At 39.9% G+C, this 144,179-nt stretch overlaps 1 protein-coding gene across 3 annotated transcripts; it reads right to left on the bottom strand.

Moving 5' to 3' along the window:
- Positions 1-76,030: 76,030 nt before the first annotated feature.
- On the bottom strand, positions 76,031-135,889 carry MDFIC (MyoD family inhibitor domain containing). 3 transcript variants are annotated; one of them, XR_006413983.1, is made up of 6 exons: positions 135,676-135,889; positions 135,177-135,339; positions 124,675-124,806; positions 92,855-93,121; positions 78,997-80,829; positions 76,031-77,644 (listed from the first exon to the last, which is right to left on the bottom strand). XR_006413983.1 is itself a non-coding variant. In XM_044423085.1 (5 exons), exons 2-5 carry the CDS (start codon positions 135,268-135,270, stop codon positions 80,582-80,584), a joined length of 741 nt encoding a protein of 246 aa, XP_044279020.1. In that variant the 5' UTR covers positions 135,271-135,339; positions 135,676-135,889; the 3' UTR covers positions 77,691-80,581. The 3 variants fall into 3 exon arrangements, 2 of the variants coding, with proteins under 2 accessions (XP_044279020.1, XP_044279021.1); XM_044423085.1 differs by lacking the exon at positions 76,031-77,644 and having other exon boundaries at positions 77,691-80,829; XM_044423086.1 differs by lacking the exons at positions 76,031-77,644; positions 135,676-135,889 and adding an exon at positions 105,738-105,801 and having other exon boundaries at positions 77,691-80,829; positions 135,177-135,305.
- Between the last annotated feature and the right edge of the window lie 8,290 nt (positions 135,890-144,179).

The raw sequence follows: 144,179 nt of genomic DNA, 5'->3' as shown, positions 1-144,179 counted from the left end.
ATATCCACTGAGAGCAATTAGATTTCTCTGTACGTGTTTTAAATAACCTTAAGAAGAGCATTTTACACATCTGTCATAATTTTTATAGATACCATTCTGAAGTGTTTGAACTTGTCATTTTTAATACTAGATTCTTTTCATGAAATGCTCCAGGAAATAATTGCTCATATCTATTAAATGTGAAACTAAGAGATAGCCCACCCTTTATAAACCAGTATTTGCTTAGTGCATTTCTGTAAAAATGTATTCTTTGACACTCCAGATAAATATCTGTCAGACAACTAGCTCCTAATGCTCGTTTTGTTGATAGATTCTGGTGTTCTGTGCTCATGGGTGACTTACTTCATTAATATAAAATTCTTTAAAAGCCTTATAGTTCTTAACTGTATCAAACTATTTCTGCATTTTTCTAACATCTGTACACATTTTCTGTTGCAGCTTTAAAAGAGATCTGTAAGAGCCAGGCAGTTTCACTGCTCTGAGGCACAAATTTGGCACAATTTGGTACAGTACATGCAACTCTTTAAATAATACTTGCAACTTTTGAGAGCCCTTTGTTTTAACCAGTCTCCTGTGTTGCTTCCCTCTGCAATTTACTGAAGGTTAGTAATTATTAGGACATGTGGTAGGCGGTTATCACAAGTAGCATTGCGCTTCCTGCTCTATGATCAAGATACAATAGGGCAAATGGTACAATTAAAGGCACATTCTTTGGTGCATAACAATAGAAGCCTTGTGACATGGCAGGATTAAGAAAAGGCTCAAACATATTTAAAACTACTCATTACCACCGGTTAAAATGTGCATGCCTGACCTTTATGATAATCAGGAGTATTCTACTTGTGCAGCTATCTAGCTAAATAAGCTTTCTTTTAGACACACAGATGTTTTGAAAGATGACCTGCAGTTAACTTGGCTGATCTCGGAGCTGATGCAGCCAATGAATCAACCCATCAGTAGTCATAATGATAGGCCATCATCTTTATCATCCAGTTTATGGTGGCAGCCTAGGAACAGTACCATGAATTTTCCCGCAGTGGAGTAGTATTTAAATGTTGACTGCTGCATAGATCAGATTAACAAGGTTACAAACTTAGCGGAGAACTCTATTTCCTGTGGTGCAGATTCACCCTGTGGTGCAATTGTATCATAAGGTATATCAAAGATAATTGCTTACTTTATTATCCTGTTGTCTTTAATACCAGTCCCTAATTGCAAATTCAGAACTCCATTGATCTCCATCTCCCTGTTTCCTTATGGACCTGCCATTAACCCCATTCGTTTTAATTAGAATGCATTACTATTTTTATTATTAAAGTGCAGGATTTTAAAGCTAAATAGATGTCTCCAAATAACCAACGGCTCATTGTCATGAGACTACTAAAAGGAAGGGGGATGGGAAGCACTGAACATTCAGCCAACACTGTAAAAGATCTGGCTGTTTCAGAAAGCTGTCAAAGGGATGTTTGTCTTTTTCTTTCCTCCATACAAAGCTACATCAGCATGTCGCCTTTAATTAATAACAGTTTATTAGTTGTATTTTTTTAAAAAATGTTGCACGCTCTGCAAATCAACATGCAAAACATAAAAGTTGCCTTGGCATGTTGGCAGTGGTAGACCTTTTCTCTGTCTAAACTTGCATGGGTTTGCACCCTTAAGCTGTCAAATGCAATAGGGTAAATTATGCTTATACACAAAGACATTCCAAGCTAGAAGTACAGGTTGCTCATCACTTCTCTAAGATCAAGAAACGTGGAACAATTTTTCAGTATGATTCATGCTACTTACCATAACCTTTAACTTGTTCAAAATATCTTATATACAATTAGAGAATAATTAGACACTTTTCAAACGATGTTAGTTTTGCATTCAAAAGATTGTTCTGCATTTATCTCTGGTGTGCCATTTTTTGATCTGCATAAAAATTTGTACACATTTTATGCACCCTTTAGCCATAAAATCTTTTTATATAGTTAGTAATAAAATATACAGTATATATACTTTTTGTCATTAAAACACATTTTAGAAACATTTTGATATATTTAAATCCAGATTATTTGTCTTAAATTTTTCACAAAATTTGAAACAAGGTGGAATTCAGAAGGATATCTCTGCAATTAGTTCAGAGGTGCAAAGCAGGTCAGATCACTTCCAAATACAGAACTAGCAAAATACTCAAGCATCTCTGTATGGATTTTCAGTTATGAATCATTATGATCCTTTATTGTTTTGGAGCTTTGCTCTGCATTCTACTATTCCTGAGTTGTAGTTCAATTGTTCTGAAAGCCCAAAAAATCAGTGGTGCCACTTTCAATCCTTTCATTTGCTTCGTATCTCTTCCTCACTCCCTCCACCCCCAGAATTATTGCTGTGTGTGCCCCTTCATAAGGCATTGTAAAAAGGCAGATGGACTGGATGACTGTTAAACATCAAGCCTTAATCTTGACACAGCTATATACACAATCTTATAAAGACTGCATGTCATCATTTTTGTAAAATTTCCCACAAATAGAGATTTGATACAACTATACATGCAGTGGTATTGATACCCTTTTTGCCATTTTGTAGTATCAGTAGACACATTTGCATCAGTAATGAAGAGGAGTAGAAAGACTAAGTAGAAATGAATAACTGAAGGAGTGTCTCCTTCCCTATATGCCTGCCCACCCCTTAACATCTGGGTCAGAGGTCTTTCTTCAGGAGCCCTCTTTGAAGGAGATTAGGAGAGTGGCTACCCAGAGAAGGGCCTTCACTGCAGTGGTGCCTGGATTATATGCTCCCCAAAGATGTTCACCTGGTGCCGACACTTCATTCTTTTTGGCGCCAGACCAAAATCTTTTTATTTCCCCAACGTTTTATGGTTTGTTATTTTAATTGGAGTTTTATAGAAAATGTGATGCTGTGTTTTACTTTATTTTATTGTAAGACCATCCTGAGACTATTTGTAATAGGACTGGATAGAAAAGCTTTAAATAAATCAATAAATAAACTGAAAGCTCTAGCAAACTGGGAATGTACACAACATTTGGGAATGAAAAAGAACAATGGTTCCAGACAGTAGGAGCAGGCCTTGTACAACATATTCTTACCAATCCTCCTGGAGTTGCCCCACTTCCTCTTTATCACTATCCTTGTTTTCCTTTCAGCTATGCTGGGCCCAGTCCTCACCTCTGCTCAGTGGAAGAAGGTAAGTTTACCAGTGACTGCTGTTCCTGGCCCATTCTTCTGACCCTGCTGCTCAATGTTTTGGAGAGGGCTGGTGAACACAGCAATTGCAAAGAAGAAGAATAAGCAGTCTAGGGCCATGGCCTTCAAATTGTGTTCCCTGGGTTCCATGGGAATTATCCAGTAGTTTACTTCTGTGATTACACTTTAATTGTAAGATCTTCATTTCTTTGTTTCATTTAAGAAAGAAGTCTGTGACAAGCTAAGGATTTCATTTTAATTCAGATTCTTTACACACATACCTTTAAAAGCAAATTAATCTGTTTTAAAGTCAAAGTGATTCCATTCAAGTAGATTCAGATGGCAAGGAATAACAATCACACAGGTTTAGTACAGGAATAAAATGGATGCAGAACCAGAAATGCACTTGTGATTGTCAGAAATAATATCAAATTTTGATTTTCTTTGCGGCAAAAAGCAAACACATCCAAGTCATTAAAATGAACTATAATTTTTCATATTATTTGTTAGTGGTGTTATTTTAAAATTTAGTATGTATTCAGTAAATTTAGCATTATTTAATTACTAAGTAATAAATGGGTTCTTTAATGCATTTATAAATAGTTTCTGTTTACATTACATGGAATGTATTATTGCAACATTAATTATAACTTTTTGTTCAAATAAAATGTATTACATGAAACATATTTATTAATGGATTCAGCACTCATTTTTTTCATACTGAGAAGGGTTCCTCACATATTTCAAGACTGAAGACCACTGGTCTAGGGGATTCTGGGGGCTGACCACTATGTTCCCTATTGGGACATGGATACTTCTCAGGAATTGCTCCTTAAAAAGAAACAGGCAGGATATACATATAATAAATAAATCAGACTGAGTAGCAAAGGAAAGTTGGTCCTTTCTATAGGGTGAAACTTAAAGTTACAAGAAACAGGGATTGCCAAGAAAAACTAAAGTTCTGTATAGAATGACACCTTCTATCTCAAAATGCCTGTCTTGTAAAACTTACCTTCCAGCATGACAACCTTACACTGCACATCACTGCATTTCCATACACATCATGGGCTACTACTGGCAGTATGCAGGAAATGATTATTAGTAGTTTCTCTAACCCTAACCCTTACCCCATTAGAAATTCCCAAAGATACCTGCATCCAAAATTTTAAAACAAGCAAACTAAACATACACACAAACATAAAACAGAAAGAGTGGATAGAGTCAACCAGAAATCCAGAAGAGTTAGTGAAAATAAAATCAGGACAACTAGCACTTTGTATTGAGCCCAGGAAGAAATGCAAAGCTTGTGAGAAGAGCCTAAAAGAGGGGTCAGATGCTCTAAAAATGCTAGTTCCAATCAGAACTAAGTGCAGAATTTTGAACCACCTGAATATTCTTTAACTATAACACAGAGTGGGTTGTTCTAAATGAGGGTGGCTCTGGTATCTTCAGATATTGCCAGAATGCAACCCCCATCATTCCAGACCATTTCCCATGCTGATTGACCTCAATTGGACAAGGAGTCCGAGAAATTTTGGAAGGCTATAAGTTTTTTCACTGCTGCACTAGATGTTATAGAGGGAGGCAAGAAGCAACAGCTCTGTAGCACGAAATGATCCAGATTCCAAGGAAGGCATATCCACTTAGGATCAGTCGGAAGATGATATGAAAAGCTTCTGCATGAAGAGTAGCCAATACCAGGCTAGATGGAGGAATACTCAGACATGGTCTGAAACAGATTCATGTGCAGAAAGGTAAGCTTCCTGAGAAAGATGTCCACCTTGGCCTACGACTGTACAAGATCAGCAATACCTGGAACTGCTGTAGTCTTTAGCCTGATTCAGAAGAAACACTCACATTGATTCAATGCATGAATGGAGAATACGATGGTGTCAAACAACCCTGTCCCTGATGCAACCTGCTCTACACCCTGACATCTGCAGGTACAATGCAAACATCTGCAAGGAATAAGCCTTTGTGTGTTCAGCTTTGAGTGTGCAATCTAGAAGCCTGATCCTGCAAGTTCCCAGTTCATAGTGGGCGCCTTGGTGCCTACAGCTACCTATAGGAAAGGTTTCCTCCCTGCAAACATTTGCACTGCATGCATAGGCATCAGGCAGGACAACGTAGCCTACACAACATTGAAGGTAAGGCTCAATAACATGGCCCTGCTTCTCACTCACATATTATTTCAGCACATGGACTTTCCTCTGAATAGGACTTTTGTTCCAGACCATACAGTTCTAGATTACATTTGACTAAATATACTGGTAAACTGTAGCATAGCCTTATGAGCCACAGCAAGCCTTGGTTTTGTGTGCGCATGCACAAGCACAAGCACAAATCATCCTCTGGCACAGCCACACTGAGTTCAGAAGCTTTCACTTCCAGATTAACTGCAGCTTGCCATGTTCAACAAAGTTACATTAGTTTTAGCTATAGTTAGTTGAAATAAGACAACTGCAAGATAGTTTTCATAACCATAACTAACATGAACTAACTGTAATTAATACTGATGACAGTGTAGAGTTTGGATGCTATGCTAGATGCAGTTAATCTAAAATGGAGGTATCAAATTTTAGAGGGGAGAGCAAAGCCAACATAGGTGTGTTATCTTAACACTAAGCCATGATTTCCTATTTGTCTAATGCAGCCTGTCTTTATCTTGCACTAATCCCAATGCAGTGTCCAAGTGCAACAAATGTTCTGCATTGCCTAACTTTTTAGCCTACAGAAAGAACACAAGAACTTGCAACTCTAAAGTTCACAGAGCCAGAAGTTCACAACTTTGTCCTGGCAACCATGAATATGCAATCATTCATAATTCTTTCCCCTGTATACAATATTAATCTATATGTACCTAGAAAATCTGGCTCCCTCCTAGACTTCAAAGTCACTTGCGTTTGCTACGAGCCCTAGAAAGTGCTTCAGGATTCATTATGACATGTGGAATATATAAGCAATAAGGCATGACAGGGAGTGTGGTTATCATAAGATAATCACACCCCAGGGTCATTACAAAGCAAGAGGTGCAGTCGAGTACCTCTTATTCCCCCTGGGGGGTGATTATATCATGATAGGCACACTTCGCACAGTTACCTTATTGCTTTTATAAAAGTCTTTGTTGAGAAGAAAAACTGTATTTTTTTCCCTTAAAGATGATAAAGTTGGCAGTTTACAATGTTGAACAGGAGTTTCAGCTAAGCTTGGTGGTTTATATGTATTAATCTACTTCATTCAAATGTACATCTGCCAACGCCAATCAGAATTCATCAATCCAAGAAGGTTTCCATTATTCAGCATGTCTTCAGATGATATATCCTTGAAAAATGTGTAGATATCCTAGAGATCCCACTATCCAATACATACAGTGAAATCAGTATATCTAGGAAAAGAGAATAAAGAAAACAGTGTCTTAAATTCAGTCTTAATTCAGTGAAACGAGTATATCTAAGGAAAATAAAATCAGAAGGTCTACATTTTGAGCACAATACATTTCTTTGAAAGACTTGTGTGCCAAGAAGGATATGTATTAAATTACTTTGAAGAAAATATATTTTAAATTAGTTTTAAAAAAAACAACACCCTTAAATCTTAAAAAAAAAGAATTTGGTTCTGAATGAGTGCAACACATAGTGAAGCCAGCTCTCTGAGGACCAAAACAGACAATACTTTCAATGTTTGTCCCACACTTGCATCCTTTATTTATATGTTACTCTAGAGAAGGTTTAACATACCAGTCTGAATCAGGACCTAGAGCAGAGGGTAGAGGAGCTTTTATGATAGCCACTGGGAACCTTGCACCTACTCTGTTGACTCACTGGCTTAGACACAATTCTCTGTGTGGTTACTCAGAAGCAAGTACCTAGTGAGTTCAGTAGGTCTTACTCCTAGGTCAGTATGTCCTGCAGTCCTAATGACATGACCAACATTCGTCTTGGTTCATGCCACATGCTTTTTGTAAGGGTTGACAGAATTAGGGCCTGCCCAGTATTTAGCAATGATTGTCGAGCACATTGTCCTGATTATATTTTCTATAGCTTTGGTTTATGTTGCTTACAATAAATTGACCAGTCAAGCTAAGAACAGCTTCACCTGTAATGGGTTATAACATTTTGATCCTTTAAAAGGACTCTAACCCTTATTGTATTCATACAGAGATGCTAACATAGCTGTGCATTAGCAGGTAGGTAATTATAAAACATTAATAATGGCTTCATTAACAAATCTGTAATAGCTGACTATTTTAAATGGGGGGAAACCCCATCAAAATAAGGAGAGCTTTCACTTCTCTTTTTACAGGGATTTACAGTAGTCATCAACTTGTATAGTTCACATTAGCATCCAGTGACATTGCTTTGTCTGTATATATTTCTAGCTGTCAACAGAATATCCTGAGGCAATCGCATCCTGATTCTATAGCTATCTTCCATTCTTTTATAATACACAAGGGTCTAATTTTCCATCAGCAAAGCATGAAATCATGTAAGAATGCCACATAACCAGCATGTGCAAACAAGTAGCACTTTTCTCCACACATAAAAATGCTTCATAAAATAACAAATAAATTAAATCTTCTTGGCCAAATCAAACACAAAGAAATCAAGGGCCTTTGCAGAAATTGAGGTCCTTCTAGACTGGTAACATGACAACATTCTGGCCAGAGTTTTATTTATTGTAATTATGAAGTGCGACAACAAGTTTTCTTCTGGGTTTATAGAGAAGATTCCCCCTACCTCCAAAAAGCAATATGTTTACAAAACTATGGGATCTCTCCAAGGGGAATGTCCTTTAGAAGTCCATTGAAATAAACAGATGTGGCCAAGCAGCAAGGATATGTTCTCCCAGCTTTCATAAGATAATCACACCCCAGGGTGTTCCTTTGAGAGATAATCCCAGTGAAAAACAGCCTGTTTACCTAAATGTACCAGCCAAGTTTTCTCGACCCCAGCTTACAAAAGAACTTAGGTGTCTCATCAAAGCCCAGGTCAAATAAGATGCAAACATCTTTGGAGCAGCTTAAAATCTAAACTAGAGAGGAACTGTCAACTCCCTGGCCCCTTGGTAATCCCCTATCAGATGTTACAAAACAACATAGCTCAATTACATTTAGCAGGAGAAAATTAAGAAGCTATAGAGGCAAAGAAGTATAGGGATGAGAAGCTGCTCCTCAGGGATCCTTAAAAAGGAATGGGATCTCCCTGTAAGTTTTGTCCCTGCAGCATTTTAATTCTCCCCACATTGAAAGTTACTTTGTCACGTTGTTCCTAACCCAGTCAGACAAGAGCAGGTAAAAAAGCAGAAGTCTCCTACCTTCTAGTACTCAAGCAGCAAGAGCCACCCTGAGGGTGGAGACAGAACATTTACTGAAAGAGAGGGAAAGAAGGGAAAATCGCAGTTTGGATTCAGCTCTTTACATGGGCAGATGCTTCTCTGCAACTCTGATTTCTACTGTGCTGTAACCAGTTAATTTTCAGTAAAAGGAACTGCACTTCAAAGGTTGCAAGTTTAATAAAGAGAAGGAGAGAGGCAAGGGACTCATTCAGAACAGTTCCATTACATTTAATAGAGGAAAAATTAAGATGATAGGACATGGATAATATATAGGGGAACAACTCAGGAAAATAACCCAATCTTCATAATTTGGGGGGAAATCCCAGATACTTTTCATGGTGAGGCTGGAGGAGCTCATCCATGTCTACTAAAATATCAACCATTATCTGCTAGAATGCTGATGCTGTCAGTGGGTGGGTCCTCTGATCAGATGGAGGGTGCTCAGTCTTCTCTAGATGGGGTTGCACTCTCTTTGAACGAGCAGGTTTGTAGTGTTTGGGATGTTCCTTGATCCATTGGAGGCCCAGGTAGAGTGTCTTCTGCTAGCTTCAGCTGGTGGCCTAGCTATGTCCACATCTGGAGAGGGATATCATGGCTTCAGTAACCTATACTCTGATTATCTCAGAGCTAGATTACTGCAGTGAGCTCTGCATGGGGCTCATCTTGAAGACAGTTTGGAAGCTGCAGCCTGTGAAAAATGTGGCAGCCAGATTAATAACTGGGACCAGACTGTGAACATATAACTACCATTCTGGCCCACTTGCATTGGTTTCCAAAAGCCCAATCCAGGGTATTGGCTTTAAAACTTTGCTTAGCTAGGACCCACAATATCTGATGGACCGCCTCTTCCAACCATAGTGTACGTAAACACTACACTCAACATCTGAGGAATTCTTCTGAATGCCACCTCCAAGGGAGACTTGGCTGGTGGCAACAAGAAATGATGTCACCCCACCAGTATGGATTGGATTTCAGCTGTTTGGCTGTAAAAATGTGGTTTTAATTTTGTTAATGTAATTTAAGATGCTCTTATTTTGTGTTATTACCTTTTGTATTTTATTGTATTTAATAGTGTTCTTCACTACCCAGAAAGTTTTGGATCAGTAGAAACACATACCAGATGCTGACATTTGTCTTCACTTGTGAGGACAACAATACTAGCCTGTGTGGCCAGGTGTGCATTCACTTAAAAAAAAAGATTTATGAAAAATATTACATCAGTGTTCATTATCCATTCAACAAATGATATGCATGAAAATGATTGAGATCATCTCCATGTATGCAAAGTAATCATCTTATATGACAGGGATAAATCATGCATGCAAATATGGCATCAAAGTCATGAAATGAGTGAGGCTGCTATGAAGCAAAATAGACTCCTGGCCCACTGCCTGGAGCAGTGAGTGGCCCTGAGAATACAGAAATCCTTAGAGCTATCCTCAGGGTGTATATTCACATAATGTAAAATAAGTTATAATGCCCCTAGCCTTTGGTTTGGATGAGGAATACATCCAAGTAAGTAAATACATTTATATAAACATTGTCTCATACAAATTGTTATTCAATATTGCTGTTTCATATTTTATATTTTTATTATTTCATATTTTCTATCTTCATGTTCCTGTATATGCATATTGTATATTTTTGTTATTTTCTCTTTTCATTATTATTAAGGAAACAAGAGGGCATTTACAAAGAAGCAAAGAAAAGCAGGACAGCAGCCTATAGATATACTTAATATTTGATAAGTCATAAGACATTAATAAACTATTTGAATTTGCTAGGCTGAATTTCTCTGCAATGCATGTTTCTTCCCACCCCATAGGAATGGGTTTTAGCTGGCAGAGCATAGAACTATATAACCTTTAATAAACTTGATGACTTCTCTTCTTGATTGTATTATTTCATAGCATTTTTTATCATTTCAACTTATAGTCACAGAACTACAATATGAGAACGAATATTAAATGTTATATTTGTCCATGCAATCCTGCCACTTTCCTTTCAGCAGATTAGAGTATCCATCACACTCTAATCCTTACAAATATGGGATGTTTCTTATGATCAAAACCAATTACAATGCGGCAAAAGGAAAATGAGGGAGGAATGGGGAGGATCACTCAAGAGTGGAGTAAGCAGCCTAGAGCTACAAGCCGTTCCTAACTTGGAAACAATTCTCACCAAAATCACCCAGTCAATCACAAGAAAGCTTTTCCTTCTATAGAAGTGCGTGTGAAAATGAATGACTTTAGATGGAGCACAAAGCATGAGGCATCATTGCTTTCTCTCATCGCAGTTCCTGGTCTTGTGTAGGAAGGAGGAGACACATACCTCTTCTGACAAGAATGATGTAAGCTGCCTTGAGCCCTTTGTAGGAAAAAGGCAGGATATAAATCACAATATAAATATAAATAAATAAATATTTGGCCCATGCTGAGAAGAGATGCAAATGTGTTACCATTCTGTGCCATCAAGTAGTCTCTGTTGCCAAACTGTCAAGTTGTTTCTTGACCCTGTGAATGACTGTCCTTGACAGTCCTGTTCAGCTCTGGAAAACTCAAGTCCGTGGCTTCCTTTAGGGGAAGTAGCCCTGGTTTTCCTCTTCTTCTGCTGTTTTCAGCTTTCCCAAGCATGATTGTCTTTTCCATGAGTCTTGCCTTCTTATGATGTGTCTCAAGTATAGCAGCCTCAGTTTGCTACTCGTGCATCCAGGGAAAGTTCATTGTCATTGCAATCTGTACTGGATTATAAATCCTGATTATTATTTTATTTTTTTTCCACAAAAGTGAATTTTTCCTCATGAATGCATCAGTTGTGCATGTTTTTCCAATATATGCATTTTTCTCACGTTAATGGAAGCATTGTATGAACATACAACCTTACATGCTGTTTCATGAACATTTTTCAAATGTATGCAGTTTTGAACTTTTTTTCCCCCTTCTGTTCTGAAAATTGCACTGCAGGCTCAGAAATCTATAGAATTCGACTGCAGATTGGATTTGGGTCTGCATTTAGTCCCACAAGGTGCACATTTTGTATGTTTTGCTCATTTCACATATCCCTAAAATGTTGTCTTCCAGAAAACTTGTCAGCAACATGTTACCATACTGATAACATAGTCAACTATTTCCATGTGCTGCTTTTGATTTATATATCTTGAACAGCTTTCTCTCCATTCCCCCACTCAGACTGGGAAAATACTTTTCAAAATGAGAGAGTTGCAAATTCAGTTGTGACCTGCCATGGAATTTTGTTGTTGAAAGAAAAAAATGTCAAAACTTCCATTGTATGAGTGCAAGCATTTGAGCTAGCTCAAAGTAGCTCTTTGAATGCCAGCCTCAAGTTCTGAAAATCCCATTAGATGAATGCAGGCCCTTCCCTGAACCATTTACAGATCAAGCAGCAGCCAAAATGTTGATAAAAGTCCCTCAGCAGATTGCCTTGATAAAGCTTTTTTGTAAAACAATGTGGAAGTGGAAATAAGATTACATTGAATAGAACAATGATTATCCATGGGTCTCAAAAAAAAACAAAACAAAACAAAACAAACCAAACCAAAACAAAACAAAACAAAACAAAAAAACCCCCTCTAGAGTAGGACAAAAAGAAAGAATGAGAAAAGAGACAGTTTGAATGAGCCCAGTAAAACAAGAAGAGGTAATAAGAGCTGTTGTCTGTGTAGGAAACAATCCCTGATTTAGAGATGAGAAAATGAAACAATGTGGTCAAGAAGATGCAATCAAGAGGAAAGAGATGATGTCTTAGAATATATAACTGGATCACTTTTAAAAAAACTGTTGTCAGCACATGCATAATCAGAAAATACATTATTTTGAAAGAATTGCTTTGCAATTTATCAAGGTAGTCAAATAAGAATCACTGGGCCTATGGACAAAGTACCTGCAGAATTTCAATATGGTTTCAACCAATTCCAAGAATTATCATGGAATCATCACTTAAGCAATTCCTATAAAATTATACAGGCCTCATGATCAGACCAAAGTTCGGGCATTTTTCATTAGATGAAAAGTGTTCAAATATAAAGTTGACTCATTGTGGCTGGAAACAGATCTGGGGTTATTTATTGTTATATTTTGGCTGCAGTCCCCAGTCTGCACACAGAGCCAACTATAGCAGATGGAGCGGAGCACAAAGGATGCACTTGACTAATGCAGTCAACAGCAGAGGGAAACCCTGCGTGCATTTGTCACTGTCTTCAGATGCTATTAGAATGTTTGTGTGTGCCTGCAGATTCTTCCAGTCTATAAAATGAAGAAGGCTTGCATTCAGTTTGTAAGTTCTCACTATCACATGAAGGAATTGTATTCCAACACATTTGGAGGGCACTGTGTTGAAGAAAACTGCTCTGAAGAATGAACTTGTTTTGTCCATTTATGTTTCTTGATTTCAGTTTTCTACTGACTCATACCATGTGCACAGAATTCTAGTTTAACATATAATTAGTTTCAAGATGTTATTCCATTCAGCATACTGAAGTCCTTTCAATTTCAGTTGACCCCCCAAATGTTATCTCTATGTGCTCAGCTTTCCAGTCAATGAAACAACTTTGATGAGATCACTATGGAAGTGCTATTCATCTTTCCTGCCCATGTGACAATCCCTGGGTGGATTTACCTATTTTTTAAATGTGAAGCTGCCACCCTGAATGTGCATAACACATTTTACCAATTGAAAGAACATAAGAAATATCTAAGGCACACTGGCTCAGCCTGAGTATCACTTTGCACATCCTATCATCAACCCTTAGGAAGACAGTTGTGTTGCATTGCACTGTTTTAACTTTGAATCCTGTGTGAGATTTTCTGTAAAGTAGGAGAGAGATATCAACCCTGGAAGTTCCTGAAGGCACCATTCATAACTAAACAAACCCATTTTCCATGGGAACATTAAGTAGTGAATCAAATATGTGTTTACTGAGTGCAGAAGGAAATAATCTGAGGAGCAGCAATCAACAGAACTTCTAGTAAGGTTTTACAAAAAGGACTGCACTTCTGAGTACTGTACAAAGGAAGGGGAAGACGTAGACAGAAATCAAGCATGTGCTGGAAAGCCAAAATTTACTATAGGTAAGATACATGGGAAACTCCTTAATTTGATTCTGAGTGACTGATGATTGGGCAAAGCCAGCCTGTGGGCTTCTGTGAGGTAGATGCCATGGCATAGAAATCACCACATCCAAAGATGGTAGGAGTGGTAGATTCCCTCTTTCTCTTTTAGCCACCCTTTTCCTTCCTTAGCATTTTCCCATCCCATTTGTTCTAATGGAATGGTGGGAATATGCCAGTTCCCATTCCACTGGTATGCCAGGGAAGCATAAGACTTTGGATTGAGTGGATTCTAAACCTCTCCTTATCCATGCAAACATATAACGGGAGTGCCATTATAGCACTGAGAGCAAAAAAGCAAGGGCAGCAGAAGTTTTCACAACTCAACAAGGACGCTTCTATGCATGCAGTTCCTCCATCCAAGAACCTCCTTCTTGATGGGCAAACAGGTAGATCTACTAGATCTTGTGGTCCCCAGAACACCATTCTAGAGTCCATAGAATTGCAATCTTTAAGACCAACTTTTCCTTTCATTTCATTATCAATTTAAATATTTGTACAGATTCGAACCAGCGACCTTTCGATCAACCAGCCCAGCAGCACCACGGTTTAAACCACTGCACCACCTGCAGTCACTTAAATATTTTAAAAGAACCCAAATACTAATCCCAGCTCTTCTGTACAGTTCAACCGCATAATAATATTATAATAAATTGAACTGTTCTCAATTGCTTTTTAAAGATGAACTTGAAATGTATTCTTTGATGTGGTGCAATAGAAAGCCTATTGATAGAGAAACAACAATAGCTTAATATCCACTTGCTTTGTGGAGGAATGGAATGGAAGGGGCTCAGAATGCCTGGGGAGGATACCCTTTTCATTGCATCCTCCTGCTCTCAACAGCTTGCTTAATGATTCCTGTAAACTTGATTGCTATCGTCATTCCCAAGCAGGAAGCTTGACACTTTATCAATACTGCAGCATTTTCGAGAAACATAACAGGGACTAGTACAGTGCCACCTTCAAGCATGTTTATTAAACACAAAATTAAACTGACAATTAAAAGACCAGCAAACTAAGCAGATGTTCATTTCAGAGAGAGTCTTGTCAAACTATTCTGCTCGAGTGCCAGCAACCAGTCTTCCAGAGTGATAGCAGAACAAGTATTATGCCAAATGACTTTAAAGTGACATTACACATTCTTAACGTGCTGAAACCTCACTGCACAATTTTTAGCATATGCAAATGAACAGGAACTGATTAGGTCCTGAGGCTGCTTCACCTATGTGCTTGTAGGAAAGTGATGGAAACTGTGTAACCATATTTCATAACTGAAGGATCTATTCCCTTGGGGGACACCTCCATTTGATTTTGGCATTTATTTGTCCTGTGTTGTAAAGGACAAAACTACAATTACACTTTCCCTCAACCTCTTGCTGCGCAGTGAGAATAGTGGCAGAAAAAATTAAATCAAAAGATAGCATGTTCCTAGAAAAGAAGTAGTAGTAAAGACGACAACGACAATGAAACAGGCAGCAGAACAAAACTTATAGTCTATACTCACAGTTAAAAGTCATATTGTGTTATAACAGTCTATTTGATGGGAAGGAACATATCATGAATATACTTTACAAAAGAGGAGCAAATCACTAACCCCATTATTTCTTGTTTCCATTCTTCAAGTTCTTTAAGAAATATATTCTTTATTTTGGATTTTTTTATTAGACTTTTATATAAATCATGCATTTCCTCATATCTTTGGAAGAATACAGAAAGTGTAAGGAAGCACATACAAGCACCACTACAAGCTAAATGCAGCAAAGATCACATTGATTAAACACAAACCTGGCCAAGATTTAGGAGGGGACTTATTTAGGAACTAAATTGGGCTAGCACATCAATGTTCTGCTATGCATTCCAATCAGATTATCATTTATTTTTAAGATACATGCTAATCTACAATATATAGTCCCTTAATGGTGTTCCCATGAAACAATTTGCTGATCATGTAAATGAACTGATTCACCTTTTAGACAGAGAATGTCCTCAAATTAGTAAGACAGAACACAATTTATGAGCCAGAGTCCGATTTTTCCAGTTCATGACTTCTCAACCTCACTGCAAGCAATTTCTTTAACCTTGCCTTATGTTTCTGCAAAGAGTAGAGATGAAATTTTGTGGATAATCAACCCATAAAATAGGCATAAAATTCATTTTCAGGAAGCAGTATGGAAGCTTCCACAAAAAGAAAAGCAATAGTGTTATATTTATACACATGCAAGGAAATTCATGATTTTGGAAGGCCAGTTGAGAGTATTTAGGTACAAATAAAATGTAGAGTGAAATAACAGCAATCTCACTGTAGGAGTCTAGTACAGACCACTAAGCCAGGCAGAAGATTTGAATGATGGCTTCCAAGATCATATTAGCACAGAATCAAGGAAGGAGAATGTAGTAGTCATGAGATATCTCAATTGCCCTAATGGATGTTGGAAATCAAACCACACTAAGAATGAATGGTCTAACAAATCTCTGACTTAATTTACTGACACTTTCACTTTCCAGAAGCTAGAACAGTATTAAGTATCTTAGATCTGTCCTTCAATCTTTCACTTGTTGATGAAGTAAAATAATAAGGACCTTAGATGAAAGTAGCCGACCAGTATTAGGTGATTCCTTATGGCTGGGATTCATAATGCTAGGGAGGGGGAAAGCTAAATGTAGGGAGATGTGTTCCCTGAACTACAGGAAAGTTGGCTTCAACAAGATCAAGAAATTCTGGGTGTGATCTCATGAGTGAAAATACTTTAAAAGAAGGGAGTTCAAGATGGGTGGGAGTGAAGATGAAGATGCAATCATAAACCATCCCAGGGAACAAGGGAAATGAGAAATATATAAAGAAATGGAACTTTCTAATAAGCTCAAGCTTCAGGGGGACACATATAGGAAACTGAAGGATGGGAAATCCTCCAGGGAGACTGTCGAAGGGCCTAAATCGCAGAATGTGCTTAGGCTTGCCAGATATGTTTAAAATGACAACGATGTGAGTTTTCCAAGTATTTTAAGAGCAGGAGGAACAACAAGTAGGTGGCTGTTCTGAAAACTTTAGTGGGCCACAGAATCACTCAGTTTCTACATTGCCTCAGCCTTCCTGTGCAAGGGAAACTACAATCAACCAGGCAAAAGTAGGTCAAATGAGAAAGGGAAGGTATTGCAGCTCACAGAGGTAGAATGGAAGCACCTAACTACGCTAGATGAATTCAAGGCTTCTGACAAGTTGCATCCTAAAGTACTAAATGAACATGCAGATGGAACCTGGGAGACTCCATCTTTCATTTTTGAAAATTATTAGAGCCAAGGCCTAGTGGTGCAAGATCATGGAAAAAGACAAATGTTGACTTTATCTTTAATTGCGTATCCTATTGCCCCCCCCCCTTTTTTTTTTGATGATACATTTCCTCTTTTTGGCAGTTTGTGACTACCCTAAGCCCAGCCCATAACAGTGGTTTGGCATAAGTTCCTGGCTGCTGCCCTAGTCCCTGCCAGCTCAACCATGGCAGTACGGAAATAATAACACTTTGCTCCCCATTGCTAACCCAGTCCAGATGTAGGTCTCCATGCCTCATTTCTAAATGGGGAAAAACACTCATTAGCTTCAATGAAAACTTTTGCTATGGCCGAAAGGCAAAAGGTTAAAGACCCCTATCATCCATGCTATGATCCGGATCTGGGTCAGTATCTTCCCCACTCCATGCCCTCTATTTGTGAAAGAATAATCCTGCATTCAAGGGCAAACCACATGACTAAACTCACATGTAATCTAGGCCTGAATACATAGGCAGGATGGCATTGCAGCCAAGATGGTGCACAGCTCTGAATCTGTCAAGCTTTGCAAAGTGTAGATGAAGGGCTCTGCCTATATTTCAGCTCATCCAAGTAGTCTTGATCCAGTTTTTGTTTGGGTGCAATTTTCAAAGCTGTTTGCCAACAGATTTTCTTGCCCCAAAGATGCTAATTCTGACATGAAAATCAGAACTCCTTCAAATGTGGGCCAGGTGTGAAAGGGAACTTGTAGAACAAAATAATACTGTAAACGAACAGGCATTTTAAAAAAAGAATTGTGTAAAAACAGCTTCTTTTCATCTTACTATACTGAATAAAAAATAAAGAATTATTCTTTGCTATATTGTTATGCAATATAGAGTGACATATTTGTCTGCACAAGAATAGGAGGAAATAGGAAATTTTAGAAATCACAAGGAAAAAGTACTCTTCCCTCCATTTCCCCCTCTTTCTTTTAAAGTCTCAATCCTGTGAGGGAACATTTAATTGCTTCCTGAATGACCCTCAAAATCATATGGAATGAACCTGTTGTCTCCCTTGAAGAGCAAACAATGTTATTTCATTCCAGCTCCATTGTTATGTAATTATTGGATGCATATGATAAATGAAAGGTAATCAGTAATCCTTAATCAAACAAGGTGCTTTGCCTCACTGTGATGAGTCCTTGTGAAATGGATGGCACAATTTATTCTTCTGTAAGATGTTCAGTATAATTATTTCACTTGATGTCTGTTATTTGCACATTTTGATCTACCACCAAAGCCTATTTTCTGCTGACCATCTTACAAATTCTTCAAATAATTTAATGAAACTTTAGAAAGATGATTTGACCCCAAAAGACCAAAACATGCTACACTGTCCCTTAAAATCTTCCTACTTTTATAACTGACTGTGGTTGTTGCAATCCCATTGTTTTATACATAACATCACATACCTTTTTATTTTTATTTCATTCTGAGAATGAATTAATTTCAGAAAGACTGTGTTTCTGTGATTTAGCCATATCACTAGGATAAAGAGGTGTGGATGCTATCTATGAGCAAACTGGTCTAGTTTTATAAATATGGAATGTCATGGTTAGTTTGCACAATATACAATGGATTGTCATGAACAAAGCAGTGTTCTGGGACATGCTTCCCATTTGCTCCTGCTGCAAGTAGGAATGGTTAAACAACCCTGGAACAGTCAGTGCATGAGTTGTTTAGCATTGCATCAAAATCCGGACCTCTGGCTTGTCTTTCTCCTAACAAGTCAGAAAATGAACCCATGATTTGATCTAAGTTGGTGGGTTTTTGTTTTTGGTTTTTGTTCTAGTCTTGCTTGAAACAAGCCAGAAGTCTCGGCTTGCACACAGGACTGACACTAACCCAGGAATATAGTATATAGCAACAACCCAGGGATAGAGCATATAGCAGTCTTTCAAACGCCTTGGCTTGATGGGATGCACAAACCACACCACTGGCTCTACATGCCACCCCCCATTTCCACAGGAAACAAGGACCAAACAGGTGTAAAAATCTTCTAGTCAGAATGGTAGCTTCCATGACTGCTTTGCATAAATGTAAATTATTCCAACAAATGCCAAGTAGCTACACTTGGGAATTACCTAAAGATGGCTTTCTGCTGTTTAATTTTTGCTGGTTGTTTTCTTTGAAGATTGCTGTAAGAGTTGTAAATGACTGATATTTTATTTAGTCTGTAAAAAGGAGTAATATTTTATTTAATTTAAGTGTCTGTTTAGTGCCTCTTGTAGTGCATTTTGATTACTTTTGGTGACTCAAAGTAATATTTAATAACTGTTAGTTTTCTTTTTAGAGAGTTCTTATGAAAGAAACAAGAGTTCTTACAGCTACATGGATAATTAACTTGAAGCATGTCTGTCTCTGGGGGAACATCAGATATGTAAATGAGGAACTTAAGATTTAACAAGACATGCTGGGAATCACTAAAAGTTTTATTACATTAAAGTATCAGTATATTAAAAGTCCTAAATGGTTTTAATTTATTGTTACAATATCAATATGTTTTCAAGTACAAATATGTATTTTCCTCCTCCTTTTGTTACAGAGGAATAGAAGTCTTCGTGTTTTCCCAGGGATGGTGTTAAAATTCTGAACTGCAATCTACTAGTGGGGGAAAAAACCCTAAGATACTCTTGGGAAATTTTTATAGATTATAGTATGTTATGTTTTCTTCCTCTATACGAATTCTTCAGATAGAAGTATGTACAAGATTGTGGAGGGGAGGGAGAGAATATATATCAAGATGGAAAATTATTCTGCTTCAAGAGGGTGGATAATGTCTAATGGGACATGGAAAGCTAAGCTAGATTGGCAAACCTTTCACCCTCAACTCACCAGTCAGAATGTGATCAAAGCCAATATTCACCCCCCCAAATCATTACCTTCTAATGGCTGCTCGATAACCCTGTATGAGATTGTGTTAGATAGGAAACCAAAACCACAAAAGCTGATACACTGTAAATGGATAGATCCCACTGTAATCCATGACAAAGAAAACATAACAAGCAGTGTTATCACCTGGTTATGGTCTTAAAAATGACTGCAAAATAAGTGGATGCAGAGACCAAATAACCTTCTCCATCCACTGAGAACACATGAAATATCTATGGACCAGCGGGGCACAAAATACACAGGTATACCTTAATTTAATTTACCTGATTCTGTTGGTAGAATCCTTTTTTCTAATACAAAGTATAGACTTTCAACAGGAAACATTAAATGTCAAGCCAATGTACTGCAAATATTGGCAAATACGCAGGCAGCCTTCAGGGCAAGGCCTGCTGTGTCAGGCCAACCCCATCTCTTGTTGCCTTGAACTAACTTGATGGTTCAAGCAAAAATGTTTCTATGTAGCAAACTGGATTGATCCTAGAGTGCCAACAATAGATGACATTACAGATATTTCGAAAAAAATCCAAGAGACAGGGAGAGGAAAAGAAACTGTTTGAAAAATATAGGATGGAGTCTCGGTGCAATTTGAGAAGCCTGCCTCAGTGCCCCTAACCCAGCACAAACCTGATAGTGTTGGAAATATAGATTCATAGTCAAATGCCTTACACATGACCAAAAGTGCAGACAGGGCTTGATAAAGGGCCTTGCGGCCCAGGGGTTTCTCAAATTATCACCCAGGAAACAAACTGCAGGGTCAGCAACAAACAGGCCCTGGGCCAACATGGACATCAAAGCCCACCAGAACTGACTCTGCTTGACACAGCATCCTTTCTTATTCTTAGCACATATATATGGTCAAAGATGCTTGTGTTGTTCTTTTCACTTTAAAAATCATTTTCTACAACAAAATGGTGCTTATTCTCAAGTAAATGTGTCCAGCGGAAGGACAGTAGATGCACCCTCCATTTTGTTCTTACAATCATGGTGATGCTATGATTTAAGTCAGCTTAAAGTGAAAAAACACATGAACAAAGGGGTTTTGTGTTTTGTGTTTTGTGTTTTGTTTTGTTTTGTTTGTTTCAGTAGGATTGTCAAACAGTTTCTTTCCCTCTTTGATGTATTGGAAATACCCCTGAGCAATATGTTGTTGTTCATATATAGGCATTCTTGCCACAATTGACCGAGGCTACATGGTAAGAGCTATGAAACCACTACAGTCATCTACTGTCCTTGGTATGGAAAACAGGGATCCATTTTGTGGCATCCTAATGGCAGTAGAACTTTCAAATCAATTTTTAGAAATGGAAACCTGCTAGACAGCTTAGATGCATTAATGCAACCTTCCCTAACCTACACCAGATTATTTCGACTTCAGCTCCTGTCACCCCTAGCCAGGATGGCCAATGGTCAGGAATGCTGGGAAATGCAGTTGAAAGTATCCAAATGGCACCTGGTTAGGAAAGACTAGCAGTGGAGACTGATAGCTCCAATGTCAGCAGGGCATTTTAGTCTTAAACCTTTAAGGAACTATCCACAGTGCTGAAATGACCCAAAGTAGGTTTGGCACCACTGATAGCTCCTATAAAGTCCAGGCTGAAACCCAAGATGATATAGTACTCCACATTAGAACCACTAGCCTCTGCTGCTAGTTTGAATGGGGAGCTGCAAGATTTACAGTTCATGTCTTCCATTTTTCTTGCTGTTTTTGTTATTGTTTCCCTTCTTGTCTCATGCTTACTCTTGTTGGTATGTCACCACCAACACCCTCTTTTTCATGGAGCTATTTATTTATTAACACCATTTTGTGTTAAAAATGTTAAAATACAGCATCAGCAGTAAAAATAAATTGATTATTTTGAAGTAGTAAAATTAGACACAAACAGCCCTTAAACTGTAAAATCTACCATTGACTTGAAAACTATTCACTCTTCCCTCCACAAAAGACTCCTAAAAGATTTGAGAGAATACACAAGTCTTCATTGGCACTGAAAAGAATGCAGAGACTTTTTGGAGAAGCCAGTCCACACCCAGGTTGCTATCATATGGAAGGTGTTCTTTCTCATAGCTCAGATCACACTGTGCATGCAAAGAAAGACCCCAAGGATTTGACTTAGGTTCAGGCAAGAATCTCTTGGAACAAGTGATTGCCAGTAGAAACCAATGTAAAACTTCCCCAAATTCTATGTGTTTTTAGATAGGAAAAATCCTGCAGCTTTCAATGTTCTCCTGCCAGCCATGCTGTGAATTGCAAGATGTTTTTTCATCTAGACAAACACAGGGTTGCAAACTTAGGGTGTCAGATGTAATACCAGAACAGACTGAAAACACTGGATGCCAGTGGGACTGACACAGCAATGGCAAAATATGTTCATTACAGTCAATCCAGTTACCAGTATTGCACTCCAATTTTAGAATACTTGAAGATTCCAGACTGTTTACATAGCCAACCTAACATATAATAATTTGTGACAGAAATGTAAATGCAAGTTTACCAGAATAAGCTACCACTAAACCAGCATGGCTTTGTCAAGTGCACATTATATAAGACTAACCTTATCTCGCAGGCTTACTTGACTGGTTCATCAGATGAAACCTGTAGATGCAGTGTATCCTCATTTTAGGATGACTTTTAGCAAGGTCCCTCATTATATTCTTGCCCACAGACTAGCAATGCGGAAGGAATCCAGTTTGGGGGTGGGAATCCGTCAGATTTAATGGCTCAGCTCCCTGGACTCCAGCCAACTTTCTCTCTGCCCTAAGTCCAGTGCATACCGAATGTTCACTTGGGCATCCATCAGGAAGTGAGTCCAAGTGTTACATATTAGCATACAGATGTGCAGTATAACTGCCAAAGCCTGTTTGCAAGTATGCTGCCTGGGCACCTGCTGTGTAAGCGAGTTCTGCTTCTACACACAGGGCGAAGAAGAAGCCCACTAAAGTGCAAAAGCAATTATGCAGCAAGGAGCTGACTCTCACCTTTGTTTTTACTCTGGAGAAAGCACATGATTATAACTACAGGGCAAGGCAAGGAAATCACAACTGGTTCTGATGAAAAGTTTTTGTTTTTAAGACTCAGTGTGGAGGGAGCAGCTTTTCAGGAATCAGATGGCTGGCACTGGGGATGTTTGATCCTCCCATCTTGGTGCGCCATGGTCCCAATTCAAATCAGATGCGTGAAACTTACTCTAGATGAAAATTTTTAAAAAAATAAAGTAGGCATATACTCCATGATTGTAACATAACACATTAGCTCCTGCCTATTTATTCTAGAAGTTTTCTGTTCCGTTGTTGCCTGGTTCTCCCCTTCCTTTTGAAAATAGGAGAGATGCTACATGGAGAAGGACTTCCAAGCCCTGCTTAGATCAGGCTGGTATTTAAAGCCACGGGCCACAATCAAAGTGCTCCTTTGTTGGGTGTCCCAGCCAGGAAAAACAAGAGAGGTCGCTTTCGCTTTCCCACTTCTACTCCCTTGTCTCACAGCAAGGAAACAAACAAGGGAAGAACATTTTCCCACTTGCTCTAACTGCACCCACCTCAGCCCATGTTTCCGTGGGTGCACTCTGCCTCTTTACAGCCCATGTGTATCTCTTTCCATGTGCTTCCACCTCTGTTCTTGTCTATCTTGAGGTCAAAGGGTCTCAAGGAAAGGACCAAAGGGAAAGGTTTTTGCACTTGGTGGGCCAGACAATAGCAAGAGAGCCCAGAGAACTACAAGCAGGGGGAGTGAAAGGGCCTAGCAGAACTTTGGACCTGAGGTCTAGCCCTCTTCACAAGTCCTCACAGACATTGCCATCATCCCAGTTACACAAGAAAACAACTTTTGTAACCAAATGGGAGCTCTCAAACGCAGCTTGCTCAGGAACTTCCATATTCTGAAACGAGGCCTTCACATGAGGCTTCATTTGCTTGGAGCAAAAGGAAGAAGGAAAATAAGCCCAAAACACACAGAGAAAGAACATTAACGTGAGGTGATTCCTTTTTGCTGAGGAAGAATAGAATGGACTAATGGCCACAGCCACTGCAAAGGAAATTACAACAGGATCATCATAGCAACCACAAAAGCAGGCCTTAAGAATGTTTGCAGGTTCATAGCTTATTTTCTAGAGGTGACTGCTCAAAACAGGCAGCAAAAATACATAACATGAGACAACACAACATAAAATTAAATAAAATAAAGCCCATCTATTTTTTTTATTTCTGTTTCATTTGTCCCTACAATATTTCAGAATAGGACAAAAATATAAAGGTAGTGATTCCATACAAAGGGGTCAAAACTTCCCACTTCTCAGTCTCTCTCCTTCTCCCCCCCCCCCACCATTTCTTCTCTACTTTTCCCCCAAAGCTCCTTTTCATTATTTAGGCCTGAAAAATAAGCCTTTAATAAGGCATGGCTTCAGAAAAAAAGGTCATTCTTGCTGTTTGATCTCAAGAGTTCTTTAGCTGAAGTTCTGCCACCAACAACACTCTGTTATATGCCCCTTTTATTTTAATAATTTTCCCTCCGTTTTTGTGCTCAGTTCACGGTAGCAGATAGGCAATCCAGGCACACAGTTCAATTTATAGAGAGTTAATAAAAGCCTTTAAAATGTTATAAACCATCCTAATAAGCTGTGCATTGACCTGTTGGAGGCCACAAAAACCCACAACAATTTAGTACAATGCAACTTTATTTCTCTGGATGACCTACAAACATCAAAAACTTCCAGATAATCTGATGTGAATTCGTCTTTTTACATAAAGCTATATAATGATCCAGGACTCTATGGAGAGGGTACAAGTTTGTGTGTGGGGTGGGGCAGGGGGAGCACTCTTAGGTCAGGCTTGGATAATGGAAAGTATATTCCCAGCAATAATTAATCTTTTACTATAATGAATTTAGAACAGGAACAAAGGAGAATCCTATAGCCCATATTTCTGCTTATACAATGGGCAATATTCTGCCAGGGAAAAGCCCAGTCTGTGGAACATGGCTTTGCTGTTGGGTTCAGTGGACTGCAAGTGTTACTGCTGTTTTGGTCTGTGTCTACCCATGTGTCAAGAGTTCAGCCAAAGCCTTTGGTCAGTGCCACTGCTGCCTGAGGTGAGGCCGGTAGCTAGCAGGAAAGAGGGCCTTCTCTTCCTCCTCCTTTCCAATTTATCCTCAAAACAATAACCACACTGTGAGGTAGACTAGGCTGAGGATCACCCTGAGAGTTTCATGACTGAGCTGGAACTGACCAACACTCTAACCACTATACAACACTGTCTCACTTTATGTGTTATAACTGTTCCATTCAATGTTCTTTTACCTTTCCATGATTGTTCTGTATATGTCCTTTTCCTATACACTGCCTGGAAATTATTACTGAAGACTGGAAAAATCCATTATTTTATTATAAACATAATCAATGACGTTTCAAGTTATCACTACTATAGTGACTGTTGCTTTGTAAGCCACCCTGGAAATATTACACACTGAAGGACAGGATAAAAATGTATAAAACAAACTCCTGAAAATAGTAATAAACTGAGATCACTGCTTGTTGCCAGAAGCAATTAAACTGTCACTGCAGCCCTGTCAAGAGGGCCTCCATTGTTACTTCTCTATTTATCTTGAGTTGCAAAGGGCCTGCAACTCTTCCCAGTCAAATTGAGGACAAATCGTTTTATTTCAGGTAGATCTGGGGTATCAAACTTCTTTCAAGCTAAGGTCCAAGTGCCGTTTTGAAGTACGCTAAAGTGGAAAGGGATGGGGCCAAATTTCCAGCATATTTTAGGTTAAAGTGAGTGGAAGTGGTTGGCTCCAAGGTCCATGGGCCAGTGTTTCCATGACAGGCTGCAGCCTGAACTACCTCTGGTGCCGAACCAAATCTGGCATGATTTAGCACCATGGATAGTTCCTTTAAAGTTCAGGTTGCTGGCCAGAGGACATATACTAGCCCAATGAGACTGGAGCCACCAGCTTCTACTGCTCGAAACTCTTACTGCCTGTAATGAGGTCATCAGAGAAATATTTCAAACTTTGAAAAAGTGGGGAAAGTCTGCACAAAAGCCAGGAACATTGGTGTGTTTGGTGAAAAGGGATTCAGCCAGAGGCATGGAGGATTAGCCATTTGATCAACCTCAGACGAGTGGGTTTGGGATCCAAGCCTAGAGTTCCTCACTAATGAGTCGGAAGGCAATAGGCTCCACAGTCAGAAAGCTGCCAGTTCAAATGACAGGAAGTTTGGCTTTAGACAGAAAGCAAGCAGACCCTCCAACACTCTTCAGATGAAAATAAAGATGGTTGTGACACCCCAATTTTTATAGCAAGGTTCATTTTGTGATTCCCACCCAACATCCCATTACACTTTGCCAAAGGCTCTTCCCTGCTTCCTGTATGAATTAACTCTGTAATCATACTTCTATCAACATAAAGACAAGGTGAGTGTTTATTCTTTTGCTTCTGGAAATACTAAAAAAGTATTGTCCAAAAATCAGTTTTTCAGTTGTTTAAAATGTTGTTTGGCAGCTGCATTGTGTGATTATGCATTTTTTGTTCTCCCTAGTACATTTAAGTTCACACATGTACTTTTGCATTAGACACAAAATGTGCCCAGTCCCCACCTCGTGTTTTGACTTCTAGCCTCCTCCAACTTGAGACCCTCCAGATCTACTGGAGTTCAGCTCCTAGCATCCTCAACCAGCTTGGCCATGGATGGGGATGATAAGGATATACTCTGATACATCTGGAAAATGCAAATTGGTGAAGACATTATATCAAGAGTCTGGAAAATCTGAAGAATGACAGGTCTAACAACTCCCAGGAACAAAGGTTTGACAAGGCATCTGTCAAATAGGCACAAACAGGGACAAAATCAGGATAGTCAACAACCCAGGACTGGAACCAGAAGATACAGACTGTCCCTGGTAAATGGACAAGGCTGAAACATTTGGGCAGTGCTGGGAATTGCATTTGGTTTGCCTTACCTCACCATCAAAGAGGATTGTTCCATGATTACCTCACCAACACACACACACACCCTTGACTATTTTTAATTATTAACCTGCTCTGGCAACCTTTTAGGTTAAAAAGTGAAATATAAATACATCTGTCTTTTTTAAAATGCTAAACTTACACCTGAGACTCTTACATCTGTCACAGAAAATAATTGTATTCCATTTTTACAGTGAAAGTCATTGTTCAAAAACTTTGCCTAAGAAAAAGCTCCAGATACATCTGTTTCCTCCCTGGGTTCATAGAAAGAAGTGTATCAGTCAAAATGCACTCAGAACGAGACAGGCAAAATGGCCGTATGGGGCCCTCAGTGTTCAGATTATGTGTATTTCTCTATTTAAAAAATGAACGCCATATAATGATTTGCCATGCAGCTAATGGTACAGATTAAGTTCAGAAGCAAATTCAAGGCTGTCATTGTCAGCATGCTGATTGATGTAAAAGCTTTCAGCCTCTGGGGGAAAGAGTATAGCACTTCCTACTGCTTGCTCCATAAAGCAGCATTTACTACAGACCACCTTCCTGGTCTGTGCTACATAATACATTGCTGGATTACAGGTAATGTGGAATTAAAAAGAAAAGAAAGGAATGGATGAAAAAGCCATGACCCTTTTTACACAGGCACAATGTTGGAGTCTCTACCCCAGGCTTTCAGAAGCAGAAACAAATTGTCATCTTAAAAGGCAACTAGCACCTAAGTGCTAAGTGTTCCCCACTTCTGACTAGTAGCTTGATCTGAAAAGTTACAGTGCAGGCTTCAACACTGGCCTCCTCTGAGAACTCTGTCAGGCCTGGCACAGTCGTTTGTTATCACACCACAATGATATAAGGCACAGCACCATGAGAAATCCCTGATAAAAAGAAGTGGGGAACAGGAAGACAGAGAAAAGGAGATATCCTCCTCTGAGGAATCGGTATCCACACTTGTCATGAAGGTTAGCTTTAAAACAGTGAGCAAGGGATAGATTTGGAGGCTCAGTGATCGGGACAAGCTGTGAAAATCTTTTTATCGAAAACTAGCGTGCAGAACAAAATCCAGGACATGTTTGCCCACATGACAACCACAGAGTACAGAGAACTCATCATGGAGTAACTTCAAAAGTCACTCCACAATGGGAAAATCATTTTGTTTGAAGCAGCTTTCCTGGCATTCCAACATCTTTGGTGTATGTTTGTGTGTCTGTGCTCTCTCTGAAACCAGCCTTCACTCCTTGAAGCACAACATACAATCATGCTTGCCAGGGTGTTGCTAACACATAGCACGAACTGTCCATTCAATCAGATATATTTGGTATTCATAAATAATCCTAGTTTTGCTCATTCCTCTTAGGATTTAAAAGTTCACTAAACCCTGCCCCAAATCTGACAATCTGTCCCCTGTGTTACAGGGATCTAATCTTGCAGCTTTGTACATTCATTTTGTACATTAAGGGACACAGGGCATCGGGTGTCCTTAACAATCTCATTTCCAGTGCAGTAATTATGTTTGGAATTGTGGTCCTATTTGCTACAACACATTAAGGGGGTTTTTCATCTGACAGCACCCAATGGCCTCAGCAAACAAGGAATGATTTCCCAAGGACACCCTCTGACCACAGGGTTATGTGAAAGGCTCTGCCTTCATGAGTGCGCTCTGATGAGCCTGTGAACTCTGCCCTCCAGGTCAAGCATCACTTGCATCCACCAGTGCCTCCCAGAGGGCTCCACCTGGGCTGCTTTCTTTACAGAGGTAGCCTTGGATTCATCATAATAACCTACTGTTTGGTGGAAACTCTCGTCTTTTCCTTCAGCCTCTTCTCCCTTCTTTTGGTGTTTGCGTCCATAAAATTCTAAAGGCACCAAGTTATGTTTTCTTTTTATGGAACATTCTGAGGCCCCCTGTGGGGGTTCTCAATGAATATTTAAATGTACAAGGAAGGGAAGAATGCTAGCCCCACCCCTTCCAGCATCATCACCCCATACAGATGGAGGGAAACTGAAGAGGGGAACCCCTCCGTTCAAGGGGGCTCAGAGTGCAATCTGCAGCACCATGTGCAATGGCATTGAGCACTGATGTGCAGCCGAAAGGTAATGGCTGTCTCCACCTCAATACCTGATGGAATGCTTCTCCCGGCCTCAATCTACCCAAGCCCCACCCAGGCATCTGGGGCCTTCCTTCAACAGCCACCACCAAGGAAGGCCCAGAAAGAGGCAACAAGGGAGAGGGGCTTTTCAGTGATGGCACCCTAGCTATGGAATGGTCTCCCCACTGAGGATGGCTAGGCACCAACACTGTCATTTTTTTTGAGGTCAGGTTAAAACTGTTCTCTCTTCCTGGACATTTAATGATATTTAATTGGCATATAGTGGGTTATATATGCTGTTTTGAATTAGGTCTCATTTTAATGAAAATGTTTTAGATGCTAAACTATTTATTTTGTATATATTGGAATTTTGTATATTGGAACATTTAGCTATTTTAATTTGCATACTGGAATTCTATGCTGCATTTTATTGTATTTGTATTATATCTTTTGCATTTGATTTAATTAGGTGAACCATCCTGAGAACTTTGGCTATAGTGTGGTAAAGGAGTGAAATAACTAACTAAGCATTACTTAAGTATAGTTTGTTCAGTGCTCAAAGCATCACAAAAGCACTGCTGATGCATTTTGTGTGACTAGATGCCACTTGCTCCCTACTAGATAGACCCACTGAGGTGTCAGAATTTTGCTAATTGTTTGTCTTGATCAGATCATTCACTCACTGGCCATATCTGTAAGAAAACTTTCCTGTAGTCCCTGGGTGAGCATCCTGAGGACCATAGGATAGTTTGGGAAGCCCCTCCACAGAGATCCAAGTAGAGGAAGGAAGTATTCACAAAACACAATAATGCAGACAACCTGTGGATTTGTGGGGTGAGTAAAACCAGCAGTGAAAAGCGGTTGGTCATAAAAATGCAAAACTATATCCAAACAGCAAGCATGTGGAGCAGTCCTTGGCTCTGGTTCTTTCCTGTACAAACCCCTGGCAAATGCTAGAAGTATGGATATCTGTCATTCAAGTTCTCTAAGCAATGGGGAAAGGTGGAACCTCTGGTGGGGAAACAGTGATATGTGTGTGTGAAGTGGAAAGAGCAGAGAAGTTGGAAGGGGCCAATAAGGCCATCAAGTCCATCCCCCACTTCACTTCGACATGTGGCCACAGCTGCAGGCACATGCCTTTCCTGCTTAAGGTGACTTCACATGCTAGCGTGATGTATAGCTAGGCAGGGAGGAGATAAAAATGAACATGCAGCCCTGAATTCAAGCAGCTTGAATGCCCATACACAAGTGACTGGACTCTGCCATTGCAATACTACTCATAACCTCACATGTGCTAATACACAGCATGGTACCCCAAGCCAAACTTCTGAAAGAAAGAAGACATCAGCGGGGAGGAAAGGTGCAGATTCTGATGTTTAAGGAAATTATTATTATTTATATTATTTATATACCACGATTTTTCTTCTTGTGAGGAACCCAAAGCAGCATAGTTTTCCTCCAGTAGTTTTTCACTTTATATAAAAAGTTCTTCTATCCTCACAACAGCTCTGTGAGGTAGTTTAGGCTGAGAGTCTGTGACTGGCCCAAAGTCATCCAGTGACTTTCATGGCTGAGTGTGGCTTAGAACCTGGATCTCCAGATAAAGAGTCCCAGTCCAGCCCTGTAACTACCACACCACAACTGGGTCTCAAATGGGTGTAGTGCATAGACACTGCATTCCAAAGCATCTGTTTTCATGGTAAATAATGTGTATCTAATCCATTCCCACCATGCTTAAAACATGCCTTTTTCTATCCTGAGATTCTTTTGATTGGGATTGTTAGAGTCAAGAATGAGTTTGATAGGTCAATATGTTTAAGCCCTATCTCACAGAGAAACCCAAAACAGGAAGCTGGGAGGAAATAATTCTTTCATTGCAATATGATAAAAAGAGAGAATAATAATTCAGTAGATGATTGCAACACAAAACATTGTTTATGCCTTTTCATATATATTCTTTCAGGCATACGAATGAAAAATGTGAAATGCTTGAACTGCTCTGCACCCACATTTGTTTTTCCTGGAGCCAGTACTGCAAAAGGAATGCTTAATAAGAGGAACGGTTTTAGCTCATTGCTTCAGAGACAAAGGCAAGAGAGTAGCTCAGACAACCACTCCCTTCTCCATTTAAGTAACATATACCTGTCCAAACCTTAATAACCATCTTAGCCGTCCTTCTTCATCAGCCCATGCCAAGAAAGAATCTTTTCTTTGAGACCTCCTGCTAATTGTGGGAGGCTGCTAAGAAAGGGGTCTGTTGAGTTGTGGAATAAACTTTCCAAGAGTAGCTTGCATCATGCTTTTTCCACTGCCAGGTGGAAGCCTTATTTTTCCCAAGCATTTTAGTTTTTCAGTGTGATGATAATGTAATAATCACAATTATGCTCAAATGCAATAAAGTTGTTGCTGTTGTTGCATTGCATTTCCATCCCACTCTTTTCCATCCCACCCCACTCTTGTGAGGAACTCAAGGCAGCTGTTGCTGTTGTTACATGTTCAAATGGGATATGGATTAAACAGTGGGACAAGATGCCCAGGAGGAAGTCAGGTGCCCTAACAAACCCCTGGCCCATCCACATGAACTAGCTGAACTGACCCTCAGGGTAAAGCAATATATTGATTTAGAAAATGGCAGAACTTTACACACACACTGGATGCATTCTCTGAAATCTAACTTCAAGGCAAATAATACGTTTTTAAACCACTCACCCACAAAAACATACCTTGGACTCTGTCTTTCTTGTCCCCATCACCCTCCAAAGAAAGGAAGAGAGGGCATGTGAGAAGAACAATATAGCTCGTATCCTTATGTTAAAATAATTTTCTGTAATGTGTGTAATACTATATGTCCATAAAAATGATAGAAACATGGCATTTCTTGTAGAAGTGTAAAGATATGCCTTTTATCTACCCACCTAGTTAGATATTCTTGCACAGCCAAACTGATACAATTCAACCAATATTAGTAAACAAGTATCTTCAAATTCAGGGTAGTTTTAATTACTTCATGGCTTTTTATAAAACATATGGTCTTTATTTCCCTTTGGAACAGTAAATAAGTGTAACCTAATTTCCAGCTACAGAAAAGCAGATAATTACCACTGGCATACTCCTATGGGTTCTTCATTTCTTCCAATGACAGACCCATTCATTTCAATGGACCAGCAACTGAGAAAGACCAGTCTATTCAGCAATGTAGGAACTTGCAACACACTTCTGTCTGAATAACATGCTGACATTAATAAGTGAATAAAGGCTGGATACAACGGTGAGTACAAAGAGGGAGTACTTTTCCTAGGCTCCCCCTGTAAACTACTAAGTAAATTATGATCTGGTAAATTTCAACCAGGAACTAAGAATCTAATTTGCATTCTCTTTTATCTGAAAAACTATAGCAGTTCTTTTAAATACTTTTAAATATTTCAGATCATAATCAAGCATACCAGCTTCAATCTCATATCTGATGCCTACATCATCAGTTGCCAAATACCCTCAGCTAAGACACTAGAGCAATTGCTAGTCAGATTAGACCATGATGCATTTGAAGATGGGCAGTTTGACCCAGTACAATGCAGAGAGGATTCCTATGTTCATTGAAGCTGATTGTGCCTATGGTCTTCATGCACCCTTGAACAATTCCTCCAGTCTATCCTTGAACCCCTCCCATCCATTTCAGTAGCTTTGCACTGACAACTGGGGGACTCCATGGTTTTTAGGTGACATTAAACAAGCCATCCTCAGTGAGCCTCCTCCCCCATGAAATCCACCTTCTCAAAGTACTTGTCACCAGCTGCTATAGTCCCTTACCCCCTTCCTCATTGTTGCCACCATGTGCTCGCTTGGAGCAATAGAGAGCCAGGAAGTCGGAAGGGGCACCCACAGGTTCTCCTTACTGCCACCAAAGGCTGGACCAGTGGAAGAGGCAGATGAACAAGTAGGTTGCAATGTGAAGAGGAGGAACAACTCCAGAAGGTCTCTTGCCAGTAGACCTGTGCCGGGGGATGGACTTCAGCAAGTGCTGTCAGGCTTACACCTGACACCAGCCCTGAGTAAAGACCAGCCCTGAGCACTGGGCCCTGGCATACCAATAAATGAAAAGTGCATCATCTTCACATAATGACAACCTAGATAAAGAATATGTATTGCAAGTCTCTGCAACACACACCATTATTATTGTTGCATTGCCTTTATATCCCACCTTTTCTCCCAAGGTGGCCTACATCTCTTCTCCATTTTAATTTCACAACCCTGTAAGCTAGGTTAGGTTGAGAAGCAGTGACTGGCCTAAAGGCTAGAACCCAGATCTCCTGAGTCTCAGTCCAGAACTCTACTCACCGCATCCCACTGGCTCTCACTGGATGCATTCATGTACATGTCATGTGTAATTGAACTACAGCCTACCTTAACATCCTTCACCTTCACCTGAATATAAAATACAGAATTTCCACTGAGAAAAGACTGATGATCACGAGAGTGTCAAAAAGCATTAAATGCCCTTTCCTTACAAACAGGGACCTGCAGGCTGCTGCAACTCTCCAAAGAAATGCCATTCCATAAAAGCATTTGAGAGACATCGACAGACTAGAAGATGTTTCAAGTATCTGCTTCCTGGTATAGTTATCAATAGGAAGCTGACAATAGCATTATTGCTATTTACATATTGGTTCCGTGCTGGCATGAATTAGCATAATGTATTGTGGCTCTGTGCTCTAGGGATTTGCATTGTAACATATTGGTGCTTAATGAACTCTGAAAAAATTGATTTTCCACAGAGTAAATTAAGGAATGCATTATAGCTGTTAAAGCAATCTTAAGGGAAATCTGAGCCTTCCACTGCAGCACCATGCTTAGTAAGTAATAAATTACATGTTATACTTATTTGCCTTAATTCATGCTAATTTTGTCCAATTAATGTATCACAGTAATTCAGAAGCCTGTCACAGGAGAGCTAATTATTTATTGGATTTTTGTGTTCGGCTCCCTAGGAGTCTACTAGCAAACAAACTTACGAATGGCTTTCCATTTGGTCCACAGTGACATTCTTACGTCTTATTATGGGTGGGTGAAGAAAGACCACTTTTCTGGTTCAAATTGTAAGGGAGTCATTAGTCATTCACCAAACTGCAATCTTATTTACCATTCAGTTGTGCAGCAGTGATCACTGCCATACTACTAGGATAGGATCCAGGCTTTCCCCCCTAATTACATCCTCTGGATTGGATATGAAATGGTTGAAAACACATGAATACAGACCTATTCGGATGGGTGGTGGTGGGAAAGGAAAGAACCATAGTACAGGGGATAGCACATTACTTGCATGCGCGTGGAGCCAGCTAACTCAAGCAGGATCTCAGGTGCCTGACCAAGGCCACCCATATAGGGTTCTCTTTCATGTTCCCATAAACCACCAAATGAACGATTCTTCCTTCTTCAGTGCTCTTCTACCCTCTTTTACTTATAACTTATATAGTGATATAGCCCACATTTTATGCACTTAAGGAAATTCAACGCAACATGCTACAAACAATTAACACAGGCTTGAAGAAAAGGGATATTCTTAACTGTGGCAGCTTTTTCATTCAAAGCAAAAGCCAAGAACATGAAAAAAGAAAGGAAAAGGAAAAGGAAAAAAGGGATGAATTATTTATGAGATTAATTTGTGCAGTTCGTACCTATAAATAAGATGGCAGCTGCTAAATAATTTGCACCAAGTGATAACATTCAGACATCAGAACTAAAGCCAGAAGAGATTCATGAGCTGTGAAGTTCCCCACTATTTATTTGTTCCAAGTCTGCAATGCACAAGCAGTTACAAAAAGTTACTGGTTGAAGAAAGAAAAAGTATTCAGCAAGAATATGCTGCAGCTCCTTCTTCCTGCATAGTAGAATCCTTTTCAGCTGATTATCACCTCAACTCATACTTGAAAAAAGCAGGGTTGCTTTAAATCTATAATGCAAAGTGACGTTACCAGCAGGCTACAGAAATCCTGTGATGCAACTTGACATAATATGATGCACATGACCAACAGTGTCACAAATAGAAAGAGGCTGACTTAAGAATAAAGCATAGGCTTCTGGGAAATATATATTATACACACACTTACAATTTTTCAGTCATTTGGCAGTGATCTGTGCTTGCCTTGAGCCAAATGAATACTTGAAAGTTCAGCAAATGTCTGCAAGCAATATTGTACCTTTATATTTACGATAGCTAGCACAGTCTCATTTAAAAAGAAACTGTCAAATATTTCATAGTTTTGGGTGCTTTTTAATACTTTCCATTTCTTGAATGTTCCTAAAGCTGGAAAGATTTCTCTCGCTTTTGGCAAATATTTGACTTTTATTTAAGTGATTTTTCTTCTGATGCTTCTTATGTCAATGATTCAAAGTGTATGTGTGTTGGTGGGGAGCAGTTCAGGAAAGCACTTAAAGCTATGTATAGACCCAAGCAAAATCAATGGGAAATGAACAAATGCTTGCATGCGTGGTTCTTAGCTGGGACTGAATGTACGTTTGTTCTTAAACTAAACATATCGATCTGGAAACTTGTGCACATGATGATATTTTACTTCCAATGGATGGAGAAGATCCACATGCACAGTGAAATGCACGTGCTGATCTGCTTCCTCATTCAAACCACAGGAGAAAGCTTTTGTAAGTGAGTAACTTTCATCAGTGTTGTGAGAGTCATTGGCCTCAGCTTCCTCAAAAGAACTAAAACAGCCTTTCGCAAATAATACATATTCATGTATATGTTCTCTTGTATTTGGGGTTGTATCCAGCACAACACTTCTACCACTTGCAGAAATCTTGTATTTATCCTTGCCCAAGTTTCAAATCCAATATTTTAATTCTGTTTCCACAATACACTGCTCAGGGTATCAAAAACAAGGCATGGAACAATCTTCTGAGGAACCCCAGAGGGCAAGATTCAGCCCCCAGACTAAGTGTCTGCACCCTGGACTGGGTGCTGTTTATACCGGATCTTCTGTCGTACAACTGTTAGCAAACCAACCCTGACCCTTGCACCACCAAATATGTTGCACTCCAACCTACACAAATCCCAGCCATTGGCCATATAGAAAGCACCTGGTTAGGAAAATCTGCTTTAGCAATTCTATAGTAGGGGCACTCTGCAGTATTTATTATATGCAAACTCAGATGCGGTGGGGGTTTGGCTGGTTGACAAACTATAGGCTGCTTTAGGTTGCAGATGGCCTGTCAACCACCCCAAGGGTCTACCTATCTCTTGGTCTGTGATGACAAGAAGCTACATGCCACTGCATCCTGAATATTCAAAATGGCAGGCATGGCCACAACAACCATCCCTGTGAGCCAACTCACCAACAGTGGTTTCTTTTTATGCATGAACCAGAGCAGGGATTTCTGGAACTTCAGAATGCCTTCCAGCATGAGCTTCACGTGGACCCTTCTTGTCTGCTTTTGCAAAGACACATTACTGATTCATTAAATAAAATGTTTACTGCTTAATTAAGGTAATAAAATATTTCCACCACTTGGGTGTCCAAAATAGTGAACAAATACAATATAGATCAAAACCACAATCAAGGAAGCCTTTGAGTTGACTGGGACATCAGTTTTGCTGCTTTTCTTTCCTGTATTGATAGGCACAGAGTTGTTAATCAGCTTGGTAGTTTTTCTGAAAAGCAGTATAGCAAAATTGTCAAAAATAAATTCATAAAATGTTACCACTATCAAAAGGACAAAATATATTCCACATTCCCTCTCCCTAGAGGACAGTTCATACAACCAAAGAATTCACCATGATTTAAATAAATATCTTTGAGTCAACTTGGGTGGCTTGTTGTAATCCCTGGTGTGAGCAGGTGCATATCAGGCACCATTTCCATAATTCCCTGCCTGGGTACAGCTTGTTATGTCAACAGAACTATGGCTTGTCTGTAAAGAAACTCCCCTATAACAGGCCATGGGTTTTGATGATGCAAACTGAATCAGAATGTGGCTATGTCCATTTATTTATTTATTTATTTATTTATTTATTTGGCTATTTATTTATTTATTTATTTATTTATTTGGAGTTTTTATACGCCATCCCATCACTGAATGCCTCAGGACTGCTTACATAAATAAACATAAATAGACAACATAGTGCCCAATACAAATACAAAAAATACAAATTACACAAATTAAAAACCCCAATTCATTCTGGCTGGAAGTTAAAACCTATAGATAATATGAAACATTGTTAAAATATTGTTTAAATAAAAAGGTCTTAGCCTGGCGCTGAAAAACAAATAATGACGGCGCCAGGCGGACCTCTCTGGGGAGCGCATTCCATAGATGGGGGCTGTTTTCTTCTCTCCAGAATTGCATTCCTGTGAGCATCGTAACCATGCGTCCTACTTTACAGAAGACATTCCCCTATTTGATGGAAAATGCGTTCTATTTGAAGAACCATCTGGTCCAAGCTTGGTTTAAACATAAAGAGCCATAAGAAGAAACAGACCTTGACGTTTCCATCAAGCATTAGTACGCAGGCAATTGACTGAGCAGGCCTACAGTCACAGTCTCCACCAAAAAACTGAGATGTATTACATTTCCATTTAAATTATAAACAGTATCAGTAATCTAATGTACACTACGCTAGCATAAGCAACCTCTAGCACCATGTTACTGAAGCAGCATGAGGAAGTGACATCAGTGGGGTGCATATTGGTGGATTATGGGAAGAAAAGAAGCCACTAAGTATCAAGGAAAAAAGTGCACTTAACCTCTATAGTTCTACAACTAGTCAGCAGCACAGAGTACACAAAAAGCACTCAGTATCCTTTTCCTATGCTGCAAATCCTGCATGAGCTGACACTCCAAGTCATCAAAGACACTAATCAAGCAGAATGAATTATGGAAGGCTTGCATTGTAAAGTCAACAGAGTACTGCTGTACAGAATAAGAAATAACCTTAAAAACTTAAAACACGATTTAGAATCCCTGGTTGGATTCAGTATTTTAAAGTGTCCATGTTTACTTCCTTGTTAAATTGATATGTTTTTTTCTGCTAGGTCTAGCAGAAATCCTTAAGCTGACTTTTGTGTCACCTTGCCCAATATAGAAATCCTGTCAATGTCTCGGTTGTAGACAGCTTGATAAAAAAGAGAGACTTTGGTCACAATCCAGACAGCCTTTCTGGTGGTGTAGCAAAGGGTTGCCAGTGTTTCCCACTTTTCCCCTTCAGACAGCAGTTACTTGCACTGGGCTGTCAAAATTTTGCCCCTGTGGGAGGGACAACACCAGGCTTAGCACTGTGGGAGAATGTTCACAAAAGGAGAGGACTTCCCAGTCCGTTGCAGAGCACATCTTGCTGTCTTCTGGATTTGAGGCCATTTTCAAAAGACTCTCTTGGTGGAGATGCTTCGTACCCAATGCGTGTACATACATGTCCGTGATCAGACAAGGAAACACAAGCCTGAAGATGCTCCTGCAGCTATCCACAGGTCTATGGCTGGAAAGTATTACCACAGTTACTACAAGCTGCATCCAAACAAACAAATATATCTGCCTTCTTGAAAAATAGCTATTTTTGAGCATCTTTTCCCCACAAGCTGTTGCTGTGGGTTACATGCAGATACGGAAGTCCTGTTTAAATGTTTTCCAAGATCTGGAGTCTTGCTCTTAAGTTTCAGTTGTGCTGAACTGTTCCATCCTTGTACCTCAGTCCTCTACCTAATGTTCCTCTTTTGCTTTACTCATTTTCTCCTTTTTCCTCTTTCAGCCCCTCTTCTTGTGCCACCTAATGTTTAATGATAACATCAGGAAACAGTCATCAGTACTTCTTAAATAAAAATGGTTCTCTTGAAGAACAAGTTGTAGCAGCTGTCCTCTCTTCCATTTTGCTGGTATACACTGAGGGCTAGCTTCTTTAAACCTTAAAACTACAGTCACACATTCATCTAATGTTCTTATTGTTCTTATTTATTGCTCCCATTTATTGCTCCTAGTTGCTCCTCTTGCAAGCAACTCTCCTCCTCTGCATTTTATCCTCACATTGATTCTGTGAGATATGTTAGGCTGTGAGTCCATGACTGGACCAAAGTCACCCAAAAAGTTCCATGACTTAGCAGAGGCTAAAGCCCAGGTCTTCTGAGTCTCAATTCAACCACTACACCATACTGCCTGTCTATGCCATTTTATCCTAACATTTCTGCTTGTAACACAGGACTGCAGGTTGCAAGCTTGTGCTTTGGCATGGCATTTTCTTCTTGTCTGAAACTGATATATTTTCCTCGTGATGGACAACTGAGCTCCTTTATTTTAAATCTATTTCACTCCCTGTCAGGCAGCCCTGCCATGTATCTGGTTGGAACTTAGAATGATAGGAGGAGAACTCAGATCATTTTTCCTGTGGCAGCAACAGAGCGTGAATTCCTTTGGAGACCAGGTAAATCCAGATCGGGGTACTAAAGATGTATTTGATAACTCCTACTCCCATAATGTGTATACCCCACCTTTCTTCCTCTTGCAATGAACCCAAGGAGGCTTACAAAGTTTTTTCCCTCTGTTTTATTCTCACAGCAATGACCCTGTGAGGTAGGTTAGGCCTCAAGTTAGCAACTGACCCTAAGTCACCAGTGAACTTCATAGCCAATTGGGGACTAAAATCTAGGTCTCCTGAACCCCATTCCACTATTCTAAACCACATCATAATGTCTCTTGCACTCTCTAATCATTTCTTCAGTTCAAATCTCAGCTGATGATCAGATGATGCTGTGACAAAGTATGTTTCCTCCATGTGGCTTCTTTTCCACTCTTTTCCATGAAGTATTTCCAAGGGTCCCACACAAAATTCTAACAGCAAAAAAAGAAAAAAACGGTGAAAGCACTGATTGGATCTCTTTTTATGATTTTAATCATGTTTTCTGATCATTTATCTTGTCTTGAAATTGTTTATTTTTTGTTTTGAAGTATATTATAAACAAGTATGTGCATACAACATAGACATAAGATATTTAAAGTGACCAACAACATTTTAAAAATACATTGATTTTCAAAGGAAATATCATGTGCATTTGAAAAGGTAAACATTAACTTTGGATAACAACTGGAACATTTCTTAATAGTCCTGGTAAGAACAGTGGAAAATGTTTCTCACTCAGTATGTTATTCTTATTTTTCTCCCCATAACAAGAACTAATTCATGCAGGGATAAATTAATAGAGCAAAAGTAAGTTATATGAACTGTAAGCAACATTTTAATACATACATCACCAACATGTCTTCATAAACTTCTGCAGGCCTCTAGGGGGAGAGATCAATATAATGTATGTTATAGCTAACATCAAAAAGAATAGATATATCACAGGAAGAACTCAATCTATTAAAAAATTTAAAGCACTATCCCAAGTATTGTTAGTCAAAGCCTTTCTGTGCAATTGTGTTCCCTTTTTGATGTGGAAACTTTGGGCTTAATCCTGCACTCCTTAAATAACAGTTAAAGCTACTCTCTCACACATTTTTTGGTTCTCCAAGTTACTATTCTGGATACAGTTTGGAAAAGGCCTTGATCTAAGATACAAAAATTAAGGTGCCTTAATTCCTAAGCTGACAAAAAGCACTAAAACTTTACAGTTTGAATGCCCAAGGCAGCCTCCAAGGGTCATATAAAGCCTAGAGCCAGGAGGGTCTTCCCCAGGAGCACAAGACTCCAGCTGCAGCAGGTGGCAAGGGTAGTCTACGGAAGGGCTGCTCTCCAGCTCTGCCTCTCCAGCCTTGATGCCGCTGTTGGGATAGCAGGGAAACGTTACTCCTTTAGAACATCAACACAAGTTCTCATCCAGCTGCACTGGCAGGAAGTTGGTCCTTTCTGCTGCACCACTGCAACTGACCCAAGCGATCACCCTAAATCCAGGAGGAGAGTTGGAGTCAGCAAAGGGCGGTAGGGAACAGTGGGGGAAGGCAGGGAAAGGTAAGTTGGGCACGGCAAGTTCTTGAATGGCACCGGCAACAATTCTGAGCGAAAGGGTGAGGATAGTTAAATTCCAACAGGCTGAGCTGCCTGTTCCCAAGCCGCACGTGGTGACTACCCTCTCTAGGGTCAGTACTATCAGTAGGCATAGTGAGACAATTATTTCAGGGGCCAGGTGCTTGATAGGGCACCAGCAACAGTTCCCCCTGTGTCCATTCCATTCTGCTGGAGCACAAAGCTCTGTGTGCCAGACAGCCTGTCTGTACCCACTGCCACTCTCACCCCCATGGTGAGCAGGAAGGGCCGTAATTCCCTCTTATAGCCCAGGGTGCACAGGAGCAACCATGCATACCATGTGGCTTTCATGCTTCTAAAAACAATCCAACGAAACAGAAACATTTGTTTGCAAAACATTGTGTGTGAGCAGTGTGCACAAGAGAGTTCCACCAATGTACTCCAATCTCTAGAGGAACAGGAATGTTCATTTCCAGGGTTATTTTTAGAAGGAAGAAAGCCCTGCTGCACAAGCAGACCCTCCGAGAAGTGAAAGAGAACCAGCAAAATGGAGCAGCCCTACAAGACCCTGCCCAAAGCCTTTCCTATTGTTCTGAGGATCGAGCTGAGTTTTTAGCTGGTACAATTTTATTTCCACATTGCCTTTCATTAACTGGATGAATATTTTAAAATGTCTGTTTGCCATTTGGATTCCTCACCCCCACCCTACTATCCAATATTGGGTAGTTTTGCTCTGGTAGCCTCTTAGTTTGGAATATGTTATAGGACAACAGTGTTCATAGGCAACACCAATGGAATGCTCTAGTTGGGCTGCTTTTCTGGGCCCTACCTTTACCCTTGGGGTGCATTACAATAATTTCTGTTTCCCATGTGGTATCTTCTACCATAGAACAGTCGCTGCTGTTGTCATCATATTGGTTGGTCCCCACCAAATACTTTAGTGCTCAACTACACAAGTCACAGCTAGTACAGGGTGGCAGTAGGTCAGTTCACAGATCAGGTTCTTAACAAAAATATGCTCAGGTATCCTGGAGATGTACTGTTTGTCTCATCAGCTCTCCAAAATCAAAGAATGGACATCCCAAGATAGAATATCCAATGCTTTTGTTTCCAGTAATAATGTTTGTTACCCTTGAATAATGTTTACAGAGGAGTAAGACTAGAAACTATATCTATCTGTCAGTAGCTTTAATAACTGGAAGATTTCCCAAGAGGAAGGAAGGAAGGAAGGATTTCCCAGGTATTGCTGGTCCTAATGTCACATAATGCTGATATGTGTGGGCACAGGAAGAGACGCAGAGGTCAGGTACTGCATAACCAGGGGGATGTGCTACAAAATTTTGTATAGAAGTCATCTTCCACTACTTAATGCTATTGCCGTTACACTTGTGTAAGAGGTCTCTAGCGAGGTACAATTTTTGTCAGTGCTAATGTTCAGTTAGATATTGCCCATCTGTTATAACTCGAGAGGGTTTTCTTTTTCTCTCCACCCATATATCCATTTCACAGATTTCAGGCTAAAATCCTATACCCACTAACCTGAAAATAAGTCCTATTGAACTCAGTGGGGTATACTTCTGGGTAGATATGTATAGGATTGCACTGTAAAGAACTATCCATTTATATATAAGAAATCCACATTGTACAACATTTCCTAAGGAAAACTTGATGAAAAATTGAGAGATCTTAAAGAACTACTTTTAAAAAACCAAAAGACTTGTTTCACTGGTTGTTTCTAGCCAACAGCTTTTTCTCATTGTGAATATCTGCTGTACTAAACAGAAGTAGTTAGTTACCCATCAGCACATGCCGTATCTTCTCTGCAAACCTCTCAGGCAGGATGTGTGAGCATTTCATGTCCTTTCACAGTGCAGTTCACTTGGAGACAAAAGCAAGAGAATTTGTTTCAGCTGAACTGTTTCCTTTTAAGCAGACACTTTCCAGCTGACTAAAGTTATCTTTTAAATTACACAAGTCAAAAGGGAATAAGGAATTAGGGTGATTTTTTTTTATTTTAAGATCAGGGAAAGAAGGAAACTCATGTACATACATCTGAGAATAGCATTAATATTTTGACTTAATTGCTGTGTGATGATCAATGTGGTATGCTATTTCATTTTAAAAGGCAAGCTTGAAACTATTTTCAATGCCGAAGGATACCTCTACTGCCATACTCACTGAGAATTCATCGGTGATGCTGAACAGAGGGCTTACTAGATTTGGATAAGCTAAAATATACCATGCAGCTAAAATAACCATGCATATAAAATGTTCATTTTGTGTACACTGTCTAATATATTATCATGATTGACTTTTCTCTGAGCTGCACTGGTCATTTTTATCCCTATTTTATGTTTTCAGCATATGAAAACTTTTCCAATAACCTTACTATATGTCTTGGAGTGGAGGCCAGTACTCCCGAAAGGTTTTTTTTTTAATGTACACAACATGGGAAAATGTCAATGGGAATGTAAAAATCTAGATTGTGACAGGAGATTCAGAAGGACAACCAGTTTTGTGAGGATCTGTTAATGAGTTTCTATATAGAAGTTGCCAGTGAGCTACACTGGGAGAAGAACAGAAGCCCCAACCATTTCCCAGTCAGGATCAATAACACTGAACCGTCTTCTGCAGTTTCTTCAGCTGTGAAGGTGAATAAGCATGGCCGTATAACCTCACCACAGCAAGGCCTGAAAATGGTGGTTTTGATATCGGGTATGCAAAAGCTATGGCTAGCTGAAGTGAGGAGAGCTACTTCGTAAACACAATCCTCAGTCCACTAAAAATGTTCCCCTTTTCTAACGTTACAGCAGGAATTAAAGGGGCAAATGAATTAATGCAGTGTAGAGCAGCTATGTGTCCTACTTCATAAAGGGAAGTCCTCTATTTAAAAGGCTGATGGCAGACTGTCCTCCCTTTGAGGGGTGACCTGGTCCATATCCTATTTAAAGATAAAGTGTCATACAAAGGGAAGGAATTACATACCATCAATTAGCAAATGGACAGCAGACTCAGCAGGAATGCAGGTTCCCAACTGCAGTGAGATTACTGCATTTCTATTTAAATGGTAGTCATTGTTTTAGTATTTGCCTTCATAAGCAGACAGACACACACAGAGACACACACACACACAAAACACAATATATAACTTAATTCTACACATATGCACACAAACACCTTCTTTTGTCCTCTGATGCAATGATGCATCTCCTCTTTTGGTAACATGTAAGGGTTCCGTATCCCATTGTGAGTATGATTGTTCAGCACCTGCGGAGTAAAGGTCTACATGGTTTATCCAACCAACCTTAATAGATTTTACTCTAAGGAGTACAGAAACCATCCATAAGGAATCCACTTCTGTTCTGGTAAGGGACATGGATTAGGAAGGACAGGACACTGCTACACATTTCCCTTAATGCAGAAAATACTTTTAGCACTGAAAACTAAAACTGAGGACAAATCCTCAAGTAAAACCATTGCCCTGCTTTTAGCTCTTAAACAGATATTTATTTACTTTATTAGGAAACCAACACCTACTTAACCTGGCAGAAGCTGCAAAGAACAGAGCATTCTCACCGCTCCTGTTGGGATTGCTGACTCATAATCAAAAGTGTTGATAGTTAGGAAAGACATAGCAGGAGAGAGCTCAGAGAGTTCAGAGGTGAATCAAAGTAAGGCTGGGTGGTTTGTGGTGGATTTACAGAGAAAGAGGAAGGGCATTTTTGGTGGAAACCAGCACTTTTTGGTGGCTTCCAGGACAGAGCTCAGCTCAAGTGTTGTCTCTTTTCATAAGCTATACAGCAAGGTGGTATCTATGTAAGAAATGTATATGAAAAGAAGAGGCTCATAATTAAGAGGGAAATGCTACAAATCATTTACAGACAGGTGGATTCCAATAGGAAATATTCACACAGCATTTAATGAAGTACTATCACTCTCTTTCCAGTGTTAGGCTCAAAGAAAATGGCAGCAGAAATTGACTGCAGACAGTGTTGACTGCCTGGAGTCAGTCACCCACACACACTCTTCTTGAGCAAACTACATTTGTCCCTTTGCTTTCCCTTGACAGTCTTATTTTTGACAGCTGTCAAGAGAAAGCAGCAAGAAGGAAAACCCTATTTGGGGGGATGGGAGCAGAGGAGGGGAAATAATGGCAAGCTGGAAGCTTGCAATTGAATCAGGGAGGGGAAGAAAACTTGGTCCTGCAGTGATGTCCCATGAGATACCTGTGGGAGGATCAAGGGAGAATGAAAGGGAGGAAGGAGATGAATAATCCTTGGAGAGTCCAGTGGTCTGTCAGGTAGATCATACATCATTCACAGCCAATAGCCAACAGCCAGAGGGTTGGCATGATGTGTGAACACTTCCACTCTGCTATCAAGGGGCAAAGAGCCAACTCTCATGTTTCACCTATCCTTATACTAAACATTTACAGAGTCCTCAAAGCAGGAGGATGGACCTTCCATCCCATGCCCTTCAGGCATTTTGGACTCCAACTCCTATCAAATCCTGCAAATATAGCCAATAGACAAGAATGGTTGGAGTTGTATTCTAAAACGCATGGAGGCCACCTACTTGGCAAAGGCTGTTCTAAATATATAACATTTACAAATCCAAAGGAAATGATTTTCCATGTCCTGATTACTCCATGTGGATTTTCTCTACACTCTCTACCAGTAACATAAAGAATCCTTGTTCCCCAGCTGTTGGCATTTGTACAGCAATACTTAGTTCAGTAGGTAGGCATATAGGCCTGGAACTGCACAAGGTAAATTCATTGTTCAGTGCAAACTCTGTAAAATAAAAAGAAATCTGGAGAGGCTGAAGCATACTTCTCTTGTAACTTTTCTACTTCAATAAAGAAGGCAACAACATCCCACAAAGCTAAATATTGTCCAAATGTTCCAGAGTTCTCTAAAGCAGAAGGCAGAAAAAGGTGGAAGTCCATCACCCGAGCAGTTCCACCTTTTTGCTGCACAGCTTCATGTCCACACCGTCCAAGGCTCACTAGCTATGGACAGCTATCGCTGGCATGGCCTCATAACCACTGTGTGACCAGATATAGCATATCGCCTTAGTTATCACTTGCCATCTGAAAATTGAGGACATCAAGAGCAGAACTAGAAAATTACCCACAGCCTAAACTTCCTTCTCATCCTGCTGTGCCTCTGTCACATTTTGGCAGAAAAGAATGGCATATTCAACCATCCTGCACACGCAGAAGTCAGTGAACCTTAATTTCAAGAAGCAACAAAACAGAAAACTCTGTTTTGGGGATTTATTAGTGCAGACATGCAGATTTTTTTAAACAATCACTGATTTAAAAAGATCCAATAATAAGTTGAAATCTTCTGTATGTTTTACCCAAAGTTGAACTGAAAAAGTAAAATGGCATGCCACCACAGACTTTACTTGTAATTCAAATATTAATGAACTGAGTATGAACATCCATATGTAAGAATGGTACCACATACCAGAAAAAAGTATAAAATTAACCTTACTTGTGGTATGGATGGATGAGAAATCTGCTTGGTTTATGTTTTAATTTGCACTTTCTGAACTAATATGTGAACTGGTAATATTGTAATTATCCTTTGATTTCTACTGTTCTCTGAATTTAGCAATTCAGTTCTCTGATCAAACCTGCAAAGATTAAGCACAATTTTGTACAAAATAGAATATAATACTAGAGAAAAATATGCACAAAAGTGTGCACATAGTTTCATGCATACTGAAATGTGCTCAAAATATGTCATTTTTAATCATATGGTTTTAAAATGCAAACTGATGCCAAAAAGCGGGGATGGAACTAACTTGTGCTTGAATAAAATGCAACTGTAGAAGGTGAGACAGACTTATATGCCTTTCTCTGCTTGTGGGTAAGGAGAAAAAATCTTGGAAAGTCTGTATAAAAGGAATGTTATAAAATGATCTTCCCACTGAGGTCCACCTGGTACCAATATTGTCATTTTTTCAGCACCAGGTTAGGATTTCCCCCAAATCCCAGGCCTTTAATTGAAAATGATGGAGCAAGTCAGCTGTTTAAACAGGTCTAGTTGTTGTTTTTTTTAGTTCTTTTAAATTTAGTTCTTTTAAATGTTGCCTATTGGATTTTTCTGATATATTTTATTGTGTTTGTTTTTCTATTCTCATCCATTTTTACTATTGTATCTCTTTTTATGAATTCTTGTAATTCACACAGTCAGCTTCAGCTATTGGTTGGTATAGAAAGGAAATTAATAAAAAACATTATTTTACAGGAATAAGACAAGCACCAACAATGATATAGCAAGTGAAAGCTTACTTACACACAGCAAGCCAGAATGGAGCTAGCGATGAATTGAGGGTGTATTTGATCATTAATAATCCAGCCACATGAATGGGTCAGCCTGGACTACTGGTCTGCCCATTTTAAATGTTTGATGGGGTGTGTGTGTGTGTGTGTGTGTGTGTTAGATTTCAGCTACACATGTGGGTTTCTGCAGTCAGACAGGGCTGGTTGTACATATTGTACAGTTGTACAGAGAACTTTTCATATATGTTGTTGATGATGTTTGTTATTAAGCATTTGAAAAAAAAAATCCAATCCCAACCAGCTCCAACCTTTTGCTTCCATTATATCACCTTTGGGTTCCTTAGGCAGCACTAATAACCAATAGGATAAATTAATTGTTACGTATTAACGCATGCATGTGAGTACATATTGTTTAGCTCTAAATGTGGAACAGAGGCTATGGAAGCTATGGTGGTAACAAGAGAAGGCATATGGGGCTTTGATGGCATTTGTGTTTATTAATGCCCCTAAATTGAGATACATAGACATGGCTATTCAGTGAACATGCAGGATGTATAAGTACTCCCCAGTCTAGGGGGGTTGAACAGACACCATATACATTCTTCTTCCTCTCAGGGACTTAAATTAGCCACACGCACATATCCACAGCCTCTCTTCCTCAGCCATACTGGGAGAGGCATAAATGTGTTGCCACAGAAAGGAAGGTTGGAATGGGTATTGCATGGATAGTAATGTATTCAGGCTCAACAATCAACCAATTAGCTGCAGTGCAACCCGCATTCTTGTCCCACTTCCTTTACCTAGGAGAAGCCCTGTGGAAGGCACTGGGAAGCCCACCAGGGAAATATACCTTATTAATAAGCATGCTAAGTTTCCTGCGTGAAGCCTGAATTCAACTCAACCGTCAGGGTTCATCAGACAATACACTGCTTCAGTTTACTGCCTCTCATCACTACTAAAGAGAGACGGCAGTCATGCAAGGGTTACAGTGGTTTTGGATTTGTTTCCAGGGATCTTTTGTTTTTATCCAGACTTTGGACAAAGCCTGGTTAGAACAAGCAAGATCAGCTTGGAACTACTTCAGAATCTTCTCTCTCCTACTTTATCTCCAACTACCCATTATCATCCATTGCAATGTGCTAATAGGCGGCTTCCAGAAGTTGAAAATGTAACAGATGAAAAAGATTATCTGGCATACACATAAAATCTGGTGATATTGGGTTGATGATTCTAGAACACAGCATGGTGGAATATGATGGTGCAGGGGGAACCAAAACTGAATTAGAACTTTCCTTTCTTAAAGGCATTAGACTAGCAAAATGCTCTCTCTGGTCAGAAGTGTTCCACAAGGCAGTGTTCTCTTATCTATAGAACATAGTATTTACATGTTTTACAACTTTAGTTACCATAACAACAGGTCCCATCTCTTGAATTGTAGCACTCATATTTTCTTGAGAAGGTGCTTAAGAGACAATGTGTGAATACAGACAATGTATCATACAAAAACAGCACTAAATGAAGTGCAACACTGAAAGGACAAAAATAAAAGTCAGGGTTTGTTTTTTTTTTTTTTTTAAATGATTTCCATTAAAAACAACAAAACCTTCTTACCATTTGTATTTCACATGCAAATTAAGTTGTCTAGAGATTTATTTGGTGAACATGGAAAGAATATAAAGTGAAACAAATACAGACAGTACAACTACTGTGTGATCTGGTTTTCATGAAATCAATCACAAGCCCTGTTCATTGGCTGTGAAAGAAGAAAGTGATGCAACTCACCACACCAGCATAAACAGGAACTGGATCAAGTAGCTCCACCTCTGATATTCCACCACATTGTAGCCTAAGGCACAACAGCTTGTCGCAGGCCTCATTCTCAGCTGTTTCTCATCGGCTTCCATACAGTCCAGAACCCCAATCACTCAGAATTCCAAACCACCTGGAAGCCCAACTGCATATACTGAGCAATTGCCTGCCCTTGCAGGCTTTCCTGTAGTAGGCATGAATGCTTACAATGGGGTGGCTAAGTGAAATAATTTCAGGGGATGGGACTATTTGGCACATTCCCATTCCTACTCACCTGGCACATTTATCCCCTTTTTAACATGCATGAATAGGTTTGTCATCTCTCCTAGATTTGTATTTAATGACTGACATTTTGAGATATTCCCCACCACCAATAACAAACAGTAAATTCAGCACGTATCACTTCAGAATGGACTATATTACTATCTTAGAATCGACTAAACTCCTCTTTTGCATGCAAAAGGTCCTAGTTCAATTCATGGAATCTTTGGCTAGGCTGCAAGAACTCCTTCCTGACATCCTGGAGAGTTGCCACCAATCCATGATGACCATACTAGGTCAGATTAATTTATGGTCTAACATGATAAATTAATTTCAAGTCCAAATAACACTGGTGTAGACTCTTCAAGATACACCACTGGATTCAAGCTGGTGTAAATGATCAAATATTTCCAAAACTTTGAGACAAAGGGAAATTCATGGTATAACTGTAGATGGTGTATACAAATGTAAAATAAACTCTGCATACAGCTTCTGCAGTTGATGACAACCTCATTTCGCTGGGTTGAGCTGCTGTCACTAGATTTGCTTAGGAGTTTGTGCCTTGCTGCCTTAAATGGCTAGCAAATCCAATCTGTTACAGTTTCCTGTCTCCAGACATTCTCAACCCAGTTTTATGACCAGATTGGAATACCCCTGGTTGGAGATTGCTACAAGCTCTCAGACTGAAGCTGTCACTGAAAGGTGATAACAAGATAGCACCATTTCAACTCTGCTATGCGCTACATACCTCCAGCATTCTCCATTATCCCCCTTGAGCCTTCACATTTTTTTTTTTCAAAAAATGATGCTCAGGACCAGCTTTAATCATTATTATGTAAACAATGTTTTGGGATCAGCTGGAATATGCTTATGGGTGATATCTGAGATACTGTTCAGCTCCTGGTTGCTACTGAACATGAATGAGTATCTTAGCAAGCACTGAATTTACTTCACACACACACCCTTGTCTCTAAAGATGCTTCTTGATCACTGTTTATCATATAGTATTACTACTAAGGTGAAAAGGGTTGCATAGATTAAACCTAACCCTTTACCAACTCTGTAGGTGGAATGGACAGTGGTTACAATGTTTTCTTGGTGTCTCCATGACCTTAGGATATCCTTCCTCCATGCTACATCACCTCAATTCTTGCCAAAGTAGTGAGGATAGAAAAAATAACTTTCTCAAAAAGGTATTAATTGTGACAAGTTTTGGCTTCTATCATGCAGAATTTAACCCGTGCTCCAATTCATTCTTAATAACAAGCCAACCTCCCATTCTCCTTGGGCTGGTTTATGTCCCTCTCCTTTCTATTTGAGGGGACAGAAAATGGAGAACACATGTTTATTTGAAGACATGACTTCCTGTCATAGTTTGGAATAAACCAGTTTCCACTCCATTCCAATCTGGGAAACAGTAGCTTTGTACTGACCACAGTTTGTCACCAACCAGGTTTGTCAAACCATATTGCTTGGTATTCTGGTTTAAGTACTTAGTGTTTGTACGTATCATGTCAAATTTACAACAAGCTTAATCATCTAATTATTCTCTTATGATGCACAAAGGAAGTGGACTGTGTGATCCGGAGTTTTGCTGCAGCACAACTGAATGTGACCCATAGGGATGAGTGGAGAATGCACACAACTTTTCCTCCAATATAAGGCTTATCCATTATAAATCTGTGTAAGCTACAGTAATTATCCTTTGATGTAAATTAGAGCCATCACTGTGCACACCAGCAATGCCAGTACTGCTGGCCAAAGGATATCTATATCTAATTTATATCTAATCTATACCTCTATCTATATCTAATCATCTAATTTCATAAGAATATAACTGCATTAAAACCATTAATTATATCAGCCAAACCTTTCAATAGACAGAAATAGAGTGCAAAGCTATTTGGCACTTTGCAGCTCTCCAGCATGCTGCTGCACAGCTGTCACTGATTAAGAGCATGCAGGAGGGCAGGGTGTTGCCCACCTTGTTGTGAATCATATACTGTACAGTCTTTTCCAGGGCCATAAAATGGCTCTGTGCACACACATTTACATGCCATGTTTCGCCTACCTACTTCCAGCTATCATCAGCCTCCACTAGAGTAATTACAGTTTATCACCTTTAATAATACCAACATCTGCGAAATTGGTGACCAGGAAAAATAAATGCCAGGCATTCAAAGAAATCGAGACATTTCTTTCTAATGCACATATGAGAAGAATATGTTTGCATGGAGATTTAATACTTGCTCAGTGCTAGAGCAGAGCTAACATGTCACTGAACACCAGGTGTGTGGGGGTGAGTGTGTACTGGGTTGGGTTGCGGGAATAAAGGGGATGGATGCCTAGATGCCTGGACTTCCTCTGAAGGTGGTAGTGAAGGCCTAAAATCCATACCTTTCACTTATTCCATGAACAATGAACAGACAAGAGAGTATATCTTCACAGAATATTGGACTGTGCTCGTTATTTCATAAGACACCGATGTCTACACCAGAGTCCACCACCTATTCTCTCTTGGTCTGGCTCACACTTCCCACTGCCTCCATGCTACAAAAGGCAAAGTCGAGTGGTCCCATGTGGAAGCAGACAGGGGTACTGCAGGAGGGGTTGCTGATCATCCATGTTGTGATGGATTCAGATAGGATATACCCAATCTGCTTTCCTCCCTGGAGCATTTACTGGTTTACTGGGAGACCCAGGTCAAGGGGAAGTTTAGTGTCCCCCAAAAGGTGAGAGTACCCCAACTGGCTCATCTGAGGCCAGGTTACAGGTGAAATTGTTCCTAGTCCTGCTTAATGTTTCTTTGTCCTTAAGTACCTTCCATGCCTGCTCCTCTTTCTTCTATTTCTCCTTCTCCTTGACTCCTTTCATCTTCCCCTTCCCTCTATCTCTTCCCCTTTTTCTCTCTGCCTCCTTAGCTCTTACTTCTGAAATTCTCAAGCTTCAAGCTTCCTGTTGGCATCTAGCTGGTTCTGGTGATGCCAGACTAGATTGCTCTGAACCAGGAAAGCTCTGCTAATGCTTCTGTTTTTTCGTTCACATTTTGAAGTGAGAAAACTTTTTAATATCTTTCTGTGCAGCTGTTCAGTTATAAAGGACAGTTATATTGTCAAATTATTCACTCAGAACCCCATTTTATTGAGTTGATACACATGCATTTTATTCTGCTAAGGAACCTGTTGAGCTGAATATTAGGGTCATTGTTAGAACAATGCAAAAAACCCACAAACATTTAGATTTTAAATTTTAGCTAGCCATGTCCCCCCTCCCCCCTCCCCCCTCCCCCAGTTAAAGATAAAGACTTTGAATGTTTCATGTATCCTTGTTTCACAATGGGTGCAATGCTTGGCAAAAACCATGGTTCAGGTCATAGACCATGGTTTATCAAGCCAGGAATGAGAGTAATATGTGTGCAAGCTACCCTTGGGTGTCCTCTTGCTTATGAAAAGTTTCCTGTGACCAAAAAATCTTGTGTAATCTTGGAATTCAAACCATAACATCAATTCAGGTGCTTGTTCTAGTTTTATATCATGGACTGGAATTGTGTCCAATTTCCTATTGTGGATACAACAAGAAACTGAATTAAAAGTAACTGTGATACAAGAGAGGAAGCTGCTGTGCAAGAGAAGAATGCAATAGCATGGTGTTCATACCCAGCTTAATGAACTGAGTTATTAAGCCAGTATCCTAACAGCTGAACTATCCTAATGTTAATTTTGCTCTAAATCACATATAATCATGGCCTTTGCAATTCTGAAATGTCGATATTTTGTTCATTCCCATCCCTGATATACAGCAAAGTTAAATGGAGAGATGTGGATTTTGACACATCTACATGCAGTTCTAAAACTCTGCTATACTTTTTCAGAACCACTTATTTGGAATTACTTTTTTCTTTACAGTGCTTAATTCTTAAAATATGAATTGGCCTCAACAACTTTAAAATCACACCTTTTGACCAAGAAGCCATAACCTCTACCAGCTGATATCTATAGGAAATTTACAATTGATTGTAGAAAAACATGTTAGAAAAAATTTGTTAGTCTCCACCGTGAAACTGAAAACTAGTTCTAAGGCCTAAAATCAGGTGAAAAAGAAACCTCTCATTCTCTTCAAGAGGAATAAACTGTCCATTATGCAGAGGAGCTTTGTTTTCAAGATCTGAAAAGATCCAACTGTCAGGTGTTTATGAATACAGCTAATAACCAACTAATAGCATGTGCATTTTAATTGGCATTAATTGATGCCTGAACTTAAAACATGATCTGTGTTATCTGGTTTTAGCTTATTGCTTTACTTTCCATTGTATTGTTTCCTTCCATTGTCGTCTGTTGAGATCTCTTTATACAAGGTATTTTCTACTTAGCCATATTTTATTGAAATGTCACCTAGTACTAGCATCCTTCTTTCCAGGGATTTTTTGAAATTTAGAGATAGCTTGACTCTAACATGATACTTTAATAATGTTGCCAATCCTCTGATAAGTTGTTCACATCTGATGTTTAGCCCCAGTACCTAATGCTAGAGAATCCACATTGATTCTCTTCACGTTCAGCTTTTGCATTCCGTGATCTATGAATATTAAGTTGTGCTTGCCCCAAAGCAAAAGTATACTCACTAAGATATTTGCTGAGATCATGAGTCTCCTTGCCCCATTTTTAAAACAAAGGCATTAATAAGGAAGCAGTGGAAAAATGTAAGGCATTCAAATATAAGGAAAATGGAAATTGGGAGGGGGTTATTAAAGGAGTGGAGAGGAGTGATGATTCAAGCCTCCTATTCTGTGTTATCCTGAATAATGCAAAAAGAGCAACTTTCATAATGCTGCTATAGAATTATCTTTGCCTAGAAACACGTTTGCAGTGCAACTGCCAAGACTCTGCAGTAATTTTAATCTTTGAAATGCTATGACATATGTGAAGCATCTAGTGCTGATGGACCATGCACCTGCTTTACATCACAGAGTGCTCATCACTTAAGGAGCTGTGTCAATTTTCAAAGCTCTGGGACTAGAACGGACAATTGATTTGGGCACTCTGATTTCTCCTTCCCATTAACCCTGATTGTTGACACTAGAAGCCCTTGATTGCCAGAGGACCTGTTTATTTTGGAAAGTCCACTCTACATCAGGGCTTGTCCTGGCCTGTTTGCTTTGAGATAAAGAACCATAAATCTGTTGACTATCAGAAATGGGGGTCAGCTGTTGCATTCCTTCATTTTTAGGCATTTGTAAGTGGGCTCTCTAGCACTAGTGCCAAAAGATACTAAACATCCCAATAAAGGTTGCATGTCCATTTTTTAAAAAGCACCCTCTAAATATGGACTGTGAATGGGTGGTGTGGGGGAACTGCTTGGATATATAAAGCACATTGGATATATAAAGCCATGGCTAGGCTGAAAATCTCTCCTTCCCCAGAGAAGTGGCTCAGGAGGAAAACTCTTGTTTGCACCAATAGAAGCTTCTCTCGACAGCTATATAAGAAGGCTTTCTGGAGTGACTGGTAGTGAAAATGACAACAGATCACTGCCCATGGTGTGAAAAGCTAGTGGCATCCTAAGCCACTATAGTGTACTGGAAGCCACAATAAATATAAGTGGACTCCTGTCCATGGGAGCTTACCTCACAATAAATCTGCTAGCTTTTAATGAGCTACAAGATTCTTGGGGGATGTGGGTAACATGGCTGGAAACTGGCTTCGTAGATGATGACAGCAGATGTACTAGCATCCTGTTTCCCACAGTGGCCAATCAGATGCCTGTGGGAAGCGCAAAAGCAGGACAGGAGCACAACAGCCTCTTCTTATTCATGTTCCCATCAACTGACATTCAGAGGCAGGATGCTTCTGATCCTAGTGCTGAGATGTAGCCATTGATGCATATCCATTAGAAGCCTTATCCTCCATGGATTTGTCTAAGCCCCTTTTAAATCCCTCTAACTTGGTGGCTCTATAATGCAAGTATGTGTTTTGTGAAGAACTACTTCCACGTTCTGCTTCAACTGATGAATTCCTATACCATGAGAAAGAGACAAGCAAGCATTCTTCCTATTCACTTCCTCCACACTATGCATATTATATACACTGCTACTTTGGTTGCCAGCCCTTACTCTCCTTTTAAAGAAACTACAGGGCCCCAAATGTTGTAAGCTTTCCTCTGTCCCCTTCTCACTTTTGTTGCCTTTCTCTGTACCTTTTCCAGTTATACAATTCTTGAGTTGCAGTGACCAGATTAACTGTTCCAATGCAACTGGATGCTGTGCAGACTGGGAAGAGATCCTTATTATTCCCCTCTACTAAAATTTCTTTGCAAGATCCCAGCACGCTAAGGCTGGTGTTGGGAGCTATTTTGTTGCTGTGGTGGAACAGACTAATAGACCCTGCTCTGCCCTGCCCACTTTCTTGCCATTGCAATTACACTGTCAGCTGTAAGGAAAGATACAGAAAAGAGGAAAGATACAGAGAAGAGAATAGCTCAGGATATCAGCATTAAGACTTGTACAAACATAAATTTGGAATGATTTCCTGTTACCTACCCCTAGTGATTTTTCTCTTTATCCATCATTCAACAGTAGAAAGACCATTTGCGAGCCCTGTAAGAATTAAACTAAAAAAAAGATTGGTGGCTTTCTATGACCAAACGTGAGGTAGGAAAGCAGAGATAGTATGAACTGCAGGTGTCACCGCACCCCAAATCTGTGGACAGTGTGGACTGCATTGCCAGTTGTGCTCACTGTGACTCAGTCACAGGCAAAGCTCAACCTAGATGTTATTCAAGCACATCATCTTACTGACTTGATAATGTGAACTGCCTTTCTTTAGTTGTGAGTTTTCACCTGCTATCAACAAGAAGCACAATAGGCAGTATGTTTGTGCAGTTTTTGGTCTGAAACTTGAGCAAACCATGCACCCTTCCTCTGTCCCCTGCCTTCATCCATTTCATTGTCTCCTCCTCCGTCAACACTGAGGGTGCAAACCAAAGCCCGGTGCCTTCATTTCTCTGCACTCAGAGGCCGATGTGCATCTTATGCCTGGAATAAGGTGCAGCCCTGTGCCTTATCTAGCTGTCTGTTTTCAGCTATCCAGATAACGCTTCAGAAAGGGAGAAGGAAGAAGGCTTGGGCATGGATAGACACTGACATAAACTCTTAGCGTCAGCCCCCTCCCCTCCCCTCCCCAGCTGCAGCACACACAGAGGTTTGTTTCTTTTTCCTTGTCCTCTTGGGGACCCAGCTGCAAGCCTGGGGTGAGGTGGGGGTCAGCCAGCAAGGTTCTGAGCAGGGTGAACCAGAAATCCCAACTCAAGAGCACAGGACATCACAGCTGGGTCCCAAATAACCCTTTGGCCTCCCAGAAGATGGCAGAGGGCCATAGGTTTGTGCTCTTATTTATTTATATGTATTTTTCCATTTATATCCCACCTTTTATTTTAAAAATCCCTGGATGGGTAAAGAAAAGATTAAAATGCCCAGTAACAACATAAGACATTTACATTGGAAATCATAATTCTACAATAAAGCCCATTTGTCAGTAGCAGAGCTAACAACCCATAAATGCCCCTATGAGTAAATGGATATTATCCTTGTGCCAAAATAATAATGAAATTAGTAATTCTTTATGGATAGAATATCCAAGGAACCTTTGGAGCACCACCATGAAGGTTCTGGCTCTGGTCATCTCTTATGGCACTCCACCAGCACCACCACCACCACTCTTGTGGTGGTCAGTGAGAGAATTTGATTGCAAGTTCCTTGAGACAACGGCTTATTCTTTTTGCTTATAGCCAGCACTGTATCTCTTGTTGCCAGGGGACTAACCAGGATGTTCTATTACAGCACACGCACAGTCCTCACTCCAATTAAACTTATGCTGGCTTGGCAAGAATGTTCTTGCTGGGGCTAACCAAACTACTAATCAAAAATGTTTTAAAGGCTGACATCTGCATGTAGGAAAAATAAATAAGGCACGATCAGACTTTTAATAACTTTCCAGAGCATAGTGAGTCTATTGGCTTCTATAACAAGCTGCTAAAAATAAAGGTGTTTTTTTACCATTGTCATGTCATATATTAAGCAGATATTAAGTGGTAACATGCAGATTATAAAAGCCTTGCAGAAACACCTAACCAATCATCAGCTTACTCATAGTTAAAATTATCCATGTGGTATCATAAGGCAGACACTAAAACCAATATTAATGATTTACCAAGGTGGAAGGAAATACCACAATTCTAATTTACAAAGTCCAATTGCATAATATTATGGCTACCCTATATTTGTAATTATATCACTAACATGCATTGAACAATTCCCATAGTTGCTCTCTAGGAAATATTAAACTGCTTAATTTTGAAAGACTTATCTCATTACAATAATTTAAGAGATGCAACAGCATGACACAATTCATAATTTTTGACTCAATTTTTTATATTAAATGAAGTAGAGAGCCCTGCTATGTTTGTTGTCAGAAATACCCCCAAAGAAAACAGCAGTACATAAAGAGTTCCCAGCAGGGGTTCCATAAGCCATCACAGAAATGTCTCAAATCATTGTCATAAGTTCACTGCTCTTGAAGCCCATCTATCTCAGCGTTTCTTGTGCCAGAGCAACAGGGGGTTGCATCCGTTTATAAATCAATGCGGCTTTTATTTAACAATTAGGCCACATTGTTTGTAGATGGAAAAGAGCAGAAAAGGGAAATGGCATATTCAAACTAGCTAATGAAACTCCACACCATTGGCTTTAAATAATGTTTTATGCTAAATGGTAGACATTGGATTATCAGCCTATTACCAGAATGGTAACCTTGCCATTGAACTCATACCCTGATCCAGCCAGGGGAAATTCTTTTTCTTCTTCTGGAGCTCCATCTAAAGAAAAACATTATTACTCAGGAGGCCATTCTCACATCACACTAACCGGTGCTTTAGCATTATGAAGATGGCTTAAGTCATGCATGCTTTTCTGCCCCTGTCTTTGCAATCAGCTATGAGGAGGAGTTTGGAAAAGTTTGCTTCCCTATTAGGTGAATTGCTACTTCATGTGGCAGATATACCTGAGAAAATTGTGGTTGAAACAACTCTGCTTGAAAGCTTGACTAATGAAAATGGCTTGTTTCAAGAAACCATAACTAAGACTACCCATAATTTAGGGCTCAGATGCAGAACTTTATACACAAAGCTGTTATATATGTTCAGTTTCATCAACAATTGATATCAAAGTTCTAAAGAAAGAACTTTTCCTTTCCTGTTTTTCTGCAATGCAACCTCTAGGTGGCAGTGTGCTGTAGCAAAAAAAGCAGTTACATGACTAGGAAAATTGTATTGTTTCTCTTTCAGATATAATACTACATTTTCCATGCTTCTAAAAATAACAAGGACATTTCTTTTAAAAGCAGAAGTTTGTCGTGCTAAACTGCACTTCATTTGCAATGGAAGTGAAAGCTTCTGATCTCCTTGTTGTAACTGTGCTGGAGGAGAGAGGTGGAGGGAGAAGCATGGCTGATTGCAGCTCATTCTCATAATGTGAAACCAAAGCTACTTTCGCAGTGCATGTGAATGACGACAGTGTGTGAGGGTGATAGATGCAGTCTAAGAGCAATCATTTGAAGATATTGCTTTTACTGACATTCTTCTTATAATAAATAAGCAATCTAGAAAGTTTAGAAAGTGGCACAAAAGTACATAAGAACATAGAAAGAACCATATATTAGACCAACCGTCCATCTAGTCAGCTTTCTGTTCACACAGAGGCCAACCAGTTGCCTGTGTGAAACTCAGAAGTTTGACATCAGTGCAATTCCACTCACATTTCCCAGCAATTGACATTCCTAGGCTAATGGTCTCTGATTCTAGAGATAATATATAGCCATCATGGCTAGTAGCTTCTGGTAGTCTTCTCTTCCATACATTTCTCTAATTCCCGTTTAAGTCCATCCAAATTGCTGGACATCACTACTTCCTGTGGAAGTGAATTCCATAGTTTTAACTCTGTGCTATGTGAAGAGCTTTTTCCTTTTATCTGCCCTGAATCTTCCACCAATCAGCTTATTGGGATGGCACCAGAGTCTAGAATTTTGGAAGAGGGTGGCAATTTTTTTCCCTATCCACTTTCTTCACATTATGAATAATTTTGTACCCTTCTGTCATGGCTCTCCTGACTCACCTCTTTTCAAACTTAAACAATCCCAGGTGTTGTAACTTTTTCTCACAGGGAGGTTGCTTCAGCCCCTTGATCATTTTCATTGCCCATTTCTGCAACTTCCCCAGTCCTACTATCTCCTTTCTAGGTGCAGTGAAAAGAACTGTACACAGTCTTCCAAGCGTAGTTGCAAAATAGATTTGTAAAAAGGCAGTATGATATTGGCAGTTTCATTTTCAATTCCTTTCCTAATTATACCTAATTTGGTCTTTGGCTTTTTCCGCAGCCACCACACACTGGGTTGACATTTTCATCAAGCTGTCCATTATAAATGCAAGATCTCTTTCTTGGTCAGTCACTGCTAGCTCAGATAACCACTGGCACAGTAATTTGTTCTACTGCTGAAGATAAATACTAATAAGAATGAAAGCAGATGTTTCTAATATGTCTGCCTTTCATAACTATATCAGAACAATATCAATTGTCAATGCATTTAGGGTCACTCCAGGGACATAAGAAGGAAAGTGTGTGGGTGGCAGGGGAAACATTCTGAGTTCTGTTTGCAATATCAAATAAAAGAAGATGCACAAAGAGTGGAGGAAGTGTGCTAATTATTATCCCTAAAGTAGGTATGTTAGTTATCAAGAAAGAGCCAGCTAAAATAAAAAATACAAAGCTGATTGAGTACAACAGGAAAAACAGTCAAATGATTTTTTTTTAAAATAGACCAAAAGAATTGGGATGGTACAGTTTCTTTCCTTACTGATAGATAGCTACCTAGAAACACAAGTGAACATGCTCCTAGACAAGTGAGTGAGTGTATTACACAAGCTCCTAAGCAAACTACAAAATGATCAAAGGCTGCTTCAATATCATAATATATAACTATAATGGGAAAGTTGACAAGATGATAAAAAGAATCAGGTGGCTTTGAAATGCAAGGCAGGAAAGCAGTGGAAATGACAGGCTCATGGAATTTTCAAATGAGATTATAGTGCTTTTTTGCACTTGTTAGAAAGCAAACAAGGAATTGTGAGACTTGTAAAACAAGAGATTCTAATCCTTTCGAGAAGGCAAAGTACTAAATAACTTTTACAGAGAACTCAGGCTGTTCCATAAAGGAAGGTACAGCAGAACAGAGATATGTAACGTTAGATGAAACACACCAGGAAGTTACGATCGTACTCTATTAAAAGATACTGAAGTTGGGTGGAATTTGTCTAGAAATTAAGAAAGGCACTTGTCATTTTATTTAAGCTGTGGGCTGGCTGACATTGTGATAAAAACAGAAGGTGTTGTCTTGATGTGGAAGACAACCCATTCAGAAAGCAAAAGTGCAAAGTTGAAAATTTTTGGAGCATGACAAAGATGTGTTTATTTCGAATATGGTAAAGAGCTTTGAACATGTCCTGGATGGACAGAAAGACAAACAAGTGGGTCCTAGATCAAAGCAAGTTAGACTTTTCCCTAGAAGCAAAAATGACAGAACTAGGGCTGTCATACTTTGGACCCCTCATGAGAAGACAAGGTTCTCCAGAGAAGACAATCTTGCTAGAAACATCAAAGGGAGAAGACAAAAGGGAAGATTATGAGATGGACTGACTCTATAAAGGAAGCTACATCCTTGAATTTAGAACAGCTAAGCAAGGATGTCATGGATAGGGCATTCAGAGGGCTTTCATTCCTAGGGTTGTCATGAGCTGGAGATGGCAGGAAAGCACCTTAAGGGTTAAGGCTGCTTTCCAATACCTACCAGTGACTAAATCCCACCGAACTCAGTGGGACCGACTTTGGAATGAACATGCTTGGAACTGCACTGAGAACTTAGAACTAAAATGTATTCCAGATTTTTAAAATGATGCCCATCAAATTCATGACTCTTTCACTGGTGCACTTGGCTGTTGATACAACATGTCTACATGTGGAGATGTGCTACATAAGGTTTTAGGGCCATATATCTTACAGATGCAAGTAAAAGTGCTAGTGGCTAACCTCTAAAGCCCTAAATGGGCAAAGAAAAAACTTCTACCTGAATGGTGGGCAGAAAGTAGATCTCAGGTGTTGGTTTTCCTTTTTTTGTTTTAGCTGTTAGCATTGCTGGCCACTGGCCACAGTTGCTGTGGCTTATGGGAACTGAAGCCCAAAACGTCTGCAGAGGTAACTTCTGTTCACTCTCGTTCTATCACATGAAACCAACTGAGCTGTAAGATTATGGTAATCATGTAAGGCCCTCGTCTGTGTCTCCCAACCACCTGAAACTGAGCAAGCTAACCAACAGGAGGAACCTGCATTCATAGTATCCTTTTAATGGAAAGGCCTACATAGGGATCATCTGGTGGCAATTGTTATGTTATACTGACATCAGCTGAAGAGGTTTTTGTTGGTTTGGCATGTAATGACAGTTGGTTTGAATGATAGTTTTAGCCAGTGCTTTTTTTGTATATTAAAAAAAAAAAGGTGCCAGAACTCACGTCTTGGAGTCACACTTTTACACAATGGTCGCCACCGGCAGTACGCACTCAGCACGTGACCACAGGACCGATCCCAAGCCAAGCAGCACCCTCACAATCAGCGCCGACAATCAGCGCAGACACACAAGCAGCCGGCAGGCACTATGTTAATAATTTTTGCCGCCGATCTGCTACGCCCAACACAATCACTTGGAAAAATCCATCAAAAAAAGGCGCCGGAACACTGACCCGGCACGTTCTATGACCAAAAAAGTCCTGGTTTTATCCACTTTTCTAGATGTTGCTGCTGCTGTAACTCTCCTCACATCCTAGACATGTTATGCTTTAGATTTCATGTTGATTAAAGGAGTCATTCCCCAGGCACTGTCTTTTCCCAAACTCAGCCTGTCTCCTTCTCCAAAACTCAGTAATCTACCACCCCAATAAGTGCTTTCAGTAGTCTCTTTCAATAATTTCACAGTTGTATGCATAGATCTGCATATTCATTCAGTCAAATTTAATAAACCCACTGAAAGCAATGGGCCAATTTATTCACAATAAATCCAGTGGATAAACTCTATATTGGCCAGTTCTGGATCTATCCCATACATTCCTGGTTTTTAACAATTTTATAAACTACACACAGAAAACTATTTCATGGAATGCAGAAGGAAAAGGAAAAGAAAGAGCCAGAGTGAAAGGCTGCACAGTGGCCTATAGCAGAAAAAACCCAGACATTCAAATTTGGACAAACCGCCAATTACTTCTTTTCACAATTTCTTAGAGAGATGAAGCTGTGCCAGCAATTAATTCATGCATTTTCAGTTTTAGGCATAGTCTTCCTCCCCAGGAGTTCTCCCTTTGAACTAGAACAAATAGACTTTGTTTTGTTTAGAAGTGTTTTGGTTGGGAAGAGCAGTATGGGGGGATCAAAGAAGATAAATAATCATAATTGCAGGGTTTTGTCCATTTTGCTGGTGGTGTGACTTCTTTTTGCACAGCTAGGCAAGATATCCTTGAACTAAAAATAGAAGGCAAAGTTAAGAAAATATGAGAGCCTAGGGAAGATTCTACTGCTCTGAACATTAGAAAGATCAGAGGCAGGCCCAGCAGCAGAACTAGAAAAACCTGTTCACAGCATGAACTACTGTGCAGAAATTCCCTGAAAACTTAAACACTAAGCACCATTGTCATTTTCAAAACAAGAAGCTTAAAAACAGTGACAGAAAAGGGACCCAAGACTATGTGGACCTCTGAACACCTAGAATGAATTGCAGAAATATTTGTCAAGACATTTTGACATCGGACAACAAAAATAATAGATTTCAAGTCCAATCAAGGGAATAATTCTGTCCTTGAATCCTGATTTTGTATAATAGACCATCTCCATATATGATGAACAAAGCTGCTAAATATGCAGAAGCAATCTTCCATTGTATAAGGAGGTCATTGATTATAAGAAAGCTTTTGATTTAAATAAAAAGAAATTTATTCCAATGACTCAAGGTGTATGTCATTGAACAGCCCATAAAATAAACATGAAATTGCGTTCTCCAATGCCCTAGTAAAGCGAAAATTATGAGAATGCAAAATGCAAAGAGAAACTGAGTGTGCATGTCCACTTGCATGTGTGTTGCTTAATTTAGTATTTTTCAAAGTATAATACCTGATATACTTAAAGGCCACATATATTTTTCTAAAATAGCAACCTGAAAAATAAATCTGCTGAAAGTGAGGATCGTGTTACATATAAGACATATATTTAAAGCAACACAAATAAATCTAGAAAAATACCTCTGAAAAATATACAGAGCCTCTGAAAAGAACATTGAGAGCACATCAATGTGTTTTTTCTCTTCCATATGGAAGAGTACCATCCTAGTGCCCTTACACATGTGCTGTAGGGCAGGCCTCATTTAGGTGATCAGGAATGACGTTTAGCCAAAATTCCTGTGCATGTGGTGATGCCTCATGCTGCTTGGCCCTTTCATACTATGTCAAATGCATGGATTCCAGAAGGGAGGCCAGTGGGCACATCAGGAAAGGGGCAATCTGGCCCCTTCTTCCACGTGTGTACTGCGCATAAGGAAGAGACGATCGGAACAGAAGTTAAGACAGTGGGTCAATGAGGGCCAGTTCACAGATGTAATCTTACAAATTCTGGACAGGTAATAGACTTCAGGGTTGAGCACAGAGATTATCTCTTCAAAATGCCAGCATGAACGTAAATGGTTACAGTGGATCAAGCTTTGTAAAGGCAGTAGCCCAGCAGAATTACCTTTTGGCTGTAAAGAACGCATGCTTCAAGCTGTATTGTTTCCGTTGCAGTTTGCATTCTACCCTGAGCATCTCTGGATGCACCAAGCTCTTCCATCAGCTTTTTAAGGTAGCATGGGAATCCCTAGGTGCTGAAAGCCTACCGGGCCAACTCTGGTATTTATGTGTTAATTCAGCTTGATGCCCTAGTTTTCCAATGCTCTTGAACAGGGGAAAATGCTCTTGGAATAGTTGATTTAACTTGTCAGGCTGAATGGTATGTAACACGTGTATCAGTGCTAATTTGGTTGTTGCAAAGTAGGGTGACTTATCATGACTTTGCCTATATGGCTATTCAATGGAGCATTGCCAAATGAGACATGAATGTGAACTTTAAATACTCTACATGCCTAAGTATTTGTTTTAAGTGTTTTAAGTTTTGGGTGCTTGTACTAATAAGGGACTTTGCATCTAAGTAGTAATTTTACATTCTTCCTAGAAACAGACTGAGGTGCATCTCTTTTTGAGGGTTGTGATGTCCTACCTAAAAATGAATACTTGACATCTCCATGGCACGCAAACATATTCTACAGTATCATATACAGAGGTAGAGAAAGAGAGTGAGAGAGAGCATGTGTGCACACCTAGATATCTATCACATTCATTCATTCATTCATTATTTAATCAATCAATCAATCAATCAATCAATCATTATCCTCTCTTTCCTTGATAATATGACAAAAATGGCTAACAATAATAAAAGAAGCCCAAAAGGGTAATCATAGAAAATATCTTCCAAGATTAAACCAGTGCATATAAAATGTGTAATGTTTCTTGGTGATGGGACATACAGAAGATCATCTGCAGAAATTCTTTTAAAAAGGGTAGAGTCAGGCAGAAAGGTGGTGGTCTTTTGGACATCTTAGCCCCAAGCCACTTAGGGCTTTATATGTAAGCTGGGTGGAGCTGGCTGGAAGTTGTAGTTCAGCAGAAGCTGAGGGTGCCAGGTTGAGAAAAAAACACAGACCCATATATAATTTAAATTATACAAATGGAAGGACAATTGCCATATGTTTGCAGTGGTTTTTCTTGAGATATATTTCCATGGTAGAAGAGAAGTCACTGGTACCATGCACCCCTGGTGAGAAATTGTGTGTCTCATTAGCTTTCAACTTCTGTATCTCCTCCTATATTCCTATGCAATAACTTTCTTCTCACATCCTTCATGATTTGGAGTGACAAATACCTGCCCAGCAAATTTGCTGCTGTAAAGAGCAGACTGCTGTACTCAACATGAGCTATCCTGATGGTGAGCTACCATGGAAGGGCTCCAGTTCAATGCATCCACCAAGGCGCCTCTCCACCCTTCATATTTGGGGTTCGAAATGGCAAGTAGTCTGAAAGAAAGCTGTGAGACTGTTAAGTGGAACTGGGCATTTTGATTATATTAGGCCTTGGCTTCAAAAATTTCCCTGGCTCCCTTTTGTTTCAGTTTCAATTCAAGGAGCTGGTTTTCAGCTTTAAAGCCCCCTTCACAGGGAATATGAAAGATTCTTCATACAACCACTTTCTAGCTAGAGCAAGAACAGGTGCAAAGGTCTTATAGAACTGCTAAAAACCAAGTCTTGTGATGTCCTGTTACTTGAACTTACATGGTAAACAGTCAGTAGACTACATGAAGGGCTGTTCATCTCCACAAGTACCTGCTTACACACCTAGATCTTCAACAGAAACAGCCTTCCCCATCCGAGATGCAGCGGGGATGCTGTTGCAGAAACACGCAACTGGCCATGGCTTCAATATTGTTTTAGAGCCAGGGAAAGACTGAAAATAAAATTCTCCAGGTTTCTTAATCTGACTTGTTGCATCTGTGCTATCACTTACATGCTGCTATGAATTTGTGTCATTTCTACTGGCTGCCTTTTAGCTCATTCTTTTAGGACACAGAGTTTTCATTTTTTATATTTTTATTTTGCTTTAATTCCATTTGCAAACTACTCTAGGAAGATTTGAAATTTGCTATAAAAACCTCTGAAACAAACAAACAAATATTCCTGTATTGTGATGTATTCCAAAGAGAAGCAAGCGCAGGAGGGAAAAGGGATCAGAGTCTCACAAGGGAAACATTAAGTCAGACGAGGATACGTGGCAATATTCCATCAATAAAGCTAAATGAAAACCAAGGATATGTGTAATACATTTGTAGCACTGAAACTTTACTTGCCTCATATTTGCTTGGATATGAAGTTGTTCATTCATATTAGTATGAACTCAGTCACATAATTAACATTTCCCTAAATCAATGTGCCATAAAGATGTATGCACCCTTGGCTGGAATTGTCTCCAATGTGCTTTCATGTCCATGTTTAGACATGCATCTTTTGCTTCTTCAGTGATGTGGATCATCAGGTGCAGGACTGAGGTCAAAGGAAAACATCACTGGGCACCTGCCAAGGGCCAAAATCCCAGCAGGAGCCACCTGATAATCCCCCCCCCCCCCGAATTACCACTTCAGACTGCTAGTTCACCTGTCTCTTACTGTGGCCAGACAACAGTGGCAATAAGAGAGGTGAGCATAAGGTGCCACTGCCACCTTGCTCACTGCTTCTCTGGCAGTCAAGCAAGACATGGGAGCAACAATATGAATGAGAAGGAACAATTGCTGCTGGTGGCAATGGAGAAGGTAGAGTCACAGACAAGGGAACTCATTGAGCATGTCTTAGCCAGCACCACTCAGAAACCAGTAGCAAGATCCATCCAAAGTTGTGAATTCTGGAGGAAGTTCCAGAGGCTCTGCAAACCTTTGCCAATTTTTGATGCCTGGTATTGTTAAAAAAATCATGCAAATTAAAAAGTAGCAACATGGCATGCCAGGGAAAAAAGTTCTGCTTTAGTCCAGTTCTTGTTATGCTTGGGTTCCACTTGCAGACAATGGGCCTTTTTAACACAAAGAAGTATTGCAAATATGATTCCCTCAACTACAACCAGAAGTGGTGCTTGCAGGACTCCACCATCTTGGTCCGGCTCAGAATACTGCATATGGAGATCAAAACAAAAAGTGCACCCAGGTCAAAGCAAAACATAGTCCTCAAAAGCTTCCAAGATGTGAATGTCTTTCAAGACTGTGAACGAAGCCACAATAGTTCCAGAAGCTCCTTTATCCCAAAGTTCCTTTATTATGTCTGACCGAACCTTGTCATGTAAACTTTGAATAAGCCCCTGCAGGATATTTGAACTTTAATGTTTTATTGCACCATGAGTGGACTATTTATCTTAACAAGCAGCACATTGCTGTTCAGCCCCCCAGTTTTTAATAACTCCTTATATTAAGCAAATTCACTTTTTATCTATGATGTTTATTTTTCCAGGAAGTTCATCTATTTAAACTATTTTCTCAGGGAGTTCAATTTAGCTTTGGCTTTCAAATTAACATTGAATGTATTTTACCCTTTTGCAGTAGAAATTAACTGTTATTCAAACAATTAGGCCCAAGCTGATGCTTCACGCCAACATTTTGAAGACATTCCCTTTTGCTATGGTTATTCTAGACTTTATTCTAATCTCCTCATCACCTTTGTGCTTGGACTAATCTGTAGCTACTTGTGCAACAACAGCACCCCTTCAAACAATGTTCTTGAAGGCCCTACAAGAGCCCTGTGACATCAGTAGGGCTGCCGTTAGAGTAAAATAAAGTCAGTGTAAAATAATGGTTGATTGTGATGTTATAGAAATACTTAGGGGATCCAAAATACTTAGAGGATCCAACTTCTCTTACATTTAGAAATAAGGGAGAGTATTCAACAATTTTCATTAGTCCAGTAAGTAGATGGGTGGGCCAAATGAAGAAATAGAATCCTAGGTTTGTATAATAGACCATATATTTCAGGCTACAGGGTTCGTCCAAGGTTCCTCCATTCTTATTATTTCATTCATTTTTTTTCTGTTCCCATATATTAAAAAAACAAATTAGGACATCACTGGGAAATGTTCTAGCCCAGTTTTGCCAGTTTTTTAATGTTGGCAGAGGAAAGGCTTTACTTGAAGAAACATTCAACAGAGGGACCAACACACACACACACAGTCCATTCTGTTGGCTCAGAACTCTACAAAGACAGTAGAAACAAGAAAGAAAATAGTATTTATCAAATATTGGAGATGGTTTTTAGGCAATCTTTTCTAACAAAATGACTGAGGACTAAAGGAGACTTGTTTTCGTCCCACAATATTAAGATAACCAGCAGAATAAGTCAGGTTACCACATGCCTCAAGCTCTCACTGGAGGCAATGCCACGGGATAAAAGAGACAACAAATTAATTATGAAATGATATCCTTGGCAATTGAGAATTACCGATTTTACAGTACAAGGCCTAATAAATTTGACATTCCAAGTTCAGTGTGACTACACAGATATACACTTACCTAATGGATAGCCCAATTCAGAAAAGACTGGTTTTCTAGACACTTCCCTTTAGCCATTAGGATACACTATATTTACTTATTTAAAGTTTGTTTGTTTTAACCCTGCTTTTCAAATTTAAAAGACCTCAGCACAGATTACAAAATAAAACAGATGAAATTTTTAAAAATATGCTCCTTAAAAACAAACAAAAAAAAAGCTTCACAACTTTTCAAGTCCAAAGTAAATATGGAGAAAATCAAAAATATACCAAAATGCTACATTTTCTGTTTTCCTTTGGTTTCATAGCTTTCAAAAGCATGTTGTTATGACATTTTTCATATTAAAGCACCATGGGAAAGCCTGAAAGGAGACTAAAGAAATGACAATACTATGTTAAACAAAGCATATACCCACTCAAAATCAAAGACCTCTATTGAGTCTTGCATATGCAAGACACAGAATACTGTAAAGTCATTTTGATGCATTATGAATCACCTGTTACAAATAAATAAATAAGCCAAGACAATCTGGATTTTTGGTAAATATTTATAGAGCCAAACAATAGAAGGATGTGTAACAATCAAATTCCTAGTGAAAATGTGTGCAAGTAGGTTTATTTTAAAAGGAAATTTCCTACTCCCAGTGTCATACCCAATTAAATTCTCCGGGTAATGACCCCATTTGCATAGAGAACAGAACCCACAAGTGGGAATTTTAATGGGCACACCACCTGAGTACATTAATTGAGAGTGACACTACTTGAACTAGTTTTGTGCTTACCCCACTGAAAATTCCACTCATATTATTTTTAATGTCAAGCTACAAGTCAAATTTCAAGATGATGGACTTGTTCTTTTTTAAGCATTGAATTTGAATAAAGGAATGTTTTAATTCTATTATGCATTTCACAGCTTTGCTTTAAGTAATCTGTATTTCTGATTCTCACCATTGCTTCATTCTTTTCCCAGTGATTGGAATTTAATTTTCGTCATTAATTTGTGAATAATTACATACAAAATAATGCCTTTCGGCAGCTAAATTGCTTTTGGATTGCTCCTTAATATATTTTTAGCAAGAATGTGTGTTACAGTTAAACTGGTGTAATAGTTTACCAAAATGTAATTGTGTAAATATGGTTAATTAATCTTTCTTGTGTAACAAAATTAAATAGAAATATTCAGTTATGAGTGTGCTTTCTTTCACTTCTACTCAAAGATCAGTGAAGACAGTTACCCTCAACCAAATAAGAGATCCCTGTTACCACCTATTTGATTTCTTCTGCTACAGACAGCGCTCATGACCTTGAAGATTATTGTAGATTATGAGCCATCACTTGAAACCTATTATGTAATCAAGGAGTCTTGCCTGCACATCACAGAACAGACATATTGAGAGTTATATTTTATAGGTATACGGGCAAAACCATATTGTTTAATCATAATTCACTTTACATTAAAAAGCACAATCCTCAAAATGCAGCGCCAATACAGTCCGGAAGAAAATTAATAGGCTGTGTGCCAGCAGAGCACTTTAAGGACTGGAGTACCACTTTACTGGTTTCTTTCTAATACACTTCGATGGATGTAACCAATGACATGACTTCTCAGCATTAAGAAAAATGTACTGATCTTCTTCTAGGAACAAGATTGTCAACTTACGAGGTTGTATATAGCTTGCCTCAAACTGACATTTTGCAGCTCTTCCATCAACTGAAGATTAGTGCAAGTTTATGTCTGGAAAGGACACACAAATTATGTGTTCGCATATCAGTCATTTTATGAAAAAGTTAAGTGATGTGCTTACATATTGTGAATATAATTACATGGTTTCATATTGTAAAGTGTTGCACTAAGAGAAGAAACTAGGAACATGTTTTCCCCTTTAGAGGATCAGGCTTTAATGTGGGCGTTATTCCAGCTGACTTCAACCAGACTAATTCAGGACAAGAATTTGGCCATCAATTGTTGTATATCAACAATTCGGCTTTCTTCCCAAGCATTCTAACTACAACCAGATGGGAAACTGAAATTGCAACAGATTGGCGTGATCAGTGCCACACTGTCAGGATTTGAACCAAGACAGTGAAAGGACAAGCACAAAACCTTGAATATCTAGACAGTTCTGCAAATATATCTGCACAGGTTAGAATACTCTCACAAGACCTGAAAACCATTCCTACCCTCTTCAAACACGTCCTGGGAAAGAGACTTAACAGTTCCTTTCATTCTGCTAAGCACCACTACAATTAGGGACCTTGGCTCAGAAGCACATTGCATTGGAAGTTTGCAAAGGTCCACAAGTGAAGGAAACATGCAACTATGCGAGGAAAATTGGACTTCTCTCCTGAGAAGCTCCCTGTTCTTCAGCAAGGCATCTCAGTTATGGATTTTAGCCAGAGTACATGCTACTATTATCTGCCCTGGTGCTACTTATACTGATGCTTCCTTTTCTTTCCTCAGTGGGCTAATGCTGTCTTCCTAAAAGCATCAAACTATGCTCTTGGAACAGCCTCACTGAAAAAAATGCTGTATGGTGCAGTCCTACATATTTAAGATTGCACTCCGTTACCCTGAGAAGAGAATTTTTCTGGCCTCACATTTGGGACTGCATCAGCATATTCTCCATTGACTTTTCTGCTCTCTGGATCACAAGCTGCATCTTTCCTACTATGCAGCAGGGAAAAATGAAATGCATAATGTCAGACAAGTGTTTAACTAATATCCCCAGTGTGTGTATCTGGCAAACAGTGCATGATGTGGGAGGACAAAACACACACACACCAAGAAATGGGATTATAGAGGCCACAACTTTTCTGCTTGGAACCAATGAAAGACAAGCAAATGGGAGCACAGCGAAACTGCTGTACCAGGGGTCTCAAACTCAACTGACCTGGGGGCCACTGGAAGTAGAGTCTGGGTGAGGCTGGGCCGCATCAAGTATTCCACCACCGCGGTGGTGGTGGGCCGCTCATCCTGCATCGCTCCCGGAGGCCGGCCCAGGCGCCGCCGGCGCTTTGAAGGCCGCAGGGCCCCTCCCCCGTGCCCACCCGTCCCAGCAATTGGCCCGCGGGCCGTGAGTTTGAGACCCCTGTGCTATACTAAGTAAGGTGCCATCATTCTCTAATCTTCAACCAGCCATGAGGATGTCTGTGACTGGCCAGTCAGGCCACAGCCTGGGCCAAAGGGAGGGAGGTGCAAGTACAAGAACAAAATTGAGAGTCTGGTTTTGAGCCAGATCGGCACGTTCTGCTACCGCGATGGCTCCTTTGCTCTGTTTCACCATTGCAGAGACCTTCAGAGTCTAGTAGAAAGGCCAAGGTTTGCTTCTTAGGTGGCCTGTGTTTGAAAATAGCCAGGAGAGTCCACAGAGGTGGTTTGGACACTGTCATTTGGCTTCAGCCTATCTCAGAGGGTTGTTGTGAAGCTGAAATGGCAGTTTGCTCTTCATGAACACCGTTCTGAGCTACTTTTTTAAAAAGAGGCAACACAATAGTAACTGCTAATTGGTAAAATGCCTCTTCTTACTAGAAAAGCTGTTTGAGTGTCTTGTTATTCCTTAGTTTGGGGGAGGGTTTGCTGTGGATAATATCTTTGCAGCAAGTAAACCTTTGTGTCTTATCTGCAATATGTCATCTGTAGCAATGGCTGCTTGGTCATAATAAATAAATAAATAAATAAATAGTTCATGTTTTGCAGCTCTCAAACATCTGACATTTACCATATGTGGCTCTTCCATTGAGCAACTGGCCATCCCTGTTCTGTTAGAAAAAGTTTACATACACTAAGTTGTTTTGTATCTGAACTTATTTCATTTAATAATAATAAAAATAATCATGCATTAATAGAATGTATATACTTTAATCCTGGCTTGGGTTTTTGGTATCTGAATTGCGTATTTTATGTGATTTGTGGACTGGAGGTAAAACACCTGTTATGCCTCATTTAGTGCCACAAAGGTCAGGTCTGAGCTGTTTCTGATTGGTGTCAAAAGAGGCAACCATATTAACCAACCAGAACTCTGCTGGACATAGCCTAACTTCCCAACCACACACTTTAAATCTCACCCCAGCCTTGTTAATGCCCTACTATCTTCCATAGCAGCCAAGATGGACCTCGTAGCTGCCTTACATTCTCTTCTGTAGTTGCATGAATAAATGAGTGAATTATATTTTCCAATTTCAGAAAAGCCTATTTCCTTTTAACTGAGCTTGCTGTGAAGATGTGCCCTTTCAGTCAAAAGGGCAGCAGCCTGTTCTCACATCAGAACAACCCATGTTAGCATCATTTATCCAAGGGGTCTGTCCCATCATGCCAGGCACCTGTGAACATGTTGGCACGGCACCTATGGTCACCTTGTTTGCTGTGGTTGGCTGTCTGATTTAAACCCAGGCTGCAGGGATTGTGTGAGATTTAGACACCCCTTCTGCAAACCAGAAATAGGTCATGGGTACTTGGGTGCACGTCTCTCTCTCAAACAACTCCTGCTGCCTGAGCTCTCATGACATGAGAAGCCAAGCCAAGCCAAGCTGGGTGTCTGCAAGTGCCTGGCACAACATGGTGGCTCCCACAAGTAGAGTGGAGAGTCATGTCCTGCGAACCAGGGTACTATCTCAAATCCCATCTCTATACTCACTGGGCAGTTTTAGGGACCTCTCTCAGTGGGGCTCTGAAATCCAGCCCAAGCCATCTGCATGCTGGGACTAAATTAATTTGCCCTAAATAGGGAAAAAGAGAAAAGGTTTACAAGCACTTTGTTAGAGTGCTTGTAAACACCACTGCCTGCAACACCACTGGCCTGCAACAGTCCACATTCAGCTCCGTAAGATGAACCAGTAAGCAACACATAGCACAGCGAGACAATAGCGGGCACTTGTAATGTAAATATATGCAGCTTTGGATGACAAATGGAACGTGCATGGTTAACCTCAAAATTATTTTTAAATATAGTTTTAATAAGTAATGATTTTCTAGTAAGTATAAAATGAAGCCTATGCTGTGCACTTTCAAACGCCAAAAGGGACTGTTCACAGCAGAGCAACAAGGCTGAAAAGATGTTTGAAAGCAGATTGCACCAAGCATTGTGTGACCCAATAAACAATATTTGAAAGCAATTTCACATTACACTTGGAAGGTTTTGAGTACATCCCTTGGATACTGCAGAAATGATGACCGCTTCATTTACTTCTATGTAAATGAAAGCCTAGCTTTAGACAGGAGTGGGAAATAACTTATTAAGAATAAACTGGAATCTATCAACACGTATCTGAAGTTCACCGCTGAAGCTTGTTTATTTAAGGAACTCAAAAATATAAAACTGCAAGAAATTTTGAAGCCATGGCAGTAGGGAAAGTTTTCCTTGCATACCATCCTCATTCAAAAAGAAAAGAAAAAAGAAAAAGAAATTCGGGGGTGAGAAAAAATATATACAATTTCCTATCTAACCTTAGGACATAAAAGCTGTTATGAAGAACTAAAATCAGATAAAATTGTATTGTTTTATATATTTTTGAAACTTAAAATATTGTTTTCAAAATATAAGCTGTGTGATATTCAGACAATGTTATTAGTTTTAATTTACCCAGTGTTTAATTTACTTTGAGGTGGAACTGCACACTGAGACACTTTGAGAAATGTAAGGTCAAAATCAAAAAACACTTGCAGAAGCTTAGTTCTGAGGTTTCTTATGCTACAATCCTATACATTTCTATTCAGGCAAGTGCCATTCCATATACCTATTTTCAAGTAAGCATACATAGCAAGGGGATGCAAAAGAGGAGTTAAACCAGAACCTCAATGGATTTCATTCCACATGGGCTTTAGATTTCTTACCTGGAAAAGATGACATGGCAATGAAACTGGATTAGTTGTCTCCTCTTTCTCAAATATTCCCTCTGGGAAAAGTCAAAGTTCTGCATTTAGAGGAAATGATAATAATTTGACCAAGTTATGTCATGGCTGTGGGTATATGCCAGTGAAGGGTTTGGGGATTTTGAAAGGTGGTGGCAAAGTCATTGAAAGATAAAACTTTGCAGCTTTTGATTCACTTGGTAGAATGTTTCATTTGGCTTGTGTAAGTAAATGTAATGTCTTTTAGTGACTGCCAAGCTAAATCTTTGGAAGGCTGAATCATGCAAATACATGTGCATAAACAAGCGGACTGGCTATAGATATTAGAATCTACTTTCTGATGACTTAATTCTGCAACTGATTATATGTGCTACAGTTCTGTATCCCCAGTATATGTGTGCGCAAGAACATTTACCTTCAGCGGTCTGTAACAGAAAGAAAGCACCGGTCTTTCTTCACTCACCACACTTGAAATCCCAGAAAGCAATTGCTCCTTTTGAGTTTGAAGCACAGACCACTCTTGTAGAATATATTGAGAGACTTTCTTTTGAAAGAACAATTACAGTTTGCCAGTGGAGTGCTTACGTTTAATTGAATGTCCATTAATTAAATGTATCCATAGGGAGGGGCAGAGTGCTTAGTCCCAAGCCTTATCACCAACCTGCTGTTTCCATTGCAAGGCAAATTGCAAGGCTGTTTCCACTGCAAGAGGATGTGTGGCCCGCGGTATAATCCCAGGGTTTTCTGCAAACTATTTAAGGTTTTATCAAAGGAGAAGCAACTTGTTCTCACCTTTCTATAGCAACTTACTAAGAAACAGCAGAGAGCTTTCAATGCTGGGATATTATGAGTTGCTTCCTCCAACTCCTACTTCTTTTACTCTGAACTTGTTCCTCTGTACTAGTCCTGACATAGAAAATTCACTTCTGTTACAAAGAGCAGGAATAATGGCAACTGATTGGCTGCTTTTCACAGGGAAAGACTGTGATGGTGGAGTGGGCCCTTCCAGAACCTTAAGCATGTTGGCAATTGGCATGCATTTCAAGCTGAAGACCATATAAACTGCAGCCACCGTGTTAAATCAAAGATGGACACAGGAAAGGAAAGGAAGTTCCTGCAAATTTTACTTCGCTAACTGAAATGGCTATAGGGGGCAGCACTCATCTCTATTTCACATAAAAGGGAGAAAATTTTATTTTATTTTTTTTTGGAATTGTGTTCAGTATATTCAAAATTGTTTTTATCAAGTGCTATTAGTGATTGTATGCCACCTTTGAGTGTCATTTCTGTTATAGAAGTGTTGTAGAAGTCAAATACATGGACACACCACTTCAAGAGCTCCGGGGCTTGAGTAGTGTAAGGCATTCCTGGAAAACAATGTGCCTAGGGTAGCAGTGTGGAGCATTGTCTGTAGAAATATGTTCATTTCATTAGTTCATTATTAATTATAAGATACCCATTGCAAATACAGTACTAGGCAACCATCTCAATTTGAAACTTGAAATTAATGTTCAGATGATTCAGTATTACAATGAAAATTCCAATATATCATTTAAAGAAAGAGATTTGAAACTTCTGTCTGTACACAGCCCTGCCAGCAAGACTCCGGCAGAATGAGCAAGATAGAGACTCCCATGACTCCACTGTTGTGCTTTTAAGCTAGACAAGCCCCTTGTCCTGCCTAATTTGCTTCCCTCCATGGGCAGGACAAGTAGCAGAAAGGCTTTTTGGTTTAAGAGATCAATTAATTTATTAATACAGTCAATGACCAGCATAATCAAAGCAACAATATCAAAATCCCAATTACTGTACATTTAGATTTAAAATCCAGAGTCTAAACAGATGATACACACTGTATTTTTTAAAGGGCAGGCATTACAATCTATATTCATTACAGACAATATCAGATTTTACAAGTGGCTGCAAAAAAACTAAAAAACAAAAACTTGAGCTCCGAGCTGTGATCTGTGCAAAACCTTGGCCACCTCTGCATCTGAGCGGTCGGTAAATTTTCTAATCAGGAGGAGGATAAACTTACCACATACTTCCTGGTAAAGCAAGCAGTAAGACATGACATGCTCTGCTCTTGTCCTGTACCACAGGCGCAAACCCTTTCTGATATTGGTATCCGTCTGTAGTGGTCTGATCTAAGAGATCTATGACTCTGCTTCCTCATCCCCCACCCTCCAGGGCACCCATTTTCCACCTCCCCAACTGCTTCTGCATGAGCTGCCCCAAAGATTTGCACAGCAGCTGGGAAATCCACAACTTGCTCTTCCTGTTCACTGCTTTCTGAGTAGGGAGTAGATCAGTAGCAATCTACACTGTTTCAATTGCTGTCAAGAAACTGCAAGATTGTGCTGCAATTATGCCTTTACGTTTTTCCTCAAATGTTTCAAGGCAAATATTTACAAAAAAATGAGACAAAAATGGGGAACTTTTCCACTTTATTTACTAAACACAACCTGAATAAACATACCAAACTGGAGCTCTTTGTAGTGTAGGGGCTGATATTTTGCAACCATTAATATATTTTTGGCATGCATCATCCTTCACTATTGCCTGTGCTTGTTAGGACTGATGGGTTTATATGCATAACTTCCTGAGGGCCAGAAGGGGTCTAACCCCGACTGTAGGACATCAGAACATTTTCTGATGCAAACTGCATTTACCAGTATAAATTACCCTTGGCAAAATTCCTTGATTTGTATGGGAATTTTTCACTGGGAAACTCACATCACTACTACCAGATGCAGAAACCAGAAGACTGGATGCACCATAGACCGGGGAGAAGCTAATGGAATAATGGAACTGTAAGAGCAGGAAACAAGCTAGCTGTGTTCCTACATACAAGCCAGGATGGGACTCACCCAAAGAGGCAAGAAGGAAACACTACTAACCCCTTCATTAATCTAGTTAGAAATGCATGTTTAACTTACGCTCCTTGGAACTTGGTTGGTTATCTATTGTCTCTGCAGTATAGAGAAAAGTACATGAGATTCCATACCATACACTATGGTATAGTCAAGCTGACATATGAAGTTTTAGAAATCTGTTAAAAAAAACCTACTTACGTATCAGGTGCCATTACACTTTAAAAGGATTACAAAAGAAATTAAATTGGTCATTTAGTGCTTTTATTACAAGTAATTAGTATTAAATTACTGTGACCAAAATTATTTCTTTGGGAACTTGAAGTTCAGTATGGTATGCAGGGTGGGATGGGGGGAATTATTCCACTCATAACATCCAGGTTCTCCAAAGTGAACAAACAGGATAGTCAGTGAAGGGTGTAACAGGAAGCCAAAGTAAAAGTACTGTCTGTTTCTTTCTGCAACCATCAGCATACTTCTGGAATTAAAACAGAAAACTGTAATGAAAAGTCTTTAGGCAATGATTCAAAATAAATTTCTTTATTTCAAAATAGTGTTTTATATCAACTGATCCAGTTAATAGAAAGTTTATAAGAGCAAGTAACAAGGGAAGACTTCACAATTGTTCCTTCAACTGCACTTAGTGCTTCTCAACTTTTAATCATTTATGGCTTCCATAAGGCTGGCTCTAGAAAAGTGTTGGAAAACTTTAAGAAATTAAACCTAGAGAAGTTTCTTAAACTATTCACTAATGTGTTCCCCTGCAGAGATAAATATCACAAACTGCTAATATTTCTATGACACACAGTAGCAGGATATATTTAGCATGTCAAACAAATCATAGAGTCAAAATTTTATTTTTGGAATAAGAACTGTTAATAATCTGATGATAACTCAAAGTCACTTGAAGGCTTTATATGTCTGAAGCTAGACAGAACTACCACTTTCAGTACTGGAGTCATTAGAAAGTCTCACATAAAACACAACAAAAAGTAGAAACACCTTTCTTATACTTGTTTTAATATTAAAATCACCTTCCAGGAAGGAGAACTAATTATATTGTTCAGAATTTCCTTATTTGAACTTAACAGTGTAATGCAAGTTCAATTTATGAAGTGCTTTACAAAGGAGAAGAACTTACAAATACACTTTCCAAATATGATGAAAACATAATCTAAACAGATATAATATTGCTAGTCACAATAGTACAGTAATTCATTTTTTCAAGAGTGATACTGAATTCTGCTTAAATATTCCTGGATTAATTAAAGCTTGATATATTGTGGACAAGTGAATACCATACAATGATGGTTTCAGCACAGCTGCACTGAAAACATTAGACCAACAAGACTGTTTTCCATTTCAGCAAATGCACCCTAATGTTTTGCTTGGTTTTGCTGAACATCTGTGTCCAATAATGGGGCAACACTGCCATAGAAAACTTCTTGTGTCATATAAATCACTGAAGGCTCAGGGTAGTGTATATCACACCCACATAAACTCTCTCCAAAGATCATGCACATCTGCCAATTCTGCAACAGGAAAAAAAACTTGCCAGTGCCTTACAAGCCCCCCTTCCCCACAGCAGTAGCACCCCTTCCCCAAAGGGACTGCAGTTTGAAAATGACATAATGCCCCCAAGCATTGCCAGTCAAACAGGATACTTCCTTTACTGGCAGAGAGTGGAAGGGAAAGAAAGTTCATCTGTCAACCACCCCTGTGGGCAGGAACCCAAACTCAACGCTTTAGTTCTATTTCAGATTTTTCGTCTTTGAAATATAATGGATTCAGTCCTACAGTAGCAGCAAGAAATGAGAATGGAACAGTTACCAGAGGAAGGAAGGATATCCTTGCTTCAGTAAACATACAATATTCTGCAAAGCAAGCAATTCCAGGAATACATGTATCTTCTTAAGTTTTGTTTTTCAATAACACATCAGTAGTAAAGCATTGGTAAATCAGTGTTTGTAGGTTCAGGCTGAAGTTTTGATTTTTCTGAAATGAAAAGGAACTGCTGCTTCTTTATTCTGGTCAACAAAACACAGTCTACAGACAAATTCCAAAAATGTGGCAAACCAAAAGCCCACTAGAAAATGTGGACTATTTGGATAACTTGGCTGTTTATTTAAACTGTCTTAATGAATCACAAGAAAATTCAGAATTTAATGTAAGATAGCACCACCTTATTTCAGTTTGTGGAATTCTGGTCAGCTGAAACACTGAGGCAGATTTTGATTATGCCACAAGAATAATTTAATAAGAGTAAAAGAAGAAACATTCTGCCCTCTTCTAAACATTCACTACACCTTTACCTTAAGCCACAGGGTATGACATCTCCTTTAAGGAACTTCAATCTCCATATCAAGCCTTTTCACACAATATACTTTTTATTTTTTAATCACTTAAATCTTATTCATTCTTTGCATGAGGAAGTGCCTCTTAAATAGTTTCCCTTTCTTTTGGTCATTCCAGTTGCCCGAACTCTTGATGTTTTTCACATGAGTCACATCCCAAAACTTCTAGAGTGGTAGCACTGTCATTCTGTTGCATCAAGAATAATAAGTCTTGTGGCACCTTAAAGACTAACAAATTTATTCTGACATAATCTTTCATCCAAAATCTTTTGTCCAAAAGTGTGAGCTTGTTGGCTTGAATGAAGCCATCAGCCAGTAGCGGCTTACAAAATCAGACAAAATCAGTGTCCCTTAAATCACGCCATACAGTATAAAAATAATGTGATGCTGGTAAAAAGTTATTTATGGCTACAGTCCTATACCTGCTTGCCTGGGGCTTACTTTTGAACAGACACACCTAGGGTTATATTGTAAAACATGAACCAAATTGCTAGCAATGCAGACTTAAATTATGTAAAAATAAAGATAAGAAAATAAAGTATTTGTTCACATTGCAGTTAGAAAAACATAAAAGACATATAGCAGTTTTATTTTAAAAAGTATTTGTTTAAACAAAAGCCATTACAATATTTGTATTGAGAGAGTCACTAAAGTGGAAAATCCCACAAGAAATTATTGCTATTTTGTTGTAGCCAAGATGTGTCTATTGTGACCCTTCTGATTTCAATTTCTTTTAGGAACTTTTTAATGATAAAGTGATCAACTCTTTTTTTAAAAAAAAGCCCTACATAACTCTGAAGACCTCCTGTCTTTGTGCAGTTTGGGTGACTTTGAGAGGAAACTTTGCAAAGCCACTCACAGGTACAGAAAATTAGACCATGAAGCATTTGTTCTTGATAGTTTTCTTTTCTTCAGTAATTCTTTAAAAAGAAGTTAACAGTGCACATAACTAGGTTGCTGTGAGAGTATTTAACAGTGTCCTTCAAAAGAGTTTGTTTAAAAAAGAACAAGAACCCTTTCCTTTTTTTAAGATAAAATACCACAAAAAGATAAATTAAAAATTATGATGGGAAGCAAATCCCACAGCATTCCATGCAGATTTCCAAGCAGTCCGATGATTCACAACAGGCATCCATTATGCCACAGTCCATGTCACAAGGGCAGTTGCAGTCGTCCCCCATTTCCTCTCCACAGCAACAGCAACAGGCCTCCGCCGGACAGACACCACACGTCGCTTGTCCCAAGACAAGGCTACAGAGGGTGATAAATTCACAGAACAAACAGGCCAGGATGCAATGCACACAGCAATCTGGAGGCATCAGGGAGAGGGGAGAGGGAGGGAGGGAAAGAAGGAAGGAAGGAAATAAAGCAGTTAAAATGACATGTCTGTGCCCTCTCCGGCAAAGCAAAGAAAAACAACCCTTGTGAGCTGAGGAGCCATCCCAACAAACACTATGCCTTTCCTCCCACATCACATAGCTCACATTCCTTGCCTGCCACTGATTTGCTGCTCAAGGAGTCCAGAGGCTCAGGATGGAGGTGCAAAATGCATTTGCAAATTATAAGAAATTTAGCACATACCCAAAAAATGGCAGCACAGTGTTAACATTGCTCATCCATTAAATGGAAGCCTTATCTAGCCTGCAAACTTTAAGGTAGAATTCCCAAGCAAATCCAGCCTAGCAAATAAAAAGACACAATCTAACACATCTGCATAGTACCAGGTTAGGAAAGGCTGGCCTAAGTATGTGATACTTTAAATTTCTCAAGCAAGCTGCTCAGCTTTTGTTCCGGAAAGTGAACATTACAGCAGATTTGTGGAACCAGTGGCCCTCAAGCTGATGCCAGATTATAGCTTGCACTGCCCAGCTTACTGACCATGTTATCCTAGGCTGATGGAAGTTGGGAGACTAACAGTATCTGAAAGTCCAGAACTCTCCCAATTGTACTTTTAAGAATTTGCAAGATGGTTCTACTTGTGTAGGTACTATATTAGCATTTTAAAATTTACACTGTTTCCTTTGTTTTAATTCAGTATTTAGTAATCTGAACATAAGATACATTCCATGGTTTTAGAAATTTGGAATAAAAATTAAACAACTTTTTGAGGGAGTCAAGGAAAGTATAATTTTTCTCAATAAAGTTTAATAAATGTGTGATTTTTTTTCTTTGCATCAACTGATGTAAAATTGTTGGCAAAAGGTTTAATCAGGCAGAATATTCAGAAGGTATGTGTTACTTCCATATATATGCAGTTTGGCTTAAATATTTTAATACTGTCATACCTACAAGTGCTGAACATAAATACACACAAACACTTAAGGCTAATGCAATAAAAAGAGTGGATGTGTGAATTAAAAGAGATTCCTTACATAAAGAACAAATGTACCTCTATGTGACCTTCATCCCATGCTCAGCAGATATGACATGCGACATGAAGAAAGAAATACAAGATCAGCTAAGAGGACGAAAGCTAGATTGATAGGGATTAATTAGCTTGTTGTCATGGAAATTGTGGTTGAATAAATCTAACACAATTTGCTCTCTGATATATTTTCAATATAAAGACGGAACAGAGAGGAGCAATACTTGTATAGGCTTCAATACTCATTCAAGATAATTAGCTTATTTTAGTATTTTCTCCCTTATCTTGACAATACAATGCAAAGAGCAAGTGAAAAGTTAGTTAGCTGATTTATACCCTGCTGTCAGGGTATAAAGGGCAGTTTTCAAAGAGGGTAGTTTTCAAAAAGGTAAAATTACAGTACTGAAAAATAGTAAAGTATAAAGCATACATCTGATTAAGAAAATGTCACTAGTATCAAGATATAAAGTTTGTAAGAGAATATGAACATATGGTTATGATGCAATAACAATCAAGATGTACTATAGGCTCAGTTTTCAGGATTTCAAAGTGGAACCCACCCTGGGTAGATGGGTAGGGCCACCTAAGCAACTTTTTAAATAAAGCAGAATCAGTTCTGCAATGAGCTACTGCAGTCTGTTTATGTAAACAGACAGGAAGCAGTGATCTAAGTAAGTATTCTTTATTCTGGGCTAATTAGCAAAGGATAAAGTGGTCTTGGCATGCCCAATTGCACAAAGAAATGAAGTATTAGCATGATTCTAACTGTGAGGAGTCTTAATACAGATCATTTTTTAAATTCTTCTTTTAATGCACATTCTCTTCACTGAGGAGAATGTAGGTACTTCCCACAGCTATATTTTGCTATTCTTTTTCAAACTCCCTATACAAAGCTGTATTTTTCCTTTATTGTTTACATTGTAACTTGCAAAAGAAAAGAGCTGGGCCGGGAAAACCCTTTCAGTCTAAGCACCTAATTCCAGTCAAGGAAAGATCCATCAATGGTGCACTGCCAAAGGCAAAGTGGCAGAGATTTTGGCACTGGGTGTGATTGCCCATTCAAAGCCTACTCAGAAAAAAGCAGAAGAGGATTCCTGCACAGGGCCTGCCTGCTCTCCTGCAGGGGATCGCCTTTATCTTTTATCTATAATCAGCAGCTGATAAGACCCAGGAATGTTTTCCTGCTGCATAGTAACAAAGCCTTCCTCTCTCACTGAGCTGCATATAAATGCTCTCCTCAGTAGTTGACTGGAGCTGGGCTACTTCTGTCCTACAGGCCAGAGGTTCCCCTTCCATTTAGTCAAGGCTCTGAGAGTGGGAAATGGAAGTAGAACTGATATACAAAACATCACTTTATCACTTTTTCCCTTTCCTAAACTGGATCCCTGCATCACACAGCATCATTCTCTAAAATGCATGAATGACTGCTGTTCAGAGAAAGAGCCCAGATGTCCCACTGGAAACAAACAAGTTCTCTGGCATGCCTAAAAGGGATTTCCTGACCATGCTTAATTCTGCACAAAAGATTCTTGTACTTTAGAATTAGGATGCTGAACAAGAATTAGGATGTGGACACGTGGAGTAGGGAAAATGTTTGGGTACATTACTACAGAACCAGCGGCAAACAGGGTGGCATAATTGTTAAAGTGCTGGAATGGGACTTGGGGTACCTAGCTGCTAGTTTCTACTCACCATGAAGATCACTGGGTGACTCTGGACCTGTCCCTGACTTTCAGCCTAACCTACCTCACATTTATTTATTTATTTATTTATATTGTGATTTATATCCTGCCTTTTTCCTCAAGGGCTCAAGGCAGCTTACATCATTCTCCTCCTCCATCTTATCCCCACAACAACAACCCTGTGAGGTAGGTTGGGCTGAGAGTCTGTGACTGGCCCAAAGTCACCCAGTTGGCTCCATGGCTGAGCGGGGACTAGAACCCTGGTCATCTGAGTCCCAGTCCCATGCTCTTAACTACTACACCACACTGGCTCTCAACATGGATGTTGAAAGGATAAAATGAAAGAAGAGGATTCTGTGAAGTGCTTTGAGTTTGGTGCAAGTAAAAGATGGGATATAACTTTAATAAATAAATTTTTAAAACACAGATATTCCATTCAGCTACAATGGCCAATAAATTGATAAGTAACTCTTCTATGAATTTCCCCTTAAATCATCTAAGCTAGTGGCACTGAATGCTATAAAATAATTGCTACCTTCTTTTATCAATTCTAAATTAACTTCCAGTCAATTGCACTGAATAGAGCAAAGTTGAGGGATATTTCATGTTCTTGGGTGTCTCCTGCCAATCTTATCTGTGTCTATTCAGAAGCAAGTCCCACTGAGTTCAATGGGACTAATTTCCAGGTAAGTGGGTAAAGGACTGAAGCCTAAGTCATCTTTCTTCTAAGTAAGAATCCCTAAGTAATAATAACTATTTGAAAGTTGTTCATCCCTTTTGATCTGGTTTGCACCTTTTCCAGCTCTATGGCATCTTTTTGAAGATAGGTAGAACAGAACTGTATACAATATTCCAAATGCAGGGTATATTAAAGCATCACCGCACTGTCAATATTTTCACCTCCTTTCCAAATAATTCCTAGTGTGGAATTTGATTTTCCCTACTTTTATTCGACATTTTCATCTAATATCTATCCTGACTTCAAGATCTTTGTTAATCACAGCCAGCTGTAATATCAGAGCATAAGTGATTTATTTTTGTTTTCTTTTTTTCCTCAACACACATCACTTTGCATTTACACCGGACTTCATTTGCCATTGTTTTACCTCATCTAATCAGTTCAAAGAGATTGCTCTGAAACTCTTTACTTTTATGCTTGATTTTTCACCATCCTAAGTAATTCAGCTTCATCTCTACAAGTGTGCAATTTTATTGCTCACCACTGAGGAATAAACACTGGTCTACTGCAATCCTTGGGGACCCCATTACTTCTCTCTAGTATGCTTACTGTTCATTCATTCATACACTCTACTTGTTATTCTTTAACAATTTAATCTGTAAAGTCATCCCTCCTCTCATTCTACAGCTTCAAAGTAACCCATAAACTCTTGGAGAAGGACAGAAAGTCTAAATATACAAAATCACAAAATCATCCTGTTTAATGACATGCTGAAAGAATACTAAAAGTTTGGTGAAACAAAATTCATCTTTACAGAAGCCATGCTAATTCTTTAAAGGCAAGGCTTATTCTTCCATATGTTTAATATAAATTTTACTATTCATTCCTAACAGTTTATTTCAAATGGACATTAGGCTAATAGGTATGTGATTTTCTGGCTATCTCCTGGATTGCTTTTTAAAAACTGGTATGGTATGGACTGCCTTCCAATTTTTCAGCAAGGAAGACTTGATTACAGCCTGCATAATTTTGTTAAAAGCTTGAAAATTTCATGTTGGGGGGGAGGTGAATTTCTAACTCTTAAGTAGGACTTTTATGGCAAATATGCAGAGTTACAAAATCCTGGTCTGGGTCAGATTTTAGCTAGCTATATTTGCAGAGAGATCAGGAGACTCAAAGGAAACCTCTAAGCATTCTGCTCTATCACAGCAAGAATCAAACAGACAAAACCATTATCAAAGTGGCAGCTCAGGTCCTCAACAAGGCTTCTCTCAAGGCCCATGCAGAGATGGGAACAGAAGTCTCAGCAGGGGTTACAAGACTCATACAGACACCAGAAAGAGGCAAGTTGAAGGCCAAGGTTAAACAGTGAATCTCCAGTAATGTTAGGGGGAGCAGAGCCAAGCCTCAGCCAAAACTGTCTAACTGTTCATGAAGAACAAGAAGCTTTTAGAAGGAGGTATAAGCTGGTAAAATAATCAAATGTAAAAGCTGACTGAAATACCCGTGTTAATTACTTTTACAAACATGAATCTATTCTTATACATATTTATTCCTGATGATGACACAGATACATAAGATAAGCAAATATACACGTACAGACATCAACAAACTCAAGTGATAGCTTAGTAATCCACACTGCTGGCGCCATATTTAAAAAGAACAGCGCAAAAACTAATAAAGCCAATCGGTGTGGCACAAGATTCTACCTTCTTGAGTGATCTAGATAAGGTTACATTTTTGAGAATCAGAATGCCAATCTTATGTCAAGCAGAACAAAACACACATAAACAGACCCTGAAACATTGGAAATCTCCAGAAAAGCAAAGCAAAGCTGAAAGGATATAAGCCTAGTAGATCCATAGATTTAAATCTGTATCTGTTCAAATCACATAAAAAGCTAAAGCCTCTGCATATCCAGCTTACCAACCCTGCAGTGGCTTAGCTGTGCTTTTTTTCCTCCAGTACCAAAAGTGAGCCCAGCTGGAAGAAAAGGGCCTGGGTGGCAGTAAGCACTGCAGGGAACAGCAAGCAAGGAAGCAGACTCTACGTGTCCCACTTGTGCCCACTTTGTCCTTTAAATTGGATCTTACTGTTTATAAATGATCGGGGCAGATCCAAGCTTAAACACTTAGGTTTGCTGCTGCAGTCTGACAAAAATCCATCTCTGCTTGGAGTTGTACTTTCAAGTTGTCTTAGCATTTTGAACCTGCTGAATTAATTTGCTGTATGTTCTGCTTACAGTATGCTTACACTGTGACCATGCACCATGGGTAACACCCCTCCTGCTCAAAATACAGCCAGCACGGTAAAATGGTTAAGAGAATAAGCTGCAAATCAGGAAGTCCACATAAGAAATTCACTAAGTTTATGAAATACACGCACACACAAACATGGACACCAGCACCTCCTGATAGGACAGCAAGATCTATTGAAAGGAAGAAAACATGGCATTCTAAAAATATGGTTGTGGTCTATACTAATGTTTCCCAAATTAAAATCACTGACCTGGGAATTTGCTGTCTGTCCCTTCTGTGTTGATGGGAAGGGTCTGTAATGAAAATGTAAGCCCATTCAGCCGAACAGGCTCATGTTGCACCACCGAATCTGGGATTCTGGGTCCCCTGTTACATGGAGCTCTGCTATGCTTACCCATTCAGTACATGCCTTCCCCTTCCATGTGCATGTCCCTGCCTTCCTCCATGTGATTTTAAACTGAATGCCTGAATAGGGTATACTGGGGAACATGTGATACTAGGGGAGCACAGTTATAAAAGATGCATTAAAATTACTCAACTGAGCAGTGGGAAGCAATAGAGCATACAAAAAGACAGAGAGATGAAGGAAATACAAGTTGGGTGTGATGGACAGTAAAAGGAATGCAAGGAGTTTAGAGATTGACATCATGCATGTATAAAGCTAGTTTCAGAAGTTGAAGGCATCACCAAGAGGACAGGCAGTAGGACTGAGATGCTACAACTTTTACAAGCAGCAATGGGTATCAAGAGGTTAATGCAGGCATTTCCAAACAAATAAACAAGATGACGTGCATACAGAAATATGTTCTGCCATTTCCTTTCACTTAGCCACCTTTCCACATCTTGCAGCATCCTCTGCACTTCCTCAGTTTTTACTGTTTACTTTCATTATCTAGGTGTCACATTTGTATTTTCAGATATAAAATTTGCACAATACATTTATTCTGTGTTTCCCTTATACATTTCCCTTCTGACATTTTAGTGGACAAGTAAAGCAAGTGCTGAATAATGAGGCCACAGAAGATTTGAATCCTTCACAGAGGTCTGACAACTAAACAAATAAATAAACTAATCAGTTGGCAACTGATTCAATCAGTAACAAGTACTACTGTATAGCACTCATCTGCTGCTCAGAATCACTGAAAAAGAAGTTGGAAGAGAAAGGGTTTTTAGGAAACTGATCTGCAGGTTACAAACCACAGCCAGGGGGGAGAGGAGAGGATTCTTAAATTTCTTTCCATTGTGGTCATATGTAAAATCCAGCAGTTGTGTGCAAGGTGTTGAAGTCGATTATAAAAGAAAATCTTTCCCCTTCCTGGCTGCAGCTCGGGAGGACAAGAAAGTCTCCCAGGCTTATTACCGCAGATTTGAAACAGCTGTTGCATATTGCCTGGACAGGACCCTCTACTGCTGAGCCCTGATGTTGGCTGTACACCTTTGGGGTTAACCCAAGGGCCAGGACCATTCCCCTAACATCATATTGATTGACTTTTGCAGTTGGGCTGGTTTTTCCTCTTACAATTGGCCCACATGCCTAGGGATCTGAAGCCAACTAGGGGAAGCCAAAGAAACTCCAATTGCTGTGGTCTGGGTCAACAAGAAGATGGTGTTGGAAGGGCTAACCAGCTTAGGAGAACATAGCCTGGGCAGTCAATAGCTGTGCTATGTTCTGGCCTTCCTCTCAACTACAGATTTGGTGGCTGCCATAGCAGCAAGCTCTTGGGTCTCCAGACGATGCTCTTAAATGACATACCAGTTCATAGTAAGAGTCTCTTATGCATGAATTAAGGTGGCCAAATCTAGCATGCATAACCAAAACCTGGGTTGATCCAGGGAGAAGCTAAGTCTCTCTCAGCTCTCCCTACTAGGGTACTTGGTTCAGCATCAGGGTACTATGAGCATTAGCATGGTTGCTGTGATCTATAGGAATTCCATCACCCTCTTCAGGTTGCCTGATTCAGGTTGAATACTGTTTGGTCAGATGGCCATACTGGGGGCAAACACCCACTCCACTGCTCAACAGATTCTCTATCGTGGAGTTAACAGAAGTGAGATTGGAAGTGCTGTTGAGGTTCTGGGAGATGTCAAGATTCATACTAAGAGCACCTTGTCTTGGGCAGCACGGGACTTCATCATCTCCATGGTGGCCGTGGAACTCCCTCAGTAAGTCATTGGTCCAAAACAAGAAGCTAGGTATACTCCATGCTTGGTTGTTTCAACTGGACATAAATGGCGATTTGAACTGGGAGACTTTTTGTCCTGGTCCGATCATTATCTTCTGAGGCTTAAACTTACGGTCTACCCACAGAACGTAACAGATCCAGTTGGGTTCCAAAGGACTCTGGGGAGGACTCTGGCTGATAGAACTGGCTTTCTTGTCAAAATCCTGTTTGATTGCAAAAATGACCCAGAGTTGAAAGTATTGCTCATAAGTGATCTCTCCAAAGTAGAGCCTGAACTGCTCCAGTATACTCCAGAGCTGAGAGCAATCACATAAAATAGAAGATGGCTTGAAGAAGTACTTCATTTATCTGTGCTAAATTTCCCATCAATCAGCTTCATGCAATGGCCCCAAGTATGTATGTATGTATGTATTTAGAGCATTTGTGTGCCGTCCATCACATAGCCTCAGGACGGCTTAAAAAAATAAAATAAAACATAATACAGATAAAATCCAGATCCAGAGTATCCAAGTATCATGGGATAGAAAGAAGAATGTCTCCATCTCCATTTTTCCCATACCATGTATTATTTTAAACATTTTAGGTGCCTTTCTCTGTACTTCTTCCAACTTGATAATGTCCTTTTTTCAGATAAGGCAACCAGAACTTTACACAATATTCCACCTGTGGCTGCACCAAAGATTTGTAGAAGAGGAGTATGATCTTGACAGTTCTATTTTCAAATCTGTTCCTAATATGCCTAACACAGGATTTCCCTTTTTCACAGCAGCTGCACACTGGACTATTTTCATCGAGCTGTCAACCTCTACTCTAAGATCCCTTTCTTGATCAGTCATTGGTAGCTTAGATCCCATCAGGCTATACTTAAAGTTGGATTTTTTTTGCCCCAGTAAGCATTCTTTTACACTTGCTTACATTGAACTGCATTTGCCATTTCTAGGTCTGTTGATTTCTACCAGCTTGGAGAGATCCCTTTAGATCTCCTCACAATCTCTCTTGGTTTTAACCAGTCTAAAGAGTTTGGTACCATCAGCAAACCTGCCCCCTTCAATGCTTACTCCTTATTTCCAGTTCATCTTCATTAGATGAGCTTGTAGATATGCTAGATGAGTGTCTGGCTACAAAAATGGACTGGATGAGGGCTAAAAAATTGAAACATAATCCAGACAAGAATGGCATGCTCTTACCAGGTTGTTTTTCTGACTGAATGGCAGGCACTAAGCCTGTTTTAGATGGGGCTACACTCCTCCTGAATGAGTGACTTTGTAGATTAGGGATTCTCCTGGAGCCAATGCTGTCTCTTGAGGAAGAGGTAGCATCAGTAGCATGGACTGCCTTCTGCCAACTTCAGTTGCTAGCCTAGCTGTGCCCATCTTGGCTGGGATAACCTGGCTTTAGTTGTCTTATGCTCTGGTAACTTCCAAGCTAAATTACTTCAATGCACCCTATGTGGGGCTGCCTTGAAGATGGTTCAGAGGTTGCCGCTTGTACAAAATGCAGCCAGACTGATAACAGAGACCTGAAGGTCTGAACATATAACACACATTTCATCCACTTGCACTGACTGCTTAAACAATTCCAAGCCTGATTCAAGCTACTTGTAAACTACAGTTATTATCCAAGGCTGCATTCCAGGTACTGCCTTCAAGAATGACTCAGAGGCAGACAAGAAGTGGGAGGGCCTTTTTAGTGGCAGCCTCCCAATTTTGGTGCTATATTAAGTCTTTTTTCTCTTAGCCACTTGGCAGCATATGATAAGTTTCTTAACCAGGTCTTGATTTTTTTTTCTTGGTATTTAGTTTTAGATCTAAAATTAAAAACTAAAAACTACAATGTAATTTGTTTTAGATCTCTTCCCTTCCCTCTCCCTCTACCTATGTATATCTTTTATTTATACATCTGAATATAAAGGTTTTTTCTACTATAATTTAAGGCTTTAATCTTTGTAAACCATCCAGAAAACTTCATGTACTGGCCTGTACAGAAATGTCAAAAAGGAAATAAAAATCAAGCCATTAAATGAATTGGTCTTATCTAACAAGGAAACTTTAAAACAGGACAACAATGTGATATGTTGGCGACATACAGGTATGTGAGGGGATGTCACATGGAGATGGGTAGAGACCTGTTCTCCCCTGCAGAGGAAGGCAGGACGCGCTCTAACGGAGCAAAGCTCAGGGAACCAAAGTTCCATTTGGATGCCAGGAAGCACTTCCTGACAGTTAGGACCCCAAGGGTGTGGAATGGGCTTCCACAAGAGGTTGTTGAGGCCCCATCGGTGAGGGTGTTCAAAGATAGGCTGGACATGCACATGGTGGGCATGTTGTGAGCGGAGCCAGCTGGTGCCGGAGGTCAGACTAGATGGCCCGGGAGACCCCTTCTGATTCGCGCTGTTTCTATGTTTCTAATATTTAAGAGATGCCTCCTGTTCAGAGCCAAATTGTGTCTCTTCAAAAAACTATGTCATAGCTCTATGTTATGTTTCAGCGTTCAGTCCAGCCCTTTCTGGGCTATAATATTTCAGGTGAGAGGTTTCTATACATCAGAGTGCTGTGATGGCAAGAATTCTACTCCATGATCAAGCGGAGGACAGAGAATATTCCTTGACTGAGCTTTCTAAAATGTAAGATGGGCATGAGAGAAGTGCATTATGAAGAAGCATTTACAATTTACAAGAAATGCTACAATTTAGAATGGATTGTTACCAAACAGTATTTCTAAATGTGTAAATTTGCTTATAAATATGAGCTAATGGTCTTTGAAGACTAGTACTCAGTGAAATCAGAGTCCACCAGAAGTTCTACAAACACATCAGATTTAGAAATAGTTATAGCAATGCAGCAATATTTATACATTTCAAGCATACACAGTGACTTGTGCATGATTAAAGAGATCTCAAGATGTCACCAGGAATTACTTCTATCCCAAGGTATCTTTTCTTATGTCCATAAGGGATTCTTTTCTAACCCCCTTCTGTTTTTTCAAGTGACACAGAGCTGTTAATGCAGCAAGGACCTCCTTCTCAAAATCAAGATAGGTGACAATACATGGCTTCATGTCCAAGTCCGTTGGTGATAGCTGGCCAGCCTAGCAACAACCATGGTCAAGTAGTTTCATAACATTCAGTGATGCAAATTTTTAAGACAAAATAGCTAGAAGCAGCCAAGATTAGCTTCTGAAGATATAACTACTTCTGCTACAAATGACCCAATAAACTAATACCAAAATAAAAAGTCTACACGCTTCTCATTTAAACTTGGTAAAACTCACCTGGATCTATTCTAACAATGCTGAGTTACTGATTGGGTCAAAAATGTAGGACATGCTTTGCTCACTACCTTTCTTATCTTTTAGCCTGTAATCCTATAGGAATGAGCCTATATTACTAAAAATAATTCATATTTTCTATTTCTAAACCTGTTTGTTTGAGTATTTAAACCTTTTCGCTTCTTCTAACCTTCTTCTCAAAGTATGCAGAGACAGAAAGACATCAAGTGAGAAGTGTCACACTAGTACCATAAAAAATACGAGAATTTGTCAGCTTCTGTTTCAGCAGACAAAGCAAAATCTACTGAAAGGGAAAAGAGCAGATTAAAAATAGACTCAAGAACTTCAACCCATTAAAGTAATAGCCAAACAATATATATTTACTTGGCTGATATATACTGTGTACTAGGTGGAACGAATGAAAAGTATTTATACAAGCATAGAAATAGCTGGTGGTAATTAAAGCACTGGCCTAAGTTTTGAATACCTTCTGCTAAGAATATATGGGCTCCTGGGAAATGCATTAATCCATTTTCAGTGACAAAATTTCACCTGTAAAGAACTAGCCATTACGAGTATATGCCAGTCTCCTAAATTTCTGCCCTGTGCAGCATCAGTGATGACACTGTCATCCAGTTAGGTATTTAGAACTCTTCCATCCAAACATGATCAATAGTGAGGTGCACAAATGTTTGAAAGCAAGAAATCCCTCATTTCAATTTCTTTCAAATGCTTAATATTTTCCTTTGGGGAAGCAACTTATGTTTTATTGTAATGATTTCTATTTGCTTCTGGAGCACAACTCATGCTCTTCAATTACTTTTAGTAGATTGTGTAATTATTAGCAGGAATGGATTTTGGTTAGTCTGTGTTCAGTTTACTTATAAGGTTTCCACTTACCTTCAGGTAAAGAACCTGGCTTATGAGAATATGCAGAGCTTTTCTTGCTGCTTTCACTGTTCACAGACAAATTGGACTGGATTTTTCTGTGCATTTTTTGAGACACAGGCGCTGAGAATTTCCTGCTGTCTGAAGCACCATGTTTGACTCCATTGTGAAATCTGCTTCCATTACTTAGACCTACATGACCATTTAGGATTTTGCCAGTTTCGTCCTTACACTTTTCAAGTGGCAAAGGAGTTGCTTGAGGCAAACGCTGAGGTTGTGCTTTAAAGAGGGAAAAATGAAAAAAGAAATGTTAATTGGTATCTGTGCAGGGTAGGCCCTTCCTTTTCTTTAGACAATGACAAGTTAACAGAAATGAAATCTTGCATACAATGGAGAATACTATTAACTTATCACACTTTAAGTATGAAAATTTGGGAAAACTCTTATTTAAAGATCATTTCCTGTTTTATTATCTTGTTGTCTTTAATGCAAGGTTCTCCCACTCCCAACCTACAGAGCAAGGAGACTGGAATTGAAACCCCAAGGCAAATGAGTCTTAAGGACAACGTTAATGGGAACTGGCAGAACTCTGAGTAGGGTAGACTAAAGTTTCCCTTTAAAAATAGATTAAAGCAACCATCAGGGGAAGGAAACAGTGGACCACACTGTAAATCTTTGGAAAATTAATCATCACCCTTTACACATTTGTCCCAAACTAAACCATCAATTTCTAAAGATGCCATTTAGCCCAATGGGAAAAAAAATTCTTCAACAGGATAGGCATCAATATTTGGAGGGAAAAGTTAGATCAAAAAGATGCCATGAAGCAGAAAGGGTTGAAATGCTTCCTTCCTCCAGTGTTATGTCCTTAATCTAATTAAGGGTTCACCAAATTTGGGTTTTTGGTTTTATTTGAGACAATAAATTTGAAGATCTAATTACAAGTTTCTCTCATCTGTTTATGTTTGGCCCCAAGGGATAAGCAAATGCAGACCTAAGTACAATACGCCAATCACATAAGACATTACATAGGTAGAGAAACACCCTAGCTATGTTTTCCCATTAGGAGAGTATTTGGAAGAGCACTAGCAGACCGCTCTGTAAACTTAAGAACTATAAAGCAGTTATACTGCTGGAACTTCCATTGGATTCTCCTCTGGAGCATAATTCAAAACTTAGCTTTGGCTAGCGCAATGTCATTTGAGTTAGCAGAATGGTATAGTATGTGTGACCATCCTGCCTTCTTTATTGCTTGTATTGAATAAAAGGTTAAGGGAAAAGCATCTACTCACAGTTTCTAGAATATTAGGAACAAAAGTGAATTAGCAAGCCCAACTCTTTTCTTAAACCATGAGGATATCAGGAAAAGTTTCCTCACTGTCAGAATAATACAGCAGTGGAACCAGCTGCCTAGAGAGGTGGTGGGCTCTCCCATACTAGAGACATTCAAAAAGAACCTGAACAGCCATCTAAGTGGGATGGTGTAAACTGGTAACCTGCAACAGCAGGGGGTTGGGCCTGATGGCCTCCATGGCCCCTTCCAACTCCACTATTCTATGATTCCATGATTCTATGACTGTTTGTTATTGTCAAACAGATAATTTTGTTGTAGGAAAACCAGAGTCATGTAGAGTTCATCTTAAAAATTACTGTGAGGAATTTAGTCTTAAACAATAGAAAAGAGCACAAGCCTAGGAAAGAACAAATAATCCTAGCCAAAACAGGATTCTCTAAACATGGATTAAAAATTGACCTGCATTATTTTATTTTATTTTTTGCTAAATTTTTAGACTTTATTTAAGATGGTAAGTTCCCAAGGCTGTTAAATTTTATCTAAAGTAAAAATGGCAGGTTTAATACAGTGATGCTAAAACCCACAATAATTAAAATAAAACTAGCTGGTTGACAAAAGTGGAGCATAAGGGAAAAGGACAGTAAGTGTTCACCATTACTAATGGAAAAGCAAAACCCTAAAGAACCCCATAGGATCATTCCCACTGGGAGGCAGATGAGCCTTCTGATATTCCATCCTGAAATATGTAATCCAGGTAGGTGCTGAGGCATCACAAAACAGCGCACTGTACCAACAACCCCAAAGGAGCAGAGGATACAATGAGTGATGGTATCAAAAGTCGCAAAGGAGAATCACAAACTCCTTCCCTTCCCAGTTTAAACTGTCAACTAGGACAAACACTGGCATTTTCAGCCCAAAACAAGTTCAGATATTTGCCCAATAAGGTTCTGGACAATTACATCTGTCCAAAAGGACTTGAAGTCCTGCAGCACTACCCACTTGATTGCCCTGCCCTTCAGACTGGATGGTAACAGGTAAAACAGAAAGGTCATGACAGAGTTTCTTTTAATTTTCTTTTCCTTTTTAAAAAATCAGGGACCTGAGCATCATTCCTTTAAGAAGACAAGATTAGACCCCTCAACTAAAGAGGCATTCATTACTGATAGATAGGGCAGCCTTAATAAGTCAAGCAGGAGATGTGTGAAACAGGCAGGTCATGTCATACACTTCCTGCAGTAGTTGTCACCATGGTCACAAAAAATCAACTGAACATATTCAAACTGCTTTTATTAGAAACTAAACTTGATTTCTCATACAGATCCAGATACACATGTACCATTCATTTCAGAATGAATCCAAATGACTCTTTTTCTTTTTCTTTTTTTTTGCAAAATGTTGAGCAAACTCATCATGGTGGGATACCAGAATGGCTTTAAAGTTCACATGCTAACATTTACAACTTCTTTATGACCATCACAGAACTGGCCTTCAAATGGAGTCTAAACTGTGTTCAATCAGATTTGCCATGAAACTTCTACCTCTTCAGCTGCAGAATAATCCCAACTACTTCATTTCCAGCAACTCTTCACTAAAATTCAGAGCAGGTTCTGCTTTGATCAGAAAAAGCAAATCTAGGGCAAATCATGTAAACCACCCAGATCAACTTCCAAAAGGCTGACCATGCTTCAACATTATCAGCTGAGAACCCCCTAAGCACAGTCAGGACCAACCCAATCCATCAGCTTCTGAGGACAAAACAGCTTAATGACGCCCTACCTGAGCAAAGCTTCCCAAATCCTATTAATTCCAAGCTAACTAAGATGTATCTAAAACAAAGTCACTGAAAGTTTTTCTACTCACAAGGGCCCATTTTCATATGTAGCCCAGACATGATACTGAAAGGATCTAAAGACTATCTTGGGCTCAATATACACTGTGACAGCCTCCTGATTACCGTATTTTTCACTCTATAAGATGCACTTTTCCCCCCCTCAAAAGTAAGGGGAAATGTCTGTGCATCTTATAGAGTGAATGTGTGTGTGCCCGACACCCGAGACACTGCCGGCCCGCCTGCACCACATGGCACCACCTGGCCGGCACGCGCTCGGTGCGCCCTGCTCCGCCCCCCCCGGCGCAGGTGAGAGCTGTGCCACTCAGGGGGAGAGGTACAGAGGAGGAGCCGCGGGCTTTAACCCACCAGCCGCACAAAGAGATGGACTGCTCACCCCCACCGCCTGGGAACTGCTCACCCCCACCGCCTGGGAAGACCTGCTGCTGCTGCGCCACCTGGCACCACCTGGCCGGCACGCGCTCAGCACGCCCTGCTCCGCCCCCCTCCTCCGCGCAGGTGAGAGCTGTGAATCACAGGCTGATGTGTGTTTTCAAATGGCAACCCGTCTTTTAATGAAGCCCATGGGGAAGTGATGGGGAATGTGCCTGTGATTATCAGGAAGCTTTCCATGGATCAGTTATCTGTTAGTTGATCAGACACATTTTTTTAGGATCAGTGGATATTTGAACAGCATTACCTTCGTGTATGAAGTTTATTCTTCAAAGGCTACTTAGTCCGCTGTGTGTTTGATTTACCATAAAATATCTCATTTTTTATCAGAAGTTTTTTTCTATTATTTACTAGTAGGTCAGCATGGACATTACTGGCTTTTTTAGATTTGTTATTGAATTGTCTGCAGCAGCTCTTGTATAACTGGTGTAGATTGTGGATTCCTTCAATAATTCCACTACTAAGAAAGTGATGTCAGTGATTGTGAGCAACAGAGCTTCATAAATTCTGACTCTGTTCTATGGGTTCAACGAAAACTAGAAGAGTACTCGAACTTTAAAGTCTCTTTTTTGTTAATGACAGTGATGATGGTTCTTAATGCCACTGTTGACTGCTGTTCACTTTACAAGGTTGAAATACGGTATTACTGTATTCTGTTATAGTTTATTAAATAGTTTAGTAAACCATTTGATTCAGAATATTTTTCTTGTTTTCCTCCTCTAAAAACTAGGTGCGTCTTATGGTCAGGTGCGTCTTATAGAGCAAAAAATACAGTACCTTGGTTGCTGTAAAGTCCTAAACTATGCTTGACAGGAGTAGGGGTTGCTTGGCATATAAGTCCCCCAAGATCATGGGAGTCTCCAACAGGTATTCAAGACCACCTCTATGAGCTGTCAAAGCAGCAGGGTATGACATACAGCAGCAACACCTGAGTCTGGTCCTGGTACCAATATAAGATAGACATACCCAATAAAGATATTTTGCTAGGCTGAATGTCACTGAATGATGACATTAGTGAAGAGAAGCAGGAAAATGCCCTGGACAAAGCTGAAAGTTCTAGATGACAGGAAACAAGTCGCAGCCACTTTAAAAATTCCCCTGCAGTACCTAATCAGAGTTGACACTATATATGTAATCAATTAATATATGATTTTGCTGTTCAAGTTCAGTAAAAGGTACAGAATTGGGAAGGACACAAGGTGCAGCCTCCTAATCAAATAGTGGGACTTCATGGATCCAACATTCAATTTTAAAAAATAAGCATGCACAGTAAGACACCATGATCTTTAGCAAAACTTCATACTTTAAAGAAGACAGAATGGCTAGGAGGATTTCGTACTACCCATCATCCTCCTAGTTGAAGAAAACCTCACTGTACACAGAAAGCATTTTTCTTAACTGTAAACAAATTTCTCATTTGTAAGAATGTCAAAAGCACCTTATCTAAACCATTAAAAAGGGGAAAAATGTGTGCCAAACTGACTGGACCAGCAGAACAAGTATAAAGTGCATCTGACAGACAAACACAGTGGCTCTACAAAACTTGGTTTCTTTTTTGTTTTTAGGCCTCATGACTAACTAGAAATATGTGGACAAGCAGGTTAGTAAAATGCACACACAATACTGAAAATATTTAACCATACTCTTATTTTCAAGGCTGGTAACTAATGCAATTCTTTTGACTGACTTGGTCCTTAGAACATAAGAACAAAGCTTCACTCAGTTGTAGAAGGATAATGTTAAAGTACCTCCAAGAAAGTACAAGTTCTTTGGCAATTCACTGATAAAAAGGGAATCTCCAAAGGTATTAGTAGAAACTTAAAGTGTGATAGTCATTTTTATAGAACACTATTTTTACATGTGTGGGCAGACAACTTACTCAAGCACTGGCATAGAATGAAATTCAACCTTCCCTATTCCTATGCAAGACTAGTTTGATCTTGTTCTATTTTCATCCTATGCAGGTATTAATAAAGAGATAATAATTTCAGGGATGTGAAAGCATCTTGCCAGGTAACAGCCTGACAAATGGAAATATTACTTGGAATTCTTGGATATAAAATGTTATGCTTCGTCAATAACTCAGTTGTTGGGAGAACCTCTATCATTCGTCAATAAATAAGTAGAGAGAACACAGGAAGAATTCTGTAAATCTAAATGACAAAGCAATCAGAATTGACAGTTATGACCTTTAGAATCTAGCAAAATTGGAAGTGGTTGTTTGCAACTGTTTATGTTTTAGTACTATGTGTTTCATATGTGACACATCCTATTTTCTGCATTAAATATCAGGTCTCGTTTGTCAATTAAAGGGCAATGGAAAATCTTGCAGAACCCAAACTATGCCAAATTATTTGTTTTAGTTAATTTTATCATTTTTACCAGAATCAAGAGATAAATTCTACTCCCAAAGTACTCTTATTTCAGTCTTTTAACATTAACATACAACTTTTTAGCTGACTGGCTTTAGAGTATTCACATATGATATGTAGGTCAAATCAAAAGTGAATAAAACCCCCAAATGTATTAGTTATACCAATTTAAATTTATTTTAACTTTATTGATAATTTTTCACTAGGGAGACTTGAGTCTTATGGTTAAAATACACTTGAAACCAATTAGGAGCCATATAACTGCATTCTAGTATAAAGAATAAAAAGCATTTGACAGTTTTTAAGATTAAGTCACAACCATTCAGTTTAACACAGAAATGTTTTTACCTTATTTTTAAAGGTTGTGTATATCTTAAAAGGGGGGGAAAGAAAAAGAAAGGAAGGTGTAACATGGGAAATGACACAATGCTTTCTGAAAACACGGTGATACCCAGGGACACTCTCTCTCCCTTTAATGATCCGCTGCTCTCATTCAGCTGTCTTTCTTTTCTTTCTTTTTAAAAAATCTTTACATATGTGACAGCTCTCAAAAGTAGACCATAGACCATCTGGCATTTTCAGAGGTGTAACTTGTGCAAATTCAGCTCTACTGGGAACACAATGCTATCTTCTGCCTGTGTTATAAAAGATACAATAGAATGTAGAACTTATGAGTTGTTTTGAATTATTCATTTTTTGCCTGTATATTCAAGAAATTTTACAAACTCTGCATTTTGTACTACATAATCACATGCGTTAAAGGTACAAAGAAACTTTTTGACACCTCTTTTCTACTGAAAGATGGCATTTTGTTTGATATGTGAACATTCAGTGTCTGTTATATCATTCTAAACACACGATGTGCTGCTACAAAAGACCCATTTTTACACAATGTATGAGCAAAATTTTATTCTTGTTATTCAGTAACTAATGCAATACACACCAATATTTCTCATATTAGATTTATGAACATTCAGCATCATAAATTGGCAATGGCACTTATAACCAATGTGCATGTACCTGTGTGTGTATCCATATCTATATCTATATCTATTTTTTAAAACCCGCCACAACATAGAATACTGTCTTATTAAATATTCACAATAGATAGTTTAAATTGTTTTAAGAAATAGAATGCTGCCAAAGTTAAAATGTTCTCCGGGTGTAGCAAAACCTGAGGATTTAGGTCAACGTTTTATACAGTGCATTAATACTAGTGAATTTTCACCAAGAATGGTAAGTATTGGATTAATGATTCAATAGAATGAATCACTTTTGATAGAAAACTAGCAGATAATGTAGCCAGTAATAACTATACATGAATCTGCTGCCTGTGGAAAAGCAATAAAAAGGCAATATATTGCTACAGCATATAATCTATTAGCATGTTTCACTGCAGCACTGTCATTGGCCTCTTCATAAAGCACACCTTAATATAATAACTTTTGTGTTACTTAACCAACTTTACACAGTAATTTAATTGTGAGGTTAGTAGATAGCATAAAATACTTCCAGCATTTTAACATGTATTTATTACCAAGATTTTGGAGACTTGGAACAAAGTGATTTTGCACTTTCAGTTTTCAAACTCACTGCAATTTCCAGATGACAAAAAATGTCTTTCTTGAATACACTTTGTGAAAAAAAGAGACAAAGTGTTGAGACAAACTTATTTTCATTATTTATTTTTATGCAAAAGTTTCAAACACATTAAAAATGTGTTCAAGTATGTATGAAAACAGGCTACTAAGGGCTGTGAAATGCACATAGTATTCACTTTTTAGCATAAAGAGGAAACATATTGGCAATTGTACATAACACGAACATTTACTCCTGGACACAAAAGGAAAAGTAGTACTAATTACAGTCCTAATTTAGGTGAATTATTTTGTGCTTTATCTTGTGATACTTAGAAAGATGGAAATATTATGTAATGTTTGTGTCATAATTTATTTCAGAAAGATATTTCAATTAAACTATGTTAATTAATTTCTATGTAATTTTTATAATGAGTAAAAGTAGAATAACCTACAAAACTCCAAAGCAGTTAACACCATGCAGAATTTTAGCAGACATTCCAGTCCTTAGTTTAATAAATAATAATTAAATATTGATATAGATCTTTTTGAGTTTGAAAGTGCTTATTGTTATGATTGCTGAGATAACATACCAAAAAAAACCCAACAAAACCAATGTCAGGATTATTATATGGGGGAAGGGGCAGTGAGTATGGTTTGCCAGAGGCCAAGGGGTGATTTGAACAAGAGTTCCCAATGCGGAGCATAAACAGAACACTTGCTGTCAAACTCCTCAACCTTCTGCCCTTTATTTATCTGTTTGGTACCCCTCAAAGCCATACATGGCATAGTACTATGCGGTGCTAGGCAGTAAAAAAAGCAGGACAGTCTTTTTATTTCTGTACAGAAGCTTGAGATGTTATTCATTCTTAAAGGGCACAACCTCCCTGCCCTCAGAGCTGGTAAACAGCAGTGGCATGTTCGAGTCCTTTAAGTCCCGAGGAGTCAAGTCTCAAGTATTGACTTTCAAGTCCAAGCCAACTCTCAAGTCGTTGCAAGAAATTTTCGAGCCCAGTCCTCAGCCCTTCTCCAAGTCTCCCCCTCCATCAGCCCCACCCTTTTTGTCTCTCCCTCCCTCCCACTGATGCCCACATGCCAAAAAGAAGAGCTGAAGTCTTGCCTTCTCCACCATCTCCTCACCTTCTTGAAATTCCCCCATCCCACCATCCCCACTGTGTTCACACCTGCCTTCCAGGATATCCTATCGGAGCAACTTGGTCATTAAAAAATGTAGACATCTCAAGTCAAGTCACTTGCTTATTGCTCCCAAGTTGACTCGCAGTGACTCCCAAGTCGAGTCACTGACATGATTTGAGTCACACTTGGGAGCAAGTCACACAAGTTCCCAACATTGCTAAGCAAAGCTCACCCCCACACTCCATCCCTTACAGCTACTGTGCCAGCTACTCTCCAGGGTTGGGAAAACAACCTCAGAGAGGGGCAAAGGATGAAGAAAGAGTAGAAGAACAGAGCAACCAGAATACAAGGCATCCCGAAGCTGCTCCTCTCCTTCCATCTGTCTCCAAAGCCGCCCAACTAAGCAGCTGAAAATGGTATTCTGTGAAAATACAAAACGGATGGAGCAGGGAGGTGAATATCCTATCCATAGCTCTTCCTGTTCTGCTCTGGATAAGCTTAAGCACCGGATCTTGGGGCTCATCTCCATATGATAGTGCCCTATATCTATATGAGGGCAGAACAGAACAGAACAGAACAGAACAGATGGGTGAAATATTGCCACCCATTCTGGTTTTCCAGAACATCTATATAAGACAAAGATTGGATGTAAAACTATGTAAAAACTATGTAAAACTTGGACATTCTGATAAGCTTGTATTCAAATCTTCAAACTACTTCAGTATGTATCTCTGCACAGCTACCTAGAAGATTAACATTCAGGTTACAAGCTATACCTCTGAGTCAACCTGTAAAGTGGCTTTTGTCAGCAATTATTTCTGAATATTTCCTAGGAAATAAGTAGCATATACTGTACCTTCTACATCACAGAAAGCATACATTAACTAAACAACAAGGAATGATCAAGGTACAATCTGTCTTTTTAAAATCAATTTTTCATACTGAATTTTTTATACCATGCTGACTTTACAAAGAAAACAGAAGTACCAACTATCACCCATCAACTATTTCTTTGGAATCCCTCATGTTTTACAAAAAATATTATTATGAAACTTAAGTTCCTTCACAAAAAATTACTTTGGCAAAACTGTAAGCATTTTTTTAAAAGAAAGCTCATACTGAGAACTGTTTGTTCGGATAGGCTTGAAACTATTCATGGAAGAAAAAAAGGATAATTTATACTGTAACAACTTTTTTGTTATGGAAAGAAGGAGAACAATCACATAGGAAAAACAATTGCATCAATGCTTCCACTTAGGGCTTTTTCTCAAATCATCCCTGAAATACATAGACACTTACTACACAGATTTGTATAAGGATTAATCTCATTAAAAAGAGACACTATTAGAAACAAAAGCGAAAAGCTTGATGTTTATATGTTCTCTCCCTGACCCAAAACTGCTACGCTTGCTTTGGTTCTGCCTGTAGTTATATTCAAGGGCTATCCTATGCACCAGGCTTCCTGTTCACAACATAATATTGCCACATCACTGATCTTCAATTGGTTTTCACTGGAAATGAGTACAGTAGAAAACATCCAAGCATAAGGCCCCATATCCTACTCTGGGACCAGCATGGTTGAAATTAGATTTAAATACAGTGTTCCAATTGAGATCCAATAAAGTATGGTAGCTAGAGTGTTAGAAAAACACTGGAGAGATGAAACCCTCACACATCTAGAAACTTCACTGCCAAGTCACAAGAAATAATAATTTCATTTTATTATACTAGTCCAATTTTATCCAAATTTCCAAATCCAGTTCTGGTTACCACACTTTAAGAAACATAAAGGCAAACTGGAAAAGGTTCATAGAAGAATGAAAAGAATGGAAAGCATGGGAAATATATCCTATGAGGGAAAAGTGCTGTTATTACAGTTATCCTTCCTTTTTCCTCTTGCAAGGAATCTTAAGTGACTTGTCTTCCTCCTCTCCGTTTTGTCCTTGCAACAACCCTATAAGGCAGGCTAGGCTGAAAGTCAGCAACAGGACCTCACAACTCTCAGTCCAACACACCTAACACTACAGCACAGTGACCCTTTAGGAAAAGAGTAAAATGCAGAGAAGAGAAAAGATGGCACTCTTTGAATACAGGAAGGGCTAATGCAGAGCAAAACAAGAATTGTACTCTGCTACCCCAGAGTCCAAGACTACCTTATGCTTAAGTTGCAGGAGAGTCATTTTCAGATGAACATTAAGAAAAACTGAAGAGCAAGAGCAAATCAACAATGGAAGTAATACTTAGAGGTATGGGATTTCCTTCGCTGGAGATCTTCAAAGTAGAGGACATAGAGTTATCTGTGGTGGGTAAGTACTCTGTCACTAGATTTCCTGCTACAAAGTCCCTTCCAATACTGTGACTGTATGAAATGCTTACACTGATGATCTTCCATCTACTAGACAATTAAAAAAGAAAGCTGCACAGCGTCTGGGTAGACAGAAGGCCCTAGTCATCTGGACAGAGCATTTGAACTAAATATATCATAATATACATTAGTAACACAAGCAGCCATTTTACCAAGGATGCATCATGTTTTTGACCCCAAGATGGAAGCTCAGGATACAGCTCTCTGAGCTTGATGAGCCCAGTAACAAAGCATCAGCACTCAGCTGAGTTTACCATCAGGGCAAGGAAGACAGAGCAGTGGACCCTTCCTTTAACAATATAAACCAGTAACTATAAATTTCCCTTCTTTTCCTTGTAAAGAAATTACCCAATAATAGCAATTCATACAAAACAAAATAGTTATGAAGGTAGAAAGCAACCAAGGGTATAGAGGCTATCCAGTGTATTGCTTTGTTGGACAGAAGCCACGGAAAGTGAGCTCATGTGTAAGGAGTTCTGGGTGCCAAGGATGCTGACTTGGAGAAAGCATGACAGAGGTGTTCAAAATTATACATGGCTGCAGAAAGTAGAAAGAGAGACATAGCACTAGAACCATAACACTAGAACCTAGGGTCATCCCATGATGCTCATTGGTGGGAGCTTCGGGGCAGATAAAAGGGAACACTTCTTCACATAGCACATAGATAAACAATGAAACTTCCTTCCACAAGAAGTGGTGATCCCCCCCCCCCCAACTTGCATGGCTTTAAAAGGGCACTGGATGAATTCCTGAAGGATGAGGCCATCAGTGGCTACTAGTCCTGACAGCTATAAGCTGCCTCCAGTATCAGAGGCACTAAGACCAGTTGCTGGAGAATTTGGGAAGAAGGGTAGTGCTATACTCATATCCTGCTGGTGGGCTTCCCATGGATATCCAACACAGCTCTCCTTATGCTCTTACAATAGTTATATCACTGGTAGGACAACAACCTCTGAAATTCCATCTCAATAGTCAATTAGCTTCAGATAACTATAACATCAATGAGCACATGTGGGAGTGAAACATTCTGCTCACTGCAAACTATGAAATTCCTTGAATGAATTGTGAAGTTGCTTTACCAAATGATAGGGAAGAAATCAATGTATCTGGACCTCTACTTTGTAAATGTACATTGTACTTAACAGGAACCACTAATTTTATGACCAATTACAACAGTGATCAACATTTTATAACACTAATTTATAGTCTCTCTAACATTTTACACATTAGTATTCTTGATCAGCAACTTACACCTTCATTAATCACATTATCAAGGGTGTTTTGTTTTCTGTCACATAAAAATTTATGAGGTCTCAGGGCAAGGCAGGTGGTTATTCCTCCAAGGGTTTTTTCCCATTCTGTTTCCTCTTTTAGATACCAGGACATGTTCCTTTATTTTTTGTTTTCTCGGTTAATTTTGTTTTATGAGAGTACTTTAGGTTTACAATGTCCAAATACTATGCCTACTAGACCATTACACAGTAATACTGCAAACAACATTGGATATGCAAGCAATGCTATCAAGTTTGGTGAGAGGAGAATTGTATCCTTAATGCTTCACCCATTTACATTTTATCTGAGACTAGCACAATGAAGATGCACACAACCTGTGATGTGGCCCCATATTTCCACCTCCCGACAGTGTGCAAGACACTGAGGAAGTACAGGAAGTGGATGGACCAACGGGTGCCCTCCAGATGTAGGGACAAACCTTGGCTGGCTACAGTTAGCATCACAAAGTAATCACAAAGCTGGGGAGCAGTGGGATAAGAGAGACCAAGGGACCAACATAGTACACATTAACATTTGAAGTAGTTTCATACTGAGTCAGACCACTGCTCTGTCTAGATTGCAAAATTATAGACTTACTCTGACCAGTAATAGCTCTACAAGGTCTCAGATACAGGTATTTCCTAGCATCTGAGGACTGAACCTGCAACAAGATGGAGACAAGAAAATAAAGAGACACTTTTGAATACCGAGCTGGGAGAATTGGTAAAAGAGAAACAGGTTAGGAGAAAGCAAAACAGTTCATTTGAAAAGTATACGGTGGAGGAATTTAGCACCACTTTTTAGGAGAGAAGGGTTTGTATCAGGGAACAGTTATACATGATCATCATGAGGTAATGTGAAATAGGAATGAACAGACCCCAGGATTACTGTGTATTGCTGTTCTTGAACTCCATGGCAATTAGTATCGTGACCATTATTAAAAGCACAAACAAAACATGATGCAGTGTAAAAAATGACTTAAGCAACACAATTTAAGAAACATTACTCAACATGACCCTAGTCTTTGTTTAAAAGCACAAAAAGTAAGTACAAATATTAAGGAATTTCAAAAGCAAAAGTTCTATTTTTTCTTTAATAAGACTGCAAAGTTTAATCAACTAATCAGTTAAATTAATCATTTTTAAAAACCTTCCTTATTAACTAAAAAAAGCCCTGATTAATCAGGCAGAGAATGTTTTTTAAAAGTTACCTTCTATGCAAGTACTTATGTAAATTGCAGTTAAGTACCAACTTAAAAAGAGGAATTCCCCCTCTTTTTCTGCATAGAACAGAATGCCTCCAAGATGATTATGGCTTGAAAAATCTATGCAAATGTATGCTTTCTGTTTCAGAACTGTTTGTGCTCATACAGATATTTACCCAAATTTAATCAGTCAAGCAACTAACACCAATCCTAGCATGTTACTCATGTGTTCAAAGTATGCATGCCTTCCATACAGCCAAATCTATATACAGTGGTACCTCAGCTCACGAACGCCTTGTTTCACAAACAAATCGGGTCACAAACAAAAATTTCTGAAAAATGTTGACTTGAGTCACGAACACCACTTTGGGTGGTGACCAAGATTGCAGCCATCTCCCCAACCCGAAGTGCGGGAGATGGCCACAATCGCGGTTCCGTTCGTGCAGGGAAGGCATGCGTGATCAGAGGCGCGCTCCTGCAGGAAAGACGGGCACAATCTCGGCCATCTCCCCCCCACAACCAGCACGATTGTGGCCATCTCCCCACCCCACCTGAGTGCTGAGGAGAGATGACCGAGATCACGCCCATCTCTCCCTTCCCCAGCGTGCTGTTTGCCCCCGTCTCTTCCTCCCCGAGTGCGCCCGCGATCACACCCGTCTCTCCCCCCCACCCCCCAGCGTGCTGGGATGACGGGCATGTGCAGGGATGACAGGCGGGATCTCGGTCATGCTGGGGGGGGGGCAAAGAGATGGCCACACTTGTGCTTGGGGAGGGGGGGAGATGGCTGCGATCTTTGTTGTTGTCACTTTGCTTCACATTTTTCTGATTTAAAAAATGGTTACAGAACAGATTAACCTTATTTACATTGAACCTTATGGGGAGATTTAACTTGGCTCACGACCAATTTGGGTCACAACCAGAGTCCTGGAACGGATTAAGTTCGTGAGCCAAGGTACCACTGTAATTCCATGCATGAATTGAGATAACATAATTCAATGGTACTTTGCATTCAAAAGATCTCATTTGGATCCTGACATCTCCAGGCAGAACGAAGAAAGAACCCTGTCTGCAATCCTTGAAAGCCACTGCCAACCAACACCAACAATCCTGGACAGGATGGACCAACTGGCTGGCATAGTATACAGCAACTTCTGTTTACCCTGTTCAATGAAGCTTAGTGACAGGTAATATATGGGGCCAAATCTCACTGGGAAATTGTCTGACCATGACAACCATGTTCTCTCCCATTGCCCATTTTCAGATTTCTCATTTCATAGCTTAGAGAAAAAATCAAATCAAGGATTTGACCTCCTTCATGTGTTAAGCCAATGACAAAGTGAGACATTCCCATGTTTGTCATGGTGGCTATGAAACTCCAGAGGCATCATCCTGGGTCCATCAACATCACACCTGAGCCCCTCTGCCAGCTTGGTCAGGAAGGTTGCTGAGCAGCAGGGCAGGGTGGTATGCCAGCACCAACCCAATCCACTTTCATGACCCCACACCAGGTACAAACCTATAAGATCTGCTTCAAGGGGGAATAGTTTCTTGGTGAGAGAGTGGAGGGTCTGTGAATCATGGCAACTCCCCCCTCCCCCCAGCCCAAGCCAGGTAGCCAATGCTGATGCTTCATTGAGTACCCACATGAGTAGAACTAAGTCAGGTCAGCCCTCAGTAACATATGCTGGATGGGTTTTCTCACCCACAATTAAGTCTTAAACAAGTTCAATCTTAATGTGGACAATCTGGTGATAAATAGCAGCACTTCAAGACAAGAAGCCTCAGAGGACCTCCTTTTCCTGCTATACCTCCTCATATATATCTCAAGTTACTGGGTTGGCAGCAACACTTCCATGGTCCCTCTCTCTGAGATTTTCCACCATGTTTATATACAAGTTCAACTAAATGATTAATAATTTTAGATTCAATGCTTCCACTTTTACTATATTTTGGGACTGTAGGCCTAACACACAATATTCATGAGATGACAAAGGTATTTTAACTGCATTGCTAAAGGAATTCTTTCCTGCCTATCATAGGAATGATCTGATACAATAAGCAGTACAAATTATTAGCCATGGATTGCTGAAAATGTTATGACTCGCTTTCCTAAAAGGAAGTCAAGTGTAAGCTTTTGACACCAGTGTCAAATAATTCAGCCACATACTGTTTTTTAGCAGTCTTACTCCCAAACCAGAGTATCATATTTCCTACTGATAGCAAGCACAGGGCTTCAAAACTGAGAAAGGGTCGGGAGAATCCCCCATTTCACTCTTGTAAATTTGTATCAGAACATTCACTGTGGAGATGGTAAAAACTATCATAATGGGATGAAATTATCCATGCTATATTTTTCCCAAGCAAGTTAAAATTCTGATCCTCCTCTCAGTTCACAGAGGAAGATATAAATCTCTATGAAATCATTATGCTCACATAGTTTCAATATAGCAGAGGCCAGAGGTACTCAGAAGTCCTTATCTTGAGGAATTAACTGAATGGGCACCAAATATCAGTAAAGCATTCTCTTTTATCTTCAACATTTTTAAAGAATTGCATTAATCTTGTTATGCCATGATAAAATACATGCAGAAATTTAAAAGGATGAGTTTATTTAAATTAAAAGTTGATGTTTCCCTTTTCAAAATATATAGAACAAATCAAAATTGTCCTATGAACACTTATTTAGTGCATGTTGCATTTACAAATATTAATAACAGAAACAGTGCTTCTAAATGTCAAAAGCTATAAAGTTATTTTTCCAAAATACTACATTTATGAAAATTTTTAAAACAATTAGTATCAAAGATATGTAAATATTTTGCTATTTTTCTTTAGTAACTTCCCGTCTACCTCCAAAGTGCAAGCAAAGAATTATTCAAATCAAACAGAAAGTAAGGTACTGTACAAACACACGAGCATTGAGTGTTGAAGTGAAGGTTAAAACAAGAAATATACTCTGTGGTTCTGTACCAGTGCATGAAAGAAATAGGCCCGCTTCCTTCAGGGTTTCATAACCTTGCTGTACTATATTTTTAGCACAGAAACACAGCTTCAAGTCAAGATGTGAATATTTTTAGGTGCCGTATTCTTCATAAGTGCATTGTTCTCTCTGGTTCAAAAGATGCTGCACCCAGTCACACAGAACAAGTCATATATGTCTGATTTCCTGGAACAAATTAGAAGGTGAAGCAATTCTGACTCATATGCCATCAGTTCATCACAGAAGAGAAAGAAACCAGACCTGTTACCCTCTCTTATGTCCATAAGAGGCAATGTTAACCATAGTATCACTGCATTTTAAAATTAAAACTATAAACAGAGCTCCACCTGATAATAACTATAACAGCATTTAAAACATATTCCAGCCCTGAAAGATAAAAACCTGCCAGATAAAAGATTTTACAGCCCAGTGCCAGGCATCTGAATTAAAATGGTCAGTTCCAGTTTCAATACACCTAGTCCCCTGGTGAAGAACAAGTTCCATTTCTAAGATGGTTTTCAAGTCAAATTGGTAACTAAGTCAAATAACATAGCTAAAAGGTATATAAAACACTTAAGAAACACTTCCACATACACTAAAACATTTCATAATACAGCAATTTAATAATGATAATACAGCAATAATAAAACAACTACAGGTACTGAAGAGAGAGAAAGAGTGTGAATCAGTATGAATGTGTGTAGGTATGCAGTACAATTCTTAAAACAGTTTTGATAGAAAGATAGAAAAAAACATTTAAAAGATTATTAACATTAACCCTTCTTGAGTCAATATTAAACCTAACGTTAACTGCATGATGATGGAGATGGGACTCCTTTACCCTTTAAAATTGTCCCTCTTGTAACTAACTCCACGTGATCCAAAACACCCTGTCTGAGCATGAAAAATTACAGTAGAAAAATTCTACTGCCACCGTAGAACTAGTTCCAACTTTGCCACTTGCTGCCTTTTCCTTCCTGCTTCCCTTTCCCTTTCCCGCCTTCCTCCCCTTCCTAACTCCTTTCCTATTCTTCTCTTCCTTTCTCCTTCCTTCCACTCCTCACCACCTGCCACCCACAGGTGCCTGCTTGCTCCTCAAGGATGAGGCAAAACTTCCAGGTTTGCTCCTTTGTAAGCAGGGGTTGTTCTGAACTGTGTGTATGAGTTCTACAGAACTGGATTCCTGGTCCATATTTCCACTGAACCTCCAGATCCTGTTCTGGAATCTGTCTTAGAGTTGAATTCCACATCCTGGGGCAGAAAGCCTTTCATGCAGGCTGTAATAGGCTGTTCATGCACACATCAGGCATTCTGTATAAGGTATCACAATGACATTGTGCTACATCATTAAACCTTCATACATATTTGGTAAGGCTTACTGTTCTTTGCGACTTCCATGTGCAAGTTTTATGTGCAAGACAAGATCCACCCACATTCTGCTGAGCTTCATTACCAGAATTCCAAGACAAATCAAATCAGATAACTAAAAGAGCTTCTCTCTACCTACAGAATACAACCATTCCAAGGCAAACTGCTTTTTGGCCCTTGGCTTGCACACCCACATGGGCAGGTAGACAGGTACATTTCTTATATTTGTTATGTTCTGATTACTCCGATGTGCTCCATGGAGTGCTGCCTTTTCAATCTGTTCAGAAACTTCAGCTGATCCAGAATGCTGCAGCCAGAAATTTGACCAGGACTGATTGCAGAGATGGGTACAACTCACAACAGCTTCACCGGCTAGCTGTCTTTGAGAGCAAGTCAAAATACTATACTGCTTATTACCTATTAGGGTCTACACAGCTTCAGACCAGGCTACTTAAAATTCTCCCTTCTCCCAAAGAAGCCCATCTGATTTTATGAGCTTTGTGGGAGGCCCATCTCAGTACTGCTGTCATCAGTCATATATTTGTGAGGGACAGGCTCTGGAATTTTCTGATGGGGAAAATTAGACCAGTCTGTTCTCTGCTCCCTTTGGCACATAGGTTCATCTATTGCTTAAAGAGCTTTACACTGGCTGGTGCTCTTTATTTCTTTAATTGCCAGATTTTAATTGATTTACCTTAATGCTATGTTTCAGTTAAGATTCTGTGGAACCAGATTTTGTTGTTGGCAGTCTTGAGTGTCTTATTTCAACAAAAAGTAGGACAGAAATTTAATGAATTAATTAAATACAAGGCTTGTGTAAATTGATCAGCACACATTTCATGGTGTATGATCATCATAAAGGTGAAACAGAATTCTTTTCACATAGATTACCACACAATTATTGTTTCAACTATTTTGTTTTTTACAGACTCCTTCATTGAAGAGGGGGATGGACTTTGGATTTATTATACTATGATTCTAAATAATGTTCCTTTTGCAGATGGCTAACATTTTTCAACCAAGAAGTAGTAAGTGTACATCCTAAGCGGTACAGTTTTGACAAAGCATCTAATTTTGTGTTGGAGCTGCTAAATATGGCTAATTGGATATATAATTATATAATTATTGCAGAAAATTGCAGACTACCACAACATCAGCTCACTCATTCCACAGTATTATTTCAGGTAGATTGTGGGCAGGTTCCTATTTCTTGTGCACTATACGGCTACCAACGCAAGGAAACTACTTTGAATTTCCACTGGAATTCTACTGAAATATACATCTTAGCTTAAAATGCAGTGTAATGTTTTGATAGATGTTCATCAAGATGTATTATCATTTGCTTGCAACTTAATATATTGCTTTCTGTAATTTACAGATAGAAGCTACAGAAAAGAACCAGAGAGAGGCAGGGAGAGAGAAACAGTAAAACAATTGGGTTTTGCTTTGCTGGAAGTTCAAATCTCTGGTCCCCATAGCCTAAAATATTTCAGATGGATAACTGCAGTGCAATCCTACACACACTAACCCCAAACAAATCACAGTTTTTCCACATGGAAAACTTCTTCTAGATTCAATGCACTTTAGGGTCACCTCTATTAATAGACCCAGAATATTTTGAATAGTTACAAGTTAGAAGAAAGTGCTCTTTCCTCAAATGTGAAATCCATATATATGAGTAATTCCTTCAAACAACAAGACTTAGTACATCACTGAAATATGCTATTACTGTTTTCCCATTCAAGTATGGTTCTTGCATTACAGGCACTTGAAATCATATAATTAGTCAATGAGTCAAAGTTCTGTGAATAATTAAAATCACCAGTTGCTAACATTCACTTGACTGGGTGAACAATTCTGGCACAAATTAGCCTGCTAAATTTTTACTGAGACCTCAGCAGAAACTATCCTAAGAAGGAATCTCCATCATTAAGAACCTATATGAGATGGAGATTTTATAAAAGGAAATCATCCTATTTGTAACCATCACATGATAAATATGATTGTATGAATCAGCCCTAAATGACTAGCTTTCAGATAACAATTCACCAGCCCTTGCAAACAGGCATATGGGAGAAACAACTGCTTCAGTTTCTTAAGCACTATAGGGCATTTTAAAATAACACACTATGCATTACCTTAAAAGGCATTTATTTTAAGTCTTTCTGGGTACAGTTAACTAAATTCCTCTTCTTACTGAATAGCAGGCTTATAAGACAGTAAAACAGATCCAGCACAAGTTTATCCTTTCCATATGGATGAAAATACCCCTTTCCAGAAAGAACCAGGTGGATGTTTAGTGAAGAGGATAAATTTGAAGCTGAAGTGATGGATGGCAGTGACCTTTCTATCTGTAAAACTTCAGCATATAATAGGCTATTTAATCTTGAGAACTGGATTATTATTAATCAATTATTCATGACAGTTTGAATATATGGGAGATGCTTCTTGTTTTCTTAAATATCACAAAGCTGAAGTCCTGTTTGAGCAACAGGAAGATTAAATCTGAACAAGTGTACAAGAGACTAGAATTTCCCATGCCTGCTGCTCCTTCAACTTATATAGCTTATTGCTATAGAATATCGAACAAACTGTACAGAATTAACTCCTACTATGAGAATTTGGCAGTAATATTATACTGAAACAAAGGATAAATGTCCAAGAAATTGCTGAAATTTGGCAGAAAAGGCTGTCATTCTTGGAATGTGAGTCATGGTATTAGAATCAGACAACTTCTTGCTTCAGAAAAAGGTTTTATTTCAATGCAAAATCATATAAAAGCCCAAATCTCATATTGAAATTATCAAATGCATACTGATATGGCAGTTTGTAGGATATAAAAACATAGCAGATGGAAAGTTCAATGACAACAGTAAACTGGCATTGCAGCTCTTTAGAAGCATGCCTACCATGTAAATTTTGCTTTCCTGATGTTTTTGAACTTGGATTATTTTTTAATGAATACTTGTTGCTGCTGCTGCTGTTCATTTCACTAATTATTATAGCAGTGTTAAATTATGTATGGTTCAATTCTATTTTAAGCCAACTTGGAACTCCTTTGAGAAAGATGTCCTTCCTTTTAAGAGATATTATGACCCTTTGACAGTGTCTAGAAGGCCATAGGAAGTTTCAGTTTCAAAGATTGCCCTCCTCACCCCTTGGAAGCAGCTGGGAAATATTGCACTTTGAAATAATCACTTTGCAGTAGGGGTAAAGTGGGTGCTCCAGCTGGCGCACTGGTGACACTCCAGCTTCCTCCTCCATCTGAAGGAGGAGCAGAGGTAGAGATCTCCCACCCAGCATAAAATCCTTATAACCAAATTCAGAGGTTTATGAGCATCCCCCCTGGATTGCAATCTAAGAAAAGTATGGTTAAGAATCGTAAATATATATATATATATATATATATATGACTTTTAAGAAACTCAAAATAAAACAAGGTAATTTTAAGTACAACTAAGTGCTAGCTGATGTTTAATAGAAGTTGCACTTTTTAAAAGTAATTGTAGAAAAAAAATTATGCCATCTATATGAATAATTTTACAAGGTCAGATGTATGGTATCCCAAGTTTTCAAAAACATAAAAAATAGAAACAGCATTTGTTAGCCACATACAATTCCTAATATTATAAGACCAGTGCAGTGGAAAAGTTATTTAGGAACTGTGTGCAGTTTCCAAGAAAATCAGGTGCAGCTCATGAGCAAATAAAGACATTTCACATTTCCATGCCACACAATGAAAAGGAGAACCCTGAAGAGGCATTATGTGAAATTGATATGCTTCACATCATACTTGACTTGAGTTGGCATGTCAACCAAACCCAGGTATCAGGAGTTGTTGAAACAACCATCAAACAAGCCTACATGAGACTGTAGGTTATTTGAGGGCCTGCTGTTCAGACTTACAACAAACCAGGCTGCCTGGAAGCTGACAACACAGCAAACCAAGGTGACCACTTTCCATAAGATGAAAAGGTTTGGATAGTGAAAATAGTACTGGCATCCATTGGGTCTGGGGGATCATGTGAACATGGTCATTGTCATTAACCCAAAGAATGTTAGGCAGAAGGTTTTCAAAGAACAGGGTGGATTAGACTAGACAGGAGCAACAAAATGCTAGCTCGCTTTGTAGGAAGGAAACCATGAACAGCCATTATGGAAAGACTGTCAGAAAGAGCAGTGGTAAGAGGAGAAAGGGGCACTATGAAGAGAAGAGAATCAGCATAAACAGGAGGAATTCTGCAGGTATGGAGATACTGGGGTGAGTAGCAAATACTTGTCTAAACTAGACCAAGCAGCTTACAAGGGAACTTTTAAAATGCCGTTTCCAGCTTCTGTTCACTCAGTCAATTTAAGGACTGCAGAAAATAGAGGGAGTACTTGTGACATATCAGCAAAGGCTGATCTGGCACCGTATTTTAATCATTAAAAAAGGAAATGCCAAGAGTTTAACAAAAACAAAGGAGCTAAACATTGTGGCTTTTTCTGACTGCCAAATACTCCACTATGTTGATCACCAGGATTAAATTCATCCATGATAATGTATTTGTGAACTGTCAGCAATGAAATAAGCCAAAGTTTACTATCTTGCTGCATCATTTAAGAACAGAGGGGGAGGGGAAGCATCTGGAAACATTTATAATGTGACAGTTTAACATGAAGCTGAAAATCTTAAAACAAATGCAGCAATATCTGAAACTGCAAATAGCTAAACAATCCATTGAGAAAACAATACAGTTTCTTAAAGTAGGAATAAAGAAGAAGCAAAGTTCCTGAGAAAGTTATAATGTATTTTATTCTTTGATTTAATACAGCAAGTAAGTTCTTTGGCAAGGTTCCTTATGTAAATTCTTGATTTTTAAACATTACTGTTTCAGTTTCTAACCCAAAATATTGATTTTTGACTGATTTCATCTTCTATGCAATACTGCAAATATGTATTTATTACAGAATATTAATGTAGTCTTGGAGAATCATTAGAATGACCTATTAAAGGAAAAATTCTGTGGGCTTGGACAGTATCAGCGGAGCCACAGATTATTTCAGATTTCCCGATCCAGGCTTAGAGACCATATTTCAACCCTGGGCCAGGAACCAGAGTGCCGACTCCCTGCCACTCCCAGTCAGCACAGAAAGAAAAGCAGGTTGCTTACCTGTAACTGATGTTCTTCGAGTGGCCATCTGTGCAGTCACACTATGGGGTACTGCACCTGCGCAGTGCCTTTGGCCGGAAGATTAATAGCTAATGGTTTTTGGCGGGAAGCTCCGCTCCCCCTCCCCCTTGTGGCCTCTAAAGAGCGGAGTGTCCGCCATTTTGTTCAGTCTTTGCGACCGAACGTACGGTATCTTAATAGAATTTTTTTTTTTTTTTGTCGGTACTGTAAAGGAGATGGTCGGTACCGAAGATGCCCTCTCTCATCGACACTGAGCTGTCGATGCATCCACTCACTGACACCGAGCGGGGCCGGCGGGCGGGTTGAGTGACTGCACAGATGGCCACTCGAAGAACATCAGTTACAGGTAAGCAAACTGCTTTTCTTCGTCGTGGCCTCTGTGCATCACACATATGGGTGGATTAACAAGTTTACCATCAAAGGAGGAGGGAAGGTGTCCTCATCGAAGGACGGAGGAGAGAACAGCTCTACCGAAGGAGCAGTCCCATCGAGCCCGAACATCGAGACGGTAATACTTGGCGAAAGTGCAGGGATTCGCCCAAGTAGCGGCTCTGCAGACGTCATCAATCGGAACCCCGGATGCGAATGCAGAAGATGTAGCAACAGCTCTAGCAGAATAGCCTCGAGGAACTGAGGGCAATTCGAGCTTAGCTAACTGATAACACAAGACAATAGTGTGGACTATCCATTTAGAAAGACTTTGTGGAGTGACTGGGTCGCCCTGATCTCTAGCTGAATATTTGATGAACAGTTTATTGGATCGCCGAATAGACTCCGTTTGCGATCGATAAAAGGCTAAACAATGCCAAACGTCGAGGGAGTGCAAGGATTTTTCCAAGGGATTCGACGGCAATGGAAAAAAGGCAGGCAGTACAATGTCTTGTCCTGTATGGAAAGGTGTAGAGACTTTGGGCAAGAAAGATGGGTCGAGACGTAAGACGACCTTTTCTCTGTGGAAGTTTAGATAAGGAGGGTCGACGCGGAGGGCACAAAGTTCATTGGCCCTCCGGGCTAACGTGACAGCTACAAGGAACGCCGTCTTCCAAGAAACTAATCGGAGATCCACAGTCGCCAATGGTTCAAAGGGGCCTTCATAAGGGCCTGTAGAACTACAGAAAGGCTCCACGTGGGCATAACCGGTCTAATTGATGGATTAAGAGTATACAGTTCTTTCAAAAATCTCTTGAGGATAGGATGAGAAAATAAGTCACGGTGGTAGGCTATTGCGGCCGTATACACTTTAATAGAAGACGACTTCAGTCCAGAGTGATGCAACTCCAGAAGGAACTGAAGAATTTGTTCGATTGATGACACAAGTGGGGAGAACGAATGAGACTCGGCGAAGGTGGAAAAATGTTTCCATTTAGCCGTATATGACTTCCTTGTGGACAGCTTTAGGGCACAGTTGATAATATGCTGAATCTCAGGGTGCAAGAGCGTTGGGTTCGAATTCAACGGGGCCTGTCTCGAACCGGATGGTACGGAGAGACTGTGGCAGTGAGAGGCACCTGCATGGTTGGATTTGAGAATCGGAACTGAAGTGGTCGAAGTAATCGTCAGTACCGATGGATTAGTAGAAGCTGTTGGATTCGAGGCTCTCGAATCCGTCGTCGGCCCCAATGGAAGGTCAATCATCGAATCCACCACACTGTCAGGTTCAATGAGAGCAAGTCCGGGTGACGAAGTGTGCCATCCATTTGCGTTATAAGATATGGAAGTGCTGGAAGATGAAGAAACTCCCTGCGGGAGATGTCGAGCAGTTTCGCAAACCACGCTTGACGTGGCCACCAAGGGACAACTAGTATCCCCGATGCACGGTCACTCACTATCTTTGCTATGACCCTCATCAGAAGAGGGATCGGAGGGAAAGCATAGAAGTTGATGTTGTCCCAAGGGATCATGAATGCGTCTCCTAGGGATGCTTGTCCGATTCCCGCTCTGGAACAGTAAGTCTCGCATACCCTGTTCCGTCGAGTAGCGAATAAGTCCACATCGGGGAACCCCCAGCGCCTGAAAAGGTGGTTGCGCATACGAGGATCCAGTTCCCACTTGTGAGAAGTGAAGATGTGTCTGCTGAGAAGATCCGCGTGCATGTTGTCTGTGCCAGCCAGATGAACGGCCATCAGAGTCCCAAATTCTCATAGAAAGCCTGGCTAAGGTCGGTGACTTCGTCCCTCCTTGCTTGTTCAGATAAAAAACGGTCGCTATATTGTCCGAAGTTATCTGAACGATCCGATGATGAAGGAGGTCTTCGAAAGAATGAAGGGCCCTGAAGACTGCCAGCAGCTCTAGGAAGTTGATATGATTCGTGGATTCTAGACGAGTCCACGTTCCCTGGGTAGACAGGCCAGAGCATATCGCCCCCCATCCTAGGAGAGACGCGTCAGTACCGAGAGTTATTGAAGGAGGTCGCGCCCTGAAGGGGACTCCCATCACGAGATTGATCGGTTTCAGCCACCAGCACAGGGAGTGGAGCACGGAAGATGGGATCCGAATCCGTTTCGACTGTGTGTCCCTTTGTGGATGATACACCTTGTTGAAGAATAGTTGTAGTGGGCGAAGCCGAAGTCTGGCATGTGAAACTATGGCAACTGAGGAGGCCATATACCCCAGGACCCTATGGATGGATCTCGCCGTAACTGTGCTCTCTCGTCGGATTCGATGGATATGGCGAGCGAGAGTCTACTGTCTGTCCTGAGAGAGGAAGGCTTTCTCCAACGTCGAATCCAAGCGGGCTCCAATGAAGGTGAGCGTCTGTGTCAGAAGAAGAGAAGATTTCTCTGTATTAATACGTAGGCCCAGACTATCTAGTAAGGTACGGGTTGTATGGATGGTGTCTAGGAGTCCTTCTCTGGATTGCGAGACCAACAGCCAGTCATCGAGGTATGGGTAAATTTGTATGCCCTGAAGGCGTAGGAAGGCACAGACAGGAGCCATGCATTTGGTAAAAACTCTCGGAGCCGTAGCCAGTCCAAAGGGGAGAAGTGTGAACTCATAAAGTGGTTTGCAACAGCAAAACGGAGGAAACGCCTGTAAGTTGGATGAATTGAAATATGAAAGTAGGCATCCTTCAGGTCCAGTGAGGCGAACCAATCCCCTCTCCTTAACAACGGCAAAATGTTTTGAAGGGTGGTCATACGAAACTTTCTCCGTATAATAAACTTATTCAAGTCCCGTAAATCCAAAATCGGACGTAGACCACCATCCTGCTTGGGGACCGTAAAGTATCTGGAATAGAATCCGTGAAGTCCGTCAGATGGAAATACTTGACGAATCGCTCCTTTAAGGAGAAGTTGATGTATTTCGTCGAGAAGTACCAGCGAACATGAAGTAGACCGGATCGGACTCGATGGAGGAATGATGTCGAATTCTATTCGATAGCCATGTTGAACGATGGATAATACCCACCGGTCAGATGTGATGGACTCCCAAATGGGGAGTCGGCTTCGGAGCCGATCCCCAGATGAGAGGGGGGTGGGTATTAGAGGAGCATGAGGAGTGGTTCACCAGTCCCATCAGCGCTGCCTCCGATCGTCGAAACGACGGCGGCCCTGTTGGAAGCGCTGTTGGGGCTGAGGGCGGCGGCGCTGTTGATGCTGTTGTTGCTGGCAATGTTGCGGCAGCTGTCTCTGTTGGTATGACTGCCTGTAGGATGGCCAATTCCAGGACCACTTACGTCTGCTATGTGACTGGATCTCCATCCTGCGTGCCGTCATTCTTGACTCGTGCAGTTTCTTGAGTTTGTGGTCAGTACGTAAATGGAAGAGCCCGGAACCATCAAAAGGCATCTCTTCTATTCGCCGCTTGGTTTCCTTTGGGAAATTACAATTCCGAAGCCATGCGTGTCTCCGGAGGGAAACGGCACCGACCAAGGCCTGGGAGTCAGTGTCCACATGGTGACGTGCCGTGGACAACTGCTGCACCGCGACCTGCATGGCTTCTTTGATTAGGACCTTCGCAAGGCCACCCTGGTGGTCTGGGAGGGTGGAGGCGACGTTGTGGAGGCGCTGCATAATAAAATATTGATATCGCGCCAACGTCGCCTCGTAGTTGGATATGCGAAGTCCTAAGCCCGAGGCAACATGGACTCGCCTGGCCAGGGAATCTATTTTCCGGCCCTCTTATCCCTCAGCGCCATATGTCCTCTCGCCTCTCTGCCTTGCGAGGATTCAACGACCGCCGAGTTTGGTTTCGGGTGCTTTAACAGGAAAGGGATGTCTTCTTCCCGGACCCTGTACATAGACTCATACCTCCTGGACGTTGGCTGAGGATGTGAAGGTAGATCCCAGGGCTGCGTCATCGCCTGCCGCAGGGTGGTTATAAGCGGCAGAACGATGGAGGTCGATTGCTCCCCGCAGATGACGTCGTAAAACTTGTCCGTCGACGGTCCCGGGTGCTGGGCAGCGACAATGTCCAGGGACTGGACAAGCCTCGACATCAGCTCCGCGAAGGAGACATGGGACTCACTGGGTGATGCAGGATCCTGGGATGTCACTACAACGTCCAGGGAGGTTGAGTCTACTTCAGAGTCATCCGAATCAGCACCGTAGTATGGTGGGGCAGAAGATGATGACTCCGCCGGCGAGAAGGAGCGGCTGCTTCCGCTTTGCAGGGATCGAGGTGGCACCCTCCTCGAATCCACTGACCGCGGTTGGTTGCAGGGCAGAGGTGAGGATCGCGCCCTGGGAGCAGGGTAGTACCCCACAGAGAGAGGGTCTCCCCGAGGTTGGTAGTAGAGACGATGCCAGCTCTCTGGGCGTTGCTCTACCGAGCGGCTCCTCCGATTCCCTGGTGGGGACAGGCCAGCTTCTGTCTCCAACGTCACCGTGGGCATCGGTGTCGGTGACCTTGCCCTAGGAGGGGAGTCCTGGATTTCCCCATCCGAAATAGACCCCCGTAGAGTTGGAAGGGGTGCAGGCGGGAGGTCGACCGCACATCGGGGAGACCCTTGAGGGGTAACCCCCATGGCCTCCTGAAGGATCGGTTCAGGCGGGGTCGGTATCGTAACCGCCACCAGTACCAAGGGTCCCATCAGCTCCGAGTACCGATGTCGGGGACGGTCTGTGGACTTAGCCTTCTTTGGAGGCTTAGAGGCCTTCTCCTTTCTGGCCTTCTTATGGCCTGCCGGCTTCTCTTCGGCATGCTTCCGCTTCTCATGCCTCTTTTTTGGTGAAGCAGAGGGGGCCACCGAAGCAGACGCACCTTCATCCGAAGGGCGTGAGGGTGGAGCGACAGAAGCAGAGCCAGGTTTTGGGATGGAGACAAAGGAGCCTCCGAAGCCGGTTCTTGTGGTTCTACCTAGCCTGCTTTGAGAAGGCTAGGCAATGAATGCACTTATCCATCCTATGCCCCTCTCCAAGGCAGAGGAGGCATAGGTTGTGCGGGTCAGTAGGTGCCATTTTTGACCTGCAGTCCGCACATTTGCAGAAAGCCACTCACTGCGCCATCGCAGAAGAAAAGAAGAAGAAGAGAGATAGTGCAGAGGGTAAGTATATATTTTTGGGTGTTTTTTTTTTTTTTTGATAGATCGAAGAAAGAAATAACAAGAGAAAAACAGAAGTGGAAACGAAGAAAGGGGAAAGTAGTATAAGGGCAATATATAAGGAGAGAACCAAGAATAGCCAAAGCGAAAGTCGAAAGCGGCACGAGGCACAGTGAACAGCGGTCGCAAAGACTGAACAAAATGGCGGACACTCCGCTCTTTATAGGCCACAAGGGGAGTGGGAGCGGAGCTTCCCGCCAAAAACCGTTAGCTATCAATCTTCCGGCCAAAGGCACTGCGCAGGCGCAGTACCCCATATGTGTGATGCACAGAGGCCACGACGAAGAACCATGCTGGATGCTCTCTAAGGTTAGGAAAGCAACCTTGGAGAGAGGGAAAAGGGGTGGTTCCATGCAGCCGAGAAGGAAGGCAACAAGAAAGCCTCAGTGTTTGAGGCTTATGATCTTCACAATAGGAACTGTGCAATTCTATGCAGGTTTAGACAGAAGGATAAGATACAGCAGCTAGAAGTAAGAAAGAATGGCTGGTTGAGAGGTGCTGGCAGCTCTAACACTTTTTCTGAGTTAACAGGCATAGGAATGGATCCGTAGAATACTATACTGCATGACAACATATAAGCAACCATATCAGTACAGAGACTCTGATTCATACGGGGGCGGTGTTAACAAATTTTGATTTCCTTCAGTTTTTTTGAACATTCAGTGCCAAAAGCAGAAGCACACATTAGCAGAAAGTTTCCCATGCATATTACAACATAAATCAGAACTAAAAACATTTGCTTTCCATAGCCTCTTAGGCTATCTGAGCTGCATCTGCAGGATAAAACTAGTGAATAGAATGGATATACTAAACCATAAAATGACAGTATTCAGTTACAGTTGTTCCCTGCAAACAGAGCAAAACTGTGAACACATAAGAAAATTGCTTTAATATCAGTGTTCACTGTTTTCATTTCTTCTTCTTGCATGAGTGCCACACACATAATACTCCAACAACAAAAAGTGATAAATTATCAAACTTGAAAGTTTCATTCTTGCAAGAAATGAATAAAGATCTTGAAGAAAAAGCTGCTGAAACAGTAAGGAAACACTAGTTAATCTCACTGTTATCTCTAATGTGAAACCCTCATACTCAAATGTTAACTATGTGCCCCATTCCTGATGGTTCCTCTGTCATGATTTTGTTTAATACCTCATCAGAAACAAGGGTTAGGGTTAGGAGTACTAAAGAGAAGGAACTTTTAATGCTGGCACCAGTTGTAGTCTTTTGGACACCAATTTTATTTTTCCATGTTTTCAGTGCTTCCATTTTAAAATTGCATTTGTGCATGTTTTATTGATTGCTACTGGCTTTTCCCTAGTTTTTAGTTTGGTTTCATTCTGTTTTGAAGTTAAGGTTTCTATATAATTTTATTATATTAATGGATTTTATAGTTTTAAATTTGCTCTGTGAAATACTTACAGAACTTCAGCTATTGGGCAGCATAGAAATTTAATAAATAAATGTAATGTATTCCTCTTATAACTTCTTAGTCAGTTTACAGTATAAATTGTAAATTGAAAAAAAATTAAAGCAAATTTAAAAATAAATGAACATAGAATTAAAACAGCAGCAGAGCACTAAACAAAATCTAAAAATCATAAAGCTACCAGTAAAATCTTAAATCTCAAAAGCACTTTAAAAATCAGCATCAAAAGAGTAGAAGTCTTAAACAAATACTTTTCGTTAGTGCCTTAAATGCCTAACCAATAGGGAGCCAGCCCCAAGGAGGCCTAAATGACTCATAAGGTGGGGGCACATGGAAAAGAGCCTTCTCAGGTTATCTTGAAGCCTGGACTTAGAACAGATGGAAGTCACATGAACTATACAGCCGCTAAATTCATGTTGAAAGAACTATGTCCCAATGATTAAATGTGTTTCGTATCCATATGTATGTATAGTTGTGCCCATACAGTTACTTGCATTGTGTGTATAAAAACATGTGCAGTACTTGCATCAGCATAGCAAAAATGAATAATCCTAACAAGTTTACAATAATGTATGTTAGTATTATCATTACCCCTTACAAATGGGAAGGGTAGACAGGCAGAAACCAAGAAATAGTGATCCTAGGCAAAACCACTCAGTGAAATCAGGATCCGTGGAGTTGCATTTGGACCTCTAGTTTGGGGATAACTTGCAGCCTGCCAATTGTTTTGGCCTAGCCAGCATAGACAACAGTGAGAGATAATGAGTTATAAGACAGAAACTCTGGCAGGCCACAAGTTGCCCACCCCTGCTGCAGCTCATAGTTATGCTATACTTAAACACTATGCTATTAAAATGAAGTAGCCCCAACAGATATGGGTGTGTGCATGCACATGCATGTATGTGCACATCATTTTGTGCACCAAACATATGCTCTTAGCTGCCAGACAAACAGAGAAGAAAATAATAAGCTTTTGAGTTTCTTTACTGTCCATTAGTTCTAAAATTTGTTCTCTTCTAGCTCTGTACATTCAAAGATTTTTTGGAACATTCTGATCATCTGTTTTCTTCCAAAGGATGACTTACTTACTGATATGTTGGCACAGGATTTTAAAATACAGTTGTAACTTAACAGTGCAATCCTTTGCAAATTTACTTGGAAGCACATCCTGCCATTTGCAGTGACACGTGTTCTAATGTACATGTCTACAGGACTGCAGCCTAACTCTAAGACTACGGTTCTATGTATGGGGTTTACAATTGTTCTGTAAATCAATTGGTCCATCACAAGTGCTCAGCATGCGTTGGATCCACTAGTGTCTTTTCCACACAGGGTAAGCTGAGTGTTCTGCACTTGCTATTACAAGTGAAATCGGTCCAAATATGTTGTTCTCCTTGTGCCAAAGCCTAGCCTAGCCTAGCCTCACCTTGCCTTGCTCACTCTCCCTCTCATTCTCTCTCTGCACCCCTCTATATCTGCATATATATTTATATTTACACACTAATTCTCAAGTTTGTTCAGTACTGTAGAAACTGCCATGAATTAATGAAAAACAGCAGTATGCGTCTTAAAATATGAATTACGCACAGAAGCTCTCTATGACATGGTAAAATGCGTGTTTACTCAAGTCATACAAACAGCCTGTTTATAACATGATATTTAATCTTTGACGATGAACACTGACAGAAATCATCCCTGGGAAGAAATTCCATTGACACACATATTATAGTTCAACATAAACACATTTGACACAGATTTCAGTAATTCAGCCGTCTGCATCCAGAGTATACTAAAAATGCAAGTCTAAACAGCAGCAATTAGTTCTGGAAATACTTACTTCTGATGAGGTCATCATCAGTGCAGTTTCCCCACACAGGCCGTTCTTGTGTGTCTGCTTGTATGCTTTGGTTACTGGAAGTTTCTGTTAGCTCTCTTGCTCCTACAGCTTCTCTGTCTCCCCCACATTCTTCTAAAAAACCAACAAGCAAGATTAAGCTATAGTCACCACTTTAGAAAGATTTGCTTTCATATTTATAGGCTACATGAATGGACATTCCTCAATGCATTTCCTTACAAATCATTAGCATGGCTTAAGGGGTAAGAGTTAAATAGAGGCCAAGAGATTATGGTTAAATACAACACCAAAGTGCTAATCTCTCAAACGTTTTAGAAAAAGATAAGTAATGCCACAATCTTATGCCCACTAGATGCTGACTAGACAGCAACAGGGAAGTGTGGAGTCCCAGCTCCACCCTTGAAAATGCCTTCTGAAGTCAGGGATGAAACTCCAATCTCACAGCAAACTCTGTCTCTTCACCCTCACAGTTGTTTTCCCCTCACTGTGCAGGAAAGAATAGAGGCGATCTTCATCTCCATGCTCCTTCTGCCCTTGATAAGGTACCCATAATCTCTTTGTTTGGAGGGCTATAGGTTTCCCCAACCCTGATGCTGGAAATGATTGACTGCACAAGGAGAAGGGTACGGCAGAGGAAGAGGTGGCTAGATGGAGTAACTGAGCTTGGGTGGACTCCGAGGGATGGTGGAGGATGGGAAGGCCTGGGGGAATGTTGTCCATGGGGTTGTAATGGGTTGGGCACGTCTTTGGGACTAACAACAACAGGCTGCCCCAATGGATTGTGTCATAATGCCTACAGAATTTAAGAAATTTACAGCCCCCTTTTCTTCACTGAGTCACAAGATGTAGAACACAGATATACTAAGAAGGAACAGGACCTTAGATTTTTCTCCTATTCTTAACCAAAACAGATCTTATGTTAGATCCATGCCCAGCAGCTACATGTTTTAATTTTTTACTCTAGAATGGATACTAGACTGAACTATAGCATGAGCAGGGGTTATGGAGGCATTTAGGGGGACCTTGCATCTACTGCATGGTAAAAGAATAAACAAAAAGTTGCCACTGCCAGACCTAGATTTAAAGTAACCTCTGTTTTGGCCCTGTGATCCTAAATGGACTACCTTACAATTAAGCTATTGAAATACATATTCTGACATGTATTTCTGCAGGCTTCATTTCCATCTGAAGCTACTTTTATGTAGCAGCTCTCTTGACCCTTCCCATCACCAAACCTAGTGCATGAATCCTCCTAATATTTCTTTGCCGCACACATGAAAAGGAACTGCTGCTTCTCTATTCTGGTCGACAAAACACAGTCTACAGACAAATTCCAAAAATGCAGCAAACCAATAGACCACTGGAAAATGTGGACTATTTGGATAACTTGGCTTATTTAAACTGTCTTAATGACATGTCCTTCTCCTTTAAGGAACTTCAATCTCCATATCAAGCCTTTTCATACAATATACTTTTTATTTTTTAATCACTTAAATGTTATTCATTCTTTGCATGAGGAAGTGCCTCTTACATAGTTTCCCTTTCTTTTGGTCATTCCAGTTGCCCGAACTCTTGATGTTTTTCACATGAGTCATATTCCAAAACTTCTAGAGTGGTAGCACTGTCATGCTGTTGCATCAAATGAATCCTCCTAACATCACGGAAGAATACTGCATGATTACACAATATTTTGCTGGTACCTTTTTTTTTTTTTTTTTGCTGCGTTGATACACTCCATGCAATTTGGCATTTGTGTTTTAAAACTGTGAAAGATTTTGCATACTTTGACTCAGAGAAATTACAGTCAAGAAATTAGAAGAGGATTGAGATTTGGAAGGAATAAAGGAACTAAAACAGATCAACACAAGTTAAGGACATTTCATGGGTGACCAAGGCCAAGATCATCCATACTATTGTATTCTCAGTTGCTATGGATGGGTGTGAAAGATGGACGGTGAAGAAAGCTGACAGGAAAAAAAATATGTGTTCAGAAATGGTGCTGTAGGAGAGCTTTACTAATACCCTGCACTGACTGAAAGATGAACAAGTGGGTCCTAGATCAAATCAAGTTAGAAATTGATTTGAAGCAAAAAGTTGCCAGACTAAGAACATCTTAAGAAAGGAAGACTCCCTGGAGAAGACAATCATGCTAGGGAAAGTCAAAGGCATAAGACGAAAAGGAAGACCAACCATAAGACAGACTAACTCCATAAAGTAGCCATAGCCTTGTGTTGAGAAGGGCTGTGAAGGACAGGACATTTTGAAGGGCATTCATTTACAGAGTTGCAATAAGGTAGAGATGACTTGATGGAACACAGCAGTGTTTCAAACAATGCTGGATGCTGCTATAAACTAAGGAATAAGTAGCACACGAAATCAGCTTGCTGAAAGGATAAACCAATGACCATGTTCTGATATCACGATAATTCAAAATTGTTTGCAAATTGCAAAATTTGCATGGTTGAATGAGCAACCATATGAATGCATTCTGCTTAATCATTTCCACTTGGCTTCAGGATGACAGGTAGCAAAGATGGTAAGGCAGAACATGATAAAGGCATGTAAGATTATGCATGGTGTAGAGAATAAAAGCAGTGCAGCTTTTTTCATCTCTCATAATACTAGAACAAGAATAATCAATGAGGGCTAATGGTGGAAAATTCAGGACAAATGAAAGGAACATGGAACACAGATAAACTATGGAAGTTGCTGTCATAAGACACAAGGATGGCTTGGGCATCTTTAAGGAAGCTTCAAACAAATTTATCAAGGGTAAGACTGCTAGTGATCATGTCCATATAATACCTCAAGTGTTTGAATAATGGAATCAGGGAACAGTAGAGTTGGAAGGGACCAAGAAGGCCATCTGGCCCTACCCCCTGCGCAATGCAGGACACTGATGTTAAACCATTCCTCTTGGATGGCTGTCCAGCTGCATTTTGAATGCCTCTAGTGTGAGAGAGCTCACAACCTTCCTAGATACCATTTGCAGAGGAATATGAATAGAAGGTGCTGTTGTACTCTTGACCTCCTAATCACTCTGGGAACTAACTGGACTAGATAGCTGCTTTGTCTGAACTGGAGTGGCTGTTCTTACAGTCACACAGGCCCCATGCAACAATTAAGCCTGAAAAATGTTTCCACCTGGAATCCAAAGGAGTTTTGTCCCAGATTAATTACCAGGCAGAGGGTGATTTTCATAGAGATAAAAGCAAAGAAATGGGTTAACTGTCCCCACCCCAGTTACACCCCCCCTCCATTATCAGTCTGCCCCACATGTTAATTAAGCTTGAAATGCCTTCCACTAGTTCCAATGGGAAAATTTTCTCAAGCCTGAATTACCATATGGAGAAGGAGAAGCCAGGAAAGCAGATCCTCATGCAGAAGGTTCTCTGGTAATGCTATAATGCTTTAGGATACTATATCTTTTACCGGGGAAAAAGGTGTTACATTTACACAAACACTTTGCCCTCTGAAAACTGATCATAAACAATGTGAAAGCAAGAGGTTGAGGCTCATACCAAATAGGTACACCACACAATATATGTAAACACACAGATTTGGAACTTTCATATTAAGAAAAAAACTGCTGGATGTATTTACTTACACATATTCAAAGATGTCATGAATATGATCACATCAGAGTCCTTGAGGAAACAATTCCTGAAACACAACCAACTTCTAAAGAGAAGTTGATCTTATGGAGATTATATAAACACCCCTAAACTCAGCTACCTAAGTATAAAACTGGCAAACATAATTAAAGGGAAAGCATTATTTGCTTAAAATATCTGAATTTAAGAAGTACATTTCAGATATTTTGGTAGCCTTGATATTAAATGCTTGGGCTCCAATTCAGGCATGCATATGTTCACAAAAGAGCTGTGAATAGTGCCAGAGATTTCACTTAGCAGTTCTACAGCAGCTGTCAGTAGCACATAAGAGGCAAGCAGTATTTTAACCAGAGAAGCTGCTTGCCTTTTCTGCACTGAGACAATACTATTCAATTATTCTTATAATAAACTTCAGACCAAGTTTGGATGCCACCACCCTTCAGTAGACTTCAGGTTCTAACTGCAAAAGATCCATGATCCAAAACTAAAACTAAGAACTACATGCTCTGAGCAAAAACTAAATGCTAAAACAACAGTTTAGCTTTGACTTAAGAAAGAATATCATTACCACATGAGCATTAATACTTGTAAATGAAATTACTGAATTATAGAAGTGTCTCTCAGTGACATTAACACTTTAAGCATTCCAGAAATTTTCCATTTTCTTAGTTGATACTAATACATTCATGGCTATGTTAGAATCAAGATGAATACAAGATAATTACAGAGAATTGTCAGAAAGGATGACTCATCACTCCGAAAAGTAGTACTTAATAAATCTGAGAAACCAGTAAAGGGAGGGGAAATCTTATTACTCATAATAGTAAAACCAGTAAGTGTTCTACATGTTCTTAGAAACTGTGAAACTTCAAGTTTTAATCATATCAATTGGCTGATATTTCTATTAAAGCACAACAGAGGCAAAAATGCCACATTTTAAACTCAGGAAATATTCTCTGCCTGAAGCATATCTCTCATTACAAGAGACTGTTGCTATTCTAAATTAGGGTACTATATTTGCATTTATTCTCTATTTCCACAAAATTCCCATGTTCACCCACATAAAGTTACAAACTGATTTACTTGGTGAATAAGTTTCCTTAGAAAACTGAGAAATCCAGTTACCTGTTAATTCTTTATATTACACCCATCCCCTTTAATTTATCTTCTAGGATACTCTGAGCTTGCAACAGACTAAAGAGCCCAAGCTGAGAGTCTGAAGGTCAAACTAAACTTTCAGATTATTTATGTTGGTGCAAGTATGTGTTGTACTCTGCATGGGGATTTATGATCCCCTTTCCTTTTTTGTTCCAAAATTCCAGGAGTCACCTGAAGAGATGTTTTAAAGCCTTTCTTGATTCCACAAGGAAAGGGATTATAGGACAAAAACTGGATGAAGAAGCTAAAATCCCGCTTTGCTGGAAAGCCACAGTTCTGACCCTAATCACAGTCATGTGTACTTACAATAAAATAAATAACACATAGCTCTGCTATGATGGATCTGAGTGGCACTTTCAGGAAGCTGCAAGACTGGCACAGGGTGGACATGGGAAACGGCCTCTGAATAAAGATGTAGGTAAACAGCAGAAATAGAGATAAATACAATAGCATCACCATACTTATTTGGTTTGGTTTTCCAAATTAAGATTCGGTGCAAATTCAAATCAGCACTTAGGAAGTGGAAGAACCAGTTATGCAATGACTCAGCCCATCTCTTCCTCTTTGGAATGCAATTCAATATCTCCTCCCACACTATCAGTTCACAGTGTAGATAGGCTATTATTTCTCAGCCCAAACTTGGCAGATATTACTGGCTCCTGTTAGTTTCCTTTTACAGAGATAACACAACTGATGACTTGGCCTGAGAGAGCCCAGTGATGAGCAGAAGGCAGAATAAGATCTAGTAGTGGGGTCTCTGAGAAATTTGCAATAGATCAGCAAGATTGTCAGGCTCCCAATTGTCTAACAATAGCAACAACTAAAAAGTTTTGCACCTATGTTTCTGTCCCAAATTAGGCTACTGGAGGTTAGAGAGTGAGAAAACATGAAAGAAAACCAGGAACTGATTCTTATGAGAAAATTTGAAGGAGCTTGCAAGCTCTGCTCTGTTACCAATAGCAAATTCCTAAATAGAATATGCACTACTCTGTTCCTTAATTCTGAGCATCTGTCCACCTGCCTTAGCCACTATTCAGCACCTGGCTAATTGGTGCTCTTCAGAAATAATGTAAATCCTGCAAAGTTCACTTCTGCTGTAGCTGACTGAATGGAAGTGACTGGGTGGGAATCCAATTTCCTTTAGAGAGAGACTAGATAGCCTGAATTATTCTTTCACCATTGCATATTAGGGTTTGTGTCCACCTGGCTAAGATAGTGGACCTGTCATCTTGCCCTCTGTTGCATACCTGAGCAGTTCCCACCGAGATATAAGTAAAAGGGATTTTCTTCCTTGCTTGTGAGTGCATTGGCGGTTTAATTAATTAATGTTTGTTATTTAAACTGGTATGTATAGGAATAGCTATCTAATTGCATGAAGTTTCACTTTTTTGTAATAATGGGTAAAATACTGTCCTGCAATGTTACTAAAATATAGCAGGTAGGAACTAGAATCAAATCCGTAAACATACTGTGATCAATAAGTCCCAGTGCAGTTTATCTATGGTGTAAGAAAGACATAGACTTGCATCTGGTTTTATATTGGCTGACTTTCTTTTATGGCAGAGGATGTGTAATTCTTATTCAATTGTATCCACTCTACATTTCTATTCTTGAGGAGAAAAAAGAAAATATATAATAAGCTAAAAACATAAATACAGCATAAGACAGTCAACATGATTAAAATGTCATTTTCAAAGGGTGCAGAAAATGAAAAGGTCTTTGCCTGGTGTTCAAAAGGCAGGCACCAGGGGAACCTTTCTGGCAAGAACATTCCACAGTTGAGGTGCCCTGAAAAACATGACACAATAGCCTTTGGCCATGTGCACAATACAGTGGTGACTGGTAGTTCAAATGACTCTAAACAACAAAATTGCTCTGAAGTTTGCATGATGCTTCTACATTCGAACTGCACGAGCAATGAAAAAATGTGGTCGCTGCATAAATGTCATCTGTTGTGCACCCAAGTCATCTCTCGCTGTGAAACATCCCTTGCGTAATGCTCGTGCAATACAGTAAATGCAGTTTTCATTTTATTATACAGTACATATTTACGTATCTTATTGTTTTCAAGTTTAAATTAATAATTTTGGCATGTGTTATTTTTACCTTAAATTGCTGTTTAAGTTTATTGAAATTTGTATTGTTTAGGGTCTGGGAACTGATTAATTCACTTTCCATTATTTCTAATGAGGAAAGTTGATTCAGACTTTAAACGATTCAGAGTTCGAATGGCCTCCTGAAATGAATGACATTTGAAGTAGGAGGCACATAGTCTAGGTGTGACTAAGCAGTTTGCACTTCTATGGGTTTTACATAATGAGACAACAATATGCTGATAGAAACAGGACAGCTGTTTCAGCCTATGAAACTCTGACCAGTTTCTTCTAAGATAAGGACACATGCTGACAAAGTGATATACTTTGGACTTTGCAACAATTCAGGGTTGTTTCAAACAAAGAAAGGGTAAGCAGATGAGCTGGTTCCTGCTACCCAACTGCCCTCTACACAATGGAGGAACATCTTCTATCCCTGGGTTACTTAGCTCCTCGCTCCTGCAGTACATAGGAGGCAGCATATTCAAGCAGTACATTGGAGGAGGCAGTTCCTACTTCATTCATGAGAACTCAGGAAATGCATGCCCCAGGATAATTGGGACATGAGAACCTGACAAACAAAGCCCTGTGAGGAGAGATTGAAAGGACTGGCCATGTTTAGCCTAAAAAAGAGAAGACTGGGAAGAGATATGATCATACTCTTCAAGTACTTTGATAGCCTTTCAATCTCTTCTCCATCATCCCAGAGTGCAGGACATGGACCTGTTCTCCATCATCCCAGAGTGAAGGACATGAATGATGGGCTCACGGTGCAGGAAGCCAGATTTTGGCTAGATATCAGGAAAAACTTCCTGGCTGTTAGAGCAGTAAGACAAAGGAACCAATTACCTAGGGATGTTGTAGGCTCTCCCATACTGGAGACATTCAAGATGCAACTGGACAGCCATCAGAGAGGAAGGTTTAATTTGGAATCCTGCACTGAGCAGGGGGTTGGATCAAGTAGCCTTCTGGCCCCTTCCAACCCTATTGTTCTATGATTCTGTGTGGCCACTATGTCCAAATTGGATCAAGAACAACTCTCTGTACGTCATTAACACAGAGAATACCCTATAGAAGAGCTGATGTTTGCAGAGATTTTAGTACTAAGTCACATGAAACAAGGAACAACACACTTTTTCCAGTAAAGCATATCATACAGCATTTAGTAAGGCCTGCATTGACCAGGAAATGGACAAACAAAAATTAACTGTGAAAAACAAAGGGAGGAACAGGAATTACCCACACATTCCAAAAAAATATGTACTAAAATATGAACTGTTGCAGAAGTTAGGGCAGCTGGCTTACTTTGCTACAGAATTACTTATAGCACAAATAAATCATTTGTGTGATGTAGAAGCAAATAATGTATTTTAAAATCAAGAAGGGACACAATAAAAACAATGAATGCAAAAATTCAAAACGGCAGCAGGAAAATAAAACATAGAAAATACCCCTTAGTAGAGAAAAATATGCATAATGCATAACACCACCACAAGTTAAAAGAAAGGAAGCCAACAGAAATAGCAGTGAAATCAAGTTTTGTCCCAGTATCTTAACGTTTACAGTTACAGGGCCCACAAAGCACTCTGGGAAAGACATTCTGATAGAATGATACCACCACCAATGAAAAAGGCCTGGTCCTGGAGGACATTCAGCAAACTTCCCCAAACAAGCCTTCAGCTATGAAACACAAGTGGAAGCATGAATGGAAGCAGAAGATCCTTCGGAGACCCTGATTCCAAGCCATTTAAAGAAGTCAACAACAGCACTTCAAACCAATTCAGAAAAAAATCAAACAGATAAAAAAGTACAAATGTAATAATATCAATATGCTCACAATGGCTAACACCAGACAATAACATGGGAGCAACATTTTGCATTTTTCAGATGCACTCTACCCTTGTAGAGTGTATCACTGTCCCTTGTAGAGTATATTACTGTAGAGCAGGCTGGAGAACATCAGAGCATGAATGACTATGGTGAGCCCCAAATTTGCCAGGAAGAGGTGCAGCTAGAGTACTAGACAAATCAGTAAAAGCATGCTTAGGGCATAACTACCCAGGACATTGTCTCTGCAGCCACAATCCAATAAAAGCTGCCCCCACAAGCACTACCCACAGCAACCGAAAAAGAGCAGTCATGGGCGGGGGGGGGGGGGCATTTCATCAAGACTACAGCTACACAGGGAAGGCTTACATCACTCTTTCCCATGAGCGATGGTCCCACCTGAAATTCCCCTTCTGTAACTGGGATTTAATTCTTAAAATACCATGATGTGGCTGCAAGCCATGCTACTAATTCTGGCCCATAATCATAGCCATAAAAAGTCAGTTGCAGTACTCTCTATTGCAGCTCTTTGTGCAATATATTGTGACATCTTTTTAACTTGGAAGTAAACCCCATTATGTTTGATGAGACTTACAGTGCACTGGTGTATAGGACTGAAGTTCTAGTCACACTTAAGTGGTAAACTATTGAGCAAACAGGGTCTGCATTGGGCTGTTATTTAGTTTCTGCATCTACTCTTTAACAGTGCAAGTTTACATAAAGCTACATGGAAAGGAAATTCAATTAATCACTTCCACAAGCAAGATAATTTATTATTATTATTTTACAGATATTTCTAGTAACTCAGATTCATTTGCAAGTTTAGGTTGTGGCTGCAACAATATCACCATGCATTTCTTTGGTCATCAAATAATATTTTGTAGCCATTAATATCCTTTAAATGAAAATTGCTGATTGTAAAAAATCAAGAAATGGCAGAACTACTATACACTAACTTAAAAATGAAAGACGGACCTAAACTTATTTTAATTTAGAGAGAAGGGAATCACCCCAAGGGGGATCCAGCACAGAGCACTTCAGATAAAGAAGAATGAATTCACATGGCAATTCTCCAATATCCCTTGCCTCCTTCAATCTTATGACAAGTTAACATAACAGGCAACGTTAAGCAACCCTTCACACACATTCTACTGCACAAACAGGAAATTAAAATGGGTTGGAGCAGCTACCTATGTAAACACTTGCAGATATGGGGCAGTGGGGGAAGATCAAGCAGCAACCCACTCCAAAACTTTGAAAGAACTGCAGCTGACTTGTAAGGTGAATGAGGCTGAGTACACATTACTTCTGCATTCTTCAGCCTGCTCAGGAATTTGGGAGGTGTGTCAAAAGCAAAGGGCCAGGAAAACAGGGCAATAAGAGTAGCGGTATCTTCCTGAATGCATCTAGTAAAATCTTACCCAACCTGGTGCCCTCCAGTTGTTTTGGACCACAATTCCCATCAGTCTCAGCCACCTGTCATAGATGAGACCTACTGTCCCAAACATCTGGAGAGCACCAGGTTGGGGAAGGTTTACCTAGTGTTTTGAACTGGAGAAGAAAAAGGAAGTGATGAGACACGAATGTATCATTTTGTGGCTGCTTTTAAGAACTCTCCCCTCCCCGACAGGAAGTGAAATGTGCCTGCATGTGTGTGTGTGGGGGGGTATGATATGGAGAAGGCAACCCCCATCCTCCACAAACCCCATGCATAAAGCCCAGTTACGGGTGTATCATTTCAGCTGTTCAGCCGTGTTTTCTGCGCTTCCAAAGAAACTTTGGAGCCACTTACCTCGAGGGAGTGAGATCAAAAGGCTGCTTTCTGCAGGAGCTGCACGCTCTGGCCCTTCAGGCCCCGGAGGAAGAGGTTCTCTCGCTTGGGACATCTGCCAGCTCTCTCCTCCAAGTAATAAAGAGCGTACACCTCCCCTTTCCACAGGGCTTAACACACGACCCTGGAGGAACAAACAAATGAAGCCTTTCAGGAGGATTCGCGTGCGCTGACGCACGCGCCGGTCTGGCTCGCCAGGAGATGCGCCGCCACCAAAGAAGCCTCAGCTCCGCAACCCGAGCAGGGCAGCGCCGCTCCGGCCTCCCTTCCCGCTTGCTAAAGCGTGACCCTCTTTGCGGTCGTTTTCGGATTTCGCCCCAACGGGCAGGCGAGGTAAAGAAAGAAGAGATCCCTGTCGAGGAAACCGCAAATAAAGCCCGAGCCTCGGGCCTCTGGAGGCACAAGAGGCGTGGAAAACACCCATTGCCTCCACGAAAACGCAAAACTTTGGCGCCCTTACCTTTGCATTTCCTCGGCGGGACGGGTCAGTAGAGCAAGTCTTGCCGCGCCGTGCCCGCTTGAGAGAAAGGGATGGGACGGGACGGACGGTCCAGAAGCTCTTCTCTGTGCAGCTACTTCCCCACCGTCTCCCTTCCGGGCGGCCACCTCCTCCTTCCCTCCCGCTAGCTCCTCTCGCAGCTGCAGCACTCCGCCCCCCAGGCAGCTTCTTGCCCGGGCCAGACGGAGCCTCCCAGAGCGGGAAGTCCCTTCAAACTTGGACGCAAGTTTCGCTCCCCACCCCGCCGCGCAAGCCCCAGGCTCGGCCTTGCTCGCGCCCGCCTCTCGCTGCTTTCCCGTTTCCGCAGAAAACTTTCAGGCTTGTGGCAGCAAAGAGTGACACTGCATCGTGGATGTGATGGGCCACAACAGACATTCCTTTCCAGCTGCCCTATTACTTTGACTCCGGAGGAGAAAGGCAATCCCGCCCGTAAGACCCCATCTCAGGGTCCCAGTATGGATCGGGGCCTTCTGCCCACATAACTAGAGCCAAAAACGGGGAGAGCACCGCTAGATACATGGATTTAAATCCATGTTTGTTTTCGCTCTAAAATGAGAATATCTGGGTCCTGCCTTAGGCCTAATCCCTATTTGAAAAGGGGTTTAACGTTAAGATTTTTCTATCAAAATAAAAATCACTTCTGGCGAGGATGGTGAATCACTCAGTAAATGCAAACGCGAATTTCTCTTGCTCTCAAAAAAAAAAAAAAAAAATCTGCAAAAGAGCAAAGGACTCCCAGCCAGAAGGGCCTTGAATCTTTCCCCAGGGTCACTTCTGCCACTTCTAGTCTCCAATCTACTGCACAGGGTTGTTGTGATGAGCAAGGGAGAGGAGGAGGCTTATGTGAGCCACTATGGGTCTCCTCAAAAATTAAAACAGACAGGATAGAAATGCAATGTAAAAATACAGAAGGGTAGCAGCTATCCTTACCCCTGTGCTCTTACCTGGTCTGTGCACTGCAGCAGGGAAGACTGGGTTATATCCAGTGTTAGTCCAACTTAAGTCACATTGCAGTGGCTCCACCTGAAGTGGTTAGAACCCATTGTGCCAGAGATGTGAGCAGCCACCTGCCTGTTCATCCTCTCCCACAGGGTGATGCCACCCTGAAAAAGAGCAACTGCTTCATCCTCTCACTTGTACTGTTCTTCAAACAGGACATGGTTGGACCCAACCTTCCAACCTCCTAAATAATCTTTCTTCTGATTCTGATTGTTCTGGAGACCACCCAGCAGCCTTTGAGAATCTGTGTCCAGAGCAGCCATCTTTCTCATTTCCAACACTATCCAGATAGGGATAGCCTGAATTACACTCTGGCACTGTCTTGTATAGATTACTTCGATGTACTTCATGTGGGTCTGCCATTGAAAACTGTTCAGTAGCATTGCTTGGGCAAAATGCAGCAGTTGGATTAATAGCAGACAAGATGGTCCAATCTGGGCCAGTTGCATTGTCTGTCCATCCATGTGAACTAATTCAAGGGGCAGGTTTTAACCTGTAAAGCCCCAGATGGCTTGGAACACTCCTCCCCTTCACAGTTTGCCCATACAGAATTACCAAGATCTGGGACTTGCCTCCAATTATCAAAGAGGAGGCCCAGGGGTAAAAAAAGGAAACAATGAGGAAAGAAATGATAAAAAGTCCTGAATGAAAAAAAAAGTTGTCCTTACATGTTTTGGAAATAACCTCTTTCAGGCAGAAAAAAATCATTTGGTAACAAGAGGATTATTTTTTTTGGCACCTGAAGGCAAAAACAAACCTTTTCATGGACCCTTGGAACTGTGTATCTTTTCTTCTTTGCATCCTTTTTTGCCTTTCTTTGATGGCCACCTCCAGGGGAGGTTCAGTTGGTGGCGGCAGGCAAGGACACTGGCCTTTTCAGTGGCAGCTCCCCAGATTTAGAACAAGCTTCCTACTGAGGCCTACCTGGTACCAACTTTGATATCTTTCGGATGACAGATTAAGACTATCGTCTATGACAGGGCATGTAATTGGTTTATATTTTCCTGGGGAATTACGTCAGCTGCTGAACAGATCTTTTGACTTAATTTGTGTAAGCTACTGTAGCTATTTAAAAGTTGATTTTATATTTGACTATTAAATTCCGTATGGTATTTTATTATTTTTTACTGTTATTGTGTCTTATATTTATCTGCAGTTGTGAACCACCCAGAGAGCTTTGGCTATTGGGCAGTATAGAAATAATAATAGTAATAATAATAATACTTTGTATCTTTACAGTGTTGAGTATCTTCCATAACACTTTCAATTAAATCCATTTTAATTATAGGTTATAGCACAATAAAATGTTCAAAAGTCAAAGGGGGTGGGGACTGAAAACTTATGCAAGACACTCCAATTTATTTGTTATGCCAACGCAGCCTTCTGTAAATATGTCAAAGTATAATGAATGACTAGTTAAAGCTTTGCTGTGCTGACATATCATTCACTTCATTCTATCATCTCTTCTCTTTTTACACAAGATGAATACTGTGGAAATTCAATGAAACTTACTTCAAATTAAATGAGTCTAGTTTGCAGGCATAATTACCATTGCTACTGCTATTAAACTAGTAGGTTTAAATCTTATTAGCTTAAGACACAAATTACATACTTCATTTTAACTGAGCAATGGCTGGTTAAAAATGTAAATTTACATTATCTTCTGTTTATATCCATACCACATTCTATCTACTAGATCATACGTTCTTTCAAGAGATAAGGTAAACATTTTAACAGGAAATTGGGGCAGGTTCCCTGTCAAAAGGATGGGTACACTTATCCTCTCTATTTAATGGTGTAGATAGCATTCAAAACAAGGATGTAGTCCTGTGATGCCCATAAGCCCCAAACTCACAAGCATCCTATGCAGAGCAGGAGGAATGGAGGATGTCATCTTTACCTGCCATTCTGCATCTGTTAGACTGTTTTTCACCTCATTTAGCTGGAAAATGGATGGGCTTCAGTGACTGCAGAATACCTGATACCACTAATTTCCCCTCCCCCAAGATTCCCTGTTGTCTCCTTCTCTAAGGTTGTTTTTGCAGTCTTAGAAAGTCAGCAGTGGCTTTGAGGAGACAGGAGAGAAAAGTTGACACTCTGCTTCCCAGCTCCAACTGTGGGGTGCTGTCTCTGACCTTGGATCTGGGAATCTGTGGTTCCTCAAACACTGTCTTGGTCTGTAGGATTGTTCCCTTCAGGCAACAAACCTTTGAGCAACTGAGGACTGTTATTTAGACTCTCATTCAACAAACAAAGATAAAAGCATGGAAAAACATTACTTTGGTTTGCTATATTGAAGCATTTATGCGGTATGCCAGGTTGTTCTTGATCCAGTCACATATTCAAATGTTTTAATATTGTGTTGGAAGAGTGCTTTCCAATACACAAGTTACAAACTTAATTTGCTTTCACTTAATTTGCAAGTTACAGTCAAGACAGGGACAGGACAGTAAATGAGAGAGATGTGCTCCCTTAGGAATTAAAAAACAAAATGGAATACATGTCTGTATTCTTAGACCTCATAAAGCACTTTAACAGCTAACAATAGAAAAATTAAGTCCTTATAGTCAATACAATATAAGGAGACTAGTTCGGGAGCATATTAATACACTCATTTGAAAACAAATTTGCTGCATTAATATATTTTGGACAAAGCCCCACTCTCTGAGCTATGTAGAAAATTTGATTATATGCATATACTGCCAAACCACTCCTGCAGAGGAATTTCTGCTCTACTGTGGGGCAACAACATATTAAGCTAGTATCTATATTTGGGGCAACAAATATAGCTTTAGAATTATGGGAAGAAAATTTTTGAGTTCCACAATTAATTGTAAGAAATCACACCACCAAATCCTTAGGATATGTTTCAGTTCTAGTCAATTCTACCTGAGTAGGATTTATATGCAGCATACCCATGGGATTTTAGGACTGTGGTTTAACATAAGTTACATTTTAGTGCAGCAGATGCAACCTATCCTTGTTTGTTTTCACCGCCAAAGAAATAATGCACATATTTGTGTCTCAACTGATTTGCTCTGAAAATTTGTGGTAAATTGTCATGACATATACTGAAATTCTAGCCCTAATTGACAAATGAAAAATGAACAGATCACCAAACCTATATGATATCCACTTGGGTCTTTAAAGAAACTCAAAAGTGAAATTGCTGTATTTCTTACAAAAATATGTAACTCATCTGCAATAGCAGCTTCTTTATTTGAGAACTGGAAAGTTGTCAGTGTAATAACAGTTCTAAAAGAGGATCCAGGGAAATCACAGGCTGGTTAGCTTAATGTTTGTTCCAGATAAAGTGGTGGAAATCATTGCTTTAAGATGCAATCATCAAGATGCAATCATCAAGCATCAAGTCTTGCTGAAAATGAATTAATATGGCTTCTGCAAAACTAAGCCATGGCTCACTAACCTCCTATCCTTTTAACAGAGCCCCTCACCAAAGGCTGCTAACACTCATGGAAGAAAAGGAAATGCCCACTTGTGGATCCATCCTTGGTGGAACTGGCTGAAGCAGAGCAGGAGTAAACAGTTCGTGTGGCAGATGGATGTAAGGAAGAGGCTGCTGCAGTCTATAATGAAGAATGGGGAAAGGGTAGGGTTTTCTCTCACTGGGGCTGCAGGAATGCATGTCAAGGCCAGGAGGATGAATCAAGGGGAGCAGAAACTGGATAATCACATGGTTATCTGACTGGTAACTTTGGGCAGAAATCCATATGCTGAGTTGTTTGCCATGACATATGAATACAGTCTGTGAGCATTTGAATGGATTTTACCAGTGTGCAATTCTAGTGACCTTTCATTAAATAAGTTTCTGAAAGGCACCAGAATTTGTTGCAAGCTGTATCTAAACACTGTTTAGACTGAGCAGCTCTAAAAACATCTCCAGGATAAAGCACCAATGAGGGTTTGGTTAGGAAAAAAACCTCAAATTAATATACCCCGGAGCAGCATTAATTCCATGATTACAAAATGGAAAGCATATGACTCAACCTCAATTCTACATAGAGAAGGCTGTCAACCAAAACTCAGTGAACAGGTAAGGAGGGTGTTAGTCAGAAATGCAACCAAGAGGCCAACAGGAACTTTGAAGGAGCTGAGGAGTTTTGCCTCTGAGATGGGAGAAATTATCAATAGGATAACTAACACAAAATGTATGTTATGGAAGAGTAGTGAAAACCATTGCTGTTGCAAACCCATATCGAAGACTATTTGCAAATGCAGCAACACAGCAAGTGTGCTCTGATGAGAGCACACTTGTACACTTAGGCTTGTTTACTGTGGTGCAAAGTCAACAGAGCTCGTTGCTCTCAGAACATCATCCCCATTATGACAGTGACACATTATGACAGCGCGAATGCTTTTATTCTGGCTGGACAACTAGTCAGGATTAAGAACAAGAGGGATTGGCCAATTTACTGAACAATATTAGAGGAAAACTTGTTTCAGTCTGCAAGGGACGTGGGACAAGGACAGGTCCCGTGCAGTAGGTCCCTTGCAGTATCTTCCAGCAGGACAACAACCCCTCAACACACAACGAAAGTAACACTGGAATGATTTAAAAGCAAGAACCTGAATGACTTTGAATGACCCAGTCAAATCCCAGACCGCTATTTGATTGAGAATTTGTGGCAAGGCTGTAAAGTTACTGTTCACCAACCATCCCCATCTTGCCTTACAGAACTGGAACAGGTTTGCCAGGAAGACTGGGTAAATATTGTAGGATCCAGATGTGCAAACTTGATAGAGACTTCCCAAAAAGACTTGTAACTTTTGCCGAAGGTGTTTCTACCAAGTATTGATCAGAAGGGTGAATACTTATGCAGCAAACAAGTGCCAATTTGGTTTTGTTTATATTTGTGCCACAATAAACAATATTTAGCTCAACTTATTCCACAAGTATTGAGTATCTTGTCTACATCCAGTTAGCAGGGCCAATTAAATACATTTTACTTCCACATTCTGATGTAAGAAATGTGGAAAAGTCAAAGGGAGAGTGAATACTTTTGCAAGGCACAGTACAATGCAGCATTTATAGTACCTGCATCATAATATCTTTTCAGAATAAACCTTTAAAAGGCATGATGCAAATCTAATGAAGAATTATAGCATGAAACCTAAGTTTGAATATTGCTTGCCTATCTGAACAGCACTTTCACAGATTACGTTCTTAAACTGTGGGGGAGAAAAAGAACCCAAACCTTTAGGAACATGTTCACAGACTTTCTGAAAACCCATTTTTTAAGTAGATTTCCAGCAAAGTACATTGAATGGCAACAGCATGAAATTGTTACCAAAGGAGGAAGAATATGAGGAAAGTACCAATCACTATCAGCAAACAGTAATATCAGCTGTACAAAAAGTGCTATCGGATGCTCCAAATAAACAAACTGAATAAATGGAACCATTTTATCACACTAGTGTATTTCAATTGCAGTCATTTTAGATGCTATTTGTACACACAAAAGGTAAAATACAACTGAGAGGAAAAATGAGATTTTCTAGATTATGATATTTCTTTCATTTCAGTAAGCAAGTGGTATTTCAGTCTACTGCCATTGAAATCTATATTTTACATATATTTGTATAGGGTTGGAAGTGCTCATAAAAATACATTGCATTCCTTTAACAGTGTTAAAGTTGTTTATAGATTGCAACAGTGTCCAGTGCTTTTTGGTTTCAGAAAAATAATTTCCATACAAAATAATTCCTGCGTATACCACCTAGAATGTACCATAGTAATTATATTGAGTATGTTTCTGTTAGGCAAGTAGCAAATACTATAGTGAAAGAATATTATGTCATAAATTGTGTTTGATTGAGCATTGCCTTTATCGAGACCAGCCCAACCATCAAGTGTGCAAGCTTTCAAGTTCATCAGAATTCTTCATCAGGCTGAATGGTGCAAAAAAGAGGAGGGGGCTGGTGGAATTAAGAAGTAGTATAACGGCTATATTTCAACTCAGTTTGAAGATAGAGCTTGCAGACTAAATGACTTTGTCTGCTTGACATAACAGTGCATCATGGGTAACCAGCCATTTTAAGTTGCCTTGTACCCAGACTGCTTTCCCCAGTGTGGCTTATTTTGGGGCAACAAGCCACCCTGACAGCCCGTGGCTTAAAGTCTGCTTAGCACAGAATGGATTGGCATGTTGTTTAAACCCAGGACACAATTTTACTGTGGGCCATGTATTGCCCGGTTTTTCTTCTTTTCATTGACAATTTGGCAATTGTCCTGGGCAACTATATGCAAATTTGTCTATATGCAGCCCTGTCCTGTCAATCTGCTTCCTGACCCAGGGAAGATTTCTCACATAGTCAGCAGTAAATGCACTCCTATAGACTTACAAACTACCAACAAAAATAGTATTTGTAAAATTAAAATGCAATTGTGCAGTTTGCTGGTGTTGAAAAAGTAGGACCCTCAACGGCACATTTTTTGAGGCTGTGAATAAAAGAAATGGTAGTAAATGAAAAAGGGAAGTGACTGGAGTGGGAAGGGGAAGACAAGAGGGTTCTGCCCTGAAGGACTCTGGAATAGCAGCTGCAGGGCCACAGAGAAGAAAGGGGGAGAACAAGACCACGGAAAACCCAGCTGGATACACCATGGGTTGTTCCACAAACAGCCCACACTTTGCAGCTTATTTGGAGGGTGGCTTAAAGTAATGTTGCTGGTGAATGAGCTGGTGATTTAGTCTTGGCTAGGTGCTGTAAGTGTCAAGTTACACCTAGGATTCTGGGATGAGAAAGTAGTGCCTAACCGCAATTTTGGAAAACAAAGTGCAGCTATGACCAGACAAAAAATAACCATAAAGATGCCCTGCGTAATATGATTCATGTTGCTTTAGAAGTCCACTTTAGTCTCTGAGACTTAATCCAAGCATGCATAGAATTGCAGTCTTAGCCATATTTGTTCTTTTGAACAGGCATTCATAACATTGGTCATAATTGTTCCTTCAGAATTATTAGAATGTACTCTGCCTTCTGCATTATAGATTCTTAATACAGAATACTCCTAGTTAACATACTGTGTACTAGTCCTAATACATATTCAGAGCTTATCTTGTAACAGCTCCTTTGGAACTATTAACATATATGCTGTGAATGTGTATGAAAAGCAAAAAAGCAGTTGCATATTATGAGTCCAAAATATTGAATCCATGCTGAAATATTTTTATACATACACAGTATACAGAGGTACACTGAAGCTGTTCATTCATGTTTTGCGTCATGCTTCTGTCATTTTGTGGGGCTGAGTTTCATACTGTCTGAGCAAATAAAAAAGGTAAAGAATAGGCTACAAATTGTAACAATTCAGTGGATCATTATTTCTTCATGCATCTTCTGCAGCACTTCCATAATATACAATGGATATGGGCAAATTGTTCCCTTCCAGATGTTTTTGCATCTTTACTTATCTTTACTTACTCCATCCCTATTTTTGGCTAGTT

This window comes from Varanus komodoensis, unplaced genomic scaffold, assembly GCF_004798865.1.
Source record: "Varanus komodoensis strain SLA01 unplaced genomic scaffold, ASM479886v1 scaffold13_1, whole genome shotgun sequence".
In the NCBI taxonomy this organism is placed as follows: domain Eukaryota; kingdom Metazoa; phylum Chordata; class Lepidosauria; order Squamata; family Varanidae; genus Varanus; species Varanus komodoensis.
Note: the sequence above shows the minus strand (reverse complement) of the source record. Positions and strands in the feature narration are given on the sequence as shown.

Bases quoted from the DNA above. Each gene is read 5' to 3' on its own strand.
- MDFIC (XM_044423085.1), bottom strand. From the start codon at position 135,270: ATGTCCCAAGCGAGAGAACCTCTTCCTCCGGGGCCTGAAGGGCCAGAG. The intron at 93,122-124,674 runs GTAAGTATTTCC...CCCTCTTTAAAG, and splicing joins TGATGATGACCTCATCAGAA to CACAACCTCAGCGTTTGCCT. The intron at 80,830-92,854 runs GTAAGTGGAAAC...TGATGCCTCCAG, and splicing joins GCCAGGTTCTTTACCTGAAG to ATTGCTGTGTGCATTGCATC.